Raw genomic sequence first — 144,179 nt, forward strand, 5'->3', positions numbered from 1 at the left:
TGTGTATCAAGACCCTGAGAGGAATATCCCGAATTTTCCCTTAACACTCCAGGATAAACAGGTCACACTCATTTAAATTCATTCTTGACCTAATTCTATTTTCAGCATCTCCTGAATTTTAGCTACCTCCCACTATTTTAAGAATTTGCTTGCCCTGAACAAATTTAAGATTTAAAACGGAACAACAGAAGGTCGAGAACACACCTTAGCATTAACTGTGTTTAACTGGGAGGCAAGATGGGTGGTTTTCCTTTTGCTTAGTTCCCAAAGTCTTGGATAGTGAGCAGATATGATCATCATCATTTGGTATAGCGCCTGGTACAGCAGAAATCTGATAATACCGACTCAGCACTGAACTGGTAAGGACAGGTACTATTAAAGAATCAAGGTGAGGATGGCTCCCAGAACCGTGCCCCAGCCTCCCGCCATAAAGGACAGGGCCCAGTGGCGGTGCTCTGTGGACCAGAGGCTTCGGCGGGAGCTGATGAGCCTCACCCAAGTCCAGCAACAAGGGAATTTCTGCCTTCCCTCCATCAGACCATCTCTGCAAATGGGTGGGGAGCATCCACAGGAACGTCTGGGGAGACCTGAGGTAACAGCTCTCCCTGGGGTTCCCCACTGGCGGCTCTCACCGCGTGCCCATGGGGGAAGCCCCCAAGCCCTGCGACCCCCACCACAGGGGCACCACGGTCACGGAGGCCTGGACATCCTGGAGGACAAGGGGCCTGCCCCGTGTAAGTTAAGGACCATCCAGCTCTCCAAGCAGAGCCTCCAAGCCCACACCGGCAGCCCTTTGTGAACACATGTTGCTAAATTCTGGGAACACCCACAACCCTGAAGTACCTGCAAGAAACGTCCTCAGAACAGGCGTCCCTGCAAGAGCCCTGACCCTGGCTGTCCAGCCTCACTCCCTATGTTGTCTTTTTACTTCTCCCTAGATGGTCTGCATAGGACTCTGTTATTTCAAGCTGTAGGGTAATTTTTCTCTCTTTGGTTTTTTAATAGTCTCCAGTTGGGCCCTTGTAATGAATATATTAAACACATTTTTAAAAACAGAGAATCAAGGCGCCAGGTGTCTAAGTTTTTTTTTTTTTTTAAAGATTTGAGAGAGAGAGGGCACGTGTGTGGGGGAGGGGCAGAGGCAGAGAGAGAGAATTTCAAGCAGGCTCCACGCTCAGTGCAGAGCCGGACACAGGGCTTGATCGCACAACCCTGGGATCATGACCTGAGCCCAAACCAATATGACGCTTAACCAACTGAGCCACTCAGGTGCCCCCACAGTACCTACTAAGTTTCAGAAGTAAGTATCATCACAAGCGATATTATCATCTACAAAGACATTCAATTATAAGGATGAAAAGATTTTTAAAAAATATCATTCCTAGGATCAATTAGTCCTGGCTATCTGTTATGTAAATAAGGGAAACCTGCCATTAACGAAGTTATATTTGGTCTTTCGGAAAAGGAAAAGAGTAAGTTAATGGATAAGGCTCACATAGATCTAAAATAACCAAGGAGACCTCACATTAGAACAGACTGATTACTGGGAAGTTTTGCATATAATTCTTCTGTAACCGACACAATTTTTTTCCATTTAATAATTTTTGGCAATAATGTCAAATACTTTAAACCACCCCACTCACCTGACTCACACGAGTATACGGTGGTTAATAACCACCCCAGATGTCTTAGGGGGACTAGAACTCACCAAGTCCTTCTTCAGTATGAATGTGTCTTAAATGTATCCTTTTGTAAGGTTACATTTTCAATTTTTAAAGGCAGGGCTCTGTATTCACTTTTGAAATCAGACATAAATATTAGATTAGGAAAATAAAACTGCGATAATTCTATTAAGCTGAGCTAATTTTAGGAGAGCAAATCTTACTTAAAAGTACCTTTACAATAAAATGTGAGGTAACACGGCGGCACCCAGGAACCAATGATTTTACAACTCCCACAATCCCCAAATTACTTAAGAAAAGAACGTTCTGGAGGGGATTGTGCTAAGCGAAATAAGTCAGAGGAAGACAAATACCATATGAGGAAGACAAATACCGTATGACTTCACATCTATGTGAAATCTAAACAAAACACAGATTCTAAAATGCAGAGAACATAGTGGTGGTTGCCGGAGTGGGAGAGGGTGGGGACAGGCAAAATAAAGGAGATTAAGAAGAAAGAAAGAAAAAAAGAACATTCTGATAGTACAGAGATGGGAAAAAAGGATGAAAAGTATCTTGAAGAAACAGTATCCTTAGGACATAAGACTTTTTCTTGTTCAAATCCTTAAAAATGTAATTTTCTTATCTTTATACATTTGGAAGATTTCCTCTTAAATACCGGTGGTGGTCAGGGGGACAGCCATAGAACCAAGGGTAAGGAAGACTAAGGCTTAAAAGGGTTCCGTCAGAAAGATGACAAAGTCTGTACTTGTTACTGGTAAAGCAGGTTAATGATTCAAGTACGGAAAGCCTATACAGCTGGAGATTTCAATTTATGGTTAGAGTTTAGAAATGACAGCGGAGCATTTTCCGGACCTATTAAAACTTTTTGTATTAGGAAACTTACATATAAGAAAAAGACAAGGACTACCCAGATTTTATGATTTAAAAGTGGTGGAAATAAATTGATGAAATTTGCCTGCACAGTAATGTATTTATGACATACTTCTGATACCTAAAACCAAACCAGTTAAAATACAAGAGTAAGAATTAAAAGCAGCCCCTCTCCCATGCACTGAACAACAAACAAAAGTCTTTCTGTATCTTAGCTTCTGTGGTCTTCACTGGAAAAGAAATGAGAACAAACTGTACAAAACCATCTTTTTACATAGAAGTATGAACAATGAATGCTATCTCTAACAGTTCTGACCATAAATTACCAAGTAGGTATTTTTTGAAACAAGCACACCATCAAAGCATTAAGACAGCATCAACCAAGTATGAAGAGTTAATACGAGGAGTGCCCAGCTGGCTCAGTCAGTTGAGCATCAGACTCTCGGTTTCGGCTCAGATCATGACCTCAGGGTCGTGGGATCGAGTCCCACGTCTGGCTCCGTGCTCAGCAGGGAATCTCCTTTAGATTCTCTCTCTCTCCCTCTCTGCCCCCAGCCTTCCCTCCCCACTGTACCCCGCTCTCTCTCTCAAATAAATAAAATCTTAAGAGTCAATACAAATGCGCTTGTATTTGGTGCAAATTTAATTTTATTAAACCTTACAATGAATGTTGTGGCGTATCATTTTCCATTATGTGACAATTTATTGGCTGGCATCTGAATACAGTACTTCTGAAAAATACACAATGGGGAGTGACAAAAGGGAGGAACGAGTTGTTTAGTGATATATATGAAGGCGGGGGGGGAAGAAAAGAAAAATGAAAAAAGGATGACGACCAATTAGTCTCTTCAGGATCTAACTCTAAAATGGTTAAATTCCAAGCAATAACGCTGCTGTCGCAGTATGCAAAAATATGGTATTATCATCTCGTCTGGCCCCCACAATTCTGATAATTACAAGGATCATTTTACCTGTAAAAGTGAACCTAAGGTTTCAGCTGGGTAATTTAAAGAGCAACCTTTTCGTATAGAATTTAGAGTCTTCCCAAGTCACAGTAGATGGGGGGGGGGGGGGTTCTAAAATATTATACATTAAGGGAGTCGCTGTACAAGTCAGCAATCACTTAACTTCAAAATCAGAATGGGCACCAAGTTTATTTTTTGCTGATTTGGGTTTTTTACGCCCCTGTCAGGTTTATGGGTAAGAAAAAGGACTCTTTTTTAAAATCTAGAATCCACTTGTCTTTATAAAGGAGACTGGTATCTAAACTGAGTAAAATGACCATTTCTGTTCCAGGAATGATCAATAGAGGAACATCTAAAATTCAGCAGGCCTTACGAGGCATTTTTACAGAAACATAATCAAAATTTATCAACTCCAGCCTACAAGTAGCTCATTAAGTATTAGAGTACTCACTTGTGGTTAAAAAAAAGTAACACATGGACGTATCTTAATTCAGTCAACAATAATTTTGAGAATACTTTCTGACAAAGGCCTTAACAGTGTCTGAGGTCACGTTTATTAACCAACCTCCTCCAAAATAAAATCATGGACAATCTTGAGCTATCAAACAATTTGTCAAGAGCTCCTAACAGCGTTTGGGGAGATGGCAAACAGAGGAGAATTGTATCCTAACTGAAATAAGGCATTTTAGTTCTCGAGACTGAAGAACAGTTTTATGCAATCAATCTTTAGCGGTGGAAGATACGCCATGTGAAGAAATCCTCAGCTGCCCTGGAGTTGTTGGATTTAGGTTCACCCGTCAGGTAGTGTGAGGTGTGCCTTACCAAACTCTTCTCCCCGCCCACGAAAGGAAGGGGTAATATTAAATCACTGAAAAATCCAGTTGCTCTTTTACCCCCAAATTACTGAGATCTACTAGTGTCGATTTACTGCACATACAGTTTCCTTTAAAAAAAAAAAAAAAAAAGCTCATGCATACGTACCACAAGGTTAGAGGCAAATGATTTCAAAATGTTGATGTCTGCTATTTCTAGAATGTGTGTCTAAATCACAAACGGGTTAATCTATGTGGTAGCTCAAACGTTCCACCAAATTTGCCCATGGTAAAGACGGGTTTTAAAGCCTCTTCATCCAAAGGCTGGAGAGTGACCATGACCCGTTATCTCCCATTCACCCTTTTCGACGGTGAAATTCCATTCCCAACCTAGTAAAATAAGTGTATCTTTTAAAAAAGAAATTAAACCTCAATTACTTAACCAGAAAGTAAGTCTAATGCTTTTTATATTTACTACTATTCATCACGAGTTTTTGTTTTGTTTTGTTTACTGAATAAAGATGAAATAAATCTAAGCTGATTCTTTGCAGTGATGACTCTGTAAATACCATGACATCAACCCTCAGGATAAAATGCGAGCAAAAACCCAAGTGGATCCAGCTCATTCAACTCACAGGTACACTTGAATTTTTTTTTTCCTCAAACAAATAAGGAGCTTTTTATTCAGAACAATTTCATTAAGACATTTGCAGGGCAAATGTGCCATCATAAATTTTATTCTGAATAACAATAAAGTGCTGAAGGATAATTACCTGAATCTTTTTTTTTTTTTTAGTACTTTTCACTTGATCTTTTCTTAAAAGAGCCCTTTCTGTGGCATTAGAGAAGCTGTGTGGAAGAAAAAAACCAAACCAAACCAATAACAAAACAAAACAAAAAACCATACAGAAAGAAAAGCAGAGCAAAGCTAACTTCCAGTAAGGGGACAGGAAGCACTGCAACCTTTTGTGTTTATTAACTAGGGTGCCGAATAACTGAGACCAAAGTAATTCATGCAAGTTATCTTGAAAGGAAGGACACTGTTACTGACCTTGGATACTATGGCAGTAAATTGCATACAAAAATACCTTAATTATCCTAGATGCCTAGATCGGGCTCAGCAAGCATCATGCCCCTGACATGCTGTAGCTCTTTTTGTAACTAAAAGTGATCAATCGCTGAATAGTTCAACGGGACTCATTAAAGCTGTGTGATCAACTTTGAGGTTAAATTGAAGCGAATTCTCTAACACCTAATCACATCATCAGCACAAGCAGGACAACGCTATATAGCAGCATGAAAGGTGGGTCACTTTGTAGATTCTTCCTTTTACTGCATGATATATTAAGATGACAGACCTAAATTTCAACTGGGTTAATGAGTTAGAAGAGATCTGTTTCCCAAATTTAGCACACAATAATTTCAGTGGATTGGAGAGAAAAACCTCAGAAGAAGAAGAAAAACCAAACAAACAGAAAAGCCTGAGCTCAGGTAGCTAAGCTGTAGCTCTAAAAAATTGTCATGCTACAAAGAGTACTACTTTCAAAAAAATGAACTTTGTAACAAACGTAACAGTGTTTTGAATTGAAGTTGACCAACTGCTGCATAGAAAAATGTGCTAACATACAACAGTCAAGTTTAAGCCGGTGCATAGAGGAGATAAAGCACTTATGGTAATTGCAAATGGTAACAGGTCCATAAAGGGTGTACAACCTAGCATGGGTCCGTAAGGGGGAAAAAACCGGTAAGTAGAAATAGGAAATAAATCAAGAGGAAAGAGGGAAGAAGCTTAGACAAGAGAAGGAAGAAGCGGCGGGGGGGGGGGGGGGGGGGGAGAAAGAAAGAAAGAAAGACCTTCAATTGTATAAAATTCACAAACCAGTAAAGTATAAAGACACCACTGAGAAACGGTGACCTCTGTCCCAAACACCCAACAGCAAACAGAACTGGAACAGATAAGCCTTTGGCAGACAATTTTAGAAATTCGAATAGGACATTACATTTCTCAATAATTCACAAACAATATATTATATGGTATATTTATATTAAATACTGGGAAACCAATCCTGGAAAGTTGATGCTTCTAATGCTTTAGCCAATGACAGCACGAGGACATCAAGCTAAGTGAATGCTGGTGTTCTCACAACAGTGCTCACGTATGAGGCAACTGTCAGCGATCCGTGCTTTCAAGAGTACGACGCGACAGTCAGATTATCATCTGTGAAGTGAAACAAAGGTCTCTAGCTTTTCTGGGATATGCCCTTTATAATATATTCTATGATTCACAATGACACGAGCAGCAAGACACTGCAGGGTGGTATGATTTATGGGCTGGATCAAATTTTTAGCGATTTCCTTCTCATCCAGCAAGTCACTAGCAGTCTGCTTGTGCAAGTTTGTGGCATCAAAATGTGCACCTGATTTGATAAGGAGATTCATGATGTCGGGATGGTTGTTCAGAGCAGCGACGTGCAGGGGGCTGTTGTCGTCGGAGTCTCTGACGTTCACGTCAGCGCCACACTCGATCAGTATGGCCGTGACTTGCAGGGACGGGAATTTACACACGGGGTACCGCCCTACACAGGTGGTATTCTTGTCCACAGCCAGATGAAGCGGGCTGAAGTTGTTCTTCCCCCTTGGATGCAGCTTAAGAAACCTGTAGATAGTCTGCTTTTTGAAATGGTCCTGTTCTAGAGTACAAGGAACTTTTTCTAACAAGCAAATCAAGTGCAAAATAATGGAAAGAGCTTTATTTAACTGTAACGGGTCAGCCGGACACTGAGTTTGTTTGATAGCTCGCTCTATTTCAAGGACACTTTTGCACAGGATGCCCATAAGATCGTCAAACGTAACGGTGGTGCCCAGCAGGCCTTTAGCCCTATCTTGGAGCATAAACGAGAACAGTTCTGCAAAAGATAACAAGCTGCTGGCAGTCATGGGGCTTAAAGGATCCAAATTGTTCTGCTGCATATCCAAAGCATACTTCCAGAGGTTGATGCATCGTTTGAAATTTCCAGAGTCTGCATAGACAGCGCCTCTGTATCGAATATAATAAGAGGTATCAGGATGAGAAGGACCAAGAATACGTTCTCTAATTAATAGGGCCTGCATTCTCATCTCATCAGGGTCAGCGATAAGGCCTTCTAGTTCTTCTGCACTGTTCACCTCCTTGGCATAATCATAAGCCATTATTAGCGTCTGTGGTACCGGTTTGCTAATTATATTAGTCCTATCACTGTACCTCATGTTCATTGCCTTTTTCCAGTATTTCAAGGCCCCAAGCAGATCTCTCTTTTTGTCTACAAATGTAGCTCCCAGAAGCTCTAGAGCATTGATCCGTTCTGTCTTGCTGGTCTGTGCATGGTGAGTCAGAAAATCCACAATATTTGTGTGACCAGTAACACTCGCTGAGAGAAGGGGAGTCATCCCATAACCATCCTTTTCCATCTTGGCACAATACATAAGAAGCATCTTCATGATGTCCAAACTCCCAGATTCTGCGCAATCATGCAATGCAGTATTACCTTAAGGAGAGGAAAAAAAGAGATAACATATTTTGAGGGACCAGGAGACAATGTAGTACATGTACTAGCCTAGGAACCTCACGAAAAGCTGGCGGCTCCAGGCTGACCTTAATGGGACATACTTTAATTTGAATATAAATGAGAAAAGAAAACAATCCTCGGCACTTAAAACTAGTGTGACCCACTGCAGGGGTTAAATAAATACTTGTTAAGTTTGTTGAATAAATGACCAAATTAGGCATGAAAAGATCATCAAAGTCACTAATGAAATTCAAAATGAATCCACAGCCTCTTGGGTTTTTTCAATAGCATTTGCAAGTGCATATTCTATGACTAAAAAGCGATGAAATGCAATCAACCAGCTAGTCAGCTTTGCAGCCAGTCACTTAAACTTTCTGGGTCAGCTTCCACATTTATAAGCGAGAAATCTAATCTAGAACATCTAAGATTCTCCAGTTTGAGTCTAACAGGAGTCAGAAATTATTTTTTCCATATTTCTGATTGCCAAATAAACTTCAGCTGTCTTAGTCAAAATTCTCGGTGACAAAGTACTTTTCCTCAGAAAGCTCCCAGGAGAAAAACAAGTCCAGTAAAATGTGAAAAAACACGTGGGTGGTTCAACTGGAAATTTAAAAGGAGCCATCTGAAGTGTCCTTTTGTAAGGGATTATTTCCCATTGTAATTTAATTTTTAAATATTCTCTGAAGATGTACTAAATGTTCCAGTGCTGTCTTGTTCTTCCCACACGTGGATTCAAATGGACAACAGACACCGGCACATCTGGAAAAGCCCGTATGCAACATATGAAGACATGACAGCCACACAGGTATTTTAGCGGCCAAAGTTTAATGCCAAACATCTCACTACTTATCATAACAAAAATTATCACACGGACCTTTGATATTTACCTACGGTGTTTACAGAAAACTTCCACAGTGAGTCACTGGAGGCGCGGGTGCAGCGAAGAGTTACCGGAGCTGGTGACACCGGTAGGTATCCTTAGAAAGAGCTGCCTGCCCAGGGCCGGCCCTCGGCTGACATTGGAGAACTTGCCTGTTCAGAAAACTTGCCCTCCACGGTAAGGGGGGCTCACTGTCTGTATGAACAATACAGTTTGTGCTGAATACCTGCTTTCTTTCTGGGAGTCTGGAATTTGGGGTATCTCAGGAAAGGGTGCCTCCGTGAACGGCATCCAATAAAAACCCTGGGCTCCGAGTCTCCTAATGGGTTTCCCTGGGCAGAAACTGCTCTGTGTCCCCTGTTATGAGGAGACGGCATAAAAAAGCCTGCACACAAGATTCCTCTAGGCCCCCACCTGTGCCTTTCCCCTTTAGGATCCAGCCACACGTCCTTATCACACCACTGTAATAAATGTTAGCCATGATTACCATTCTATGCTGACTCACCTCCAGATACGGGGAAGGCCTTGGGGGACTCCTGACACAGCATGGATATTGGAAAGTAGTTTAAACCTGAACCCTTCCCATAACAAATCTGTAACTAAAATTCGAAAGAGCCAGTTATTACACACTTGGACTTGAATCTCTCCACAGGTTCATCCTGTTTAGTCTTCCATGACACCTACAGGAAGTACATGATTACCTGCATACATTTATTCTGACTCAGGATTTCAAAGGTCTATAATGGAATGGTGTCTGATGGAATGTTTTAGCAATGTGTCTGTAACCAAGCACTGAGAGAGCCCGGAACTGCTGCCTACTAATACTAATGTTCATTCGTTCACAGTAATTTCAAGTAAACAGAGCTATTACTAAATGTATTTTTAAGATTAAGAATTTCAGATTAAGAATCTGAATTCTAAAAGAATCTGAAATCTAAAATCTTTCAGATTAAGAATCGCTTTTCCTCTAAGAAAGAGACAATATAAGAGAAATAGGAGGTTTAGATGGCATTCTTCTCCCTTTGGTCACATAAAATCAAGAGTAAGAATGCAAGAGAAGCCAGTTTTTTAATTAACCGAACTGCTGTATCAGAATACACCAAACACGGTGGGGGGGTGGGGTGGGGAATTTTTTGTTTTGTTTTGTTTTTTTAATAAAAAAACCTATAGAATAGTTTCACATCTAGTAATGGCAGAAGTGATATGATCACCCTCCCCGGTAATAACTTAAAAAGCTGAAAAAATTTATTTTTAAAAATCTGTTTGCTAGCATGTAAAGAGCTAAAAAGAGGACAACATCCAGAAGAAGAAAGAAAATCAGAGAGGTCCAGAATTTAGGGAAGCTTCCCCCATGGCCTCTTCTGATTCTGGAAGCAGCAGTGAAAACACTTGAGTGGACCTTCTGACAGCTGAGCAGGGCTGGAAGAAAAAACTAGAGTCCAGAACCCACGAAGAGGGGACCCTGAAACCGCCCACACACTCTTGAGTTAAAGCTCGGAAGGGCTGCACCGCGTACTTAAAGACAAACTACAAACAGACCAGCAATTGGAGGAACCAAAATCCAATTTAAGATCATGTCAACACTGAACTAAGGAAATTCAGGATTGCTAGTGAAAGCAGTCAAAAGCCAAAAGCAAATACAAATACCATTTACAGAAAATATTATCTAGATACTATCTATTTACTAGGGCCCAAATTAGTTTTCATATTCTTTATACCTAATGTTTGGTATCCAATCAAAGGAACCGCAACACAAAACCAAAGGAAATAAGAGCTGATGGAAAAGCCCAACAGAAGATCCTGCTCACACAGTCATCAGACACAGACTTTAAAACAGTAATTATGCTGAGCAAAGTAAGAGAGATTAAAAAACAATTCTGAGAATTAGACAGAAAACTGGAAACTACAAAAAGGAACAAGATGGATGTTCTAGAACTGAAAACTTCAGTGGGTGGCTTTCCAAGCAGATTACGCATAGCTGAACAGAGAAGGAGTGACTGGAAAAATCAGTGAGATGAAAACACAAAGAAAGAAGCATGGGGGTGACAGGCTGGCAAAGTGGAGACACTGAGAGACCGAGGGAACGACATCAGAGGGTTAACACTCTTAAAGCCAGAATTCTAGAGGAAGAAAACGGGCCCAAAGCAACACATAAAAAGATAAAGTCTGAGAATTTTCTGAAGCTGGTAAAGTCTTATAAACGTAGTAAGTCTTAGAAACACCAAGAAATTGAAATACAAAGAAAGTTCCCCAGAGGCACACTCCAGCGAAACTGCTGAGCACTCAGGCAAAGAGAAAAATTTCACAAACAAGGAAAAGGTGGAAATGACCTGCACAAGCGCAAGAGTTCGGCTGACGGCAAAGCTCTCACCAGGAACAGGAAGCCGGAGGACAACAGAATGGTATCTGTATCTTGAAAGCACTCAAGGAAAATAACTGCCAACTGAGAATTTTATACCCAGAGCAAGAATCAGTGTGAATGCAGGACTGTTTGAGGTGAGAACAGAAAGAGAAAACCCATTATTACTGGCAAACCTAGTACTACAGGGTGTTCTCCAGGCAAAATGAGGATAAGCCACATGGAAGCATAGAGATACAGACATAAGCCTCAACAAGAAGGATAAATTTGGGAGAAATACCGACTTCGAAAATAACAAGTGTCTCGCAGGGCTTGAAATACATACAGAAGTCAAATGTGTGATAGCAAGAGCATAAAAGTAATGAGGGCAATTGGAATTAAAGTATTCTAAAGATTTTTGCATTGCTTCGACAGAGGTAAACTCAGAAATTTACGTTATTCCTTTGGTAAGTCGAAGCAGTACAGTAACCACTAAAATAACAGAGGGTATGCATCTTATTACTACATACTCTCTAATACAGAGAGAAAAATGAAGTAAGAAAAAAATAATTCAAATGCAGACAAAAAAAATGAGAGACAAAGAACACAAACCAGGTAGGACAAATAAAAATCGGAAAGTAGGAGAGTAAAACCCAAATATATCAGTAATTACACTAAATGCAAGCAAACTAAACATTCCCATTAAAAGACACAAACTGTCAAACTGAAAATAGAAATATGTAAAACTCAACTACATGCTGCTTACAGGAGACACAACCTTCGGTACAGGGACAGAAAAAGGCTGAAGTGAAAAAAATTATACCCTATGCAAAAAGGAACCCTAAATAAGAAAGCTGTCTGATATTAAGCTATCAGACTAAGGAGACGTTAAGGTAAAAAGCATGGTTAGAGATAAAGGGAAACATTTTACAAGGATATAAAATCCAAAGAACATAAAGATACAGTATTTCCAAATTTGTTTTTACCTAAAAACATAGGTTTGAATTATATAAGCAAAAATCAACAGAACTCCGAGGAAAATCAGACAAACTCACCAGCACCAGACACTTGAGCCGCCTTTCTCAGGAAGAGAAGAACAAAATCAATATGGGGAGAGAAGATTTGAACACAATGAACAAACTTGATTTAACTGAGGAATATAAAGGAACACTGGACTTAACACCTATAGAATACCATTTTCTTTCAAGGATATAGGAAAGAATACACACACTGACCACATTCTGGCCATAAAGTGAAACTCACAGAAACAGCAAGGGACGGATATCACTGATTATCTTCTAAGTCCACAGTGCAAGTTAGAAATCACTCACACACACCCCCACACATACCAACAGCAAGAACAAAACACTAGAAAAACCTCCACAGATTTGAAAATTTAAATACATACTGCTAAATAACCTATGTGTCAAAGAAACCCCAATGGAAAAACAGAAAATATTTGTAACCGGATGAAAATGAAAACCTTAAGTAACAAATCCTGTGGGATGTGGCTGAAACTGTGCTTCTAGGTGCACCCTAGAAAAGAAAGGCTTTAAAAAGATGGCTCAGTTTTCATCTCAAGAAAGTAAAGGAGAAAAACAGTAAATGAGACCCAGAGAAAGTTGAAGCGAATCATAAAAGCAGAGATTAATGGAGAAGAAAAAGGTATCCGGGGCGGGGGCGGGCGCAGAATGGGGAGGAAGGGAGTTAAAATAGCCATTCACTCAATAAATCCAGTTCCGGGGGGGAAAAAAAAGTATCCATATGTTAGCACACCATTTTTCTCTTTTCCTGAATCTGATGTATTAGCGGTTGCCCCCTCGTAATCTTATATTCATAACTAGGCAAAGCAGAGAAAATACTTACTCTACAAACAAAAAGCAGGGAAACTGGTAGTAAAACAAAAACCCATGTCTCCCAATTGCCACTGCAGTGTACTGTACATTCCTGGGGTCATATTTTAGATGCTAGTCATACTAGAATCTGATGAGTAAGTTCTATCTAATACAAGCCAAACCTCATAATGGAACTCCACCGATCACGTTACTTTCCAACTCAAAACCTTTCATGTTTCCACAGTTGAAAACTTTTAAGATGACTTTCAAAATTCCACAACACTGATTCTCAAAGCACTATCTGTGTGAGGCAGGAGGGCAAAGAGGAAAAGAAATCCAGAGTTTCAGAAAACGTTATGTGAAGTAAAGCTTAATCTTGGTTAGTGGGAACACACACAAGGTACACTATGAGAAACGGATCTGAAAAGACTGAGATCTTATATTTGCCTACCCTACTTGTCCAGCCTCATTTTTCATGTCCAACGTGAATGCTGCACTGTGAATCTTGCCAGGAGCTGGCCAACTTTTTCTATAAAGCGCTCGATGGTATTTTTAGGTCGTGCAAGCCGTAATGTCCCCGCTGTAACCACTCAACTCTGCCATGGCCAGAAGTAACCGTTGGCAATGCATTCAATGTATGGAGATGGTCTTGTTCTAACAAAACTTGACTTACGGACACTGAAATAGGGCTTTCAGGGCATCTTCATGTGTCATAAAGTATTATTCTTCATTCAATTTTTTTTCCCAACCATTAAAACATAACATCTTCGCTGTCAGGCAGCACAAAAACAGGAGGTGGACAGGCTTTGACGCCTGGGCCCTAGTTTGCCAACACCTTCTCCGGGACATTGCCAGTACCTGCAGTTCACATGGCGGAGACCCTACTTACACTTCCCGTCACTCCATCCTAAGTGTCCCTCCGGGCACGGGGGACAAGCCTGCTCACTTCAACCTCCACACCTCTGCGCTTCGTTTTTCTGTAATACACTCTTTCTTCTTTACCATTTTAACTTCTTGTCCCTCAAGTTCCAACAGCAACATCAGCCACCTAAAGAGACTTGCTTGTTGATACCACACCAACTTGTCATTTTGAGGCTGCCTGGTGAATAAATGTGTCACTCTTCCTGGTGGGTATTCCTATTACATGAACTAATATGATATTATGTAATACCTTACAATAGGTACAATGTTACTGCCACAAACATCAGTTTTCTTACCTAAACGGTCTATTCCTAAAGGACACAGATTCTATATATTTCCTTTATATCCCAACTAGCAGTTAGCACACTGCTAAGGTTAAGGTAAGAGCCTTAAATTGTTAATACTTGATTATCAGAAAAAGTGATTCAAACTTAGCTTCTGAGGATAAAATAAGTTTAAAAAGTAAAGTCTTAGGAGAGAGATCGTAACTCCTCTAACAAGTATATGACCATCACACTTTCATGCCCTCGAAGCCCTCAAAAAGTGCTTCTGAATTATAGCCTAGATCTTGACTCCACAAAGTTTAGAAAAGAGAAGCTTCAAAAACAAACAAAAAGCTTAATTTTAAAGCAACTATAATTTTTGTCTCAGGTCCAAGTCTCTCTATATAGATTGCTTTGACAAAGTTGTAATCAGTCCATATACAACTGTTACCCGCTTTTCTCACACATCTTGGTCATTTTCTCCTGGTAAGTGACCAGTACGTAGTCTACATGAACTCCACAGATACTACATCATCGTTCTTAATGGCTTTATGGTAGAAGTTCCAGTAAAGAGGCATGTCCACGTTCACATAAACACTTCCCTGGCTGATGGATATCTGCACTGCTTCAGAATTTTCGCTTTTTTAAAATTAATGCCTGGGCGCCTGGGTGGCTCAGTTGGTTAAGCAACTGCCTTCGGCTCAGGTCATGATCCTGGAGTCCTGGGATCGAGTCCCGCATCGGGCTCCCTGCTCAGCGGGGAGTCTGCTTCTCCCTCTGACCCTCTTCCCTCTTGTGTTCTCTATCTCTCATTCTCTCTCTCTCAAATAAATAAAATCTTTAAAATTAATGCCTAAAAACCTATAAGGACAGATAATAGGTGACTGCCAGGGGGTGGATTCTGGGAGAAGAGCTGACTACAAAGGGGCATGAAAAACTTTCTGTTCTATCTTTATTGGACTGCTGGATAAACTACAGAACTTATACAACTATATATTAAAAAGGATGGATTTTATTGTGTGTAAATTATACTTCAATAATTAAAGGACAAAAAAATTAATGCCTAATTTAAAACAGAATCACAAGTATGTGAGAGCTTAAGATACATCTCTAATTCATTCCAAAGGAATTAGACAATCTTTTAAAAGATCCACTTTTATAGTATTCTTTCTGGCACTAGAATTAATTTTGAATTTTAATTTATATTACTTCTGTACCTAGGTATATAGGACATTTTTCCATGTCTATTCACAAACTTTATTTTTACAAGTCTATTCATGTTCCAGTTTCTGGAATTATTAGTCTGACTTTATTCATCTTATAAAATGATCATCAGCTATCTGCTGTATTTGCTCTATTAACAGTTTCATTCAAGAGAGCTATGCTTTCAAGATGAAATGCAAGTTCTTGTGAAAACATAAAACAAGGTGAATTTAAAAATCAAGTTACTATGTTCTTGTGGCCAGTGTGTGCTAAGTTACATGCCAAAGACCAATAAAATCATATATAATTTTTGCTAGGTAACATCAGTGATTTAGACTTTTGGTGCATAACATCATATGCCAAATACTACTGAATATTCAACTCAAGCATTTTCCCTCAGTTATGTGCCTCTGTGTTTCCATAATACAATGGAAGATTTGGAATCTATGTCTTAATTTTGTATCCTCAGAGTGAGAAAGACAATTAAAAATAGAACACAAAGTTCAAAAATACTACCAGGCATCTCAGATGAAATCAAGGCTATTTAGCACTGAAATATAATTCACCTTTAAAGGAAAAAAAAGGAAGAAAATAAACACTGTATTATACAATTCTCAGTGTCTGACTCAGAACATGTTCATTTGGAGAAAAAATAAAATTTCTGACACTGAATTCATTATGGAAAATTCTCATGATTTCTCAAAAGATATGTTTGTTAAATGGACATTTAAAAATCAAGCTAGGGTGCCTGGGTGGCTCAGTTGGTTAAGCGACTGCCTTCAGCTCAGGTCATGATCCTGGAGTCCCAGGATCGAGCCCCGCATCGGGCTCCCTGCTCAGCGGGAAGCCTGCTTCTCCCTCTCCCACTCCCCCTGCTTGTGTTCCTGCTCTCGCTGTGTCTGTCAAATAAATAAATAAAATCTTTAAAAATAAATAAATAAAAATCAAGCTAATGGTCCTTAAAGTGTTAATTTAGTTAAAGTATTTATACAGAAAGTTAAAATAGTATGATCTAAATATATTAATTTTCAACTATGTAACTTAACCTTGAAATAGTGCTAAGAATAAAAAGTAGCCATATTCGTTGAGATGCTTCGGGGATGGATACTAAGGGAAGGAAATGATGCAAGTGTTCAAGCACAAAAACATGGTCACCAGAGGGGAGGTGGGTGGGGGATGGGGGAAGCAGATGGTAGGGATTAAGCAGTGCACCTGTGATGAGCACCAGGTGATGTTTTTAAAGTGTTGAATCACTGTATTGTACGAATACTACATTGTATGTTTATAATGGAATTAAAATAAAAAACTTAGTAAAACAACAAACAAAAAACATGGTAGTATTTCTCAAGAAGACCTATCTAAAAGTACCAATCTTAGTTGCTGTTAATTCTAAAGAGACCTCTAATCTTTTGATAGCAGGCATATAAAAGATAGGGATTCGTGTAAGTGCCTAAAAAAGGGGTAAGATTTTCCTAAAATAAGTAATCCCAAAACATACCAGTATTTTGAGTAATAACTAGTTGGAGCCCTTAGAGTGCCCTCGCTCCAAACCAGATGTTTGGGTTTGACTAAATAATAAGTAAGTGATTGTTTGCATGAGATTGTTACCAATCAACTAACGACTTAAATCATACAAGAACTTCAACACAGAATTTATAAATATCTCAATGTGGGTAAGATTACTTAAGAGTCTCCAGGATTAGAATTAAGTCCGTTTCAAACCACTCCCAATTTCCATTTTTAATGAAACAAAAATGTTCTCACAAGGGCTGTAAAATATTTTACAAATACAAAATGTCTACTATAAAGTGCTTTTTCTAGAAATATCAATTCAACAGATTCTGCTATTTTGTAAAGTCCTCACATGGTTCAAGTTTTGTGTGTGTTTGTTTTAGTCAAATACAGTTGTGCTTCTCAAACTTTAATGTACACAGTCACCAGAGGATCACAGTAAAATGTGGATTCTGATTCAACTGATCTAGGGTGGATCCAAGGGAAGCCTATGCTGCTGGTCTTTGCTACTTTGAGCAGTAAGGAAACAGAGGAAGAATCTTACTTTCTTGTTTGCTATATAGGTATCTGCCATAAAGCTTAATATCTAATAGTTATATCAAGTCATATGAAGATAAGCTGAAAAGAAGGGTTAGGTCACAGCCCTGTTTTACGCCACACAGAAAATGAAACTCCACCATTCCTCTTTACGCTAAATGAAAACATTAGATGTCAGAGCAGGAAAAGGGTGTGCTGCACCACTAGATTACACAGTCTGACCCACAGAAACATTTCTGTCTATGTAGGAAAGGGTATCAGTAAACTCTGCAGTGTTTTCTTAACAATTTTCTTGTTTAAGTCAAATCTAAGTGATCTATAGTTGAATATTTCAAAAATTAGCTTGTAAAATAAAATCCAAGTTGCTGTGACCAATACCATCAAAAGAGTGAAAAAAACAATGTAAACTGGTGCAACCACTGGGGACAAGAGTATGGAGGTTCCTCAGAAAGTTAAAAACAGAAATACCACACAACCCAGTGATTCTGTGTTTACCCAAAGAAAACAAAAACACTAATTCGAAAAGATACATGCAACCCCTATGTTTATGGCAGTATTATGTATAACAGCCAACCTAAGTGTCCACTGACAGATGAACGGATAAAGAAAATGTGGTGTGTGTATATAGACAATGGGTTAATACTCAACTATAAAGAAGAATGAAATCTTGCCATTTGTGACACATGGATGGGCCAAAAGGTATTACGGTAAGTGAAGTAAGTCAGACGAGCAAAAAACAAATATATGGTTTCGCCTATATGTGCAATCTAAAAAACCAAATGACCAACCAAACCAAAACAGAAACTCGTAAACCACCAGAGGACTGGTGGTTTCCAGAGGCAGGGTGTGAGAGAGGATGGGTGAAATAGGTGAGGGAGATTAACAGGTAAAAACTTCCAGTTATAAAATAAGTCATAAGGATGAAGAGTACAGCACAGGGAATACAGCCAATAATACTGTAATAACATGGTATGGTGACAGATGGTGACTGCACTCATTATGGTGAGCACTGCATATGTTTAACTCAAATTACTACATTGTATACCTGAAACTAATACAATATTGTGTGTCAACTAGACTTCAATCAAAAGGAAGGAAGGAAAAGAAATGGGAGAGACATTTTATAATCACCTCAGTTTTTACCAAAAAAAATTAAGTTTGTGACCAGTACTCATTTCACTTGTTCCTCTTCTTTTTACTGGTGTATCTGACTCCCTTTCTGTTACTCTTAACTTCCCTTGTTTCCTTGGAAAAAAAAAACAAAACTAAATTTACTTGAAAAAAGAAAGTGAAAGAACAATCTATAGAATGGAAGAAAATATTTGCAAATCATATATCTGATAAAGGACTTGTATTCAGAATATAAAAATTACTCTTACAACTCAGTAATAAAACAATAACCCAATTTTAAACCGTGCAAACAATATGAAGAGACTTCTCCAAAGAAGATAAACAAATGGCCAATAAGCACATGAAGAGATGCTGAACATCATAGCACTGAAGAAATAAAAACCAAAACCACAATGAGATACCACTTCACACCAAGATGACTATCTCAAAAAAGAAGAGTAATAACAAATGTTTGTGAGGATGTGGAAAAACTGGAACTCTCCTACACTTCTGACAGGATGTAAAATGGTACAGTTGAGCTGTTCCTTAAAAGGTTACACAGAGTTGCCATGTGACCCAGCAATTCCACTCCTCCATCTCTGTCCCAGAGAAATGAAAACTTACACGCACACAAGAACTTGTACATGAATATTCGTAACAGCCTTATTCTAAGAGCCAAAAAGGAGAACCGATCCAAATGCCCACTAACTGATAAATGGATAAATGTGGTCTATCTACACAAGGGATTATACAATAAAGAGACTAAAGCAATAAAAAGAAATAAAAGTACTGACACGTGCTACAAAATGAATGAGCCTGGAAAACATCACCCTAAGGGAAAGAAGCACACCACAAAAGACCACGTGTTATGCTTCCATTTATTACGAAATGTCCAGAACAGGCAAATGCATAGGGACAGAAAGATTAGCCGCTGCCAAAGGTTACTGCCTCCAGGGTGGGAGAGGAGGGGGAATGAGAGTAAGTATTACTGCATATGGGTTTTGCAGGGAGGAGGTTGTGGCAAGAGCCACACAATGCTGTGAACATACACTGATGTGAACACTTAAATGGGTGAATGGTATGTGAACTGTGTCTCAAAGAGGTTTTAAAAATCAAAGTACTTGTGTTTCTGGTAGAAGTGTAAGTTTTGACCTTTAGAAGCAGCAATTAAAGGGTCTCTTACTGTAACAGATTTGCTGGAAATGCACAAAAATAATTCTCACCTCTCCTCTTTAGCCTACTGTGCTTGCCATCCATTCTTCTTCAACTTTGTAGCTGGGACTTGTAAGAGGCCCACGTCCAAAGATGGGGAGGGGCCTGCGATTCAACTGCAGAACAATGCTGATCCCAAGTATTTTATTCCTGGAATAACTAAATGGTATGGATTAAGGGAAGAAGTGAGAAGGGGTAGAGAGAAACACTTCAGGATATCCAAGGAGCACTAGAAGGTTCCTCCACTTAGGATGTTTCCCTTAGCCGTGTATATTCTAACTCTAGAGATACTCAAGGACAGGAGTTCAAAAAAAAGGAATCAGAACAGAATCAAATACAAACTGTGCCAAGGTTACCATGTGCCTTCCTTTCATTAATTGTATAAGGCACTGAGTTCGGAGCATATGGAAATTTAACAACACAGGCCCTTGAAGCTCACAACAAGGTTAAACGCTAAAAACATCTGCATCCAGAGGTTAGATGAATTCTTATGACTCAAAGGGAAATCAGAAAGTGCCTAGGAGATGGGTCCTGACATCTAGCGGAATTTTAAGGCTAAGAGGAACTGAGCTAAGGGATCAGGACCAAAGCAACCAGTATTAGTGTAATTGGGTGAAAATTACACAATGTCAAAACATCAACATTATAATTCAGACTTCATTAAAATTCCCTTTCCGGCCGTTGTTCTTCCCCAAGCGTGGGGGACAAAGGGAAGAAAGATGTTTTTGGCAAATCTGCAACCCCTCCCCCCCATGACTTCTTTACCTGGGCCTTTCCCCACCTATATCTTCCACCACATACATTCCTGATGTCTCAATAGCATACGTCTCCAGAATGCCAAGGGCTTCCGGAATTGTGTTTTAAAGAAACAACTGTGTAATCTAGGAAAATCTGATAAAGATGAACTCAGCGAGGGAACCACTCATACCCAATGGTCAATAAGTAAAACAGCCTCTGTCTTAAGTTCGTGCGGCTGAAAGGGCAGGCGAGTTCAGGATCTACTTATTTTCTCCACTTCAGTTCAATTGTGAGTATTCACGTTCAAAATCCAATCTCCAGGCCTAGAGGAACACGATGAGTACTTCCCCACTGCACTCAATCTACACACTTTCTACCCTGGGGACACGGAGAAGCGTGCCAGGGGACACAGAGGGAAAAGACGAACACGCACAACTTGCAGGAGCAACCTGATGAGGTGGGATTAAAATGTTAATGAATTCAACCAGTAAGTCATTTAAACATTATTACTAAATCAAAACAAACACAGATACACCACAGAAGAGAAGGAAGTTTTAAGTCCCTCCCTCTAAATCTTGGAAAGTAGGTGTGTGGAGGTTGACCAGCAGCTGAGTAGAACACTGGAAAGTCAAGAAAGAATGGACAACTTCTGCTTCCAACACACAGAAAGTCAAGTATAGTAGAAGAGCTTACTGACAGGACAAGGGTCATTTTCTTTGTCCCTGATCTTAACACCAACCGTTCTTAATTTACAGGGGAGATTTTCTTACCTGAGATTCCTTTGCACTTACAGTGCTTAAAAAAAAAAAAAAAAAATGGGATTTCTTTCTTTTTCACATTTTCTTGACTGAAATACATCTATCCCCTAAAATGCCTATACTATGGGAGACAAGTGATATAACATGCCTGGGGTTTGCTTTAAACTACTGCAGAAAACAAAAGGAGAGGAGAGAGAAATATATTTTTTAAAACCTTGGCAAATGTGGATAACTGTTGAAGCAAGGTGATAAGTACACAGTGGTTCGAGTCATATTCTTCTCTCCACTTACACAGAAATTAGAAAATTTCCATAATAAAAAGGCAGATAAATTGCCTGAACTAGCTCTCTCTCCAACCCTTTGAAAGCCAGCTCTACTTATGAGCCTACATGAATTTCTCCCATTTCTGGAGTTCTATCTGTACTGCTCATTTTTCATAATTATGGTCTTCATTTCTTACTTCACGTCTTCATGTATGGATTTATTTCCGTAGTGAAAGAACAACAAAACAGTGCTTGCCATCAGGGAGTTTATAATCCTTTCTCTCTTAAATCCAACCTCTTTGATTCAACAAACTTCATTTACCAAATACCCACTATGAACCAGACACTGTCTAACACCACATGGATACAAACACCAGGCCTCTAGCCTTAAAGAGCTCACAATGTAATAGAATTAGAATGCAGTTAGGTGGGTTCCCCCTGGCAAAAAAATCCCAGTTATTTCTCAGCTGAAAACTTTTCACTAGCTTACCTCTGCATAGAGAATCAAACTCCTTTTCCTAGAAGTCAATGTCCTTTATAATCTAGTCCTGAGTGCCCTTTGGTCCAAATATGCCTACTTTTCCACTTCCTGGATCCTCCAACGTTCTCAATGTGCCTTTCCTTATGCCATTTCCTAAGTAAGCCTTTAAAACTATCAAATGCACTCTACGGATCTGAACCCTGACAATCCTTTCAAGGCCCAGTTCAATGTCTCCATGAAGATCACACTCCTAAAACCCATCAGCAGAGATTCACACTATTCCTTTAGCAGTTAACAAATGCAACGTCCTTATCTTCTCATAAGCCTCCACAATGTCCAACACAATGTCTTGCCTACAGAAAATGCACGGTGATTATCTTATTACCAATTTACCTAATTACCTTTGGGTATTTAAAAAGACTAACCCATGCAGGAGCACAGCCTGCCTCTTAGGGCCAGTCTCCCCAAACCCAACTCAGAGAAGTTCTTCTACTGGTCTGTAGTACTCAAATCACTGCCCAGTGGTATCTGCATGTAAAAGCAGAACTGAAGGGCTAACGTAACTTTACCAGAGATCCTATTCTGAATCCAACAATAACATTTAAAAAAAAAAAAAAAGAGAGAGAGAGGGAAAACAAAGCAAGCCAAAGATGACCGTAACCATGAAGTGCTGAAGTCAATGTGGTGGCTCTATGGGCTTGTCTAATCACTTCTGATTTGGGGTCTACGGTTTTAAATAGCAACCCACTCTCCTGCTGCAAAAATCAACTGCTGTGTTAAACTGGAGAAGTATTCCTAAATATCTCAAAGTTTTTCTCCTCTTTGTGAATGCCATGAGAAAACAAAGAACCCACCGTCCCCGCAGGTAATGAGCTGGTCAGTGATTAAGTATTTCCAAGAATCAAATACAAGAAAGCACTCACTGTTGCTGCACTTAGCCTACTATGGTTTAAGTACCTACATTCGAACCTGTCTCTCCGACCGAACCATGAGCTCAAGAGCAAGGAGTCAAGGACTGGAAAGGCTGTCTTACTCAGCTCTGGATATCCTAAAGTCTAACAGCCTGGTACACTGAGGGACTCAGGAAGTGCTCTCTGAGAGAATTAGAGAATGAATTCCACCGTTGGCTAAAACCTGTTCGAAATGCCAACAGCCTGTTAAAAAGTCATGGGGGGAAAAAAGTTAAAATAGTATATTTAAATGCCAACTGCCTGTTAAAAAGTAATGGAATGTAGAAGTCACGTGCATTTGATGTTTAAGCAGACTGAGCATAATCTACTGGTGGTTTCTTCCTTCACAACAATTTCCAACAGCTGACATATACCATTCCCTAAGAAACTATTCCATTTTATCCCAATCTCATCACTCTTTTCTACTACTTCTTGGATAGAGCGAAAATGTGTGTGTGTAGGGGGGGGATCCTTTCTTGATGCTCTATCAGATAGATCCTTTGCCAGTGTTCCTGCCTCAGTTTCAATTGGTTCTTGCTTTTTTATTATGCACCGACCCATAAAAAAAAAATCTAGAGCCAGTGAGAGAGTGATTATCAAAGAATGGAAGTTTCGGGATCAGAGTGGGGGAGGGTGCATATACACTTTAATCTGCCCCCAATTTAATTAAGAGTCACTGTCAAAATTAAAAGGGACCATAATAGGTAAAAAGCACTGCACACATACACACACACATATTTACATACATAGATATATGATATATATTTGTAGGTATACAAAATTGACACTATCTGAAAACAATTTTTGGTATAAAACTGTTTTCTCATGTTACGTGTAATTTTTTTTGAAAGACACAAGTACTAGATACTGATACAGGGGGTGGGGTGGAAGGACTCTAAAATTAGATCATTTGACCAAAAACAACTCTAGAATTAGATCATCTGACCACATCCTCACATACAAGGCCGTATGATGATGGTGATAAAAGGAACATTCTTCTGAAAAAGCAAAGGTAATTGAGTTAGATACCTTTCAGTTCATCAGGGGAAAATGATCACAGGAATATGAGCTACTTATAGTACAGCTCTCGCACACATTCTATCTCCAGAAGACTACACAAAGCAACTTTGAAAACCGTAAGGGAAACAGTACCACTACTACTCATCTCTCCAGTGACCTAAGAGTTCAAAACAACTTCACTTAAATATGTAAGTTCGACAATCTATATGTTGAATGAATAAAAAGCCCAAAACAAAGAAACAGAAAATCCGACAAGCCTAAACAAACAGCCATCCATACCTTCTACCACTTTCTCTGCTAGTTATGATTTCAAAGCATTCCCGATAATAACATGGTCACATAAACAGTAACTGTTCTCTTAAAACAGCATTCTTTCAAGGAATGAATGTTTAAAACAAACAAAAATGTCACGCTGTCTTCTAAGCCAACAACCCACCTCAAAGAGATAATCAGGAACAAATGAAAAAAATGTCTAAGAAAGAAGGTCTACAGAAACATTTCGTCTCCTACTGAAAAACCAGAAGCAACAGAAAACTCCATTAGGAGAGTAGGCAGCTTGAAATTAAAGGGCTGTAATTAATGCCATTAAAGATATTACTGATTAAGCTAAAAAAAAGGTTAGAAAAGAGCATATAAAATAAAATTACATACATCTATGTATATAATAAATTCAGAAATATCTTTGGGACGATTATCTCTTAAGTGGCATTTTGTGAGATTTTTATATTTTCTCTGAAAAAAAAATTTACAGAAAATCACAATGAGCCTGTATCATTTTATATCAAACCTTTCAAAAAAAAAAAAAAAGACCATACTAATTTCAGTAAAATCTGTCCAATAACTACGTACTGTCCCATAATGGTGTGGTTTAGCCTCCCTGAAAGGCAATCAGACACCATCACAATGATAAATGCACACTTTGATTCAGCAATCCCACTTACAGGTATCTATCCTACAGCTATTCTCACCCAAGTGTGCAAAGACACACTTTTGTTCAAGAATATTTACAGAAGCACTGCTTGCACTGGATGTGACCTAACTGTCCATCAACAGGGCCTAGATAAATTATGTAGATTCATACAATGAAATACTGTGCAGCCGCCACACAGAATGAGGCAGTTCTGTGTGTTGGAGTTGAATGACATCCAAGATAATTTAAGGTTTAAAAAAAAAAACAAAACAAAAAACCAGTATGTATCAACTAACAGAAGGGAAAGGGGAAGGAAGAGACATAGACAAGTGTACCTGTGTTTGCACAGACCATCTCCAGGACACACAAAACCCCGTAAATAGCACTTATAAATAGTAGCTTGCCAGTGGGCTGGAGGTCTAGAAATCAGGGGTGGTAAGATTTTTTCATTGTGAACATGGTCAATCAATTTGCATTGTTTGAATTTTCTTTTTTTACATACAGGTAGGCTACTTTTAACAGTTTTTTTTTTTTTTTAAATGGGGCAGCAAATTACTTGTGCTGTTGTATAAATAAACATGAAGGGGAAAAAAGGGTTTCCAAGTATCAAAATATGTGACCAAAACAGCTGTTTTTAAAAGTCTCAAAAACAAAATTCTCAACTATCATTTTCTGCTTTAGGCTTATTACAATCCCTGAAAATTACACCCAACAGTAAACCTGAGCTCTTCTTTTGGACAAAGGTGTTTACACTGTTGCTAGCCAACAAATCCAAGTCTGTCTAACCTAGTCCTTGTTTTGCTCTCAGGATTGCAGCAGTTTTTAAAATCTCTTTTCTCTCTTGCTATTTTTAATACACGTTCTATGTGAAAGGTTTTTCTATTGGCCACACAATAAACAGAATAAGGGAACAGATTTTCTCCTTTTCAACTGGTATTAATCCTTCCAGGTCAGTGTGGCCTGGCCTTCCCCGACAGAATAACAAACGAAATGCCTAGCTAAGTCACATAAGACAATGACTCACTAAATATAGTAGCTTCTACTCCACCGGTGTTCTTAAAAAAACAAAACAAAACAAAAAAACACCAAAGCTGAGAAAAAAACATTACATTGACGTATATTCTCAAGTGGATTCAATGCAAGCCTAAGGGCTCAGATCAACTGCCACTAACATCCCCTGTAACTCTGGGGAACCCAGGGATTGGAAGGGACTCCAAATCAGAGACAGAAAATGCCCCTTAACATCGTGACTGAGGTCTTTGTATCACACTTGTTCAACATATTCTCAAATACCGGAGACACGACCAACAAGGGTATGCTGGAAGGGACGCCTCATCAAAACAGGTCTGTCAGTGTTGGCTGACTCAGCAGCCACTGGTTAAAGTTAGGTACCAGACTTCCTGAAAATAATGATAAACACTTAGAAAGCAGAAATGAAGAAGGTGAACTCACCTTTAACGCTTTTTCTATTAACATCTGCCCCCTTTTCAAGTAAATACTGAGCAATCTCTTTGTGTCCTTTGTAACACGAAATCATCAAGCAGGTATGCCCATGTCGGTTGGAAACTTCCAAGTCAGCTTTGTGTTCCACAAGGTACTTCACTATTTCCAAATGGCCATCGAAACAGGCAGCTCGAAGAGGAGTGGAATTGGTTAAAGTTGTGTTGTTGACAGACGCTCCATGATTTAACAAAGACTGCACCACCTTCAGATGTCCCGCGGCAGAGGCAGCCCACAGCGGGGGAGCCCCCTCGATGGTTTCGCCGTCAAAATTGACCGAGCCCCCCACTTCTATGGAGGCACTGCACTGCTCTAGGAGGAACTCCACCATGTCAAGGTGCCCATACCTGGCGGCCATCAGGAGTGGCGTGGCTCCATTTGTTTTTTCAGAGATCAAGGAGGAAACCTCCTCTTTGGATTTGCTTGCCAACAACTTGGTGAGAAGCCGGAGTTTGCCATCCCGAGCTGCGTTAAAGACTGCTGTCTTTAGATCCATTTATGTCCAGTTGAGAGGCTGCGCTTTTCTTTACCCTTCAAAGCAAAACTCCCCAGCTTAACTCTATCGACACAGGCAAGAGTTACAGGAACCAAAGTTCAATGTTAATCACTGCACCTCAAACGGATATAAAACCACGGAGAGTCTGTTGTCTTGCTGCCTTCCAACATCTGACAACCGGAGCACCGAACTAGAAAAAGGAAAAGGCAAAGTAGCAGTTTTGAATTTCCCAGAGGTAAAGGCAAAAACACTATCTAGGTTTTCTTAATTTCTACTCCTAGGCGGCGGGGGTTGGCGGGGGGCGGCATACTTCAGGGACTACTCAAGCCACCCAAACACGGTGGGAAAGAATACAAAAAGGTGCACACCGACCCCAAACGTTTTGGTGGCAGGCCGTTTCTTTTCCGTACACGGTAAACTGAAACACTACAGGCAACTGGTTTTCTCGCCTCCCTAACCAGCCTAGCTTTGTTCTAGTTTTTGCTTTGCACACGCCCAGGGAGAGTACAACCGAAAGAGGCAAGAGACGCGCGGGTTCAGAAATGTTTCTCTCTCTCCCATCTGCAGAGAGCGAGCCAAGGGCGCGAAGGCCTCGCGGTGCCCAGAATGGGTTTCGAGAAGGAACAAAAAGGTCGGACACAGCAAACCGCGGCCAGCTAACGCCAAAGCCCTCGCCCTAAAGCTTCTCTTTCCTTTAAAACTACTCGAGGCTCTCAGGAAATCCGGCCGCCTTGTAGCGAACTTCGCCCGCCCCATTTTGACGCCCCCCCCCGCCCCCTCCCCGCCAGGGATCGCAGGTTCCTCCGACCACCGTCGCCCCCTCCATAACCTTCACCGCCACCTTCTCCAGACCCGGGCGGTCCCTCCCCGAGCGACCACGACCCCTGCCCGGGCGGCCGCCGAGCCTGGGGCCTCCAGCCCTGCGGCCGCCTTCCTCTGCCGGGGGCTCCCTCCTTCCCCTTCCCGCCAGGGCCTCCCCGCGGGCGCCTCAGGCCGCAGCCCGGGCTCCGGCGGGCCCCCCGCCGCCGCCACTACCTGCCCGGGGGCTGGTCCTCTCCGCCGCCGCTGGCCGCTCGGGCTCGGGCCGCCCCCCTTAAATGGAAACCGTTGTCCGCGCCGCCGCCCGGGCCGGCCTGCTCCGCCTGCAGCCGCACAGCTCCTCCATGCCCCGCGCCCCACAGGAATGAATCCGGCCGCGCCGTTCGCCCCGCCCCGCCACGCCGAGCCGCCTCCCGCCCTCCCTGTCTGCGCGGGCTACAGCAGCTGCAGCGGATGCCGCGGCGGATGGTGTAATGGGCTGCGGGCCGGGGGCCGGACAAGCCTGAGCGAGGTTTCACATCACTGACGCGGCAGCCGCGCCATTGGGCCGGGGGAGGGCGGCGGTCGCCGCGAGCAACCGCGTAGGGGCGGGGCGGGGCGGGGCGGGGCCGCAGGGGGGCGGGGCCGCGAGCCCGGCGGAGGACGCACCAGCGTGAGGCACGCCGCGGGGCGGGGCGCCACGAGGGGGCGGGGCCACGCCGCAAACGGGGCGACCCGGGTCCGTGGCGGTGGCGGTGCGAGTATCTCGCTGGCTTCTCCGCTCCCGCTTGCCCGCGCCTGTTTCGGGAGGCCGGTTTGCGGGACCTTCGGGTCCCACGGCCAGAACTTCCAGAAGGGTGGTGGCTGTTATTACTCCCTCGCACCCATAAATACTCTCGGACTACCCTCCTCTCTCCTTTTGGTGGAAATACACCGAGCGCTTAGATCTTGGAAAAACAAAACGAGAAAAACACTAGAAACAAATTTGAGAAAAAAGATTCGTTTGGGAGGCTGCCAATCATGACTTGTTCTTTTTTTTAAATAAGGACTCTACAGAGTAAAAATTTACGAAAAGTGGTAATATTTCAGAGCCGCGTAAGTCAACAAGGTCGAGCTCCTGAACTCTTCCAACGTTATAAAACCAGGAAATGAAAGAAAGCTAAAACGTTAATATGAATAAAGAGTATATCATAGAGCAGGAAGGAAACTTACCAAATTTATGACGTTAAGACATGGGATGTATTAAACCAGCTTGAAGAAGAGTGTAAGCACGTTTGGGGAATGACGCCCATAGTGAATCGTGTTGAGAAAATAGTGTTTGAAAAACTAATCATCCATCTCTTGAAAGCTTTATTTTGGGGAACTTAAACTTGCACCCAACTCCTTGGGTACCACTGGGGAAAAAGAGAATATTAGATTAGACAGATTATCTGACCCCAGCCTCACAAAGGTAATCATTATTTTAAAAGACATTTCACACAGATCACAACTTCATTTTTGCTTATTGACTCACAGTGTTGTCGAGAAATTTATGTAGTGTTGTAGTTGATGTAGTTTTGCATAATTGAAGTCCTGATTTTCATACAACTACATATTTTGCTTTTTTCCCTTACCATACTCTATAAAGATTTCTCATGTTTTTACAGTCTTAATCATTTTTTATTTAGGTAGTCAGTATACAGGCTCCACATTGGTACCCCAAAATTGAAGTTCGGGTTACTAGCATTGAGAAGAAAATATAGAACAGAATATAAAAGATCAGGGCAGCCTTCTTTAACAATCTACCAACCCAGAAGACTGGCCGTTTTATCCTTAGTGTGCAGGTCACAGTTCTATACGCCCAAGGTACAAAATTACAAAATCCCAGTTACAAAATCCCAACCAAGACCTAGCCTGAGCTGACCTGTCTCTCTTACCAAATTCAATAAGATGATGTAAGTGGCCTGCAACCTGAGATGTGCACTCCCCCAGGGGATTTTCAAGGGGTAGGTGCACACTTAAGATCATTTTAAGACCACTTGTTTATGAACCTTCAACTTGCGTCTATATTATTTCCAGAAACTGATTTGCTGTTTTAGAGAATGCAGTCAAGGTGTCTCCGTGTTTCCTTTCCCAACTGTATCACCATAGCCTTATATTTTCCAAATTGCAAAAAAAGGGGGGTGGCATAACTCTCATTCACTGAGAACCTTAAAAGGGTGCATTATTCCAGGGTGTAAAAACTTCAGGGAACCTTTGTCAGTTTTTTATCAACTTAAAATACTGGACTGTGTTGAGAAAGTATATACTTCTAATGGCTGTGTAACAAGTTCTTCTGCAAGTCATATGATTTCCAAATAATTGCTTTCAATAAAGGATGACCTTAAGATCACTAAATGAGTGTATAAATTAGAAGGAGTTCAAAGAATTGAAAAGTTCAGAACACCTTACAACCCCACCTACTTAGTAATGGTAAAAACATTCTTAAAATTTACAAAAATGAAAAACAGAAAACATTGATGCTAAACTATATCTTTCTTGTAAGAAGTAGTATTCAACAACAAATACATGAAGTAATTGTAAAAAAAATTACTTATGTCTAATAATTTAAAAACTTTGTAATATATTTTATATTATTTTGAGTACTTGATTATTACTAATAAATATATCTCAATCTAGAAGAAAATGTTTCAGCACTTAGCCACAGGAAAATTAAAAATTGAAATTTAAATGTATATATCTTTTCATTGCAGAGAAGTATAGTAGGGTGATAGCAAAAATACATTCAAACACAGAAATACAGGAAATTAGATATAATCCTGAGGGGTGAGAATATGGAATGGAGTTATAGTGTAAAGAGAAAAATAAACTAGGCAGACTATACTGTAGGTAAAGAAGAGGCTTTTCATATATTTTTAAAATGGTGAATAGTAGGCATAATCGCTCTGGTGTTTACATTTTATTGGATTCATTTAAGAGAGTGACTATGCCATTTTAAAATGTCAATGTTTATAGTATGCAGGAAATTGCCTCCTTTGCAACTACTTAAACTTATGATGAAAAATTTTAAATGTTAACCTAAAAATATGCAAGAGGGTAAACAGTATTTCATGTAGTAAGCAGAAATGTTTGAGGACCACTAATTTTACTCATCAATCCCCTATTGGAGGTTGTCTCCATTTCTAAAGATTTTGGCAATATTTGTTTTTCTAATTTTTTTTTTTTTTTTACTTTTTTTTTACTTTTTACTTTTTTACTTTTCTTAAGGAACCTTAACTAAAATTCCTTTGGTTTTTTTGTTAAATGGCTTTACATTCTTTTTCGAAACACCTGCCTTCTCCCAACCCTCTCTGAATGGGAAGTAAAAGGTTTTTGTTCGGTTGGGTTGGTTGGATAGGGGTTGGTTTGGTTGCTAAGGCTTTGGATTCTGGTTTAATCAGCAATTATTGTCTCCCTCAAAGCCTCAGAATGCTCTGGGGGCTATATACCAAGAAGAACCATGGACTCAAGTTCTAAGGAGCCTCCAGATGGTACAGGTGGGAACTAGCGGACTGGAAAAATGGGGAGGGACCCAGAGGGATGGCACATAAAATGAGGCACCACAGCCAGGAGCCAAGGTGAATCCTTGGTCTGCTCTGAGGGGAGTGGGGTGTCACCTGCATCCACAGCTCTGATTCATCGGGCTTGCGGGAGACCCAACGCTTTACAGGTGTCTGTTGAGGGTACCTCCCTGGGAGGCCCCCAGGACACTGGGAGCCCCGAGGCAACATCATCCCATGCCTGAAAGGGTGATGGAGACCAACTGGACTAGCAGAGAGAGGGCACCCTTATTACCAGAACAACATACATTTTCAAGCATATAAGTTTTCTTCTTTTCATGTATTGCTTTGGGATAAATTTCCAGGAGCTGGATTATGGAACTTCTTTCTGGCTTCTCATACATACTGTCATTCTGCTTTCCCAAAGAGTTAGGCCAATCTGCAATACGAGCAGCAAAGGAGTGTGCTGAATTCACCAAACCGTGCACCCACTGAAGGTTACATTTTAAAAATTCTTCTAGAATGTGTAAAATGATGCATCAAATTTCCCCAAATTTGCCTGGCCACCCTTGTGATTTGGGGGTCCATATAATCTCCTGTAATTAGTAGGGTATTCTTTCTACAGTTTCCCTTCTGGGGATTTTTTTTTTCTTAAGTTTATTTATTTTTTAATAATCTCTACACCCAACGTGGGCCTCGAACTCATGACCCCCAGATCAAGAGTCACACGCTCCACTGACTGAGCCAGGCAGGTGCCCCTCTTCTGGGGATTTTCAAATGTTTACTTCTTGCTGGCCTCTGCTTAAACCAGAAACCTCAGTGAAACAGTCCACTTGCACGGTTTTGGTGATCTTCATTAATTTGGTCTGATTTGGGTGAATGAAAAAATACTTTTTGTTTTCAGTAACTGACTGGACAGCAGTTTAATTCAGAAAAGCATGAAAGGAGCCTGCTTTCATGAATACAAAAGTAACACAAAAATAGCATGTAGCCTCCCCCACGCCATTCAGAAACGCCTTTATCATATGAGAAACCTATTTTATCAACACCGATCGATCATTTATTTAACCAAGGTGCGAAGGATTTTAATTGTTATCAATCCATTCATCGCGTGCATAGCATCACCTGTGCATCGTGAGTCCTATTGTGTACTCTGTTAGATGCTAAGTGAATACATGGATCCTTGCTTTCAAAGAACTCATGGTCTGTGGGAGAAACATAGCTATAAACAGATCAGAGTGAAATATGTATATAAACAACCCCGAGGGCCCAAAGGATGGAGCTGCCAAGGCTCCTTGGGCGACGCTGGGAAGGAGGTGTGGATCCTAAAGAATGAGTGGGAGTAGGCCCAGCCAAAAAGCAGTGGGAGAAGGGAGGGAGCCCAATGGAGAAAGCAGGGAGATGACCGGACACAGGTAAACGGCCCCTCCCTTCTTCCCCACTCACCCCCACCCCCAGACACAGGGTGGTACCCTAGGCAACCTTCTGAATGTGCAAAATCCCAGCTCCCCTCCCTCAAAATGGATCACAACTCAGCATTTCCTAGTTGTACGACTCCACCAGAATTCACATTCTCTAGGCCGGCTGCCCTCTTGGAAGTTTCAGGAGGAGCTCGGCCGGGTGCAAGTAATCTACTTAAAGCAGGAATACATCCAGGGGGTACTCACCTTTTACAAAGGAAACTCGTGAGCCCCGATGAATCTTACCATCATAGAAGTAAGGCAGAGCAGAATTCTTGTAGCCGGGACCTTTCCGGATTCCCCCTGTATATTTTGGCCTAGCCTCTCTTTCCTTCCCTGCACTATGCAAAAGGAGGAGGCAGCAACTCGATCACCAAATTCTGATCCTCTCTTGGCACCGTCTCCCTCACTGGCATGCTGCCATCATCTTACTCATCACATTATCACCAGCTAGAAATCCTGCATCATTGTAAAAATATCTGCTTCTTTCCTCTGTTAGCCCATTTCCTGAAGTTGTCAGGGCCCTGACCCCAGCTCTCTAGGAGCAATAGATGAGAAAGATCCTGAAGATTCTCAAGAACTGGCTTCCACTCCTTGATAGTCTCCCCTGATACATCCCAACCCAGCCCACCCAACAATGTCCAGAAGTTCTGACACAGAAGCCCGAATTTCTCGAAGAGGTGAGGATGTAATTGGTCACTCAGAGCAGGAAATCTGTTCTGAGGATCTTGAAGAGCTAAAAAGAGGCTCCCAGGTGTGGGCAGATGAAAGAGGCCAGACTCACCCCAGATATGAGGCCACTGTCAGAAGCACAGTCCTGTCCTTCAAGGGCAGCTGACAATGATCCATGTGTTCATGACCTTTAGTCTCGGCCCTTCTTCCTTCCCTGACCTCTGTGCCTGCCACTGCCTGGCTGCCCAGGCCTGTGTGAGTGGCCACTAATCAACCAGGAATAGCTGCTGCCTCACCAGTAATTCGTTGGCCTCAAGCCCCAGTCTGGCAGATGCGTCTAGTAATTATCTCCCCCTGAATATTTATCCATCTCACCTTTTTTTCTTTTTCAGATTTCGGCATTTGAATTTCTTTTGAATATCTGAACACGTCCCTTTTTGCAAGCTAGGAAGCAGAATTAAACTGAGGCATTCTAGTCCTCTAGGGATCCAGACCGAGTCTTGGCGATCTTCAGCAAAATGACATCAAGGTGCTAACAACAGGCTTCTAAACTCTAAATAATAACCACCTATCTGCATTTTATTTTTTCCCTTAGGAAGCAGCCAAAAGTCCAGTCCTTAAAGGCAGGATATACAGAACATCTTGATTTACAAAGGACAGAATGACCCAAATGATATGCTGGCTAATTTATGGGTAGACCAGATGCACGCTGACCAAAGACTGGTGAACAGAGAAAGTGTTTACCTTTGGGAAACCTGCTCTGAGGTTGAAAAAAGTCCTGGCTGCTGTGAATAAGAGAGCAGGTAAAAAAAATATTACAGATGCACCCGCACCAACACTTGATTTTGCTGAGGTCTTCCACTAGAACACAGACTTAGTGATGAGTGTAGGGGGGAGATGCTTACATTGTTCTCAAAATAAATGACTAGTAGTAGGAAATTTGACCTCATGGACCCATTCTTCCATTTGCCACCAGAACAAACTGCCCATGAGGAGGATGTAAAAAAAAAAAAGGTGAACTCTGGGGGGCCCAGTTGGTTGAGCCCCCAACTCTTGATTTCGGCTCAGGTCTTTTTTTTTTTTTAAAGATTCCATTTATTTATTTGAGAGAGAGAGAGAATGAGAGATAGAGAGCACGAGAGGGAAGAGGGTCAGAGGGAGAAGCAGACCCCCCGCTGAGCAGGGAGCCCGATGCGGGACTCGATCCCGGGACTCCAGGATCATGACCCGAGCCGAAGGCAGTCGCTTAACCAACTGAGCCACCCTGGCGCCCTCGGCTCAGGTCTTAAGACCACATCTCTCCCAGACTCCAGGCCATCGTGAGTGAGCCAAACAGTGCAGGGTCTTATCCATTCCTCGTAAGATGAAAAAGCCATCTCTTCTTCCTGCAGCAGAAAGGGCCTCGACATTATTGTTTCTGAGGGTATGGTGCACAGATCTTACGAATATGGGCCACCTAGGAAAGTTATTTAAGGGGAAGACTCCTGGAACGCATTCTTGGAAATTCAGATTAACTAGCTTTGATGTGAAACACAAGAGTCTGCGTTTTAACAAATCCAGGAGATGATCCTTCCACCCTCTAAGTTGGAGAACATGGTCTTATGGGTTCTTGGCCAACTTTGGAAAGAGAATGTGACATCACTGGTGGGCATCCCAGCACTGTTTCTCCCGATTACCTTAGTGTCTACTCATTAAGACTCACTGGACAGAAAACCCAAGACAGCCGTTAGCCAAGAGCAAATTCAGCCCAGGCCCAAGGATGTTGGCTATATGACTGACAGATGACCCCACCGATGCTGTAAGAATTGCTTATTGGGCAATTTACCAACCTGGTTTACACCCTGATGAGCCATACCTTAAGTGAGAAATCCTGGTGTTGAATTCTGTCGCTGCCCAGACTGTTGTCACATAGGCTGGGTTCCTGTCAGTTGCAAACATATGAGACTCCACCCAATGTCTTAGGAGCCACGCTTTATTAGAGAGAGAGGAGTCAGACCACTTCTAATCCAGTAGCCCAACTAGGTCCCCTTTTGCCACCCCACCCTGGGTCTAGGGCACTCCTCCCCCTTCTCCCAGCCCTGGGAACAAAGCCACCACGACTGCCCCTAAGCCCCTGAATGGTCATCTGGTGCCTTACTTCGTAAAGAGCCTCAGAAGTGAGTTTGGCTTTCACCACCCTCACCCCTTTGATGTTTTCACCCTTTTGTCTCAGTTCCAGACTCCACTTCAAAGTTGCCTTCTACCACGCCCACTGATGTACCCCGATACAGGAGCTCCCAGGCACCTCCTTAGACACTCAGCTGGAAGGCCTCCTACCCCCCCGTGCATTGGGATGAATTATTAGTGACGATTCTCTCTCTGCCGAGGTGACGACCTAAATTCCGGGGTGGCTGCAACACCTCCCAGGTGCTCACGGCTCTAGAAACCACAGGCCACCATCTGTCCTGCCAGTGGAATCCGCTATTTCCCAGTGTAGAATTGTGTAAGATGGTTCCCCCTGATGATCAGCCCCACCTCATTTCCCATCCCTGTGACTTCCTGAGCATCGAGGGACCCTGTCCTGATTCTGGGTCTGCCACCCCATCTTTAGGTCCTTCCTGCAAGGGCCTGGCATGGTTCACTGCTGACCTCTCTCTAAAGAGGCCAGGGCTACAAGAGTCACTTTCCCTGACCCCTCCCACTTGCTTCTGGCTTCTTTCTCCTGCCGCCTACTGGTAGCTCCAACATAAACTTGTGCTGACCCCAACCCTGAGCTCAACCCTGACGCTGAGGATTCTTGTTCCTTTGACTCTTGCTGAAGCCATCATGAACACACCTTCCAACTCCCCATACTTCTGATTGGAAACACTCTGGCCACTGGCTGCCTGAATCGTCAACCAAAGCTGCTGTGTTTCCTCACAATAGCGGCTCCTGTAGGGCTCTTCTATTGGCATTATTCTCTGCCATGAAGTTGTTAGTTCTTCAAAGCCTGGCCCACGCTGGTAGGTGGGCGCCATGCTAAGTCTCAGCCTCTCTTCCTGTCCCCGGATGGCCAGAGTAGCCTACTGTTCTCACAAGCCAATCTTGGGTCATGGGTCCTGGTCAGAAGGGGAGAAGGCCCTAAGTGTCTGTTTTGTGAGCTCCGTGCTCTTGCGGAGGGCCCTTGAGGAACTGTCTGAAGACTACGTTTGTGGTAGATCTGGGTTGTAGAGGGAAGTCTCCCCCTCGAGAAGTGTAGATTGAATCCTCGGGAGCAGGCTAGCTGATGTGGCCTTGAAGCGGAGCATCCATCCTACTTAGGCTCATGACAATCGGTCAGTTTTCTAGGTTTTATTGTACTTTGGCTAAATCAGTTTGCTATTTATTTTATTTTATTTGACTTTACTTTATTATTTGACCTAAGGGTTCTCCCAGGCCTTTTGGACAGGCTTCAATTCCTTAGTCTACAGCACCCAGTCCAAGAACACCCACAACCCCTCACCTTCTAGGTCCCTCCCCATTGCAAGTAACCCTCTGATTAGTCATTCATGGAGGATAGGTATATTTTGCCCATACATTCATTCACTGCTTCCCTTGGTCCCTTCGTCTCTCAACATGAATTTTGAGCTCATATGCACTATGCCCAGCAAAGAGACCTGGAACGCAGAGCGCATGAGCAAGATCACGTCCTACATGTCCTCCTGGAGCATCGGGAGTATCTCACGTGGGCTGGGGGAGGCTGGGGGTAGAGCTCTCCGGAGGCTGTGACAGTTGGAGTTGTCACAGAGGAAGAGGTGAAGAAAAGTTCCAGGAAGGGTGAAAGTCTCAGAGGCAAGAGAGGACCTGGCTGCTGAGGAACTGACAGAAGTTCCATGTGGCTAGGAAACAACCCAGACAGGGGAGTGGTGAGAAGTGAAGGGAGAGTTTGGAAGGAGTCAGGGCGTGGAGCAGCTTGGGAAACCACGCAAGAAAAGCTGAACTCGATGCTAAGGCCATGCAACTTTCCTGAGCAGGCCAGGCAGTGCCACGTTTAGCCTCTGCTAGCCTAAAGGCTGCCAAGTAACCATCGACTTCTGTTTCTACTGAGAGCAAGCTGGACGTGATGCTAAACACCTGGCTAAGTCACTGGCTCCACAGCCAAGGGGCGGTTCCGAATACCAGTCTTTCACCCAGATCTCAAGTCGGCCTTCCGGATCAGCGCGTCAAAAAGCCTGATTTGTCCATGTTCCACTTTACTCTCAAACGACAAAATGCAGATAAACAAGCCCACACCCAAACTCTAATCCACAACAACACGCAGCTAAAGAAGCCCACACCCAATCTCTAATCCACAACACCCAAACTCTAATCCAGTGCATATATCTATTCAGTAGGTTCTGGGGCTAGAATCCCTTATTATTCCTCCCCAGAAATGTGGTGTGGGTGTTTTTGGACTGGGTGCTGTAGACAATATCCAGGGTGTGGGGTTTTGGGGGGGTAAAACCACCAGACTGGGTCCCCTAGTTAGAATCATGTACCTCACTGCTAAGTCTGAGTCTATTTCTACATCAGGCACCACGCAGAACCAGTGGCAAGAAGACTCAGCCTCTGCCCGAGTTCCCAGACCAAACCAGATGTGGGGCAGGCAGGTCCCAACCCCCGTCACCTACTCATCAGAAGGGAAGCTCCGACCTCCAGGAAGGGATGTGTGAGCTGAGACCTGAAAGGAGGGGTGGAAATTGTAGCCACGCGTAGAGGCGGGAGTAGAGGTTCCAGGAATATGGAACCGGGCGTTCATTCTGCCGCTGACGATAACAGTGAGCATTTATTTCTTGTTTCTCTGTGGAAGGGGCTGTGCAGAAAAGCTTGAGACTGGTTGCTTTATTGATTTTCCTAACGCCAGAAGCACTGGGACACAGATGGGGAAATTGAGGGATGGAGCGGTGGAGTAACTTGGACGAAATCGCACGGGCAGTCGGCCAGTGGCAAGTGGAGTGGGAATCCGGACAGTCTCACCGCAGAACCGAAGCTCTTGACCGTGGACCATGGTGCTCCTGCTCATGCTGACCCTGTCCCGGCCTCCCTGTTCTGTGAACCAGTGCACCCCCTCCTACCACCTCTCCTGTGTTGGGCTTCAGCCCATTGGAGTAGGAGTTCATTTATTTGCTACTGGCAGATTTTTGAACAACAGGAACAAGGAAACAGAACCAATGGCGATACGCACTTAGGAAGGAGAAACACGGGATGTCTGCGAGCGAGCACCTCAGGGGCCTGACGGGTATTCTCAGGGGTCAGGGTGGGCTGCCCTGAGGAAAGGACATTTGACGAGAAAGCTGGAGGAAAAACAGCCAACCGGTGGGAATGAGCAGAGCAGGCACAAAGAGTGGTCCGGGGCAGGGGGGGGAAGCAAACATCATTGATCAAAGGCCTGTTGCAAAGTTAAAAGCAAAAAAGAAAAGATGTGATGAGCACTGGGTTAACTATTGAACACTACATCTGAGGCTAAGTATGGACTGTATGTTGGCTAATTGAATTTAAATTAAAAAAAAGAAAGAAAAGAAAAAGAGCTCAAGGCCCTCGGGAAAGTCAAACGTGAGTGGAATGTAGCGGGGGGAGAGTCAGGGTGGGACGAGCTGCAGGAGTAGGCACAGCAGCCCGCCATCCACCTCCCTCCACCCTCAGGAAAAGTCCAGACAGACTCACGATGGAGGCAAGGTAGGTGTCGCTGGGCCAAGAATTACCCTGGTGATGAATGCGGTCCTGGTGCTCTGCAGTGTGGTCCTATTAATCCTCGCAGATGGAGGCATTCATGCCCTAACTCCCTACAATTGCTCTTGCCTCCTTCAACTCATGTTCCCCTCCCCTGGCCAGAGAGGAATGCACGTAGATCATGCCGCTCCTCTGTGCTCAGGGGCTTCCCGCTGCTCTTAGGGAGGAGGCCACAGACGGTGATGTGGTTTTCAAGGCCCTCCAGGATCTGGTCTCCACCTGCCCCACGTGCTTGGTTCTTACCATTCTCCTCCTCCAAGCCTTCCTTCCCGCCATCTTGGTATTGCGACCCTGCCTCTCTGGCACGCTCTTGCTCAGCACTTGGCTTCAGGCCTCACGCACAGCCCTTTCCGAGTGAATGCCTACTTCACCATGCTGCCTGTAGGCCTCTTAACGGTCCTCTGTACTTTCTCTACCTTGAAAGGCTAATTAGGAGCATGTAGTCCCATACGTGCTCCTCGCTGCAGTCAGGCCTTGGTTACTGTCAGCTCATCTGTGCGCTCCATGGGCCTCTGCCCCATCCCCTTTTGTCACCTGGTGCTGAGCAGCCATGCCGGGAACACAAGACACATGCAACAACTATTTGCCCAATTTCTCTTGTGATGCTGTGTGCTCTGGGAGGTGGAGGGGAGAGAATGGTAGAAGAACAAAGAATGTCTGCAACAGCCTCTCTAACAATAGTGTTGTTCATGGAGACCAGTTTCTCCTCATCATCAAGAATTTGCATGAATGGGGGCACCTGGGTGGCTCAGTCAGTTAAGCGTCTGCCTTCGGCCGCAGGTCATGATCCCAGGGTCCCGGGTTCGAGCCCCACATCAGGCTCCTTGCTCAGCGGGGAGCCTGCTTCTCCCTCTGCCTGCCGCTCCCCGCTGCTTGTGCTCTCTCTCTCTCTCTCTCTCTCTCTCTGACAAGTAAATAAAATCTTTTTAAGAAATAAGTAAGAATTTGCACGAGTGAAGAATTTTGAGAATGACTTCCTCTGAAGAGAACACAGGTCACTTCCAGAAGGTCTTCTAAAACTCTGCACTCTCCTTGCCTCCAGGCCCAAATTGTGTGCCTGCCACATTTTTACAACATTCCTAAGGCTACTAAGTTTGGGGAGTTAGCACACCTGCTGGATGACGAGAACATAGGCTTCACAGGCAGGCAATTCAGTTCAACACCCATGTATGGCCCCTACTAGGTGCAAAATAAGGCAGAGTCCCTCTCCTCGGGACCCGACAGTCTGGTGTGGGTGACAGACACATAAACAGGTAATTTGAATTTAATGGGCAAGCTCTGAGAAAAGTATGCAGAGCACTACGGAGGCAACCACCTCCAACTAATCATGTGTCCAAACAGCAATAGCTCTTGGAGTCTCAGTTTCCCAAACTGTACGACGGGCTGAACGTTCCTACTGCCAAGGGCTTGCTTTGAGAACTGAACGAGCTAACATTTGTAAAACACTCAATATAGTGTTTTGCACCCAGGAAGGACTCAAGAAGGAGTATCCATTAGATTATCTTAATGAGGCCAGCCCCGGAGTTCTCGGCCTGTCTCTGCTGACCAAACACGTGTGCATCTCCAACCACACGCTGAATCTTCGCAGGCCCTTACGCACTGTCATAACTGCAACAATGACCCACTGTCACGCTTGCCAACCAGAAGTGACAGTTATATTAGCACCAGTCCACGACTGCTACTCGAGAAATGCCCCAGAGAACATTCAGTGCTGACAGTGGGTCCAGACCATTGTTTTAATACGTGAAGAATGAAATGTCCACATTATCACTGTCACATCTCCCCACTGTCCTCTGCTCACTCTGTCCGCTAGTCCATTTTCTGCTCTGGTGCTAATGTGATCTCTGGCCTGCTATTCCAACACCATAATCCCCTCTACTCTATCCAGAGATCTCAAAGATTCCCTCTGAATCAGAATCAGATTCGTGATTGGGTTCTAGGTTTCACTTACTAGGTGGTCCCTACCTTGACTCTGTCTGCTGCAGATCATCAGAGATCTCTCTTTTTTGCCTCTATCAGCCTTCTCGTGACTTCGTCCAAGGGTCCCACTCAAGACAGATTTGCATGGATGGGAGTGCTCTCCAGCGATATAGGATTTAAATTAATACCACTGCCGAAATTCCCCCCAAAGAGTCTTCCATGTGCTAGGCGCTGTGCCGAAAGTAGGTGTTGGTGATTTGTTATTTTATATTAAGAAGTTAACTACCCAAATGCAAATGAGATTCAGTTGGCTTTTTCTTACTGATGAGATTTGACTATTCTAGAGAAGCCCTGGCTTAAGGAAATATGAGAGGCCTTTGTTTAAAGTATTGATTGTAAACTTTTTTTTCAGTTCTTTGATTTCCTCATGTTTCCTTCTTGAGATAATCATCTATCAGATGACCATTCCCGGTGGATGCTCCTTACTTCAAGAAGTCATGGTCTTATGAGTATGAGCTCACTGCTGGGGGGAATGACTCATAACCTGACATGTGGTGGTTAACAACCCTGTGCTTAAAAACTGGGGTACCAGGGGCGCCTGGGTGGCTCAGTCGTTGAGTGTCTGCCTTTGGCTCAGGTCATGATCCCCAGGGTCCTGGGATCGAGCCCCGCATCGGGCTCCCTGCTCGGTGGGAGGCCTGCTTCTCCCTCTCCCACTCCCCCTGCTTGTGTTCGCTCTCTCGCTGTGTCTCTGTCAAATAAATAAATAAAATCTTTAAAAAAACAAAACAAAACTGGGGTACCATTTTATTAGCTTTATAAACATTTGGGTTGTAGTATGCTTATCAATATATCATGTGTTCCTATGTATCTGCCATAAATTCCTCAAGATACCTGAAATGTGGGCTACACAAAAAATCCTACCACTGCTATGGGAGGCAGCATTCTAGGAATGACCCCCAATGACCCTCACCCCGAGGGCAGGACCAAGAGTCTTGAGGGAAAAACCAAGAGCCTGGAGAGTGAAACACAGAGTCAGGGAAGATTACTTCCAACCCCTGAAACCCAATGAAGTTGGCCCAGTTGGATGTAAAAACTGCCTTAGGCTGGGGTGCCCGGTTGGCTCAGTCAGTTAAGGGTCTGCCTTCGGCTCAGGTCCTGATCTCAGTCTGCTTCTCCCCCTCCCTCTGCCCCTCCCCCTGCTCATTCTCTTTCTCTCTCTCAAATAAATAAAAAATCTTTTAAAAAAACTGCTTTAGACTGATGGTTCTTATGTGCCTTCATTTACCCCCTTGTTGAACAGAAATGCCCATAACAGTCATTTCCTGCCCGAGCCGCCCCCGGGGCATGTAGGGGTAGATAACTTGTCTCTTTAATTTCACAGATTCACAAATACAAAGGAATTATGCTCAGAACTCATTGTATCCAGGAGGTTGATCAGCATCTGATTCAGATGATGAATATTTTGGACTTCTGAGCTGACCACTTTTGGAGGAGATTTGGGACTCTGAACTGACGCTATAAAGGACTAGAAAACCCCCAGAAACCTTTGGAGGAGGTGTGTGTATTTTGCACGTTGGGACAGACGTGAATGATTGGGGGTCGGAGGGTGGACTGAAGTAGTCAGAATCCTCCCTACCCGCCGGCCAGTGTCCCTCAACCTTGCACAAATCTCACCTTTGTGAGACGTGTTAGTGCGACGAGATGTTGCTCCCATGATTACGGGACATTAAATATCCACTGGGAGATTATGCAGCAAGGCTTCATCTCATTACACGAGCCCTTTCCAAGCAGAGTTTCCTCTGGCTGGTGGAAATCAGAGCAATTTGAAATCAGAGTCAAAGCAAGAGAGCATGTGACTGAAGGGAGAGCCTCCCTGGCCTCGACAGCTTCTGTTGCTTCCGTGTTTCCAGACTGCCTACGAAAGGGAAGGCCAGTGGTCTCTGGGAGTGGATAGTTGCACCCGGCTGCTAGCAAGAAAATGAGGACCTCAGTCCTAGAGTCAAAGGGAACTGACTTCTGCCAACACCCTAAATGAGCTTGGAAGCAGATTCTTCCTCCAGGGGAGGGAGCCTGCACCCAGCTGATACTCTTGAGTTCAGCCCTCTGCAGCTCTGAGCAGGGGACCCTGCTCTCCTCTCTGGATCAGGGACACGCAGAACTGGGAGCTGACAAGTGGGTGTTTCCTTATGACATTCATTGTGGCAATTTATTATGCAGCAAGAGAAAACTAACACAATTCTTTTTTTTTAAGATTTTATTTATTTGAGAGAGAGAGAGAAAAAAAATGAGCAGTGCGGAAGGGGCAGGGGGAGGGGGAGAAGCAGGCTCCCCACTGAGCAGGGAGCCCAACTCAGGGCGCAATCCCAGGACCCTGGGATCATGACCTGAGCCAAAGGCAGACGCTTAACTGACTGAGCCACCCAGGCGCCCCAAAACTAACACAATTCTTAAATATGCCTTGACTCTGCTCAATCTAAGTTTGCCTTTGCAGAACTCAAGTCAGTTATTACTCAAATCATCCATTGCTCATTGTCCTGAAGTTATGATGACTCAACAGCTAATAATCACATATCCCTGCTTCCAAACTCAATCAAATCACACAATTCCATGTAGCTGAAATCCCCCAGGGGTTATCATAATCCCAGCAGTGGAACTGAACAAAGTCAGCATTCGGTAGGTGAGAAGTTTCCTGAAGGACTTGAGTGACTGCAGAATATGGCGGGCCACCAGTGGTTGATGCCAACAAAAGAGAGGGTGGCAGGCACCTCAAGTCATGTGGGTGCGGGAGGCAGGCTGGAGGTAAGGCCAAGAGATGTTTCAAGGATCCAGAGCCCTGGGTAAGATATTAGGGAAACAAAGGCTCAGGGACATGAGCAAAGAGCCTACAAAACCCGTCAGGAAGCAGCCTAGGAAGACTGAAGCTGACCCGGGGGACTAGCCACAGGAGGAGACCTCACACTGAGTCACAGCCTGAAGTGATCTCATCATGGTGAAAGGTTAGACCTGAAAGGAAGAAGATACAGCCCAGAGAGGTGGGGGTTTCAAGAGATAGATATTTACCAAGCGAGTGAAGGTTTTTTTTTTTTAAGATTTTTTTTTTTAATTTATTTTTTAACAGAGAGAGAGACAGCGAGAGAGGGAACACAAGCAGGGAGCGTGGGAGAGGGAGAAGCAGGCTTCCCGCTGAGCGGGGAGCCCGACGTGGGACTCGATCCCAGGACCCTGGGATCATGACCTGAGCCGAAGGCAGACGCTTAACGACTGAGCCACCCAGGCGCCCGCGAGTGAAGGTTTTTAAAGTGTGGTCCCTGGATCAGAAGTCTCAGCACTCCCTGGGAACTTGCTGGAAATGTACATTCTCCAGGGCTACCTGCAACCTAAGGAATCAGAAACTCTCGGGTGTAGGGCTCAGCAACTGGCATTTTAAAGCACCCACTGGGGCATTCTGGTGCGCAATAAAGTTTGAGAACCATACATTGGTGCCTTCACCCTTACTTTCCACTGACAAGCAACTTGAGGTGCGCAGAGCCAAGCCATTACCTCGCTACCTCTGTTTTCTCACTAAAGCCTTTCTGTCGGGACACATGGAAGGGGAAGGCAGCAGTCAAATGCTATTCATTTTGCTTTTCATCTTGAGCATATCCTGAAGCAGACTGTTGTTGAGCTGAATGCATGCATATTAATTGAAGACAGGTTTATAGGGGATTATAAATGATTACTGCAGGAACAAGTCTACACGGAATATGATCCAGAAGAGAAAGGGGGAAAAATGAACAAGTAGCAACTGGCTATGGCCAGGCACAAAACAAAAAAGCAAAGAAATGCGAAAGCTCGAAGGTAATCCTCACCCTTGAGATCTCTCAAGTGAAAAACAAAAAGATATTATGGTACGGCTGTTTAGTTTCTCTGAATGAAGAAAATGGTTTTTGCAATGAAAATGAAATAAGAAATAAAATCCTGCCTTAGTTAAAATCACACATACGAGTAGTGCTGTTATGCATGTGAACGACAGTGTTGTGCCTATTTTGCACACATCTACTCAGCAATCATCTATTCCTTTTATTATCCAAGTACTATCTTAAAAAAATGTTTTTTTCAGAAGTGACATTTACTAAAATGCTTTTATTGAGGGTCTCCTTGAATAGTTCCTACGTGATGTATTTCCCAACTTGCAATCCAGAATCGAATTGCAGCTTTACTTGTAATTATGACTCCTATGTCTTCATGGTTTACTATTCGTTAGCAAGTAGACATGTGGCTCTAAAATATTTCTAGAACTGGGTGCCTGGGTGGCTCAGTCAGTTAAGTGTCTGCCTTCAGCTCAGATCATGATCCCAGGGTCCTGGGATCAAGTCCTGCACTGGGCTCCTTGCTTAGCAGAAACCCCGCTTCTCCCTCTCCCTCTGTTGCTCCCGCTGCTTGGGCTCTCTCACTCTCTCTCTGTCAAATAAAATCTTTTAAAAATAAAATAAAATATTTCTAGAACTGAGAACTGAACTCACACCGACTAAAGCTCATCTGCGACTGACAATACCATTCCCTGTACATTAATTAACAAGTTAGTACCATGGTCTTTTGTCATCTCTTGTTAAATATATATACGAGAATAAACACAAAGAGAAACTAATGACAATCAAAGGATTTTCCAAAAGGTAACACTGGATTTTTTTTTTTTTTTAACCAGGCATGACAAATGAGATTTGACTGCCAAAAACTCAGTGTGGATGAATAGCACACGTAGTAAGAATTCCTTTTTTATCTTTGGTACCAGGATGAAGGATATGGCCAGTCTATACCCTTCTGAGGAAAGATTTTCCTGCTCTTGGTGGGGTATTCCCAACCTAACCTCCTTAAACCAGCTAAAGAGAATTCTAGAATTTCCCCAACATGAACCATTAAGAGAAACCACGGCATTTGGCTCCCTTTATATGAAAGCACCCTCACTTTACTGCTTTTCATTCTGAATTTCAAAACACATCATTACACAGAGAAGGGCATGCGTGTGTCTTCTATTGTTGCACCTGGCACTGAGAAAGAACACAGAAAAGACAGCCCCTGACATCCAGAAGCTTGCCTTACACTCACAGTGAGGCCGGGCTACTCCCCTATGAGACGTCAACCATCTCACCCAACAGCCCTCTCAGCCAATGTCACTCTAAGATCATGATACAGTGGAAACAAAATAAGGCCCCTCCATAATTTTGCCTAAGCAGAGCCAACAATAAAGTCAGTGTGTCACCTAGAAAATACCGAACATCTCACTTGGCTAAGCTGAACTGACTGCTACTTATTAGCCAAGTGCAACTTTATCCTTGTTTTAACCTCCCCTCTCTCTAGATAAGATTTATTGATTCCCAATTACAGAATTGGCCCGCCTTTCTTACAGCATCTGACCTAGAACAAAGCCTCGCCTTTTTTTTAGATTCCCCACCCCCTGCAAATTACCCACCCAAAATCCCAATCCTGTAACAGACTCTTTTCTCTCCTTTTTTTTTTTTTTTTAAGATTTTTATTTATTTATTTGAGAGAGAGAGAGCCAGCGAGAGAGAGCACGAGCAGTGGGCAGGGAGTGGGGATGTGGGGTGGGGAGCCACAGAGGGAGAAGCAGGCTCTATGGAGCAGGGAGCCCAATGCGGGACTCCGTCCCAGGACCCCGGGATCATGACCTGAGCCGAAGGCCGACACTTCACCGACTGGGCCACCCAGATGCCCCTAACAGGTTCTTTCGAATAGGCTTTTACTGAATGAAACACTCCATGATTCCCAAAGAGGTATGTTCTCCATCTCTGCAGCAGGCAATAAATCCAACCTGTCTAACTACAGGCGCATTTGTTTCCCTCATAAACAATGGAAATGTATTCCTTACAGTTCTGGGGGCTAGAAGTCTGAGATGGGGGTGCCAGCAAGATGGAACTCAGGGGAGAGCCCTCTTCTGAGCTGCAGACTGCTGACCTCTCGCTACATCCTAACAGGGCAGAGAGTAGAGCTGCAGGTGCATTCCTGATGGTCAGTCAGGAAGCCCATGATCCTTTAATGCCATTCAAAGAAGGAGTCTGGAAAGCAACTAGTGATTGATGCAGTGACTCATCTGATAGTTTGATACGCTGTGATAATTCACCTAGTTGTTACTCTGCACTGTTTAATCCCTTAAGAAGTCAGATGGCATTGACTATTTGCTTTATATATGACATACATGCTTAGATCTGGTCAATTTAGTTATTAAAAAAGAACAAAGAGGGGCGCCTGGGTGGCTCAGTCGGTTAAGCATCTGCCTTTGGCTCAGGTCATGATCTCAGGGTCCTGGGATCTAGCCCCTCCATCGGGCTCCTTGCTCAGTGGGGAACATGTTTCTCCTTCTGCCGGCTGCTCCCCCTGCTTGTGCTCTCTCTCTCTGTCAAATAAATAAATAAAACCTTAAAAAAAATAAAAATGAAAGAAAACTCCATATTATACTAATGATCAAATGCTACAAAATAGAAATCATGCTAACTTTGACCAAAAAGATTATAATAGCCTCTATTACTGAGCACTTACTACATGCAAATATTATACTAAGTGCTTCATACAATTTAGCTCATCTAAAACTCAATAAATACGCTGTATCTATGAGTAACAGATTGCCCAAGTAAAAGTGGTTTAAAAAATGTAGAAAATGTATTACTCACAGTGCCCAGAGAGCTCCAGGATGTTACTGGCACAAGGATGTCAACAAGGACGGCTTTGCTTTCTGTCTTTTCTGAAGTTTTCCTCAGTGTGTCAGTGGCATCCCTCTTTTTGACCGCAAGCTGGCTAGAGTGTTACTGGGCTGCACACCACATAAAATGAAAGGGGAGGGGCAGGAGGAGAGGGAGAGAGAGAATCCTAAGTCGGCTCCATGCCCAACATGGATCCCACCACCCTGAGATCATGACCGGGGCCAAAATCAAAAGTCAGACGCCTGAACGACTGAGCCACCCAGGGGCCCCCCTAGCTTTAATTTGTATTAGAGAAGAGCTGTTCCTCCCACTGAGTCGCATTGCTCAGGATTGGGTCATGTGTCCAGACCCTAGTCGCAAAGTGGCAACTGAGAACATGAATATCTAGAGTTTTCAGCTTCAGTAATCAGAGGTGGGCTCCATCAGCAAGGGAGGGAGAGGAAGTACCTATCAGGTAGGAAGGGGCAGCATTGTTCACAGGTGTTATAATTATCTCCATTTTACAAAGGCGTTAAGTTCAAGCTAAAAGAGGTGAGGTAATTGACCCACAGTGACCCGGGGAAGAACGTGCATTGCTAGAATTCGAATCTAGCTCTGCAGCATTCCAAAGCCCCAGATGCCATGTCAGACGGACCCAGGTTTGTGGCTCAACTTTGCGTTTTTTTGTTGGTGACTTTGTACTACGATAATTGTCCTAACCCCCTCGTGGGCTCTGGTGAACAGTGAGCCGGTAACGTACAAGTGCTGAGCCCAGTGCCTGGTCCTGTCATCACTGTCTTTGTCATCAGTCAGCAGCATTATTACCGAAGGGTACCAAGGATGCCCCCCACTGGGTGGAATTTCTAGGTGGTTGTTCAAAGTCCAAGAGCTCCTCTTCTGTCTTCCACAGTACCTGGTACGAGGCATTTACTCTGTTGCTGTGGCCATATACTTCTCCTTGGCTTGTGTCTTTCACTCATATGAAAACTCCTTGCGAAGTGTACAAGTGTTCCTCTTGTACAATGTTTGGCATGTTTGGCATGTGGTATGTGCTCAGTAAGAGATTTTGAATGGTGGTGAGGGTAGGAATAGCTCTCTATTACAACACTTGGGAACTAGGAATCCTATTTCTCAACCTTAGAAAAATCTTCACTTCCCAGAAAAATGTGCGATTACAAGTATCTTATACAGGGGGGCACCTGGGTGGTTCAGTCATTAGGCGTCTGCCTTCGGCTCAGGTCATGATCCCAGGGTCCTGGGATCGAGCCCTGCATAGGGTTCCCTGCTCCACGGAAGCCTGCTTCTCCCTCTCCCACGCCCCCTGCTTGTGTTCCCTCTCTCGCTGTGTCTCTCTCGGTCAAATAAACAAAATCTTAAAAAACAAACAAACAAACAAACAAAAACAAGTATCTTATACAGGGATGTCTAAATGACAGGCTCAGCACTGAATGGAACTTCATATGTTCAGAGAAAAATTCTTCTTGAAGATTTTATTATTTGAGAGAGAGAGAGAGAGTGAGAGGGAGCATGGGGGGCGGAGGAGAGGGAGAAGCAGACTCCCTGTGAGCAGGGAGCCCGACGCGGGGCTCGATCCCAGCATCCTGAGATCATGACCTGAGCCGAAGGCAGACGCTTAACCGACTGAGCCACCCAGGTGCCCCTTTTTTGTTCAGAGAAAATTTTTATCCTCCCAAATCCACAAACGCAAAGGCTACTATTATATAAATCTTCTTTCGGGCGCCTGGGTGGCTCAGACGGTTGAGCGTCTGCCTTCAGCTCCGGTCATGATCCCAGAGTCCTGGGATCGGGTCCCACATCGGGCTCCCTGTTCCTTGGGAGCCTGCTTCTCCCTCTGCCTCTCATGAATAAATAAATAAAATCTTAAAAAAAAATGAATCTTCTTCTTTCATTCTAAACCTTGATGTACATTCATTGATTAAAAAGTATAGTGGTGCGTCAACAAAATTTCAGCTCAAAGAAGTCATTCAAGCATCCAAAAAAAACACGTGTATTATAAATTTGAAATTCTTAGAAAAATTAGGAGAAACATCTAAAAACTCAGCAATAAAATACTTTGGAACTAAGAGGAAAATGCATTCTAGAACAATTTCAAATAAAACCAAACTTAAGAGAAATGTTCATTTCTGAAAGTTGCCTTCCAGTTCTCATGTTTCCCTGTATCTGAGGATAGTAAGCATAATTCCTCAGCACAGGATGAGTAGCAGACAGTTTACACACACTCCGAAAGCATGGAGACGCACTAGGGGAAGCAGCTACTGCTCTGCATGTAATAGGTATTTCAGAGGTAGTGAAAGTCAGGCAGCCCTACTGGCATCCTCCCCTGCTTTAAACTCTGACATACACAGGGTACCTACACAAAACCTTGGTTGGCATTTTCGTTAAAAGCTCCCAGGATGGTACAACCATGTTGCTCTTTGGCGTAAGACGTTCTTCAAGGGGAAGACACCCATCTTCAGGATACCAAATCTCCTTAAACTAAGCCATGAATGTAATGTGGTCCTAATAAGAATAACAAAAGGACTTTTGCAGGATTATAAGCATATTTTAACATTAATATATCAAAATTAATGTTTCACACTCCTAGGAAAGAGTAAACACGCAAGCAGAGGAGAAGAAAATTCTGAAAATGAAGAGCAGTGAGGGTGGATTAGCTTTCTCAGATGTTATAGCGTATTATAAAGTGATGATAATGAAAATGGTGTGATGAGTATGCGTGAATAAATTGACAGGTTAACAGCAAACACTATGGAGCCTAAGAATAGGCCCAGAATACATCCATGAACACTTAAGAGGTGAAGTGATGGCATTTAAAACTATTGGAGAGAGTGGGGCGCCTGGCTGGCTCAGTTGGTGGAGCATGCAACTCTTTTTTTTTTTTTTAAAGATTTTATTTATTTATTTGAGAGAGAGAGAATGAGAGATAGAGAGCATGATAGGGAAGAGGGTCAGAGGGAGAAGCAGACTCCCTGCTGAGCAGGGAGCCCGATGTGGGACTCGATCCCGGGACTCCAGGATCATGACCTGAGCCAAAGGCAGTCGCTTAACCAACTGAGCCACCCAGGCGCCTTTGCAACTCTTGACCTCAGGGTTGTAGGTTCAAGCCCCACGTTGGGCGTAGAGATCAGTTAAAAATAAAGTCTTAAAAAAAATAATCCAAATAAATAAAACTATATAGAGTTTTAGGGAGAGACAGATGATCACAAAAGGATGTTAAGCAACTGGAATAAAAGTTATTACACCAACATTGCACACCTTACACCAAAATAAATTCCACAAGGGTCAAAGACTTCAATGTGGATGACAAACCCATTGAGGGACAAGAAGAAACCAGATGATAATGTCATTTTATTTATTTTTTAAAGATTTTATTTTTAAGTCATTTCTACACCCAATGTGGGGCTCGAACTTACAAACCCCGAGTTCAAGAGTCACCTGCTCTTCCGTCTGAGCCAGCCAGGCGCCCAAGGAGGATAATTTTAATAATCTTCACATGGGGAAGTTCTTCCTAAGAATGAAAAACAAAACAAAAAACCCTAGGGAAAGAAAACACACTTAGCTTGACCCATGGACGAACGGCTGGGAGCCTTCCAGGCCTTTAGCAAGTATAAAATCCAGTGAAACAAAGAAAGTATTAGAGTCCCCGGGGGTCAGCGACTACTGATCCTTCTGTCACCTCCTGCTTTAGAGCCTGGCCCCTAAGTTCTCTCCCTTGGCTCTGCTCCAGTGAATGGATGTCGGGACTGCACCAGCCACCAGACACGCGGCATGGATGAGGCCCACAATGAGGGGGGATGAGGCGCACAATGAGGGGGAGCTCATCTTGACATTTTTTTTAAGTTGAAAGCAATAAATCTGTTCTTGTTTAAGTGGCAGATGGATTGTTCCTTGGCTTTTGGCAAACTTTTCAGAGAAAAGTGAACCCATATGGTCTGGAAGGGAAAAAAAAAAATAGGGCAACAACCAAGATCTGGATCTCACTGCTTAGCTAATCACTTAGCAGTCGGCCAGAAGTCATGGGCCGGCTTGGGACGACAGGGACTTCCTGGAAAGCCTCACCCACCCTGTCTTCAGCGCTTTACCTGGGTTGACTCATTTCCTTTTCACAGCAGCTCTAAGACGTGAACTTAGATAACGTGGCCTCACGGGCTGTCCTGTCATCAAAACATACGGCATTCTAGGTCAAAGGAATTTTATCTATAGCATCATCTACTCATGGAAAATAATTTGTGTTACAACTAGCCCCTCTTGAAACTCATAGATCATAAGTGTATGTGAATGTCTGCATTTGTTCCCTTAGTCCGTGTTTTGTGACTCCGCGAAACCACCTTGTCTTCCTAAGGGACATAGCAACAACCCACAGTTACACGTATCCGGGAGCGCTTGCAACACTGATTTTCCTGAAATAAACGCAACGTCCCCTTATCCTGTTCTCATCCTTCTTCCTCCCTCTAAATCAGTGTTTCATTTACCATCGGCAATCTCTAGCCTGTAAGACAAAGCAAAACGAAGCAGGGGTCCTAAGCAAAACTGAGGACAAAATTTCAGCCTGATGAAGACAGAAGACTGAAAACGTTAGGAAAGACAGCTCCGTGGAATCAGGACACATATCTCCTGACTCCCGGTCATGAGTTACTCACAGTAGGCAAAGACTAAAAATAGGGCAACCTCACCACACACAGACACTGGGGTTTAATTTAGAAATTGCGATGTTTTGGGTTTTTTTTTTTTTTTCTCTTTGCACCACGGACCTCTCCTAAGATTCTCCACCGTGAGAAAGCAGGCAGATCCACTGAGAAACAGCATCATGGAGCCTAACAGCCACCACCAGGCTTTGGAGCCAGACTGTGGGACATTCTAACGACTCCATCGTCTTCCAGCCTATGATCCTGGGGTATTAGGACTCGTGTCTCCAGCTTCCGTTTCCTGGGACTCACGTTGCACATGATCAGACTGAACATCTAGAAACTAAGGAATATTGCACATAATCTAAGTTCAGTGCCTGACTCTGTAGGTGATAAAAAATGAAACCTATTATTACCAGCAGATATTTTTCTAAATTATCTGTCGAGTCTTTCTCTTTTTTTTTTCATTCCTCAAATCATTGTGTAAGGAAATTCCTACAGAGTCCTTACGACTCTGCAAGTGTGTGCTAACTGAAAAAAAAAAGATTATTAGCTATTTCGAACATACAGAAAAACATGGAAAATAACATACTGTCACCTATATGTGTATCCATTAAGAAGGAGTGCCATCTGTGTGTTTTAAAACTTTATATAAACGGTTATCAGGTGGTCCAAATTATTTTATAGCTTGCTGCACCCTCCCCAGCACTGTTTTTGGGACTTAACAGGTTGATATTTTTTTAAGCTTTGTTAAGTTATTTTAAATGCTCTAAAGTAGTCAATTGTAGGTACCTACCATAATGGGTTTCCGAATTCTCCCACTGTTGGAGATTTAGATTGCTTCCTGTCTTTCACTAGTACAAAGAATATTGCAACAGACATCCTCCTTATACCTCCTTCTTTCAATACCCGTGGGAGGCTTTCTCTAGGGTACAACTCTACAGCTCCAGGGGAAAAAATCACTAGATTCACAAGACGGCCCCATTTTCAACATCACTCGCTACTGCCAAACTGTGTTCCAAATGGTTATAGCATTTTATTGTTGCGGCTTGCGGGGGGGGGGGGGGGGGGCGGGGGGCAGGGAGGGGCGGGCGGGGGGGGGCGGGGGGCAGGGAGGGGCGGGCGGGGGCGGTGTTGTTTGCTTTTCGTTCTTTATTGAGCTGTACCTTAGACACCATAAAATCTACACATGCAAAGTGTACAGCTCAGCAGACTTGGTATATTTGCACAATTGTGCAACCATCACCACAGTATAATTTCAGATTCATGTTTTTATTTATAAATGGAGTTAAGAAATCTGTAAAGCTCGTTATGCATCCTGGCCAACGTGGCCACAAAAATCCCCTGGGAGGAGCTAGTCTGTCAAGATTTCCTTGCTTTAAACCTGTTCTTTGAGGAGGTAACTGGCAGGGACATTCCTAACTAGATTATGAAGAAGAAGAAGAAAAATAAGTCTTTAAATGCAGGTTCCTGTTATTTGCTAAAAAAAGCATTCCTATTTATTCACCTCGAGTAAAGTGACTCAGAGCTAACTCTATTTGAAGACAAGGAGAGGAGTGTGATTCCAAATGAAGGCGTTATCCACCACCCCCAGCAGCCCCCCAACAATTCTTGCTCATGCCAGAAAGGGAGGGAGGTGTGAACTGAGTATGGATATTGGAGTAAACAGTTGTGAAAGCCAGTGCATTGGCGAAGAAAGCAACTCTCTTACTTCTCTCCACACCTTCACTTGTTGGGCTTTGGATCAAATAATTACCGATGCTCGGAGTTATTCGTTAATGGCACATTCAAGTATTCTTTACTCCAACTTGAACTTCATGTATTAACAACGTGGATTGCCAAGTAGGACTTAGAGGACACATTTCTTTAAGAATATTGTTCCTACGCAGCCACGGAAGGTTCCAAAATCGAAAGCTTCTCTCTACTCGGCGGCATCTTGTGAGAAACCTCAGGTTCAAGGACAACGTCCATTCTCTTCCACTCGTTCATTCCCGTTTGTCCCCGGCTTAGGGAGATCCATTTTCAGATGCTCTGGTTTCACTCTGTCAAGTGCCTGGAAGCTTTCTGTGATTTCCTCCTTGCCCTTCCTACCTTCCCGCAAATACGGAGGGACAGTCACGTTCTGGGGACGGCCCAGCAGCCGGTGGCGGAAGACCGGGCTACGTGCAGGAGGAGAGGCAGGGACACGGGACCGACCGCCCAGGGCAGCTGAGGCCTCAGCCACACCCACCATCAGCAGCTCACACACCCCTGCCATCAGGGGCTCCTCTAGGTTTGGGATGGGATCTGTAAGCTCGGCTCCGCTCGCGGAGACAAGGCCCGCTTTCTCTTTAAAGTCTGCTCCCTACGAGTTGCCAGGGTTCCAAAAGTAGGGTTGGGGGCAATCCTATCTGCCCTCTCCCCTCAGCGTCCCATCTTACTGTAGTAGCCTAAGCGGGAGGTTCTTCTGCACTCCACGTGCATTATTTCACTGAATCCTCAGAATAATCCCACCCGCCAGGTAGTCTGAGCTCTGTTTTTGGATGAGGACCCTGAGATCCAGGAAGTGAAGGGTCTCGCTTAAGATCACAATTGATCGAGGGAAAGGGTGGGGGTCTGACTCCACAGCAGTGGTGCTTCAGGGTATGGGGGATGGGAAGCATGGGAAGGGGTCCCACCGGGTGCTGGTGGAAATTTTTAAAAATAATAAAACCCGGGTCGCCTGGGTAGTTCCGTCGGTGAAGCGTCAGACTCTTGGTTTCAGCTCAGGTCGTGCTCTCAGGGTCGTGGGATCGAGCCCCACACAGGGCTCCACACTGGGCGTGGAGCCTGCTTGGGATTCTCTCTCTCCCTCTGCCTTTGGACGGCAGGACCAAAGGATGAGAAGATCCTGGGTTTTTCTGTTTATTACTGTGGTAAAATATAAATAAAATTTACCATTTTAACCATACACTTCAGTGACAGTAAGTACATTCCCAATGTCGTACAACCATCGCCACCATCCATTTCCAGAACCTTCTCATCACCCCAAACAAAAGCTCTGTACCCATTAGACATGACCCCCTATTCTTCCCTCCCTCCAACCCCCAGTCACCTCTGTTCTTCCTGTTGCTATGAATTTGCCTGTTCTAGGTACCTCAGAGGGTAGAGTCCTATACGTAATATTTGTGTTCAGCTTTTGCGTCTGTTGTTTTGTTTTTTCCACTTCACGTTTTCAAGTTCACCTAATGTTGGAGCACGTATCAGAATTTTTTTGAGGTAGAATAATATGCCATTGTTTATAAGAACTTGAGGGTTTTATTCGTTTGTTTTTAAAGATTTTATTTATTTATCTGACAGAGAGCGAGCAAGCACACGCCGGGGGAACGGCAGACAGAGAAGCAGACTTCCAGGCTGACCAGGGAGCCTGACTCGGGGCTTGATCCCAGGACCCCGGGATCATGACCTGAGCCGAAATCAAGAGTTGGATGCTTAGCCGACTGAGCCACCCAGGTGCCCAAGAACTTGGGTTTTTAAAGGACACCTTGGAGATACCATTTACCTTAGGGGACCTCTTGTTAAGTTAGAGAAGCTTACTTTATGGTGTGGGTCACGTGGCGTTGGGTTTGTTTCCTGCATCTGGAAGAATCCTAACAGACCTGTTAGGCAGAACCCAGGCTGTTCTGTGAAGCTCCAGGGTGGGCAATGAGGCCCAGAGAGTCCTCCACATGGAAGCTCTCCAGAGTTGTGGCACAATGTTACAGAATTTCCCTGTGTGTGTGTGTGTGTGTGTGTGTGTGTGTGTGTGTGTAAATCTGATCTATACAAACGTACACACACACAAACATACAACCAAGGCTGCACCTGGACTTCTTGTCATCCTCGGTTTAGTTATTTGGTAGTTCTTTTTACAGCAGTTAATTGCAACATACACAGTTATTCAGGACTTCACATTTTTCTTCATTACAAAAAATGTATTTCACTCCAGATTGAAGGAGACGCTGTGCCTGGTACTCTATGGAGGAGTACAGATTAATGCCTTTTTTTCAAAATACTTTCCCACAATCTTCCCTGGAGTTGGAAATAATCAAGTGTAGTCAAGGGTAATGAATAAAAACATTTATTTAAAAAACACCATACAGCATCCGTGGCTCCCACTCTGGTAGTAAGCAGGAAGGGTGGGTTAATGTTTTTTTACTATATGAAATTGGAGATAGATGAAGCCGCAGAGGGAGAAAAAAAGAGTATTATTAAAACTGAAAAAGAAAAGTGAGCAGTAAGTTACTATGATAAAAAGGGACTTTAAGCAAATGTCACCGCACAATGAAAACAATCTCTTCTTCAAGGAGTACTATAAAGTAGGAGGTTTGACTTACTTGCAGGATTATGGGAAAAGTTCCTCGCAGAACATTCGGTCATGGCTATGAAGAGGTGGAGAGAGAAAGATGTGAGCAGACCCCAGGACTAGAAGGAGACACAAAGTGAGCAAAAGGAGAGAGAAACATCAGGCAGAACGTCTTCACTCTACGGTCCCTACAAAGAATGTATTTTAAGAGAATCTGAGGAAGCAAGTATTGTAATTCAGTTTTGACTATGAAAGTGTAGCAGATAGCATCGGAAATCAATTACGCTGTCAACACATTAGCATATCCTTTCATTGGGAGGCTATCTCGAGCCTCCTGCAACTTATTACACATCACATTACAAAATGGTGGTTTTTTTCGCTTGTCCACTTTTCTGGTTCCTAGTTGTTCACGTTCTGAGGGAGGACAAAGGCCCTTTAGAGCTCCATCAATTCAAGCCTTTCATGTCACAGATAAAGGAGGAGACGGTCCCATTCAGCCCCAGCGGCAGACTGGACAGGAACCAGGTCTCCTGGTCCCCAGAGGGCGCCGTGCCCGGTACGGCATGACGTGAGTCACGCTCCAGCCCGACCCCCCCTGTACCTGAGCGCTCTCCCTCAGCTGCAGGTGGGGCAGGCGGGCGTGAGCGGAAGGAGCAGGGCCGGGTGGGCCTCTGCAGAAGGCTGTGACGCGGGACACAGAAGAGGCCACAGAACGCGTCTCCTGCTCCCATCCTAAGTCTGCGAACAATCTACGAGGTACAGACACGCGCACACACGGTCAGGCTACTCTGACCACCGCGCTGAGAAATACTTTCTGGGTAGAGCCCTGTGAGTGAGAGGAATTTTTAAAGGCTGCCCTGAGAGAGATGAGGGAGAACACAGAGCCAGGGACACACACACACATTTCAGAAACCGTGCACAGGAAGCCCTGGTTATGGATGACCTAACAAGAGCTTGAGGCTCTAGGGGGCCTCAGGACAGGGTTCCCTGGAGCACCCCCAGCCACAGCGCCACCAAACGGGTGGCGAGTCAGTAGTAGGCACTGTCTCCAAATCCCCCAATTCCAGCAGAAGGAAAAACAACAGTTGATCGGATGCTTGTAAAGCGCCCCACCACTCCTCTTGCATCGGCTTTTAATTTCGTAGGCATCGTTACTCAACATTCTGAACGTTCTCGTCGGGGCCACGAGACCAGCCATGCTCTGCTGGGCGCTTCTGAGAGGGGCCTCCCAAAGAAGGGCGGTCGGACCTCCCGGGACCTTCTGTCCCGCGTGTCGGACCGGCACAACGTCTCTCACCGAAGTCTGTGTTCAAGTCTCACTGACCCAAGGGATGCGAATGAAGGCTGTATCCTTTGTGACACGCACAGACCCAGAAAAGGAAAAGAGGAATGTTCTCGAAGCTCGGACAGTCTCAAGTTTACCCGAAATACGGAAAAGTACCTCCAAAGTCTATGCAGGGTCCCACCGAAACGTATCGTGCTTGAGCACCTGGGTCTGTGTCAGCTTCTGTCAACTTCTTGCCAGAGCTGGGCCTTCTTAAGCGGAGACGAGCGGTGGCCTTTGCCAGACGAGAGCCAGCCAGCCGCGTGCTGGGGGCTCCGTCTCAGGAGAGGGCCTGCTGGCGGCCACTGCTTCGGCTCTCCTTCCACAGAGCCTGCTGGATCTGATACACGGACTCCTGGAAGATTCTTTCAACTTGGGTGGGAAAGCCCCGGCTCTCTTCCTCCAGGGCATTGATGGTCCGCAGAGCGAAGGGAGTCCTGTCGCGGGGCAGGGGGTTGTGCAGGGGCCGCAGGGGGATGACCGAGTTGTACTTGTGCTGCCTGTTCACCGAGTTCATGAGCGACGTGTAGAACTGGAACTTGCACCAGGTGTCTCTCAGGAAGTTCTCGGTCAGTAACAAGATGGTCCACGCAGACCCGTTCACGGCGTCGTCCAAGTTCTGCAGGTGCTGCCGGCCGCAGGGCATCTCGGCAAAGATGATCCCGGGCTTGATGCCGAAGTCGTTCTCCAGCACGTTCTGGACCCTGAGGGCTTCATCTGTGTCGTCCTCCGCATGCAGGATCACGAACTTGAGGAACACCTCGTCCTCCCCCGACGTGTCTCCCCAGTCCTCGGCTCCCTCGTGCTCCCCAGCGGACGCCGGGGCCGTGGGGCCAGGCTCAGCCAGATCACGCAGGGGGGGGGCATCGGGTGTCTTGGAAGCTGACTCCTGGCGTCTCTGACTCATTTCCACCCCGGGGCTTTTACCCCAGGAGAGAGAGAGAGGGCAGGGGTCTATTTTAGATTTCTGGATACCCATCATAAATATCCGAGGCAGAGGATGAGAGCTTTACTTCTTTCTCAACATTTCTTTTCATTCTACAAAGAGAATAACAAAGCGGGCGAATGTTATAAATGTCATCTAAACATTACAAATGGAAAAAAAATGTTTTTTCATTCAACCTGAAAGCCTCAAAGAGATCATAATATAGAGGTCCTGAGGAAGAAATGCCAATCGGATCCTGGGGAAAGGAAAACCCCTTGTCTGCTGTGAGCTTCAGGAGGACTACCTCGGGTGGTCAAGGGGGAGATGAACAGGGAGTCCCTTTAATGGAACAGGAGACCGTTGGAAATCTGACAAGGTATTATAAACCTCCAGAATAAAGTCAACTGCTTTGGTCTTTGAGTGAGACGAGATGGTACCATGCCAGTCTGTCCCTATGGAGTTTAAATACAACTTCTTCTTCTTCTTTTTTTTTTAAGATTTTATTTATTTATTTGACAGGGAGATAGAGCACAAGTAGGCAGAGCAGCGGGCAGAGGGAGAGGGAGAAGCAGGCTCCCCGCAGAGCAGGGAGCCCAACACAGGACTCGATCCCGGGACCCTGAGATCATGACCTGAGCCGAAGGCAGACGATTAACCGACTGAGCCACCCAGGCGCCCCTAAATCCAATTTCTTCATTCTTGAGTTATCATGTAAACTAGAAACAGAAAAGTCGAGAGCGACAGAATACTCAAATACTCAACTTATTTTCGTATCAAACACAAATACAAAACAGAACACAAATACCAAGATGACCAGCTGGCATCTTGACTAACTCAGCACAGAGAGAAGATCTGAAACGTCGAATGAAACAATGTCGGGGTTCACTAGCTCGGAGCTCTTCCGCCTGCCGGGGGTCAGGCACTGGTGTGCGGCTGGCGGGGCGATTATAGTAAGGGTTGAGGAAAGTAAGGAATACCTTTTTCCAGCTAATCCTGGGAATGCTTCAGAAAACTGAGTACTCAGCTTGGGAAAAATTAACTTCTGGGTTTGGGAGTGAAATTTGGAAACAAAGGCTACGGATCTTCTCCAGTGAAATCAACAAAGAATCATTATAGTCTATCCTCATTCTGTTATTTTATTCCATTTATTTATTTACTTATTTTTGACAGAGAGAGAGCGAGTGAGCACGAGCAGGGAAGGGCAGAGGGAGAGAGAGAATCCCAAGCAGGCTCCACACTCAATGGGGCTCGATCTCATGACCCCCAGATTATAACCCGAACTGAAATCAAGAGTCAGATGCTTAACTGACTGAGCCACCCAGGCGCCCCTCGTTGTGTTATTTTATAAAAATTCTGAAGTCAGAGTGGAAGAATTAGATCCGCTGTGAAAGAAAAGTGCTTCACGTGAATCTGGTTTAAACAAATCTTCAGCAGTGTTGTTAACAGAACCCCCAAACAGGCAGGGATTCTTTCATCAAAAGACAGAAAATTTAGAACAGATAAATACACGTTTCATATTTCAAAAAAAAGGGGCAGGGGCTCTATTCCAGAGCTTTTAAATTTATTGTTTATGAACAAAGACCAGAGTTCAAGTCAAGAATTTAATTAGGCTTACGATCATCATGACATAGACGACACAAGCTTACATGTACCAAGATAATTCAAGGTTAGAAGAAACCGCTCAGCAAACATGGTGAAGAACTGCTATGGGAAGAAAAGATAAGGAAAAACACACAGCATTTCTTTCTAATGTACCTGAGGAGTGAAAGGGTTTGCTACTCCCTCTGAACAGTGAGGGGATTGCTGGCTACTCTAGTAAATGTATCATGTCTGTACTTTAAATTCTACTCCACTGGGGGCGCCTGGGTGGCTCAGTCGGTAAGTGTCTGCCTTTGGCTCAGGTCATGATCTCAGGGTCCTGGGATCGAGTCCTGTGTCGCGCTTCCTGCTCAGCGGGAAGCCTGCTTCTCCCTCTCTCACTCCCCCTGCTTGTGTTCTCTCTCTCGCTGTGTCTCTCTCTGTCAAATAAATAAATAAATAAAATCTTTAATAAAATAAAATAAATTCTACTCCACTGTGTATCATGACAGCTACCGAGAAATACTTTAAGGCCTACCTCCCAAACGCGAACACATACATTTCAAATAACAAAACCGCGTGAATTTGGACTCTCTTCATGGGTTAAGATTCACTGCTGACTCAGTTATTGTGTTAGGGAAAAAAGTGTCACTCTGCAAAGCTGCAGAAAAAAACTTCTCCTGCATATTAAGAAAAATAATAATTGCCGGGCGACGTATAGAATTGCTGAATCGCTATGTTGTATGCCTGAAACTAACCCAACACTGTATGTTAACTATATTATGATTTCAAAAAAATTGTTAAAGTGTTCAGAAGACCCTATTTACAGTGTCAATTAAAATGTTAAACCAACTTAAGACCATTACCTTCCTCACTAGCCACTGCAGGTAAGTACGCTTGGAGTAAGACAACAGATACTCATAAAAAGTGTCCCAAACTACAAACTACTAGGGTAAAATGATGTGTCAAACCAGACTCACGGAATCTCTTGACGTGAACAAAAATAAGTAACAGAAGAAGAGAATGCAACTTTAGGTCTCATTTTTCTTAAACACTGGTCAGCAAAAAAAGAGCAAAAGCTTCCAGAAATCTATGATGGTGCTGTTCCAACCCACTCCAGAGCCCTCCTCCCCAGCCCAGAGAGAAGAGGGTGAGCGACAACGTCTGGAAAACTTCACTATAACCTTCTAATGTGGAGGCAGAGAGCAAGGAGCTGGCCACGGGGAAGAGACGTGGACAGCTGTGAGCCGGAGGGCGGCCTCCACCAGCACCACAGTGCTTCCTAGATGGACAAATGGTCTCCATCTGAGACTGTGGTGCTCAAGGCTGGAAGGACTGGAGAGAATATGACTGTGCTCCGGCCGAGCCAGACTCCATCTACCAGAGGGCTTTCCCACAACACAAGGCAGGCATGGAAGGCTGACGGAAGGAGCCCGGAAGATTCCGGAAGGTCCCCTCCCCATCAGCGACGGGCAGATGCAGACTGAAAACATCTCTTCCCCTCAGTGAAATGGAAGGAGCATGAAGGCGGCCACTGGGGAGAGGCACACAGGGTCACTGGTCACAGGAATGAAGACGTCTGTGTATACATTTTTTCATTTACTTTTTAAGAAAAGGTAGTGGCTTAAATACCTAATGACTTTGAAAACGTTGATAGGGAAAATTCTCATTTCTCCATCCTGCCTATTGCTCCCAAGGCCTCCTACCGGTGACCATTTTTATTTGTTTCTTCTATATCCTTCCACTGTTTCTTTACGAATTTATATCTTTTTCTTTCCTTTTCATAAAAAAGTATCATTTACATGTGTAAAAAAACACCCGCACCCACTGCAAAACAGCAGCAGAGACTGCTTTTCCAGTTAATACTCTAAGCTCAGAGCTTTCCACAGTAGCAATAACTTCTTCATTCTTTACAACAAAATCTTCCACCACGTGGTTGTACCATAATTGTTCCCTGTTCTCGGATATGTGAGCTCTTCCCAGTCTGCTACTATTATGAACAATGCTGCAGAGAACAGCTTTGTATAAAAGTCATTCCATAGGTGTGCAAGTTCATCTGCAGAGTAATTTCCCCAAATGGGATTTCTACATCAAAGTACAAATGCATTTGTAATAATGAGAGATTTGGCCAAATTACTCTAAGATTGAAACTTTTGTGTGTGTGTGCTTTTAACTTGAAAGAACGACATCCCTACCTCCACCCCTTGTCCCAGAAAACATCTAAGACCGAAGCTGCTGACAATAGCCCCACCGAGCTAATGACATCCTCTGAGGGCAACAATTCTGTGGAAAAAAACCCATCAGAATGAAGTCCTTGAGCTGAAGTTCTGAAGGGAAGATCAACAGGTCCTAGATAAGATGGAAGGGGAGTCCAGAATGTACCCACCGTGTATCTGGCCAAAGAGTGTCCCAATAGGATCCCCCACATTAAATGGGAGTAAGGTGAAGAGGAGTATGACAAATATACATTCTTGGCTAATAGCCATATAGACTATAGGAAATGAAAAAGAATATTAAGAAGAAGAATAGCATGCAAAAGACAAAAAAATTCCATTTTCATCAAGACTGTGTGCTCTGGGGGCGCCTGAGAGGCTCAGTCAGTTAAGCGTCTGGCTCTTGTTTTCAGCTCAGGTCATGATCTCAGGGTTGTAGATGGAGCCCCGGGGTTGGGCTCTGCGCTCAGCGGGGAGTCTGCTTAAGATTCTCTCTCCCACCCCCCCCATCCTGTTCGTGCACACTCCTGCTCTCTAATAAATAAATAAATCTTAAAAAAAAAAAAAAAGACTATGTGCTCTGGAATCTGACTGCCTGAATGTAAATCCCAACGCCCTGCTATAAAAATACTGTGTGACTCGGTCCAAGTTGCTTGGTATCTTTGTCCTTTAACTTCATCATGTGTATAAAGTGGTGATAATTACAGTACCTACCTTGAGGGGTTTTATGAAAATCAAAATGGCTGAGAACAGTTCTCATACATGTTGGCAGCTGTTACGGTTATTAGATACGTAACAAGGGAGCTAAAGAAAAATTTACACAAGCAGTGCATAGGCTCTAGGACGGGGTTACTCCAAGTGCGGTCCGGGGACAAGCAGCCAGTCTCTGATCGGTCAGAGTAAGGATGCTTTTCAGCTCAGCTGATGTTTTTCTCAGAGCAAGACATTTTCTTCCTTTCTTTTTGGTAAGATTTTATTTTTAGGTAATCTCCACACCCAACATGGGGTTTGAACTCACGACCCCAAGATCAAGAGTTGGCATGCTCTTCCGACCAAGCCAGCCAGGCGCCCCTGCAGGATATTTTCAAAGAAGAAAGTAGCATGGTTTACCTTCGGTGTGCACTTCTTATATTATTGTAGACAATCACTCTGAGGGGCGCTGCCCTACGCCACACTACAGAGAATGGGTAACCAAAGAAACATATCGAAAAAAGTATCAAAGCTGGGAGAACAGAATTACACGGAGAGAGAGACTGCAGATGAATCGAAGGCCAACACCATTAGGAAAAAACAGAGAAGGCAATGAATGGAATAAACATGATCAAAACCAAATCAGATGAACATGGTGGAAAGGCTTGAAAAAAATCAGAGAATGTGCGATGGCAAAAGGCCATGACAGTAAAGCCATCTGAAAAAAAAAATACATAGCTACAGAGATTGGGAAAAAAAATCAGAATAAAAACCAATGCATATGAAATAGAAAATTCAATGAATGTAACACAAAATTCAAAGATAAAACATATTCACTGCCCTCAATCAAATGCTCAGCCTTCCCAATCACAACCAGACCGTATGTGCCTTCTGATGCGATTCGATATGTACCCAGCATAACGCAACATGTAGTCTTGCCAAAAATGTTTAGCCCAACTCCGACCAAGTCTTTAGATACAATTATCAGTTTACAGAAATGAGGAGGACATGAGAAACGTTCACCAAGAGGGGAAGGGAGAATCAAACTGTTTGATGTCCATATCACGGAGGACTGCTCGGCAATAGTAAGGAATGAGCTACTGATAAATGCACTGATGTGGACCGAATCCCAAACTCATTATGTTGTATGAAGGAAGCCAGATCAAAAAAACAAGTACAGAATCTGATTCCATTTATATCCAAATTCAGAAAATGCAAATTGATCTACAGAGACTGAGAGCATTCCTTCAGACTTGTCAGGAGGAAGCCTGATCACCCATCTTCACAGCGTTTCCTCCTTGCCCACATGGCATTCTTGAGAAACATGGTGCCCTTTATTTTTTAAAATATTTTATTTATTTATTTGACAGAGAAAGACACAGCGAGAGAGGGAACACAAGCAGGGGGAGTGGGAGAGGGAGAAGCAGGCTTCCCGCAGAGCAGGGAGCCCGATGCGGGGCCCGATCCCAGGACCCTGGGATCACGACCTGAGCCAAAGGTAGATGCTTAACGACTGAGCCACCCAGGTGTCCCACATTGCCCTTTATTTTTAAAAATCCGTGGTACTTCTAGGGCCATGTTCTAGATGCTTATGAATTCTAAAATTCAGGCTGCTCTCTCACTAGACTCGGGTCCATCTCCTCAGGACTGCGGGGTGAGGATGTGTAATTTGATGACACGCTGAGGCTGAATCTATAAAATACAAACAGGGGTGCCTGGCTGGCTCACTCGGTGGAGCGCGCGACTCCTGATCTCGGGATCGTGAGTTCGAGCTCCACGTGGGGGCATAGAGCTTACTAAAAAGTAAGTAAATAAACTTAAAAAAAAAAAAAACGAATTCCCAAAGAGGAAGCTTGTTTTTCTTAAGAGTGAAAGAAAAGCATCCGGCATGGTAAGCAGTTACTAAAAAGGCACAGTCTGATTTCATTCATTGAACAAATATTGAGTTAACCATCTACAGTGCTCTAAAAGCTGAAATTCAGCAGTGAACAAAGCAGAAAATATCCTTGCTCTCATGAAGCTTAAATTCCAGCAAAGGGAGATAGACAATAAAAAAGGAAATACGTGTAACACATAATAGAGTATAAAATACTATATATGTACACTCATACAGTATGTAAGAAAGTGGTTAAGTGTTAGGGGGGAAAAGGTAAAGGAGAAGGCTAATAAGGACTGTTGGAGGAAGTTTTATTTGTTTTTAAATGCGCGTGTCAGGGAACAAGGGACCCATCTTAATAAGACACGGGTGAGGGAAGGCATCTGTGCAAGCATCTGGAGGAAGAACATCCCGGCCCCGAGACAGGAGAGGGCCTAATGCCTGACGAGGTGGGGGTGCAGTGGGGCTCGTGAGCAGGCATCCAGAGGGAGGAGGTAATGGGGAGGAACCGCCAAGGGAAGGTTTTTGAGCAGAGGGACGACGTGGTAGGACTTCTTTGTCACAGGAGTCCTCTGTCGCACTGAGAACAGAGTGACGAGAAGCAAGAACACGAGTGAGGGAGGAGGCTACTGCAGGAGCCCAGGAGGACCATGGCGGCCGGTGGCTTGGACCCGGGCGCGGTGGACGCGGTGGGAAGTGGGGGTATTTCCAAGGTTGAAGGGACAGGATTCGCTCACGATGCTGAGCAAGCAGAGGCTACAGAGTCAGGAGTGTGGGGCAGCGGGCCAGCCTGGGGGTGTGTATCTGGCTTTTATCACTGCATAGACTGTATTCGAAACCTAAAGACTTAGGAGATCGTTCGTTAAGGGAGTACAGACTGAAAAAGGAAGTGGTCCACGGGCAGAGCCCTAGGGTTCACCAGCAATATCGGGTCAAGAACCGCAAGAACCAGCAAAGACAACAGAGACTGAGTGGTTAGGAAGGTCGGAGGAGCACCAGCGGAGTGTGGTGCTGACCAAGATGCTAAGGGAAGGAGGTGGTTCAAGGGAAAGGGAGCGTGTAATGGTCTTGCAGTGCTTCCAGAGGCAAAATGGGCCAGGCCGCTGAAGGAGCCCTGGATGGGGGGTGTAGGGTGTGCAGCTTCGGCGGACTGGCGCCCCACGAGAGGAGGGGAAACCTCACGGCACGGGCTTCAAGAGAAAAGAAATTCGAGACCGAGTACAGAGAATGACTTGGAAACATTTTGCCATAAAGGGAAAAAAAAAAACAGGGTAAGAGTTTGGGGGAAGTGTGGTGCCCTAAGAGGATCTGCTATAAAGACTGACTGTGGGGCACCTGAGTGGCTCAGTCGGCGAAGCGTCGCCTTCGGCTCAGGTCATGGTCCCAGGGTCCTGGGATCGAGCCCCTCGTCCGACTCTTTGCTCAGTGGGGAGCCTGCTTTTCCCTCTGCCCCTCCCCCTGCACATGCTCTCTCTCCCTCAAATAAATAAATAAAATCTTTTAAAAAAGATGACTGTTAGCTAAGGAGGAAGAGCTAGTGGAGAGTGATGCTGGAGAGAAAGACGAGGGCTGCTGGAGGGATGGCCCATGTGGGCAAGGGGGGGAGCCGGTGTGCCAAGGGTGGGGTCTGCCCTCGCCGGGGAGAGAAGAGACCGTTTTCCCTAGTGAAAATGAAAGAGGGCAGAAGAGACAGGACAGGTATAGGTGGCTGGGTGTGTGTAGCAGGGGACACCCACGAAAGTTCCCTTCTGACCACTTCAACAGTCTCAGTAAAATAGGAAGGCAAACCCCTTCCTAAGGACTGCCCCAAACCTCCAGCTCCCTTTGAAACATCAACAGTACAGGATGGAACCGGTTAGGGGGAAATGGCTGTGTCCCCAGGGCTGTCACTCTTTCTGGGCCCCAGTGCCGGTAAGACCACCAGCAGAGGACGTCCCAGGCAGGAGGAGAGCTCCCCTCCCAGGACAGCCCCTCTTCCTCAGAAACTGCCCAGGGCTTCCTCGGGGTGCTTCCTGCCGTCAGATCTCTTGTCCCCGTCCATGGCTAAATGCAAACACCACTGTGAACTTCTCTTTCACACTCAGTTGACTTTTCTCCCCTAGACCTTTGTGAGGGTTAATTTTCTGCATCTGCCTGGCTGGGCTCTGGGACCCAGGTGTTGCTCAAAAGCCAGACCAGATGTCACTGCTGACGGTATGGGATTACCAGGTAAAGGGGTATCCTGTGAGTCAAGCAGATTACCCCCGCCCCGGAATGTGGGTGGACCTTACCCACGAGGTGAACGCCTTCGGAGCAAGACAGCTGGTCCCCCACGGGCGATGGTTTCACCGACAACGTTTGGAATTCAAGATGGTGTGAAAGTGCTACGCATTCAGTAGAAACCACACCCGGAATTGAGAACCTTCCTTAAGAGTGTGTTGCCCTAGAATGAGGTGTTGATACGTGCATTTTTACCACTTGGGAAGAGAGGCTCCCCAACAGCAGAAAGTGAAATAAGGAACGGAAGGCATTGCAGATGAAGGCATCCAGGGTCTGAATCCTGCAGCCCGGGGGAGCCTTCTTCTTTCCTATTTGAACAGCACCACCTTGTGGCGAATACGGGTAACATCGACGGTTTCTTCAATTAGCACGCCTCGTCGTTAGTAATAAACAAGTGTAGTAAACTTCCTCTGCACCAAGACCTCTGGGTTTTAGGGATGTGAAGCCAGGCTAAGTCGACAGTCACCACGCTGGCGCTCTATCCAGGACAAGGGGCGCTGCCGAAGTGCTCAGGAGGGACCCCTGCAGCCGAGGACACGTGCATGAGTGAGGCCGAGGGAGGTGGACGCTTTCCCGGCAAGAGGAGCATTTGCGAAACCACTGAGGCACCACAGAGCCAAGGACCTTAGGATCGGTTGGCACCAGGTGCTTATACGGCTCAAGTATATGGGGGCGGGAGGGGGGAGGGTACCAGTAAGACATAAGGATGGAGATAAACAGGATTAGCGAGGGAGGGTCCTGACATACTCTGTTGAGGACTTTGTGTTTTTTTAAGATTTTATTTATTTGACAGAGACAGCGAGAGAGGGAACACAAGCAGGGGGAGTGGGAGAGGGAGAAACGGGCTTCCTGCCGAGCAGGGAGCCCAATACGGGGCTCAATCCCAGGACCCTGGGGATCATGACCTGAGCCAAAGGCAGACACTCAACGACTGAGCCACCCAGGTGCCTCAATATTATATTTATTTATTTGAGAGAGAGAGAGCAGGGGGAGTGAGAGAGGGAGAAGCATGCTCCCCGCTGAGCAGGGAGCCCGAAGTGAGGCTTGATCCCAGGACCCTGGGATCATGACCTGAGCTGAAGGCAGATGCTTAACCGACTGAGCCACCCAGGCGCCCAAGGACTTTGAATGTGATCATGCTGGCAGACTGAGAGCCCCTGGCAGGTGTTGAGTAGGAGAGACACGATCTGACTTGTTCAGGATGGCTTCACATTGCTGCAGGGCAGGAGACCAGGCTGGGGTGTGTACGGCTCTAGTCTGGGAGAACCACCCGCTGAGAGGCTGTGGCAGTAACCCAGGTGAGGACGCAGAGCCCTGCACTAAGGAAGGGGCAGGAGGACACGAAGATCTGCAGGGAGTCACGGGGGCTCACGGAGAAAGAAGCCGGTATGCCTCCCAAGCCGGTGCCCTGTGTAACCTGGTGCGTGGTGCTGCCATCTGCTGATGTGAGCGGGGTGGGGGTGGGTGACCTCCTCCTCTAGTCTGGGACACAGGGAGCTTGCCCTGTGACCTAGAAGAGGAGCTGTCCCAGAGGCACTCACACAGGTAGGTCCGGGGCTCCGGAGATGAAATCGTGAGCACCTGGGAACAGGCAGAAGGAGGAGAGCAGAGAGCTGAAGACAGAGTTGATGCCAAAGGGGGCATCTGGATGAGAAGGGGCCAGGCAGGAGGGACAGGGAAATGAGAGCCAGGATGGGACTGGGAGCCGAGGGAGGAGAGGGCTTCAGGCAGGGGTCAGCGCCCACAGCACTTAGCATCTCGAGGCCCCAGGGAGCGATTACAGGGGAACGGCGGAATCACCAAAGGAGCCGGCGGTGTGCTCAAGAGTCACAGGAGGTGGGGGCATGGGGAAGGGCAAAACCTAGCTAAGAAGGAGACAAGAAGCCAGCTTCACAAGGGAAAGTAGGGTCAGGAGGAGATTTCATTAAGAGAAGAGAAACTGGGAATGCTCAGAAATGGAGGGAATTTGCTCGTAGAGAGAGGATGACAAATATGGGTGTTGAGCTTCTTAGAGCTGAGCGGTTAGGCTCCTGGTCCTGGGCAGCTTGGTCTCTCCTACTCTCCCCCTCTCTAGGAGAGGAGAGAGGCCACCTGACTCCTGAGGGTGCTGGGTCCCGGGATAACGCCTGTGATGATGTGGGGACCTACGGGACTTCCGGGGAGAAAGCGAGCGCCCCTCTGTTTCTAGGAGGGGTAGCTGCGTTATACTGGGAGACAGAGTCCTGTTGCTGCTAGCGCTTTCTGGAAGTGTGAGTACGCAAAGACAGGGGAGAGTTTGGAGGTGAAGCCACCAACGGGGTGTTCTGTAGCAGATTCTGCAGCTTGGCTCATCCGAAATCGACTCCCAACTTCCTGTTTGCAGACCTTCCTATACCTCCTGTACCACAAGCGCTAAAAGCTGAATTTCCTAGGCTCCCCCACGAAGGTAAGATCCCAGGTATAACTTCAGTTCTGCCAATCAGAAGTACTCACATGTCTGAGTTAACTGTGGAGAGAGAGGCAGGCTCCAGCAGGGACGGTGTGATTCCAGAGCCGGCAGCTTGCTGGTCTGGCAGGAGCGTCCATGGCAGAAGCTCAGCTCCGCTAGCAGGACCGAGTCTGCTAAGTGGTGCTCTGAGGTGTTCCTGGAAACTCAACCTGGAGTCTTGCTCTTCAGCTTTCCCAACGATACTCTAAGTCCTGTAATAACCTCCAATGCATATCTTTCTGCTTCAACTAGCCAGAGGAGATTCTGTTCTATGCAACTGAATTGTGATGGAGAGAGCATCCAAATTCACGACAAGGCACTATGGCAGAGGTCAGCAGCAAAACATGGCCTGCCACCCATTTTTGTAAATAAAGTTTTATTGGGAGAAAGCCATGCACATTCACTGATGTGTTGTCTATGGCTGTTTTTATAAATAAAGTTTTACTGGGAAAAAGCCGTGCACATTTACTGATGTGTTGTCTATGGCTAATTTCAGGTGAGAGAGGCAGAGTCAAGTAGTTCCAACGGAAACTATATGGCCCATAAGAGCCCATGATACTTACTGTCTGGCTCTTTCCAGAAAGTTTGCTGAATGACAGCAATTCCCTCACCTACATACAGCATGGGAGTGCCAGGCTCCATGAGGCTGCCAGGATGCCAAAGAACAGACCTATGCCAGCCAGACAAGGAACATGTGGACTTTTCCTTGGCTTCTTTACACTGGAAATCTTTTTAAATCCCAGTCGGGTATTCAATAACTTCAGGAATACAATACGAATTTGAAGCCACTCGATCTTATACTGAAATAACATTACTGACAATCGGCTGTCATGTATTTATCTCCTTCTTTTGGGGGTTGCACAGAATCCATAAGGATGGCAAAGGCCGACATAAATGAAAGGATATACTGTCAAATATTCTCCACTGATACTTATTTATGGTCAAAGTGAACCAGTGCCTGCATTTTTTCATTGTAGGTACCAGACCTGTATTAGAAAGGTCAAGGTTATGGGAGCCTAGCACCCTCTACCGTGGTGTCATAGCACTGATCACAACTACAGTTAATGACATGTACGTGTATCTGCTTAGTTTCTCATTTTTCCTACTAGAATGTAAACTCTACCAGGGCAATGACCAAATCTGTCCTGTTCACCGCTGCATCTCCAGGGTCTAGAGCATAATCAGCATTCAAGAACATCTTTTGAATGAATGAGACAATGTTCCAAATATAAGACTAATGCAGCCTTCTAGGCTGAGAGAGACAGCTAAAAAGAGAGCTCTTTACCACCACCATCATCATCATCATCATCATCACTATCACATAAATTACTGAATCAGAAGAGGAACTAGCCAATCCAAACATACCTTGTTAGATTTTTTTAAATGAGCCATTATGTTGCGTTTTTTAAAAAAAATGAGGTGAATATAAATATGGTACATTCAAGACACATCCCAAGCATCATATTTGGCAGAAAGCATCTCCTTTTCTCTCCAGGCTGAGTTAATTACTGCTCCTCTGGATGCCCATAATATCTTGTTCCCATCTCTGATAATATGCACCACCCAGCACTCTGATTTCCTTGCTGGCCTGGGAGGTACCCTCTGCCTCATCTTCCCAGACTTCGTTACAGCCAGCGGCACCATCACTTGCCCAGTGACTACAGCCAGAACCTGGAGGCATCCCTGACACCTTCCCCTTCCTCTCCTATGGAATTTGGATGCTCTCCTATGCTTTCACTTCTAAGTTGTTCCCCAAGTCCTGTCTATTCAACCTCCAAAATACATCTCAAGTCCTCCCATGTTCCCTCTGTACCACACTTGGGCTCTGGATCAATACCCTTCTACTACACTTCTTCCCACTTGGTGTGGTACATGCTCTCCTGGTCAGTCTGCTCCTTTCCCCGCTTGGCAGCTACAGTGATCTTTACAAACACATCCATCTGATCACATTACTCCCATTTACAATTCTGCAAGGGCTTCCTACTGCTCTTAGAATTAAAAAAAAAATCTTTTTTAATTATGTAAGTGTCAGGTGTACAGGATTATAATTCAACATCTATATGCACTACAAAGCGACCACCCCTGAAAGCCTCCCACAGAATTTCTTAATAAGGCAAATGAGATGCTGCATGATCGGGCTCCTTCAGCTCCAGCCTCAGCTCATGTCTCTCTCCCCTTGTTCCTACACAGTCTTTTTTTTTTTTTTTTTTTTTCAGTTCCTCAGGCTAGCTCAGCTTCATCCTGTCACAGCATGTCTGGGAATGTATCACTGCAATTCTGACATCTGAGGTATAGGACCCTACTTTCTTATTATTAGAGAACGTGGACGTAGTCTCACAGGCTAGTCAAAGTTCTACTGGAGGTAAACAATCAAAATGTCCAAACACTGGCGAAGGACAACCATAAACTATGCCATAGTGTTCATGGGACTGAATCCTATTAAATCATAAAAAATGTTAGAAATAACATTTTAAAGACCTGAGAAAATGTTTCCATAAGCGAACAAAAGTAAACTATACAGTCTGATCTTATATACAGTACGATCTCAGCTTTGCAAAACAAGCTGTAGAGAAAATAGACGGTTAAAAATTATACTAAAAAGGTAACACTGGTTATCTGTGGGGCGCCTGGGTGGCTCAGTCGTTAAGCATCTGCCTTCGGCTCAGGTCATGATCCTGGGGTCCTGGGATCGAGCCCCGCATCGGGCTCCCTGTTCGGCGGGAAGGCTGCTTCTCCCTCTCCCACTCCCCCTGCTTGTGTTCCCTCTCTCGCTGTCAAATAAATAAATAAAATCTTTAAAAAACCAAACAAAAAAGCCCACACTGGTTATCTGTGTACCACAGACGTGTGAATATACATATACCTATATGCATCTCTCTATGCAGATATATCTTTTTTTTACAATGATAATAGCAATCTGAAAAAAAAGATTTTTTAGTAAATAAAAAAAATGGTTTTCCAGGTTTTGTATTTTTAAACAGAAGTCATGTTAGCTTGATTTCCAGGCAGTTTTATTGCTTACGTGCCATATCTACACATTCCAGATGTCTTTAGCCCATCTCCATGATTAACTGTTAGCTCTCCTGTTTTTTAATTTATACACAAACTTCCCAAGAGTCCAGGTTTGCTAATTCTAAATCAAAACAGGTTTCCTCTGATTTTCTACTTTATTTTTTTTAACACTTTATTTATTTATTTGAGAGAGTGCACGCAAGAGTAGTGGGGAGAGGCAGAGGGAGAAACAGACTCCCCGCTGATTGGGGAGCCAATGCAGGGCTGATCCCAGGTCTCTGAGATCAGGACCTGAGCCAAAGGCAGACGCTTAACCGAATGAGCCACCCAGGTGCCCCCAATTTTCTATTTTATTGTGAAGCACTAGAAGGCAGAATATGTACCTCCCTCATACCGAAAACAGGTCCTTAGAGCAAGTAAATGTTTCATCACTTGTAAAACAACAGAAACGCAAAAACTTTACTTCTGTGAGGTATAAAAGCAAAAATACACAAATGGATCTTCACGGGCACCTGCTTTTCCAGCTGTGCGGCCTCCTTTCTCCACTGCTGGGAAGCTCCAGGTTAATGAGCGCTCTACACACAGCAGCTTATGAAAGATGTTCTGATTTTAACTTCACTCCTGGCTTCTCCTTAACTGACCTGTTCTTATCTTCAATTTGTTCCGTACTCCAAATGCCCTCATTTTAAATGTTCATTTAATCCTCCATTGTACATATTTATTCAAGTACCTGAAATCCCAATTCTGAAATGAGAGCATAGAAGGGAAGGTAGGTACACATGCTACTGATGTCATCAAAGAACTAGTTCCTTGGGAGAAAAGTGAGAAAGCAGCATGAAAAATTAAATAGGTTAAGTGACTGCCTTCGGCTCAGGTCATGATCCTAGAGTCCTAGGATTGAGTCCTACATCGGGCTCCCTGCCCAGCAGGGAGTCTGCTTCTCTCTCTGACCCTTCCCCCTCTCGTGCGCTCTCTCTCTCTCAAATAATTAAATAAAATTAAAAAAAATTAAAGTCTTTTATCCCCCAGAGCCTTTTGTAAAGATAAAAATATTGTTTTTCACTTCTATCCCTACATATTTTAAAAAGAGACCCGAAATTTGCTACAAAATCTCGATATTCTGACAGTGGCTTAGTCACCACACAACTCAGAAACTTGTATAATATTTCCTGAACAAGCACCTTCATCTTTCTTCTTCCCATTAAAACTACCTATTCCTGGTGCCGTTCGAAAAACCTCCCAACGGGCAACTATCATTTCCTAATGAAACAAAAGAATTGGAAAAAAAAAATTATTGCACATTCTTTTTGGCAAAGTGACCATTTTTCTTTCATTTTCTATATGTAAAGGGAAATCTCCAAATCAGGAAGCACATTTTATAAAAACACTGAATGTAACAACTGTACGTCTTATCAAAATGCCGCTCAAGACAAAGAGAGTTGTGCGTTTTTAATATTAGAGAACCCCAGACGCCCACCATGATTTAAAGGTGCCACAGGATTGGTGGAATACCAGAGAATAATATTCAGTATCTAACAGCAACCCACACCAAAGGTCAGGAGCAAAGGGCTGTTAAAATAGCCAAAAAGGCAGTAACCCCCGAGACAGTATTTCAACAGGGAAGCGAGGGGAGTGAAGGCGAACAGCCTGTGAGGGTCGAGCCCAGGCCCACCGCAGACAAAAAGAAGAGCAGTGAGGTCAGCCTCACCGGCGGAGTAAGCAAGGGCGAAGGGGACAGCGGAGATCAGAGAAGTTTTGGGGGGCTCAATCACACAGGGCTTTGAAGCCTTTGTAAGAGTCCGGTTGTCATGATTTTGATGAGAAGCTACTGGAAAGTTCTGAAGGGAAGTGAAAGTTCTGATTATATTTTTTTAAAAATCACTGCTGTTTGGAGAGAGACCATAGACGAACAAGCCCAGAAGCAGGAGGACCAAATCAGAGACTTACAGTCCTCTAGGTAAGAGGGAACTGTAGTGTTTGTTGGAGAGCGGTTGAGATGTGGTCAGATTTGAGGTATTTTTTCAAGGCAGAGATACCAGAATTTGCTGGATGCTTGGATGTTGGGTCTGAGCTAAAACGACGGCAGGAAGCTCGAGTGTGGTCGGGAAGGTCGATGACAGGAAAGCAGAAAGGGAGGACTGGGTGGTTGTGGTTTCAGTGATGCTGTTTGGACAGCCTAAGTTCAAATGCCCATCAGACTTCTAAGCCGAGCTGCTGAGGAAACAGCTGGAAATATGCATCGGGATCTCAGGACAGAAGTAAAGTGAAACATTTGGAGGTCACCAGCTCAGATGTTATTTACAGCCACGGAATAGGGCTTGGGGTGGAAACCGCGACGGGAGAATGTACATGGCCAGAAACAGAGTATGTCCAAGCCCTGAGCGCTGTGGCTGGCACGCCAACATTCAGTGGCTGGGAAAAGAAACAGAAACCTAGAGACACAGGAGGAGGGGCCGGGGAGAAGGAAGGAGATGCAGGAGAATGCGGTGACCTGGGGCCAACTGAAGAAAAAACAGGGAAGACGAGGGAGCAACCAACCATGTGGCCGTAAGGTGAAAACCAGCACTGGGGCGCCTGGGTGGCTCAGTCGTTAAGCGTCTGCCTTCGGCTCAGGTCATGATCCCAGGGTCCTGGGATCGAGCCCCGCCTCGGGCTCCCTGCTCCGCGGGAAGCCTGCTTCTCCCTCTCCCACTCCCCCTGCTTGTGTTCCCTCTCTCGCTGTCAAATAAATAAATAAATAAAATCTTAAAAAGAAAGAAAGAAAGAAAACCGGCACAGACCCTGGACTTCACAAGTGCCACGGGAGGGGGGGGGGGCGTGATGGAGGCAGCCTGAGAGGAGAGGAGGCAGGAGGAAACAGGAGTGGAACTAGAACCGTGGAAGGGAGCAAGTCTTTCAAAGAGCTGCTTTTTGTTTTGTTCTTAAATAAAGGGGAGCAAAGAAATGGGTGGGACCTAGAAGGGACGTCTGTTCTGGGGGGTGTTAAAGACAAGAGAGTTATTAGCAAGTACTTGTTACATAAATAAAAACACCACGCGGAGCAAATGACAACAGACAAGGTGCCAAAGATTCCACAGCCTAAACGTAATTTACATTTCAAGTTCCGTACAGCGGGACACGTGACATTTCCCGTGCTTCAGAGGGAGGTAAGGCAGTTTTCCTTACTCGCTCATCTACTTTCCGACATAAATGAGGTATAAAATGGAGTTACTGAACTCCATTTATAGTCAACACACTATTTCAAGCGTTAAAATGCATCCTACCTTTGAAGATTTCTTTCTTTTTTTAGTTGATTGCCTGAAAACTAGCTCAAAGCTGCCAGTCCAGAGTGCTTTTATCCAAATTAGCTTTTGGCCAAGACGCCAGCCAAATACAAAAACCAAAACCGAAAGTTTCAGCGTTGGCTCCGTGTGTCCGGCTAAGGATCACGCAGAACCTCTCGGCCACTTGCTTCTGTTCTGAGGTTTTTTCCCAAAAACAGGTTTTCTGGTCAAAGGGAAACTAGAAGCAAAGCAGAAGGCTGCGCCGACTCTCACCGCTGAGGGAGGCAAGCGCCCACTGAAGGGACGCAGGCGCGCCCGCCGGCCCCAAGCCCCGCAGCCCCGCCGCCGCTCCCGCCCCAGCGCCCGCTACTCGCCTGCACAGCGGCCGCCAGCACCCGGCCCCGCGGCTCCCTTGTCTTCCTCTCCCGGGGCCGAACCCGCCAGCGGCTACTTCCCGGGCGCCGCGGGCACTGAGGGTGCCCCGGCCCGGCGCGCAGGTCCCGCCCCCCGCGTGCCCACGCCCACCGCCCCCGCGTGCCGCTGGGACTGAGGGAGCCCCGGCCCGGCGCGCAGGCCCCGCCTCTCGCGTGCCCACGCCCTGCGTCCCCGCGCGCCGCCTGGAGAGCGGTTGCCAGGCCCGGCGAGCAGAGCCCGCCCCCCGCGTGCCCACGCCCACCGTCCCCGCGCGCCGCTGGGACTGAGAGTGCCCCGGCCCGGCGCGCCGGCCCCGCCTCTCGCGTGCCCACGCCCTGCGTCCCCGCGCGCCGCCTGGAGGGAGGGCACGCGGGTTCGGCGCGCCGGGTTCTGTGCGGGCAGGCTCTTGGACGTGAACCCGCAGAGGGTGGCCTCGCGGCAGCGGGTCCCAAGAACCTTCCTGGGTCTCCGCGCAGAAGGACGAGAGGGCCAGAAAGGGCGGAAGAACGGCAGTCGCGCGGGGGGGCGGGGGACTGTCACCCAGGCGAATAGGCACGCTCCTTGCGCAGCTGCTGCTTTTTAACGTCCCCGGACGCCCTGGCTTGGAGACCGTGGGTGCGGTCGACGCCAGTGTGTCCGCTCCGCACAGACCTGGGTGCTGGGATGAGGGCTGCAGCCGCTGCCTTCGCGCATCCCAGACAGGAGCCCCGAAACTCTGAAGGAAAGAAACCCCGGGCTTACCCAAACCCTAGACCCTTCTCGAGGTTCTGCCGCTCCCCCAGTCCTCCAGGCTGCCCCCTGGTTTCTCCTTTCCCTTTGGGGCCCCTTCACTGACTAGTGCTGTCGTCGGCCTCGGGCAGGGATGCGGGGCGCATCAACCCCTGCGAAAAAGCCACCAAGTTTCCTCTCTAGGGTTCCCTCCGCCCAACCGAAACAGACTGGAATTCCGTTGAATATGAAGGGAGAACAAAAAAGCAATCAAGTAAAAGCACAAGAAGCCTTATAAAGCCAAATACCTAATTCTACCCTATCTACCTCAAGCCTCCAATCCTAGTCATACCCTATCAACCCAGTTCACAAATCCTCTCCACCTCCGTATTTTAAAACTCAGGCAATCCCTACTCCCTGCCAAAATTTCCTCTCCCTGTACTTCACCTGACAACCCTTCAAATCAGAGCTTTTCAGTTTCCCCCCTGAAATACCACTAATGACAAATGTGATAAACATTTCCCCATTCACCACCCACGTGGCGTGCATAAATCAACCCCGAGTCATCAGTGTCAAGGGCAAATTTCCTTGAATTGTTCCATTTTATATTTTAAATTGATCCAAATTTGCATTGTTCTTCATCAATATTCACGTGGTGTACTAAGAAAATGTACTATGTATTGGCTATGAGTTTAATTACTTTGATTTTTCTCCCCAAATTATCAAGTATACATTTCAAGAAAATGCACCATTTATGCCACAAATATTTGGTATCATCTATGTACCGGGCAGGAGGAATATAGAGTCAAGAAAACGCACGTGGGGGCAGCTGGGTGGCTCAGTTGGTTAAGCGACTGCCTTCGGCTCAGGTCATGATCCTGGAGTCCCAGGATCGAGTCCCGCATCGGGCTCCCTGCTCAGCAGGGAGTCTGCTTCTCCCTCTGACCCTCTTCCCTCTCGTGCTATCTCTCATTCTCTCTCTTTCAAATAAATAAATAAAAGCTTTAAAAAAAATAAAAAAAAAAAGAAAACGCACGTGGTTCCAGTCCTCATGGAGATTTTGCAGTCTGGTCCCAGAGAAAGACAACAGGAATGAGAACAAGCAAGGCAACTCAAGATCCATTAATTGGTAATGATGAATGAATGAAATAAGCAAAGTGGGGAGGAGTGCTAATTAAATCAGAGAAGAGATGGCTCCTCCCACATGTAAAATGTTTTTCCTGTGGCTTCACACCCCTGAAACGTTTGGCATTAAATGCTGGTGTTTTCAAGGTCTTGAAACTCTGACCTTTAGCTTACTCAACCATTTCCCTGGGTATCCAGCCTATGCCCAGCATACCCACACCTAACTCAGTAAGGTTAGAAATGACTTGCACATGATTAGTGAACTTGACCTGACTGACATACATAGATTATGGCACCCAAAACAATTTCAGGACACATATTTTTCAAGTACACAGGGAACATTAACAAAATCAGACAGTAACAAAATTAGACCGTATTTTTGGCCACAGAGCACATCTCAATTAAAGAAAAATCTAAACAAATCAAAAGATTGAAATACAGGGCAAGTGCTCTGACCACCTAGGTATTAGTGTGAAAAACAAAAAGATAACTAGAAAAACCCCTATGTTTGGAAATTAAATAACACATTTCAAAATAATCCATGGGTCAAAAAAATCACAACAGAAATCATAAAATATTTTGGTCTGGGTGTTACTAAAAATACCATATATCAAACCTGGTGGGACATAACTAAAAATATAACTACAGGGGAATTTCTAGTCTTAAAACTACACATTAGAAAACAAAGCCAGAGAATCAACTTTCTAAACATCCATATCAAGAAATTAGGGTGGGGGAAGGGAACAAGCAATGAAATCCAAATAGAGAAAAAAATGGAAATAATGAAAATAAGATCAGAAATCAAAGAAGTAGAAAAAGTAACTGAGCAGCAAAAGGTGGTTCTTGGAAAAGACTAATAAAATTAATAAGCCACTGGTAAAACTACTCAGGAAAAAAAGGGACAGAAAGACACATATCATTCTACAAGGAAAAAGGAAGCACTGCTACACATCATAAGAAATTTAAAAGATGAAAGATATTATGAACAACTTCATTCCAATAAACTAGGTAAAATGAGCTGGGAGAGACAGTTGTCATGTGTCTCTCGTGTTCCTCCATGTTTTGCTGGGTATATCAAGAATGTAGTCAGGGTCTTCCTGACTATTCCTTATCTGAGCCATTTCCCAGGCTGGTATTTATAGTGAGCAACCTTGAGACATGAGGTGATGTCTCCCTGCAGGACAAAGAACAGGCTTGCTTACTGCTTGCTTTAAAAGTGGGGGGTTCCTCAAGCTCTGCGTTCCTCAGACGTGACACAAATCCACTGCGTGTAGCACTCACCGAAGCCTCTTCGCGTCACCCCCATGGGACTTGTGAGCAAGAAGAACCACTGCAAATATGCTGACAGTAACGCTCATTGCCATGCCATGGGTAACCAAGTCCTTTGTTTCTGTGTCACGAATCTTGTGTTTTCTGTCAGCATGCATCAAACAGTAACAGGCTAATTTATTAGATGGTAAGTGGGCTAAAATAAAATCCCAGACCTGACAAAATGGATAGGAGGGATTCTAATGATGATGGAGTGAAGATGTCAAATCTCACTGCCCCCACAGTCCGTCCTGTCGAAAAAAAAGTAAACTGGAAAAAATCGTCAAAAGAATCACTTCAGGGATGCCTGGCTGGCTCAGTCGTTAAGCGTCTGCCTTCAGCTCAGGTCATGATCCCAGGGTCCTGGGATCAAGCCCCGCTTTGGGTTCTTTGCCTGCTTCTCCCTCTGCCCCCTCCCCCTGCTTGTGTGTGCTCTCTCTGATAAATGAATAAAATCTTAAAAAAAAAAAAGTCATTTGAGGACTGGAAATTGACCAAAGGCAAACTACAAATTGAGAATCATTTATTTTTTTTAAAACCCTATGAATTGTGGGCAGGAGTAGTGGGGACTGTGTGGCATTCTTGCCAGAAGCTGTTCTGATCTCCCAACTCCCCGCTGACTCCCCAACTTGGTTAGTGCCACATTGCTACCAGGCTGAGGCTGAGACTGAAAGCCAGGAGCGCCACTGCTGGAGAGTGCTAACTTAACTTGCAGTGGATGGCAAAAAGTCCATTCCTAATGGTGCTGGCAATAAAAATGGCAAACTTGGGAGGAAATAAATGGGGAGAGCCCATAGCTCCACCAACCTGAAACTGTGGATGCATCTGAGGTGAGTAGTAGACCAGTGGACTAGCCAGAAATTTAACAGAAGACCCTGGAAATGAGAGCCACTGAGGGTCAGGATAAACTCTTCACATATCTCTGCGGAGATAAATGACTGGGAGGCTACATACACATAGGGGAGACACCAGCCTGCCCCTGTAGATGTCTGCGCTTAAACCCTGGTTCTAGTGCTAACCGTGTGACTGTGGACAAGTCAACTCAACTGTTCTCTGCTTTGGTTTCTTAACTGGTACCATGAGGGAAAAAAAGCACTGTTCAGAGGAGAAAATAAATTATATAGCTTAAATGTAGAACAGAGAACAGCAGGTACATAGTATTACAAAAGAGTTTGCCATTCTTCTCAGAATGTGGTATAACACTTCATCAGAATCCTTGGGGGGGATTTCCAAGATTCACTCCAGAATTACTGAATCGAAGTCTCAGGTCAGGGGAAGGAACCTGAGAAAGATCAGTATTTTACAAGTAGACTGGTTGCTTCTTATATCATCAATGTATGAGAACTACTACTTTCAGGTAAGATATTATAATTTTCTGTTTAGGATCTGTGCCCAGATGCCTTGAGGATAGAAACTATAATATTTATGTCAGGACCCCCATTGCCTAGCACACAAGGTCAGCATCTATTGAACAGTAGAAAGTTTTATTTAAAGCTAATCACACCCAACCCTCCAATTCCCCGCAATGCAGAATAAACAACAAATTGGACTTAGAATCTAAACCTTTTCATTAATATGAAAAAGCTAAAATTACTCTAATATCACATAGAGCAGTGATTGTTTAGAACTACTTGAGTCACGGACTCCTTTGAGAATGTGATGAAAACCACAAACTCTCCAGAAGACTGAAGATGTATGTAAAATCTTGTAAATCGTTTTAAGGGGTTTACCCCAGGCTAAAAACCTGTCCTGTGAAAACTGACTTCTCTGTCTCCTAGAACAAAATGGTAAGTTGTTGTTTATCCCTGAATCCTTATTTCTAGGGAAAATAAGCATAGAACATCCTTGGCACTGAAAAAATAGTTGAAAGAATAAAATGAGTCATTTACTGATAAAAGGGTATGTATCATTTGGGGGTCACCTGGAACTCCTTCGTCCAGTCACCCAAGGGGTTGCAAGTCTTATTCACGAGCAGGCGTAACTTTGGATTTCTGGAGGTGGTGATGAGAAAAGAGGTCATTTGGACCAGTGTTCTCACTGAAGATGAAACATGAGGAAACACAGTAAGCATCTGCTTGAAGGCATAAAAGATAGGATTTACCAGGTCAGATTAAGGAAGAGGATTAGAGTTCAGGAAATAGTGCCAGAACTACTTGGCCCTTGTGGTGGATTACCAGTCTAGAGGAATTAGGAGAGAGGCAGAGTTGTAGTTTCACCAACAATTAGAGTTGGAAAGGCAAAGACTGGAGTCCAGGGGCTGTAACCTGGAGTCGGGGTACAGAGTGCAGTGCAGTGGGTCATCTGGAGGGAGACAGAGAATCTAAAGCCTAGGTTCCAGACTCCTAATGACCTCAGGCACTTGGCAGAGAGAAACAAAAACCTCTTAAGGAAGATAAAGTCACCCCAGATCTCAAATTATTTCTGTATTTTTTCCCCAGGGTTTTCAAGCAAACAATTAAAGACAATGCCAAGACAGCACTAACTACCAGCAACATGAACTAGAGATAGCAGAAACAGAACCACAGCAGGCTGTGGATATTGGAATTATCAGACACAAAGGATAATGCATGGAAATAAAATCCTCACTTAAAAATGCAGCAAGGAACTAGAGACCATAAAATGTAACAGGGCAGGTAAGAAAAAGAACCAAAAACAAAACAAAACAAAACCAGAATTAAAAAATATAAAAAATGAAATTATGAACTCAATGAATGAGGCTAATGGCCAATTAGAAATAGGTGAAAAGTGAATTCATGATTTATAGGCTATAGTAGAAGAAACCATCTAGGATGATGCAGAGAAAATAAATGCAGAACATCTAGAAAAATGAAGATACAGGAAATAAACCAAAGAAGGTCTAACATGTGTTTACTTGGAGCCCCAGAAGTCAAGGAGCGAGAATACTGGGCAGAGGCAATATTTAAAGATTATAGCTGAGAATTTCCCAGAATTGATGTAACAATCCACAAACCCAAGATGCCAAACAAAATCCGAGTGGAAATATACAGTGAAATCCTCCCTTAAGACACAGCATAATAAAGCTGCAGAAAAGTAAATACAAAGAAAAAACCTTGAAAGCAGCCAGAGGAAAAAGATTCCATTAGTTTCAATGGAGCAAGAGACTAATAGTTGATTTCTTCATAGCAACGATGCAGAAGCCAGAAGACAGTGGGAAGGTATCTTCAAGATCTTCACCCAAAGAAAATTCCAGGCCCAGAAAAAAATTCCCTTTAAGAATGAAGGGAAAAAGGGCGCCTGGGTGGCTCAGTCAATTCAGCATCTGCCTTTGGCTCAGGTCATGATCCCACAGTCCCGGGATCAAGTCCCACATCGGGCTCCTTGCTCAGTGGGGAGTCTGCTTCTCCCTCTGCCCCTCACCCTGTTCATGCTCTCTCTCTCTCTCACTCTCTTTCTCTCTCAAATAGATAAAATCTTTAAAAAAAAAAAAAGGAAGGAAAAATAAAGACATTTTCAAAAAAAAAATTCAGGTGAATCTGCCACTAGCCAAACTGCACTACATTGTTCCAGATGGAAGCTCAAAGACTCAGCAAAGAACAGAGAGCAAAAAGGGCGGTAAAGATATGGACAAACCTAAAGGAATACTGACTGTACAAAACAACAGTCATGACATATTTAAAGAAATGCAAAGGGTGCCTGGGTGGCTCAGTTGGTTGGGCGACTGCCTTCGGCTCGGGTCATGGTCCTGGAGTTCCGGGATTGAGTCCCGCATTGGGCTCCCTGCTCAGTGGGGAGTCTGCTTCTCCCTCTGACCCTCCCCCCTCTTATGTGCTCTCTCTCTCATTCTCTCTCTCAAATAAGATAAATAAAATCGTTAAAAAAAAAAGAGATACAAAATACATGACAACATATAAATCGAGAGGGAGGTAAATGGAGTCATAAGGCAACCGTCAACAAATGTCAACGAATTTCAATCACGCAGAGAACATATTCTCTAATAACAATGCAATCACTCAGATAGCTATGGCTGAAAATTAAGAACTCTAGTTCCAAATAATATCTGTGGGTCAAATACAAGTAATAATGAAATCAGAAAACTCTGAAGTTAATAAGCAACTAAAACAGATGACCAGACATGCAGAATGGAGTCCGTGATAGGCAGAATTCCAAGAGAGCCTCTGCATTCCCTCCCCATCCCCATATCCATACCCTTGTGAGGGCAGAACCTACGAACTTGCTTACCAACAGATAGGGCAAAGATGAAAAGATTTTGGAGATGCAATCAATGTTCCTATTCCGTTGGCTCTGAGTTAGTCAAAAGGGAGCTTATTCTGGGTGGTTGTGACCTCATCAGGTGAATCCTGGCTGGGCTTTCCTGAAAGGGACTCACAGCAGAGAGTCTCTCCTGCTGGCCAGGAAGCAGCATGCAGTCAAGACGTGATCTGCTTATATGGACAGGCAGCCTCTAGTGACGGAGGGCCGCAAGGAACTGAATTTTGTCAGCAACCTGATGAGTGTGAAAGAAGACCCCATGTTCCAGCTGAGAACACAGTCCAGGTGACTACCTGATGCAGCCCTGTGAACCCCTGAACAGAGAACCCAGCTAAACTGTACGCAGACTATTCACCCAGAGAAACTGGGAGATAAGAGACGTACGCTGTTGTAGACGGGTAAACTTGCGGTCACTTGTCACAGAGCACAGAAAATGAACATGCAGCTAAAGTCGCATTTTGAAAGAATTCTACAGTTTTAAATATATATTAGACTAAGAAGTTGAAGATCCAAGCAAAATATCCATGACAGTAATACAGAAAAGTGACAGATTATTTTGTTTAGTTGAAATTTGGGCTAATTCCAAACTTTGCACAAAAATGCAAAGGATAGATAACAGCCAAAAATCTCGAAGAAAAAGGTATAAAGACCTGTTTTACCAGACATCAAGAATTTTAAAATCTTTAGTAATTAAGGCAATATGTTACTGATATATGGACAGACTGACAAATAGAATAGAATGAAGAGCCCAGAAATAGACTCCGGTAAATATGGGCATTTATCAATGACAGAATTGGTATGGCAAATCAAAACAGAGAAAGATGAGTTTTCAAGGAATTAGGAAAAAAACAAGAACGAGGTTATTTATCTTATCCTATACACAAAACTTGATTCAAGTAGAAGACAAAATTTACATATTTTAGAACATAGCACAAAAGAAGATATTCATGACTCCAGGACAGAGAAATATTTCTTCAACAAGACACAAAACCACCAACAATACAGAACAAAAACTGATACACTGCATTAGCATCAGAAAGATAAAGAGACTGAGAAAATATTTGAAACAGTTATAACCAAAGGATTAGCCTCCGGAATTTATAAGGGGATCCTGTGAACCAAAAAATGTTGGAACAATCCCAATTTTTTTTTTTGAACAATCCCATTTTTAAAAATGGGCAAATGATTTGAACAGGCCCTTTACAAAAGAAGAAATCGAAATGGTAAGCAAACAAATGAACCTCATGGAAATGCAAATTAAACACTAAGTAGAATACCAGTTTCTTTAAGAACATATATATGTAATCTAAAAAGGTAACTGAAATACCTTTTTTTAAAATTATTAACATATAATGTATTATTTGTTTCACGGGTACAGATTAAATGGATTGTGGGAGTATGGGTGGATTGTACTCTTTGCCCTATTATTTCTCAAATTCTTCAATGTTGCCTTTACAATGTCACACACCCAGGAGATTTTTTGAAAGTCTCCAAGTCTGACAATATCAAATGTGGAGCCTTCCCCCTGCTGCTGGTCAAAGCACTGATTGCTATAATTGCTTTCGAAAAGTGAGATATGACCTCGTAGAGATGAAGATACACATACTCCATATGCAAACACTTCTACTCCTGAAGGTATTAGTCTCAAGAGATCCTACACATATGCAATGGGACAGATATGTAAGAATGTTCTTTGTGGCTTTGCAAAAATCCAAGTGCCAGCAACAGCAGAAGAGACACACAACTGCAGTGTACTCATAGGATGGACTGCTACCCAGTAATGGAAACCAACCACAGCCATAGGCATCAACATGGATGACTCAGCAAAACAAAGTCGCAAGAGAATACATGTATTATCCTAATGACTAAATAGGATTTAATACTTTGTTAAACTTTAATAAAGGGCACCCGGGTGGCTTAGTTGGTTAGGCGTCTGCCTTCAGCTCAGGTCATGATCCCAGGGTCCTGGGGTGGAGCCCAATGTCGGGCTCCCTGCTCAGCGGGGAGTCTGCTTCTCCGTCTCCCTCTGCCTCTCCCCCCTGCTCATGCTCTCTCACTCTCAAATAATTAAAATCTTAAAAAAAAACTATCATCAGTGCTATTCAAAGTGTGGTCCACAAGGCCGCACCCAACTGTTACTGGTTGAAGAGATGAGCACAAAAAGAGAACGTAAGCATGCCTAGAAAGTAAGCAGTTACAAAGGCTGATAATTTGATCGTGCCAAAATATTGAAGCACGTGATTTTGTATTTACACAAGTATCAGTTTGTGATGGTTTGGAAATTTTCTTAAAGAGTGGCTTGAGAAGAACTACTACACCTAACTGATGAGAATATAAAGAAAAATAAAATTATTTTCATTACCATCAGAACACTGGTTATGTCTAGTGGGGAAGGTCAAAGACGTGATCAGTTATGGATACACAGAAGCCTACTACAGTGCAGGGAATGCCGCATTTAACCTGAGCATTGGTTATATGAATGTATGCTTTACATTATTTCTCTTTAAGTTATACATATTTAATAACTTCTGTATTATGTCAGAATTCACAATTTTAAGTTGAAAATCTTATTCAGGCAATATAATACCAATTCTTTAAAACATATACATGTATCTATAAAAGTAACCGAAATACATCCAAGTGGATGGTGGGATTGAGTGTATTTTACTCATTGAATCATGCATTCTCAAATTCTTGTGTTGCCTTTTCTTTTTAAAGGAGTAGTAATCACTAGTAGTTACCAGCGCTAGAAGAGATTGTGCCAGACCAGTGTTAACTTCTAGTCTATCTTGATTCCAGCAAGTAATATGATCACTTCTAATATCTTATGGATAAAATGGGGCAATGTGGACTGAAAAACAGTGCCTTTGGTGATAACATCCTTGTATTTCCTCCCAGATCTGGAAACAACCATGACAGAGAATTTAGATCAAACATCACTTTTATTATTAACAAAGTTAAAGAACATGTTTTTCAATACGTAGCAACGGAGACTGGCTAATAGTCCATATCCCTGAATTAGAGATTAATCCACTTAATCACTGGCCTAGTTAGACAACCATGGGCTTCCCCTGTGGGGAGACAGAGTTAAACTCCTTGGGGAGTAAGTCTTTAGATCCTGTAGTCTCTTTACTTCTAGCATCCTAGAATGTCTTTAGACTCTCCAAGTCGATTTTGCTTCACTACTTATGTAACATTAGTGGCTCATAGAGCTATCCTGTCTCCCTCAACTAAGTTAGGTTCCTGGGGGTCAGACTATCTTATTCATTTTTGAAACGTCTAGCAGACTATTAAGTACATGATAGATAAACGCTTTCACTTGTGTTACATATTATTTAAGAGCCATACGAATAGAGGCTACAGTAAGAACTTCAGAAACTAAAGATCAAGAGACTAGAACTGGACCAATGAGAAAAATAGAGCTATTTATGAAGGGCTTATATATGATAGGCACTAGGTGTTTCATAAATACCTCTCATTATAGTAGATATTACCTTAGCAGTAGATGAAGAAACAGAAATACAGAGAATTCATAAAATCCTTTGTGTGAGGTCACACAACCATAATTTGAACTTGGCTGTGACTCCAATGCCAAAAAACCCTGAAGTGCCATTGAGCTGTACCAAAATCAAGATAGCTAAGCCTTCCGAGATCTACCCTTAACCAGTGTGTGTAAGGCGGTGCTGCACAGTGGCTGGAGAGGGCTCTGGAGCTGGACTGCCACGGGTCACACCGCTGCTGCTCACGACTGAGATATAGGAAGGTTCCTTAACCTGTCTATGCCTCCATCTCCTCATCTGTGAAATGGGAAGAATATCCTTAGTTCATGGGATTATCGCAAAGATGAAACGTGTCGACACAAGTAAAATACTTAGCGTAGCACCTGGCACGGGGTAAGCATTCAATAAATATTGATCTATGTTTGCTGTTCCTTCTCTGCTACTTTTGTCGAATTTTGCCCAGGAACCAGGATGTCCCCTATGACTGCATTATGAAGGGAAAGAAAAAAACCCAAGGAAACTTGGTATTGAAAAACCTAAGATTAATTTACTTAAAAAAAAAAAAAAACCCACAAAAACGATGAGCTTTTTAGAGAACTGAGGGTTTAACTCCTTTTCACCTGAACTTTCAGTAAGAAATGCACAAAGTTAAAAAGGAGGTAGTTTAGAGGTGGTCTTCGTCTTCTTTATCTTTCTTGGCCAGCCCCTGAGATGTTTAAATGAAATACCAAATAAAAATCACTCTCTCAGGGGACCTGGGTGGCTCAGTTGGTTGAGCATCTGTCTCTTGATTTCGGCTCAGGTCACGATCTCAGGGTTGTGAGATTGAGCCCTTTGGGCTCCACGCTGGGTGTGGAGCCTACTTAAAAAAAAAAAAAAAAAAAAAAATCACTCTCGCTACAAACTGTACCCCAAGCTGCAAGTTTGTAAGGAGCTTTAAAAAGACAAATCCTGACAGAAACAAATGAAGTCAGTTTGTTGAAAGATTGTTTTTTTATTCTACAAGAATTGATTGGTGCAATCCTGGAGAACCAACATGTGTTCAGAGAAATTTTTCTTTCCAAAAGTAAATGAAACCCCCCTTGGAATTATTTATATATTAACTTGTTTAATTTTTTAAAACAATAGTCATAGGGTCTGCTTTGTCCTATTTAACTATAAATGTTACACATTTACAAACTGAAGCAAAAGTAGATGTACAGAGATTTAAATGAAACCTTTCAAAGAATAAAATTGCTTTTCAGTTCACTCTATTTTCAAAGTTGATTATCACATCAGTCAGGATGAAAGCTGTGAACCACAAACCATTTGTTTTATAGAAAAAAGACTGTTTAGATTATTAGCAAAGTAATATCTTAAAATGGATCTTCACACAGTTGAAATTTTAGTAATAAACTTGTGTATCAAGTCCCTTTCCATTATTTATTTTACTTTAAAAATATATACAGCTAGTGATGTTAAATATATATTCTGAGCCATCTGTCTAAACATAAATATTTGGGAAATTCAAACTGTTCCAACAAGTCATGAAAGGATTAAAGAAAAAAGATGAGCTACAAATTATATAGTAGGAGGAAGAAAGAAAAAAGGCCTTAACATTTAGGTCTGGATAGAGATGTATTTTCTAATTTACATATACATACCCGGTTGAGTATAGACTGCCATCAAACTTGAACCAGTTACATACAGACTAGATTAAGCCTGTACTATTTTCTACAGCGGGTAACAGTGGTGATTTCAGAAATTTTAACCTACCTCAATAGTTTCATCAAAAGTTATTTGTAGTAATAGTCTAGTATCATCAAGTTTTGATAGGCACAGATCAGATGACATTACCTATGCTCACTCCGTGCACTGATGATACCTGACTCTGCCTCATTATGGTGTTAAGTGTCCGAAGTCAACAGAGCAGACAGGTAGCCAGAGAGAAGGACACGGGATGCATGCCCGTGCTTATCAATCACAATAACGCTAGTGCTGAAAATGTGCAAAACTTTATCTAGAGGGACACTTAGAAAGCTGCAGGACAACTCCACTGCAAGAACCCAAATAGGTAAATCTGCAAAATCTGAGAGTTCCAGTTCCTGATACACAGTTTAAGGAGTTGCTATTTGGTCTTGGAAATTTTTAGAATTCAAGGGTTGAAAATGGTTCGTCCCTTGCTACACTGTGGCAACTGAAATTAGCAAGCATGACAACTATGAATTTGTTCTGCTCTTACAGGAAGAAGTGTATATGCTTTTTGAAGACAGTTAAAGACAGCTTAGCATTAAGAGTTAACTTCTAGTCCACAGTGATAAGTGACTTGAACTGCTATTCTATTCTAGCTATGTGCTACTTACCAGAATCTCTACAATAGGGCAGTCTTGCTCAGCACTCATCACTCTTGGGTGGGGGAGGGAGGCAGGGCAAAAAGCAGTTGCAATTTTTTTTTTTTTTTTAACAGCAGAAAAGCTTTAAATACCTATAGAGTTTCTCACTTGTCTTGTATTCTCTTCTGGAATACCTGAACAAATCTGACAAATCGATCAGCTCAGTCTACACAAGTTATAAAATACAAACACAGTCTAAACCCTATAGTGTACAGAATATGCACTGTTTAATAATCATTAAATGCAGTACAATCGATGAAGATCATCAAATAAGAAACACACGGCATTCTAAAGTTTCAAATCATCTTAGGGTGGCTAACCAGAGATTGTACAAATTACATGTACAAGACAAAAACCAAAAACCAAACCAAAACAAAAAAGAAAGAAAGAAAAAAACCAAAGAAACTAACTTCTCAGTGCATCACACCCATCAGGATAAAATATATGGCACTTTTACAATACGAATATTACAACTGTTAATTTAAGCGGGGAATGACTCAGACACTGAAGCCACATTAGGGCACGAACCGGCCAATCAAAATGTTAAAATAAAACAGACCACCTTTTTTCTTTGTAAAAGCACTGAAAATGTAATAATGTGCAGATAACTCGCTGAGACTTTTCTCATTTCATTTGCCTCCCACTATAGAATCTTAAGTTGTTCTGTAATTACTCTACCTGTTTTAACAGTCTGATTTTTAAGGCTTGTATAAACTGTTATGCTATCGAAACATACTATTTTCTCTGTGGTTAAGAATGTCTTCAGGAAAAAAAGAATGTATCTGCTTATAAATCATAGAATAAACACACAAAAAACCAAAAATCTGACATTTTCCAAGCTAGCATGAAATAAAGTTTACCATGATGCATCAATTTAAAATTATATCAGTATTAACTAACGTTTCTTAACTGACGTTTCCACGGTGGCTCCCCCCACCCCCAAATTAAACAGTGCAGAATAGGGCCTGGGCTACAGTTAATCACTTTTGGTTTTCTGAAAAACAAAACTGTACTATAAACAATTAAAAGGCAATTTTCTTCCTCCACAACACACAGATATTAAATTGAAGGTTTTTAAAATATCCACTACCTATAAGAAAAGTACTTTTAAATGGCTAAAAGAAATCAAAATACCAGTTTAGTGTGCAAAGAGTAGATAGAAACAACTGAGATCATTGGTGCTGACTATTGAACATGGGGAGCCCAAAGTAAGTTCCGAAGTTTTTCTACCTTTACAAATAAAAAAAGGTGTCCTTTCCACAGCTTGGGGATATGCACTGTACATCCCCCCCAACAAGTGTATGAGTAAGGTTTAAAAATGTTGCCAATATCAAGTTCTTCGGTACCTAAAATTAATTAGAGGACAGCAATATTATGGTGGCAATGGTGCGTCAATTCTCAAAACGTAGTTAGGATCCAACTCGAGTTGTGGTGGTTCTTTTATCTGAGAAAAAGCTTTTCAGGAGAAATACCTGCCCTATGCTGACCACCAGGAGAATGAGGGCTTCCCCTACGGACCAGTAGGCCACTCTGGTATTTAGGTCTTCCGCTCGGCTTCGGCCTTGAGCTTCTCTCAAACGGAAATGAGTCTGATAGTCGATGACCGACTTTAGAGCTTCATGAATGGAGACACAGGCAGATTCCATCTAAAGAGAAAGATTTCCAGTTAGTATGGGTAATTCATCTTTCCATTTGATCTCCATTCCTCATATGATCAGCCTGCTACTGAAGCGGAACTCGCGTGCTCACGCATGTAGGCCCGCGGTGCTAGCAACGCCGTCCTCGCGGCCATCCCCACTAGGACGACTGGTAAGGCCAGAGACTCGGCGAGGCGGCGGCTTGCCCCACCTTGGAAAGTCACAGCTATGGCACCTGTAAGGTACCAGATGGAACGCCGAGCCAACAGTAGCAGAAACACTTAGCGGTCACAGTTGGCGGTTACAGAATTTCAAGTTCAGATTCTTGCATGAAGAAGAATTAGGAAGACAAGAATGGCAGGCCGGTAAATTTGATGAATAAGAAGAATACAAATCAAAGCCCAGATATATGCAAAAAAACCCAAGTAGGACACAAAAATAGATTTATTCAAAGTTATTAACTATTTTAAAAGCAGAGGAGTCTGAGAGTGATAGGTCAGAGCATCAATGTCTTTGTTTTTTAATTTACCAATTTGCTAAACACGTCTATGTCTCTTCCCTCCAGCCAGTCAACTGAGCCAATACAACTGTTCTCAGGGGGAAGAAGTTTCAGTTTCACGGTGTCATCAGTCTGTGTCTTCATCTGACAGCACCTTACCTTTCTACACATTCATCACATGATCTGCTTTGAGAAGGGTTTTTAATACAGCACAGTGTAGTGGTTTTCTACTGCTGAAAACTTAATCCTAGTGATGAAATACTCTATTATTAAATTATACTTATTCTACATCACAAACCATATATTAAGAATTTTTAAAATGATCTGAGGGTTTTTTTCCCCTCATCACTAAGGAAGGAGCATATACTGTGCACAGCCATACAAAAGAAAAATATTTTTATGACACAGGACAGTGACGAGGACCACTGAGTGTGGGAAGCAGGGGGAGGAAGGTGGTGAACGTTACTGTTTTCCTGTATTCTGGAAAATTCTCCAGTGACGTTTATCTTAGCAACCTTACAACGTTCCTTTCTGCTCCTCTCTCTCCTTTTGGACCCCACCATCGTTAAGCTAAGTCAGTCACTATAATACCTGTATGTCACAAAGTTATTTGGACTCACGTCTCCTCAAGTGTTTATAACTTTTACAGCTTCTTCCCTCCTTTTACTAATAAATCCAAAGAATCTCTCAAAAGATTCTGGGAATATTTTTTTCCTGCCTTAATTTTAGTGAAGGAATATAGACACTAGAAAAGAATTCAAACGTTTAATAAAGTTCTGTCAAAGTATGAAAGAAATCATTTATAAAAAGTCATTAAAACGCTTCTAAAAAGTGCGAGAAATTATGTGGCCCACAAATTCCATGTACCTCTTGGGATACTCGAACGTTTCTGCTGTTCTTGTTTTATTTAGGCCCTTCGGAATCAAATATTAGCAGAGCTGTGCTGAAATGACTGACTTCTAATTTGTGGGAGGGGGCTACAGAGGTGCTTCCAGCCGATCTCTACTTTCCATGCATTCTCAGAGTGGTGAGTGGTACTAACCCTGGAAGTATGCATAAAAGCAAGGATCTGACACAAATTCAGAATGTTTTGGGATTCCCTGAAGCCCAGCCTGGAGTGAGGGTTAAGAAGTGAGTGCTGGATGAAAGAAAATCACAGAAATTAAGGGAATAATTGCATGGATTCATATAATTTTTGAGACAGAAAACATAGGGAAAAAAGGCAAACGCTAAGCGGAACTGTTCGTATTCAAGTTCATATTCCAAAGAGCACAGTACAACAAAGCCTCACGTTAGGAACAAGCACATGGCTAATCTTGTCTCACCAACACATATTCCTCACCTGTTTTCCTCCCCGCTCCAACTAATTGAAGGCAAATCCCTTGTGTGTTACCATCTCAGTGATACTCTTACACTTTACACTCATTTCTGAAAGGCAACGCTGAAAAGTGTAACCCTGGGAGGATTATCACACATCAAAGCATCAAAAATAGTTTTTAAAATTTTTCAATAGAAATTTAACGTTCAAAGTTCCCCAAATATCTTAAAAAAGTTGTTTCCAAATCGGAACCCAAAGAGCTCCGACACAATCATTTGGCTGATGTGTCTTTTAAGTCTTCTTAATCTTTAGGTTCTCTTTCGGCTTCTTTCCCTTCCTGTCTGTTGAAGAAATGGGTCCTCCGTCCCGCAGCATTTCCAACTTCCTGGGTTTTGCTGACCGTATCCCCATGGCCTTCCTCCATCCTGTTTTTCTTATGAACTGGTAGTTGGAGCAAGAGACTTGGAAGGGACTCAGATGCAATGTTCTGGGTGGGAACACCTCCCGGGCAATGTTGTGTACTTCATTAATGCGAAGACACACAGAAGACACACAATGCCTAGTCATCTCTCCATCTGGAAATGGTCATTAGGTTTAGGTGGTATCAGTGTGATCCAGTCACTATAAACCTCCCCTCAGCCTTTCACGGAGTGGTTTTAGCAGTGACCGGTAATCACGGTCTACTCCAGATCTATCGTCTTATTAATAGGTGAAAAATGGTGATTTACAACAACTCTATAATTTTTCTGCATTTACCAGCTGGTAATTTTTTTCTATTTCAAGGTGTGAACAGCTGCTTTTTAAGTATCACTACTGTATGAGGGACTTACTAGCTTTTGAAAGGAGAAAAATAAGACTAAGATTAAAAACTGTGAGATGAATAAAGGAGATTAATGGATACTGCTTTATTACCATGCATTCCTTGTATTTACCTATTAAGGTTTTTAGGGCAAGCTACCTTCTTATTCAAATTAAAATTCATGAAGGTTAAGTCATAAACAAAGGCCCCAAAGAAAAATCTTTTTACAAAGTGAAGTGCCACTCATACAGGACGCCAAAATACGAGGGAACATTTCTAAAAGTATTAGCATGAATACATCCTGTTAATGCTCACAGGAGGTTTAGGAATTAAGGGTCTTATACATTATTCAAAACTGCCTCTATCACCACGTGATTTTGGCCAACAGACTAACTAGAACCTGGGAAGAATGAAATACCAGTTTAAGGTCCGAACAAGTAGGTGGTAAATAATTCCTCTGGATATGTAACTGAGAGTCTTTTAGATAAAATCTAAGCTCCGACTATATTTAAACTGGAAATTAAAGAGCCCTTCTTATCACCTGAGCAGCATCTGTCCATCGACTTTAAATTTCTTTCCTTATCCTTCTCTCTTTAAGGTCTTCTCCAAAATAAAATCCAATCTATCTTTACTTTTCCTCTATTTTTTTTTAAAGATTGATTTATTTATTTTAGAGATGGCAGGGCAGAAGGAGAGATTATTCAAGCAGACTCCCCGCCAAGCACGGAGCCGGGAGCCCAGCTCGGGGCTCAATCCCGGGACCCTGAGATCAGGACCTGAGCCAAAATCAAGAGTCAACTGCTTAACCAACTGAGCCACCCAGGCACCCTTTAACTATTTTTTGTTAGATGACTTACCACTAATCCTTAATATTTTATTTTAAGTTACAGCAAACATTCTAACAGCAGTGTGAATGGACACTAAATCCTGGTCTAACACTACCCTGTGGCATATTTACGTATCAGTTAAGGCACCATTTTGTTTCCAGTTACAGCAACCTGCCAGGTTATGAAGTCGTATCCCTCCATGACTTCAGAATGCGGGAGCATGTCCAGTCTTCCTAAATGTCCTTTCCCATTGAAGCGACCCTCCTATTTCAAGGCTTATTTTCTTTACACTTAAAAGTTCATAAAATCCTTCAACAGTGGTTTTCACCAAAAAAGTCCAAAGTTCTCTGCGAAATGCTTAATCTAAAAGAATTAAGACAGATCTTAAAGACTGGGTAAAAGTCTCAAAATTCTGCATTCGTAGGTTAAGGCATATTAATTTACGCTCCCCCCCTCTTTAAACACACTACTATATTGCTGACATTTTATTTACCTGGGTAAGAGCACTGACTCGGTTCTCACTAGGAAACAAAGGTGGGTCCTCTCCAACTTGAAAATCAAAATAGACGGTTTTGTGTGTGAAAGTAGAAAATTCATTGCTGAAACAAAATTTGTATGTCCCATTTTTGGAGGCTGTGAAGGTAAAGCTATCATACTGTTTCTTCATCTCTTTGTATAACACATTACCATCGGGATCTTCTAACCGACAGTCTACATCATAGTGACCGCCAGTAATCACCTATGGAGAGAGAGAGAGAGGAAAAAGGTAAGACATCACGGCAACTAACAAGTTTGAGAAAGCAATCAGATTTCCTGTTAAAATGACAATAGGCTATCGGCAAAGGACTTTCCCTATCACAGGCAATTTTACACTTTTTCTTTCTAGCAATGGATGGAATTTGGGAGGCAGATGTCAGTTCAAGCTTTAGAGAAACGGAACAAATTTCCTTGTGACAGCTTACATCACTTGATTCTCCCAAGGACCCTACAAGAGAGGGTTTTCACCCTCCCATCTGACAAGCTGAGAAACAGAGTTAAGATAAGCAACCTACCCAAGATAGCTCATCTAGCAAAAGGCGAGGCAGAACCTGAAGTCCAAAGTCAGACTCTTGACCCTTAAGCTCACTGCCATGTGATATTTTCCCTCCCCAAATTTTCTTCCCTGGTTTCCTCTCTGTACCATCCAAGCACACACGGACAGTGCGGTGAAGTAGGAACATAGATTGGTCCTTGGCATGCCACCCAAGCATGTTTCTATTATAGAACTTCAACTCATTTCACTGCCAAATAACAAAAGGTTTGTTTCGTAAGTGCTTCTATAGGTCAGTTATATGGAATTTGATACACATTTTGTTTTGAACTACATTATGAACTGAATAGGCTTGTGGGCTATTCAAAGAGTTTATCATTACTTTATAAACTTGTTCCCCAGGGAAACATTAAGGACTAAACTATATTGTTTGTATACTTGTGATTAAAACAAAAACAAAACAGAACAAAAGCAAACAAATCTTCCACTTATCTGGAAAGCTTGTACTTTAGGGCAAGCACATGTGAAAGGAAAGCCAGGGGTAAAGGAAATGTTCTGAAGAGGATTCTGGAGCTGTTTTGAAGGGCTCATGTTTAATCAGTTACAGTTCATAGGCCACTGGGGTTGCACAGAAGCAGGGGAGGGAGATTTTTCCTGAGGTACAGGACAGGCATAGTCAGAAAAGGACTAGGGAGGAGAAAGGCCTCCTTATGGGAGCAAGAATTAAGCGGGAAGAGAGAGGGAGGAACATAGGAAAGAAGGGGCGCTGGCTGCAAAGTTGGGAATGATGTGAGAGACGTGGGTTTGAGGGCTGAGATGGGGAGAGCGCACAAGCCTGTACTTTCAGGTTTGAACCCTCTTGGTTAGCGTAATACTGACATTCTAGGTCTGTAGGACAGAGATTATATCCCTATGTTAATATTTGCATATTTTTGCAGTTCTCTAAGTCCATAATTATACTTCATTTAATTATCACAGTGTTGTAGTTAGTTCAGTTATCCATCCTGTCTCCTAAGTGACAAGAGGTCACATTAGCAGCCAGTCCTTCTTTGAAGTGCAAAGTTTAATGTTTTGACATAAAAAAGGTCATAACAATTGGGCATTTACCACTTCTCCAAATGTCAACCACCTTTCCTCCAGGTGAAAACCATGACTTCATTTTGTTCACGTGTGGCCGCTGTACTTTGAGTCGTCAAATGTGTACACAAACGGAAGAGGACCAGAATTGATCACCATGCCACTTTTCCTCCATCAAACTTTAAAACAAATAATCTTATTTCAGATAAAAAGTACCCCTTCACAATCTGCCTGGTCACGGAAATTAGAAACTGGGAATCATCCCAAACTAAGTGTCCCTACTTGTCCAGTTCTCACAGAAATCTCCTGACATTACTGCCTCTCTCAAATTCACCCTCTCTCTTCCATTCCTAATCCACAGCCTAGACAGGACTAAAGCCACAACTTCCTAAAAGGTCTTCCCACAACCTGATCTCTCCTCCCTCTAACCCCGGGGTTTGTTCTCCACCTCAGCTCCCTTAGGGCTGGATAATTCTTTGCGGGGGTGGGGCAGCCTCTCTGGTTTCCATCCTCCAGATGCCAGCAACACCCCCCCACATGTCTGGGGGGGCAATCTCCCCACCTCCCCATTTGCTTAAAACCTTTTCTCAATTCCTGTGGCCTCCAGAAAAACCCAAACCTGTTAACAATGCCACACCACTCCTCTGCACCTCCTTCAAGGTAGCCTCGGCACCTCTTCTATACCCTTCCTGACTCTGTGTTCCAAAAATAGCAGAGTGAACAAGTCTTTGTTCTACACCCGCACGAACAGCAGCAGGTTAAACAGGTCCTGTCTGCTAAAGAATCAGGACCCACAATGACAATACTTACCAATTTAGAGCTTATCACAGGAAAAGAATATAAACTACCAGAGTCAAAAGCTGTCTCACAGAAAGAGGTTGGAAGGTTAGGTGTGGTCCTTTGTCCTCCCTCTCTGAGGACTGGAGCCGGACACAGACTCTCGGATTAGGAACCACTCAAGTGTGCAAGGAACACCTTGGAACCAGGGAGCCCAAAATCGAGGACTGGCTGGGTTTTTTTCTATTTTGCTGGTCACATCGACATATTCCTACCATGGAACCAGTCTCAACAGCACGGCCTTTTCGGGGGGCAGTTTCACCAAGACTGTTTCATCATCAATCTATTACCAATAAACAGTTATGACAAAATGGTAGGAACCACCCCTAAAGCCCTTGGACCCACAGTTACAATGCAACACACTGTATTTCAGTGTGGGCTCAAGCTGATTTCCGGAATTGAGTCTCACAAACTACCGGCCTAGGATGTCCTTTCCCCTCTGCCATCTTGTAGAGTAACTCCTGTTTCTCCTAGACACAACTCAAACATCAGCCCCTCTGCCACCTTTCCCTGATGACCCTCCGCCTCTGGCCAGCACTGTACCAAGCGTGCACTTTCACTGTTGCATTTAATACTGTCTGACTGTAATGTGTCCATGGAAGCTCCCGGAGGTCAAGGTCAGTCTTATTGATCTTTGGGAGGTGCTGTATATAATAAAGGAGTTAAGAATTTAACCTGGGACTGCATACTGCTGCATTCTGCTACTGGCTAAGTTTTGTGACCTTGGGTTTACAGCTTTCAAAGCCTCAGCTTCATAAGTAAAAAAGAAATAAGAACTGTATCTATTTCCTATGGAGTTGTCCTGAGAATTAAGTAACATACCTAAAATACTTGGCATACTGTTGCTACATAACAGATGCTAATTTTTTTTAGCCCGGAATAGTAGTGGTAGTATTCTCAGCACCAAGCACAGCGTCTGACGCTGACACCTGAAATACACTCACACTTTTATATTACAATTCCTGCTATCTTGTTTTCTGTCCCCTGGCTCTAATCCATGAAGTTAAACAAAACCGAAGGGTGATCCTTAGCCTCGCTCCCTTCGCTCACAGAAGCCGAACCATCACCAAGTCCTGTTGATTTCACCTACGAACTTCTCTCCAATCCCTTCACTGTTCTCCTTCCCCACAGCTCCCACCCTAGAAGCCTGGATCACTCTAATAGGCTGTCTTCCACAGCCACTCCACTGCACAGCTTACAGCCCTCTGAGGGCTTTCCCATCTCTTAGGAAAAACTAAAATCCTTAACTAGGTCAGCAAGGCACATGGTCTGGCCCTTGACCTCCCTTCCTCCAGCTCCTTATTCCCAACTATCCTGGATCTCTCGATGGTCCTCAAGTACCCAGTCACTCTTGCAAAAGTCACTCTTCCCTCACCCCCCTTACCAAGGTATTTACAACCAATCCTTTAGAGATGAGCTTAAAATCACTTCCTAAAGGAAGCCCTCAACGATCCCAAAGATCAGACCATTTTATCTCCTATTTTCTGCTCTTAAAACACAGTCCTGACGAATGAACAGGTACTGAGACAAGGGAAGGATGAGTAGGGAATCAGGAATGACGGCAGTGACCCAATCTATTTGGACCACTTCTGTAATCACCAGCACCTACCGCTCAACAGCTGCTCACACATGTTAAGTCAGTCTACCAAGAAAAACAGAAATAAAGACTGTTGTAACAAACTTAAGAAACCACATTCTGTGAAATAAAGTTTGTTTTCTATAAAATCCCAAAGACAAAAAGGGGCCTCTCACTGATCACAGCCCTTTGTAGAACGAAGTGTTCTACGCTACACCTTTGGCAGGTGCTCCATCCAATGGAGCTCTGCCCATGACAGGGGACAGAATTCACCAAAAGTCCTAGGAACGTCAATGGAAAAACTGAAAAGCAGTGGAATGAGATATTGGCAGTACTTCGAATCTGATTAAAGTGGAGGTGGGGGTCAGAGAGAGTAGGGGTCCGGACACTGAGCACCACCGCACACGAAGAACTTTTTTTTTTTTTTTTTTAAAGGAGAGTCTTCTAAGGCGGAAAGTTCAATAGGCGTTAAAACGAAAGGCATTAGAGCATGGAAGGAAAAGTCACAGCCACAGGAAGCATTTCTGGGATTCACTCATCTTCCTATCTGGTCTAAAATGGCTCTCGCCCCAGGCTTAGAACAGGAAAGGCAAATGCCCCGCTTCGGCTACCTAGAGGTGATTCCTCAGCCAAAGAATGGGAGGGAGTCCGCAAGCAGGCTGCAGCCCCGGCCCCGGAACCGCAAGCGGGGGCCCCTGGACTTTGAGAGCACCGAATACCTGGAACTCGAGGGTGCACTTGGTGCCCTGCGTGATGTCCTCGTAGAAACACTGCTTGGCATTGTCCGGCAGCTCGAAGGTGATCTCGGAGGCGCCGCCGGGCCCCGGCACCAGCAGCAGCAGCGCGAGCAGCCTGCAGCCCCAACGGCCCGCGGCGGCCGCCCAGCGCTGCGCGGACCCCGGCCCCGGCATCCCGAGGCGACGGCGGCGGCCTCAACGGAGCTGCGGGGAAACGCGGGGTCAGGTCTGCGCGGACTCGCCGCGCGCGGCAGGCCTCAGCCCGGGCGGCCCGCGAAGACGCACGGCAGAGTCGCTCCGAGCCTCGGAGGGACTCGGGAGGAGGGACGAGACGCTTGGTGCCGGCGAGCGGTGCGCAGGGACCGGGTCCAGGCGCCGGGAACGACCTACAGAGCAAAGATAAAGCCGGCAAAGCACGGGCGGAAAGAGGCCTGAGATGGCCGGAAGTGGGGCGAGAGCCTGGTAAAAGGGGGCGGGGCCTGAGGCACCTGCTCCAGCAACCCGGATGTGCTCTCCCCGGCAGAGGCGGAGAGGCGTTGGAGCGTGTACGTGGAAGCTCGCGAGACGTCGGCTTGGTTTCCGTCGGCGCCGGAGGTTAGGGGCGGGGCCATCGTCGTAGTGAACGTGGCGGGGCGGGGCCAGAGAAAAGGGTGGGTCCTGCTGGTGTCTAGGTGGGGCGTGCTGCCTGCAGGTACCACTGCAACCTCCCTGCGTCGGCGTTGGCTTCTGTACAATGAGGATACTACCTAACCCAGAGCATTATTACAAGGCTTCGGTACTTCCAAAAAGTACGGGCGGCCTTACTTTTTCATATTGTAAGCACTAAGTAAGCTTTCATTAAATAAAAGTAAACATCAATTGAGCGCTCCTTATCAGGCACCGTGCTAAGCGTATTACACGTCTTTGGATCCTTCTGAGGATCTGGATTGAGGATCCAGAAAGTTGAGTAACTTGCCTATGATCACACCCTGGTTTATGTTGGAGTGCTTTTAAAAAATAGTACGTAATATTAATAGAAACTAACAGGTGTTGATTTCTTAAATTATACATTTTCTTGTGCATATAAACACAAATTAGGGATCATTCCGTTTTTTAAATAAATGACCATGGTGAGGCTCATGACTTGAAGATGATCAGCAGAGGGTGGTAGAGGGCTTTATGAGAGGTAAATAGAGCGAGGTGGGTAGGCGCCAGGCAGGGAAGTGAGGGAGGTGGGTGCACAGGCAGTGTGGGGGTGAGGGGTGTTGGTAAGGGGGAGATGCAGGACCTCCAGTGTCCTGGGGTGCCCAAAGCCTCCGCAGTGGGGAAGGGAGCCCTGAGGAGATAAGATTTGGAGGAGATTGCACCGTGGTGACAACTGGGCCAGAGACAGAAGCATTATTTGTGTCTATGGGAGGAAGGAAGAATGAATTTCAAAGTAGGAAACATGGGTTCTATTTTCTTTTCTTTTTTTTTTTAAGATTTTATTTATTCATTTGACAGAGAGAGAACAAGCAGGGGGAGCAGCAGAGAGAGAGAGAGAGAGAGAGAGAGAGAGAAGCAGTTTCTCTGCTGAGCAGGGAGCCCGATCTGGGGACTCGATCCCAAGACCCTGGGATCATGACCTGAGCTGAAGGCAGACGCCCAATGGACTAAGCCACCCATGCGCCCTGGGTCCTATTTTCTAACTTGTGACTTTGCGCAAATGCACACCACCTGATAGGCAACATTTTAAAAGTGTAGCAATACCAGATGTTAGCAACATGTGGAGCAACAAGATCCCTCAGGCACCGCTAGTCCATGTGTAATGTGATACAAACCACAAACAGTGTGGCATTATCTAGCAAAGCAGGAGATATATACATATGCCTAGAAATTTCACTTTGCATATATTTTTAAGTGTACACTTTAGAGCAGTGCTTCTCAAAGTGTGCCCCAAAGACTCCTGGGAGCCTCTGAAACCCTCCCAGGGGGGTCTGAGATTATTGGTGTAGAGGCTTTTATCCATCATATATCTCAACTGAAACAACAAATAATGGATTGAAATAAAAAAGCAGGGGCTTCTGGGTGGCTCAGTCTTTGGGTGTCTGCCTTTGGCTCGGGTCCTGATCCCAGGGTCCTGGGCTCCCTGCTCAGTGGGAAGCCTGCTTCTCCCTCTCCCACTCCCCCTGCTTGTGTTCCCTCTCTCGCTGTCTCTCTCTGTCAAATAAATAAAATCTTTAAAAAAAAAAAAGAAAGTAAAAAAGCAGATGAGCACCCAGCTCCTTGTATGAATCAAGATATTAAAGAGATTTACAAAAATATGCAGCAAGATCACTCACCACTAAATTTTTATTTGGAAAATATAGCTATTTTTCATTTAAAAGTGTGTTATTTATATTGACATGTATAGCGGGTTGAATTGTGTCCCTTAAAAACACATGTCTGAGTCCTAACTCCACATCTCAGTGAATGAGACCTTACTTGGAAATAGGGTGGGGTTTTTTTTGTTTTTGTTTTTGTTTTGCAGAAGTAATTAAGGATCTTGAATTGTGATCACCCTGGATCTAGGATGGTCCCTAAATCCGGTAACCTGTGTCGTTATAAAAGAAAGTAGAGGGACATTACAGACACACCAACACAGACACATGGGGAGGATGCCATGTGAAGTCAAAAGCAGAGACTGGAGTGATAGGTCTCAAGCCAAGGGATGCCAAGAATTGCCCACAGCTACCAGCAGCTAGGAGAAAGGCCTGGAACATTCTCACGAAGGAACCAACCCTGGCAACACTTTAATTTCAGACATCTGGTCTCCACGACCCCGAGAGAAGAAATTTCTGTTGTTTTAGTTCACTACATTTGTGGAAATTTGTTATGGCAGTCTCAGGAAACGATTAGAACATGTAATGGGTTTATTATTGTTATTTTAAATGAATTAGATACGAGATGTTTTTAAGCATCTCAGATCTCAATAACTTCAAATTAAAATTTTTTTTAATTAATTTCATGTACTTTAATTTTTAAATTGTTAGATTCTGGGATCAAAATTTGCTTTAGGGAAATGCTCGCACAAGTATACTGGGATACATATATAAGAATATTTAAAGCCAAAGCCTAGTCATAGTCCTAAACTGGAAATACCCCAAATATCCTTAAATTGGGGTACATTCATAAAATGGGACATGACATAACAATAAGAGTGCACAGAGTACAGTTACCTAGGACGGTTTGGGGGAATCTTATAAACATAATGCAAAATAAGCTAGGCAAAAAGGAGATCGTACATACAGGCTGACATAACATAACATAACAGAACCGAACATAAAGGCTGACAGTAGGCATAACTAAAGGATGCTGTTTTCCCTAATATATGGTGAAATTATCCAAAGAAGTAAGGGGATGATTATCTCAAAAGTCAAGATAGTGGGGAAAGATGGGGTAATAAGGAAGAAGGAACACAAGATGGGGAAGCAGGGTCTCTCCTTGCTGGTGATAGACTCTTTTTCTTGAACTCGGGGGCCGTTATATGTATTTTCACTTTATAATTACTCATTAAACTTATATATGTTTGATATACTTTTCTGTATGTGGGTTCGACTTCACAATCAAAGGAGAAAAAATTAATATGCAAAAGTAGGAAGTGGGTGTGAGAGAAGAATTGTGTTTATTTTTGCAAGTCAACCTACCCAACTGGATAAGGGCAGAGAAGAAATGAAACTAGATCCTTGTCCTTGGAGTGTTCATAATCTAGAAAATATACATTTGATTTTGTTCCAGATTTTGAGTTTTTTTCCCTCATTTCTAAGAATTATTATAAGAACCAGTGAAGGTATATGTGAAAAAGCTTTATAAAATACACAAATTGGTATAGTCTTTATGTCAGGTACACACATTTCCTAGAAACTTCAAAATATTACAAGGAAAAAATAAACTATGATTTGTTCAGTTTACAGTGAACACCGCAATGGAAATTTTGACCCAAACTGTCTTTGAGCCTACGTGGTCTTAAATCCCTTCCTAATAGGAAATGTGGTGTCATGCAGGGTTGGGCAAGTTACCTAACCCTTCTGATGCTGTTTCTTCATTCATCAAGTGGAAGTAATAATACCTATTTTGTAGGTGGCTGAAAGGACTGAATGAAATAATATCCAGATAGCACACCTGAAACTGCTTGGAACGCAGTAGAAACTCTGTATAATCTCCCTTCAAAAGACTATTTTTTTAAGTTACCTTTTTTTTTTAAAAAGATTTTATTTACTTATTTGACAGAGAGAGACAGCGAGAGAGGGAACACAAGCAGGGGGAGTGGGAGAGGGAGAAGCAGGCTTCCCGCTGAGCAGGGAGCCTGATGCTGGGCTCTACCCCAGGATGCTGGGATCATGACCTGAGCCGAAGACAGTTGCTTCACGGACTGAGCCACCCAGGCGCCCCCCCACCCCCAAAATTATCTTTCTTATGAGTCCTTATTGATTTGGGGTCTCCTCTTTCTCCTGTATGTTACAGTATGAGATCAGATGAAGTAATCAGATTAAAACTAACGTAAATATAAAATCAAAGCCATTTCACATTATGGGGCTTAGGAGTGGGGGAGGGACACTGCTGTGACCTCTTTGGTGTCAGCATCAGATACAGATCAGGGAAGCTCTAGGCGGAAGCATTTGCCCATGCAGAGCTAAAGATGATGGTTTGGACAGCACTTCACACAAGCTAGTGGGGGCCAGGAATGTCAACATCTTTGCCATTTTAACTACAGCCTGCATTCCTCGTTATTGGAATCTGAGATATTCCTGGAAACATGTTTGGTAACAAATCAGGTGCTAGAGTTAGACTCTGTTCTAGTATTTTTAGAGGTAGTCTATGTGCTGGTATTTTAAATGGGAAAAATAATCATGCACTCCATGTCTGTACAAAAAATCCAGCCAATTTTCCTAAATATCAGTAACATCACTCTTCAATTCCTGTAACAATTTATCAAGTGCGTGATTTAAGCGTTTAAAATACTTACCATTCAGCTATCTGATGCTTACTGAGCTCATCAACAATATGTTTGTATGCAGCGCTCAAGGAGACTATACAGTATCAGATACTAATTATGTTTTCCTTTTACACAAAGAACGGTGCACTGCAATGTCAATAAAGAACGTACTCTGTTGAAGATAGATAATAACACTTAGGAAACTAAAATTTGATAAAGCGAGGCAATTAAAAAAATAGCTGCTTTCTAACTGCCCCAGGCAGGTTTGGGGGTTGGGGGGAAGAAGGACTGTGGTTTTGGTAGAGGTTTGGCAACTGGTGAGGTTTGAGAGAGAATGAGCTAGTGAACAGTGAAGTGAGGCAGTATGTGCATGCTGGAGGTTTATCCAGGTCTAAACTCAAGGAACAGATAGTCTTCTCAACTTGGCAATTAAGGCTCAGTCAATGACTGAGAAGCGTCGCCTGAAACACTAGGATAAAACCCCAGCCAATAAAACATCTCCTCAAAATGGAAAGCGTTCCCTTGTCTTGCTGCTATACAGCTCCCAGCAGTAAAATCATGCATGGAAATGCAGTTTTGAATGTGATACTTCTGCTCATTTCCTTATCACTGTCACTGACACCAATGATCATTTCCCGTGCATGACGTAAAGTATCTTTTAAACATTTGGCATTGCATATTTGGAGTTACTCTTCTTCCTCTTCCTCTTTTTTCTTACCAACAGTGAGCATTAAGGTGAACCAGATTCTCTTTACGTTCTTCAACATTTTCCCTATATAATCATAGCACATATATATTTATGTTTACCTGTGTATTTATAGGACTATCACCTTAGCAATACCTGTGACTTTTGACTTTGAGATGATCTCTTCCCCAAAATGTTGGTAGCCAGCAACTAATTAGCAGGATCAATTTCCCAGAAGACATTTTATTTAATGTCTTAGTCTTTTGGGTTGCTATAATAAAATACAACAAACTGGGTAGCTTATAAACAACAGAAATTTATTTCTCACAGTTCTGGAGGGTGGGAAGTTCAAAATCAAGGGGACAGCCTGTTGCCTTCTGGTGAAGGCCCTTTTCCTGTTTATAGCCCATGCTTTCTCACTGTGTCCTCAACAAGGTGGGTGAGGGAGCTCTGTGAGGTCTGTTTTATAGGAGCACTAATCTTATTTATGTGGACTGTACCCTCATGACCTGATCACTTCCCAAAGGCTCGACTTCCTAATACCATCACTTTTGGAGGTTAGGATTTCAACATAAGAATTTTTTTTTGAGGGGGGAGGACAGAAACATTCAGATCATAGCACTTAATAATGTGAAGATGATACCCATAATGGACAAACCACATAAACAAGGAGAGCAAAGAACTCATTCTATCTGGAAAATAAAAGGTCTGAGCTGGGTTTGCAGTGCCCTGTGCATCCTCTCCTCTAGATGTGTAAATTAAAATACATATTTTTAAAAAAGATTTTATTTATTTGACAGCGAGAGAGACAGCGAGAGAGGGAACACAAGCAGGGGGAGTGGGAGAGGAGAAGCAGGCTCCCCGCTGAGCAATGAGCCCGACGCGGGACTCCATCCCAGGACCCCGGGATCATGACCTGAGCCGCAGGCAGACGCTTAACCAACTGAGCCACTCAGGTTCCCCTAAAATACATGTTTTGGCTGGCAGATGACTGCAGATTCATTAGAGTGGGCTTTGATTTAGTGTGAATTTGGAGTAAAATTGTCTGCAGTCTTCAGATGGTGACAATTCAGAAAGTGAGGGATCCCTGCATTTTTGCCCAGCCCCCCACGGATGGCTCCCTCATAAAGATGTGTCTGATATCTCTGCTGTTTAAGAAAAAGACCAGTGGGCACATTAATTTGTTACTCTTCACTATTCCTTAATCTATCTGAAGAGATAGCCACAGATATGCCCAAAGGACTCATATCCAGACTCTTGTGAGTACCCAAATCTGCCAGGACCCACACGGCGTATAATTTTTCCAAGGTGGCACTCAATTTGAAGTTTAAAAATTGGTGTGACCTTTCCAGAATGTTGCTGGGAGTTACTGCCTACTTGATAGTAAAGAACAAACCAGCCAGGAAACCCTGATGTTGGCCAACCAAGCAAGTCGCATGTATGTCTCAAGAAAAGACCAGACACTGAGCCACTAGTCTTCAGAAGTCTCTCCCCAATGGAAATGGAAGGATGGAAGCCAGAAATCCACTTCACCGTACTGTAAGCGTTCAGAAAGCAAGTCAGGCCAAGATTTTCCCCTCTTCAAAGACAGTTCTCCACATTGCAGAGTTAAGATTTTGGGTCTTGAGCCTACTCTTAGGGCGCGATATTTTAAATACACAGGAAAAATGTTTCTGTGTTTTGAAAAACTGAAGCTGAAGACAGTCACCAACACTGAGAACATCAATTTTGTCTTCTTCCCCAAAATGCAGGAAGCAACGGAGGAAGAAGCCCTACCTGGAAGCGCGCAGGTGGCGCTGTGCACACGCTAGGCTCTTAGATTCTATTCTTCCCTTCATCTTTCACTCCTCAGTCGCACCAACACGATACCGGCCACTAGGAGGTGCTGCTGTCTTTCTAATATTTCTGCCCAGGCATAAGCCCCACCTGTTCCCTTTTTCCTGGGGGATTTGCAGTAGGAGTTGCACAGCTGAAATATTTAAACTACATTTTGCTAAAGGTCCCAGGAAAACAGAGTGGAGATTAGGATAAAAGTGGCTAGTGTGAATGGATCACAAAGCTTCTGGAAAGCCGGGTGAATAGATTTGGATGTTTTCCCAGCACAGAACCACTGAAAAGTTTGAAGCATGAGAGAACGTAATTAGGATTAGGGTTGCGTTGTAAAAGGAACATCTATCTGACTGCCGTATGAAGACTGGGTGAGAGAGGTAAAGTATGACCAGCTGAAAGGCCTTTACAGTATCCCCGAGAAAAGATGGTGGGGACCAGACGTCAAAGAATGTCGGCTGATGGCGGAGGGGCACCTGTGGGGGAGGGGTGTAGGATGGAAGAAGATATGAGTCACTACAGGAGGAGGTGAAAAGATACTGGCCAGGGTGACCGAGCAGAATATAGAAGATGCTGGGGAACAAAAATGGAGGGGGGCTCGGGGAAGAGAGAGAGATTTGATTCATTGACTTTTCCTGACGTTGAGGAAATCTATCCCTAAATGAAGCCAAGTTGCTCAGGTATTCAGAGTAATACTCAGGTATTCAGAGACATCTTGATGATGCTCAAGCAGCTGGGACCGCCTGGCAGTAGGAGCAGAGAGCACTTATCACCGAGAAAACTGTAAGGTGGCATTCTGTGAATGAGAACCTCTGCTTTCTAGGTGCAGCACTAGGTGCCTGGTTATAAGGTTGGTAAAGCAACAACAATTGATAACATTTCCAGGTCAGCTTCTGACCCCTGGAGTAAGGAAATACTGGTTTGAAATACCAAAAAGTCAAGCACCCTTATTTTTATTATGATTTTATCCTCTAAAAAAAATGCACATTGCAAGACAGAAAACTCTTTCCTTTGCCGCATTATTTGGCATGTGATAGGTGTTAAATAAATCTTAGTTAAAGGGATGGGTGGATGGATGGAGAATAAGAATGATAAGTGTTTGGATGTAGAGCACCCACCGTTCAGGACCCAGGTCTTCCCTCTTATATTGTGACATATGGCAATCTTATTTTTTTAAATTTATTTTTAAAGATTTTATTTATTTATTTGACAGAGAGAGCGAGAGAGCACAAGCAGGGGGAGCAGCAGAGGAAGAGGGAGAAGCAGACTCCCCACTGAGCAGGGAGCCCGATGTGGGACTCCATCCCAGACCCTGGGATCATGATCTGAGCCAAAGGCAGATGCTTAATCGACTGAGCTACCCAGGCGCCCCTGGCGATCTTATTTTAACTATGGGAAGATACTAGGATTATAGAGCATGACATTTTCAAACAACTGTATTTACTGGCTTACCCTTAATTGGATATGAGCATCTTTTTCATTTGTAGGAATATCGTGGTTGGAAACAAAATTACATTGACAAATGCAATCCTAGTTCATTTGCATTGTGCTTAACTGGCGAGGCCTACAACACTCAACGTCCTTTATATCACTTTATATAATTGGGTAGCAAGAACTAATAATAAAACAATGTCTTTTAGCTTAACATTGGCACTTGGAAAATAACATTGGCCGTAGTCTTGCTGAACGAGGCAGACAATGCATTATTAACTGAGAAGAGCCTAGTTAGAATATCCTTCAATAAGGTCATCCTCTATGAGCCTCTTAAACTACAAATTAATCTGGATTATACTGCCATATAAAATACATTAAACAGAAAAAAGAAGGCTAGCCTGTCTCTGAGCAATAGTCTCATTCTATTGTTATCAGATTTGTTTATTTAGAAATCTAGGAATTGGGGTGGAGCAAGATGGCGGAGGAGTAGGAGACCTGGATTTCCTCTGGTCTCAGGAATTCAGCTGAATAGGGATCAAACCATTCTGAACACCTACGAACTCAACAGAAGATCGAAGAGGAGAGTAGCAACAACCCTCTGAACAGAGAAGCGATCACTTACTGGAAGGTAGGACGTGCGGAGAAGTGAATCCGAGGCGATATTCGGGAGGATAGACGGCGGGGGAGGGGGCCTCCGTCGGCCACTTCTGGCAAATGCTAGAGCCGCGGAGCACAAAATCGGAACATTTAGAAGTCGGCTCCGCTGAGGGACGTCGCTCCAATGGCTAAGCGGGAGGTGGAACCCTCACGGGACAGTGTGGTCCCAGGACCCTCGGGGTCACAGAAAGACCGGGGGAGCCTGAGTACGGCAGAACTCCCAGGGATGGGAGCGGGGAAGCCGGCTGCAGAGACGGAGCCGAGGCGCGGGCTCTCAGCTCGGGGTGGCCATAGACTGTGATCCGCGGTCCAGTCGGGCCACTGCTCCTCCAGCAGGGACCCAACAAGCGGCAGATCCGGGGAGACTCCCCTTCCTCCCCCAGGAGGAGCGGCGCGGGAGCGCACCGCAGGGATCTGCTGGGTTTGGAGACTCCACACGGGGTCGGGTGCCAGAGATACAAACGCTCGGTCACAGGCCTGGTGAGCACCGAGTGCGGCCGGAGACCGGGGAGACGGGAGTGACTGCTTTTCTCTGGGGGCGCACTGAGGAGCGGGGCCTTGAGTTCTCAGCTCCTCCAGGTGGAGATTGGGAGGCCACCATTTTCACTCTCGTCCTCCAAAGATGTACCGAAACCTTGCAGGGAACAAAAGCTCCCGAGAGCAAACCCGAGCAGATTGCTTAGCCTTGACCGACAAGGGCGGGGCAATTCCGCCTCCGGCAAAGACATTTGGGAACCACAGCAACGGCCCCTCCCCCAGAAGATCAGCACGAACAGCCAGCAAGTCAAGACCAAGTTTACCGATCAAAGAGAATGGGAGAACTCCAGTGCTAGGGGAATACTGCACATAGAATTCATGGCTTTTTTACCATGATTCATTAGTTTTTCAAAGTTAATTTTTTTAACTTTTTTTAAATTTTTCTTTTTCCCTTTTTCAACCAACATCTTATCACTCCCTTTTTGAAAAAAAATTTTTATTTTTCATTTTTGGAGTCATATTCTATCCCTTCATAGTAGATACCCTTATTTTTGGCATATATATATAAGTTGTTCTCTCTTTAAAATTTTGAGATACAGTTTCTTCTAACAGATCAAAATATACCCTAAATCACTAGTGTATGGCTTTGTTCTAGTCTCCTGCCTGATCACATTCTCTCCTTTTTTTTTTTTTAAATCTTTTTTTCAAACAACTTCTTATCTTATCAATTCCTTTTATAAAATCTTTTATAATTTTCATCTTTACAGTCATCTTCCATCCCTTCATCGTATCAACCCTTATTTTGTACATACATAAGTCCTTCTTTCTTTAAAATTTTAGGAGGCACTTTCTTCTAACAGACCAAAATACACCCAAAATCTAGTGTGTGGCACTGATCTATGCACTAGCCTGATCATATTTGATCATATTGTTTTTTTTTGTTTTGTTCTGTTTTTGTTTGTTTTTATCTTTTTCTTTTTTTTCTCTTTCTTTTTTCTTTCTTTCCCTTTCTTTTCCCCTGGTTTCAGGTCTTTTCTGATTTGTTTAGCGTATATTTCCTGGGGACGTTGTTAACCTGTTAGCATTTTGTTCTCTCATTCATCTATTCTCCTCTGGACAAAATGACAAGACGAAAAAAATCACCTCAGCAAAAAGAACAAGAGGTAGTACCGTCTGCCAGGGACCTACTCAATACGGACATTAGTATGATGTCGGACCTAGAGTTCAGAATCATGATCTTAAAGATACTAGCTGGGCTTGAAAAAAATCATGGAAGTTATTAGAGAAACCCTTCCTAGAGAAATAAAAGAACTAAAATCTAACCAAATCGAAATAAAAAAGGCTATTAATGAGGTGCAATCAAAAATGGGGGCACTAACTGCTAGGATAAATGAGGCAGAAGAGAGAATCAGCGATATAGAAGACCAAATGATGGAAAATAAAGAGGCTGAGAAAAAGATAAACAACTACAGGATCACGAGGGCAGAATTCGAGAGATAAGCGATATGATAAGACGAAACAACATTAGAATAATTGGGATCCCAGAAGAAGAAGAAAGAGAGGGGCAGAAGGTATATTGGAGCAAATTATAGCAGAGAACTTCCCTAATGTGGGGAAGGAAACAGGCATCAAAATCCAGGAGGCACAGAGAACGCCTCTCAAAATCAATAAAAATAGGTCAACACCCCGACATCTAATAGTAAAACTTATGAGTCTCAGAGACAAAGAGAAAATCCTGAAAGCAGCTCGGGAGAAGAGATATGTAACCTACAATGGTAGAAACATTAGATTGGCAAGAGACCTATCCACAGAGACCTGGCAGGCCAGAAGGGACTGGCATGATATCTTCAGAGCACTAAACGAGGAAAATATGCAGCCAAGAATACTATATTCAGCTAGGCTGTCATTGAAAATAGAAGGAGACAGAAAAAGCTTCCAGGACAAACAAAAACTAAAGGAATTTGCAAACACGAAACCAGCCCTCCAAGAAATATTGAAAGGGGTCCTCTAAGCAAAGAGAGAGCCTAAAAGCAGCATAGACCAGAAAGGAATACAGACAATATACAGTAACAGTCACCTTACAGGCAATACAATGGCACTAAATTCATCTTTCAATAGTTACCCTGAACGTAAATGGGCTAAATGCCCCAATCAAAAGACACAGGCTATCAGACTGGATTAAAAAACAAGACCCATCAATATGCTGTCTGCAAGAGACTCATTTTAGACCCAAAGACACCCCCAGATTGAAAGTGAGGGGGTGGAAAACCATTTACCATGCTAATGGACACCAAAAGAAAGCTGGGGTGGCAATCCTTCTATCAGACAAATTAGATTTTAAAACAAAGACTGTAATAAGAGATGAGGAAGGACACTATATCCTACTTAAAGGGTCTATCCAACAAGAAGATCTAACAATTGTAAATATCTATGCCCCTAACATGGGAGAAGCCAATTATACAAGGCAATTAATAACAAAAGCAAAGAAACACATTGACAACAATACAATAATAGTGGGGGACTTTAACACCCCCCTCACTGAAATGGACAGATCATCTAAGCAAAAGATCAACAAGGAAATAAAGACTTTAAACGACACACTGGACCAAATGGACTTCACAGACATATTCAGAACATTCCATCCCAAAGCAACAGAATACACATTCTTCTCTAGTGTCCATGGAACATTCTCCAGAATAGATCACATCCTAGGTCACAAATCAGGTCTCAACTGGTACCAAAAGATTGGGATTATTCCCTGCATATTTTCAGACCACAATGCTTTGAAACTAGAACTCAATCACAAGAGGAAAGTCAGAAAGAACTCAAATACATGGAGGCTAAAGAGCATCCTACTAAAGAATGAATGGGTCAACCAGGAAATTAAAGAAGAATTAAAAAAATTCATGGAAACCAATGAAAATGAAAACACAACTGTTCAAAATCTTTGGGATACGCAAAGGCAGTCCTGAGAGGAAAGTATATAGCAATACAAGCCTTTCTCAAGAAACAAGAGAGGTCTCAAATACACAACCTAACCCTACACCTAAAAGAGCTAGAGATAAAACAGCAAATAAAGCCTAAACCCAGCAGGAGAAGAGAAATAATAAAGATCAGAGCAAAAATCAATGAAATAGAAACCAAAAGAACAGTAGAACAGATCAACGAAACTAGGAGCTGGTTCTTTGAAAGAATTAACAAGATTGATAAACCCCTGGCCAGACTTATCAAAAAGAAAAGAGAAAGGACCCAAATCAACAAAATCATGAATGAAAGAGGAGAGATCACAACCAACACCAAAGACATACAAACAATTATAAGAACATATTCTGAGCAACTCTATGCCAGCAAATTAGATAACCTGGAAGAAATGGATGCATTCCTAGAGATATATCAACTACCAAAATTGAACCAGGAAGAAATAGAAAACCTAAACAGACCTATAACCACTAAGGAAATTGAAGCAGCCATCAAAAATCTCCCAACAAACAAAAGCCCAGGGCCAGATGGCTTCCCAGGGGAATTCTACCAAACATTTAAAGAAGAATTAATACCTATTCTCCTGAAACTGTTCCAAAAAATAGAAATGGAAGGAAAACTTCCAAACTCATTTTATGAGGCCACCATTACCTTGATCCCAAAACCAAAGACCCCATCAAAAAGGAGAATTACAGACCAATAAGCTTGATGAACATGGATGCAAAAATTCTCACCAAAATACTAGCCAATAGGATCCAACAGTACATTAAGAGGATTATTCACCATGACCAAGAGGGATTTATCCCTGGGCTGCAAGGTTGGTTCAACATCCACAAATCAATCAACGTTATACAATATATTAACAAAAGAAAGAACAAGAATCATATGATCCTCTCAATAGATGCAAAAAAAGCATTTGACAAAGTCCACAGCATCGTTTCTTGATCAAAACTCTTCAGAGTATAGGGATAGAGAGTACATACCTCAATATCATAAAAGCCATCTATGAAAAACCTACAGTGAATATCATTCTCAATGGGGAAAAGCTGAGAGCTTTCCCCCTAAGGTCAGGAATGTGGCAGGGATGTCCACTCTCACCACTGCTATTCAACATAGTATTAGAAGTCCTAGCCACAGCAATCAGACGACAAAAAGAAATCAAAGGCATCCAAATCGGCAAAGAGGAAGTCAAACTCTCACTCTTTGCAGATGATATGATACTGTATGTGGAAAACCCAAAAGACTCCACCCCAAAACTGCTAGAACTCATACTGGAATTCAGTAAAGTGGCAGGCTATAAAATCAATGCACAGAAATCAGTGGCATTCCTATACACCAACAACAAGACAGAAGAGAGACAAATCAAGGAGTCGATCCCATTTACAATTGCACCCAAAACCATAAGATACCTAGGAATAAATTTAACCAAAGAGGCAAAGGATCGGTACTCAGAAAATTATAAAATACTCATGAAAGAAATTGAGGAAGACACAAAGAAATGGAAAAACGTTCCATGGTCATGGATTGGAAGAACAAACATTGTGAAGATGTCAATGTTACCTAGAGCAATCTACACATTCAATGCAATCCCCATCAAAATACCATCCCTTTTTTCAAAGAAATGGAACAAATAATCCTAAAATTTGTATGGAACCAGAAGTGACCCCGAATAGCCAGAGGAATGTTGAAAAAGAAAAGCAAAGCTGGCGGCATCACAATTCCAGACTTCCAGCTCTATTACAAAGCTGTCATCATCAAGACAGTAATGGTACTGGCACAAAACAGACACATAGATCAATGGAACAGAATAGAGAGCCCAGAAATGGTCCCTCAACTCTATGGTCAACTCATCTTTGAAAAGCAGGAAAGAATGTCCAATGGAAAAAAGACAGTCTCTTCAACAAATGGTGTTGGGAAAATTGGACAGCCACATGCAGAAGAATGAAACTGGACCATTTCCTTACACCACACACAAAAATAGACTCCAAATGGTTGAAAGACCTAAACGTGAGACAGGAGTCCATCAACATCCTAAGGGAGAACACAGGCAGCAACCTCTTCGACCTCGGCTGCAGCAACTTCTTCCTGGACACATCGCCAAAGGCAAGGGAAGCAAGGGCAAAAATGAACTATTGGGATTTCATCGAGATAAAAAGCTTTTGCACAGCAAAAGAAACAGTCCACAAAACCAAAAGACAACCAACAGAATGGGAGAAAATATTTGCAAATGACATATCAGATAAAGGGCTAGTATCCAAAATCTATAAAGAACTTATCAAACTCAACATCCAAAGAACAAATAATCCAATCAAGAAATGGGCAGAAGACATGAACAGATATTTTTCCAAAGAAGACATCCAAATGGTCAACAGACACATGAAAAAGTGCTCAACACAGCTGGGCATCAGGGAAATCCAAATCAAAACCTCAATGAGATACCATCTCACACCCATCAGAATGGCTAAAATTAACAAGTCAGGAAATGACAGATGTTGGCCAGGATGCGGAGAAAGGGGAACCCTCCTACACTGTTGGTGGGAATGCAAGTTGGTGCAACCACTCTGGAAAACAGTATGGAGGTTCCTCAAACAGTTGAAAATAGAGCTACCATACGATCCAGCAACTGCACTATTGGGTATTTACCCCAAAGATACAAATGTAGGGATCCGAAGGGGTACATGCACCCCAGTGTTTATAGCAGCAATGTCCACAATAGCCAAACTGTGGAAAGAGCCAAGATGTCCATCAACAGATGAATGGATAAAGAAGAGGTGGTATATATACACAATGGAATATTATGCAGCCATCAAAAGGAATGAGATGTTGCCATTTGCAACGACGTGGATAGAACTGGAGGGTGTTATGCTGAGTGAAGTAAGTCAATCAGAGAAAGATATGTATCATATGACCTCACTGATATGAGGAATTCTTAATCTCAGGAAACAAACTGAGGGTTGCTGGAGTGGTGGGGGGGTGGTGGGAGGGATGGGGTGGCTGGGTGATAGACATTGGGGAGGGTATGTGCTATGGCGAGTGCTGTGAATTGTGCAAGACTGTTCAATCACAGATCTGTACTTCTGAAACAAATAATGCAACATATGTTAAGAAAAAAAAGAAGAAGAAGATAGCAGGAGGGGAAGAATGAAGGGGGGGACATCGGAGGGGGAGACCAACCATGAGAGACGATGGACTCTGAAAAACAAACTGAGGGTTCTAGAGGGGAGGGGGGTGGGGGGATGGGTTAGCCTGGTGATGCGCATTAAAGAAGGCACGTTCTGCGTGGAGCACTGGGTGTCATGCACAAACAATCATGGAACACTACATCCAAAACTAATGATGTAATGTGTGGTGATTAACATAACAATAAAAAATAAAAAAAAGAAATCTAGGAATTATCCTTGATTTCCCTATTTTCCTCAGTATTGTTTTGATTTAGTATTTTGATATTGAGAAGGAGCTCTGATAACTTTGATCTGATGCTTCTTGCCATATTGCCAATATTCCTTATTCCGTGGGTCAGGAACCAACCTGGAAATGCTATCAATTGTTGTTGCTACACCAACCCTATAATCAGGAGCTGAGGAAATGACTACAGAATGTATCTTGGGGGGCAGCTCGGTGGCTCAGTCGGTTGAGCATCCGACTCTTGATTTCAGCTCAGGTCATGGCCTCAGGGTCGTGAGATCAAGCACCCCACCCCTCCTCACTCTGCAGGGAGTCTGTATGAGATTCTCTCCCACTCCTTCTTCCCCTCTCCCCACTCATACTTCCTCCCTCTCTAAAAATAAATGAATAAATCTTAAAAAATATATATCTATATATATATCTTGGGCCCAATTGGGCTTAGGGTGAGGCAGACTTGAATCAAAATCCTGTGTTGCTTGACCCCATACAACCCTGCTCGGACTGATGAATCACAGTGATGTTTGGAGTCCCCGGAATTAGTGTTAGCTAGCTAGCATTTAATAATCCTCAAAATTAAAATTATTTCTCCAAGTCTATGTTTCCAAGGTAAATGGCCAAGGTCCCAGGAGATGGGCTAGCAGTATGATCATGGAAACTTTCTTAGGGATATCCAACAACTTACTCAAAGCATTCTGGTGTTGGGAACTGACTCAGGTCTGGAAGTGGATGAAGGACCCTCTTAACTTTCACAGTTAAGCCGCCTACTTGGCGGCTGTGACTATATAAATCAAGTAGAACCTCACACATTGCTTATCGGTTTTATTCCTGTGGACCCCGTGAATTAACCACAACCAGAAATCTCTGCATATGACACCTGACTCTAGGTAATAAACCTGCTCTTGCCTGTTATAATGAGAACCATATTCTGTAGGGCACTGTCTTTAGGGACCCTCCTGACCCCAACTGAGCTTAGGGAGCCCATTTTCATTCAGCTTTTCCTACCAGCCTTCCCAGCTGATTAGGACAGCCAATAAAGCATCCTTTAATGGTGTGGATGCTCTTCCCACCAATCTATCCATACGGCAGGGGTGAAAGTGTTCAAGGCTGCTGTGGGGAGAGAGGAGTTTGGAAGGATGCTTTCACATCGAATCTGACATGGATGTCTTCTGAAATCTTTGAATTCATTCCACAGCCTCATGCAAAGGAACTTGTTGCCTTTTGATCTTGTGTAACACATTCGTTCATGGCAGGCTTGTATTTGCCTGTCCAGCCATCAGACTTTTAGAATCAGAGCACCTATATTGAAATATAAACTATGGGGCGCCTGGGTGGCTCAGTTGGTTGAGTGACTGCCTTCGGCTCAGGTCATGATCCTGGAGTCCCGGGATCGAGTCCCGCAGCGGGCTCCCTGGCTCAGCAGGGAGTCTGCTTCTCCCTCTGACCCTCCCCCCTCTCATGCTCTCTCTCTACCATTCTCTCTCTCTCTCTCAATAAATAAATAAAAAAAAAATCTTAAAAAAAAAGAAATATAAACTATGGCAAAACTGAGCTCCTTCCAAAGCCATTTCCATGAATATTTTCCAAAAGTTTTTAAGATGTGAGTTAGTGAATTCTCGCAATTCTTTGTAACATAACTCTCATTTTCCCTACTCTGGTTCTATACTTCACTCTGAGTTTGAATTCTGGTCACCAGCCAAGCCACAGTGGGACTTTGGGCATGACTGCTTTCTTCTGCAAGGGAGGTGAACTTCTCCATCAAAGGCAATCAGGGGCGAGTATTTCAGATTTTGGGGGTTCTGGATTCTCCAAGTCCTAAATGCATCCTGATAATTGCTTTTCTAGTCGTCAGGGTCTTAGTTTTTCCCACACCACCGTCCTGATTTCCTTAAAAAGACATAGTGAGATGGTGAATTCAACTATTATAATAAGGCCGCCCAAGAATTAATCTCTGGATTTGGTTTTCAGGGATTCCCAAATCCCAATTCCCAGTGCTCCATCAAGCACTGGAAGGGTTTAGAGTTTCATGCTGTGCTTTGAGGAAAATATTTTAAGATCTGAATGTGACTCTCTTTCACTTTATTATCTGGTGCCTTCAAGAGCAATTCTCCCACGTACTACCCCAGAGATTTGTCCCAGACATTAGCTGTCTCACTACTGCATTCCATGGGTGGCCTCCCAGCCCTGAATCTGAATTTTTATCACTTCATCCGTTTGACTTTTTAGGAAATATACTTTAGTAATCATTTGAATCGGCTGGGGCTTGTGATTAAAAACAGATGAATAAAATGCTAAGTTACTGGGCATTTTGATGTTTATGCTGATTATATATGAGCTCTTGGACTTGTCTCCAAAGGTCCTGACAAAATGATGACAGGCCACCCCTCTGGGACTATGGCTTATCAGGCGATTTGATAACATGTGCTCAGAAAGTTCATCTCATAATTGCCCTTATTCATTTCACTTTAGAATATGATACCTATAAGTTAAGAAGAACTCTGATAATTAATGACTCATGTTTCTGTTTCTTTTAGCTTTATGCTGATGATAGCTTATTAAATTTCTTTGACTTGTGTGACTTAGAATCTGATCCCCATCAAGAAAAAGCACAGAAGGATTATGTAATGTAGGTCAGATAATCACCTTCAGAAAATAAATATCATTAGACTAGTCGCACACAGATCTTTCTGCAGAAATTTAAAAAAACCCCAAATCTGCTTTTTGGCCATGCCCAGACGGCAATCAGTGGCTATCTGTCCAATATATAGATTTCTCAGCTGACAGGTGACTAAGCAAGAAGAAGAAAAATATTCACCAGGAATTTTACCAATGTTGTATGTAATATTGAGTTCATGTTTCATATTTTATACATTTACTCAATTCAGATGGAGAATAGGGTGAGCTTTTATTTTGAAGTTATGTTATTTGTGATGAAAATTAACTCTGTCCTCATTCTTCACTCACTGGTTATAGGAGATGATATTAATCTTGAGAGTAGGTCAATTTGCTGAGCTCTCCTAATGCTTAAACCGTAATAAGTTTTTAAGTGGCTTTTATTTTTATTTTTTTAAAAGATTTTATTTTTTAAGTAACCTCTGTACCCAGCGTGGGGCTCGAACTCATGAGCTTGAAGTCAAGAGTTACTCGCTCCACCGACTGAGCCAGCCAGATGCCCCTTAAATGGGTTTTAAAATAGAGTAAGATGCAGTTTCTGAATTAGGCTCTACCATGCATATGTATATATTCGGTTTGAAAAATTCACTTTGAAAGTAGGACAAGGGAGAATAAAACAACAGCAGCAAGATAGTGTGTCAAAGGTGGAGATGATAGACAAAAGGCTAGGGTCCGGAGAATAATCACACATGAGCTTTCTTACTGCGTAGGAGTATAAGATAATATGTTATTTTTATACAGCGCCAGTCTAGATAATGTACTGTTGTCCTGTCTATGCTACTATATAATCCTGTGTTTTCTGCACCCACCCATAATGATACTTTATACTTATTTATAAAAAGAAACCATGTTTCCAAGGACGGAATGTAAAAATAAATACTACCGTAGGTAGACTAGGCCCTGGGGACAGGAACCAAACAAGGCAACGCCTTCTGAGGAATTTCGGTCACTGTGTGAGGTCCTGCCACAAAATGACATGGAACTCAGTCCCGGGATCGAGTCCCGCATCGGGCTCCCTGCTCGGTGGGGAGTCTGCTTCTCCCTCTGACCCTCTTCCCTCTTGTGCTCTCTATTTCTCATTCTCTGTCTCTCAAATAAATAAATAAAATCTTTAAAAAAAACACAAAATGACATGGCACTGCAAGGAGCATAGAGAATTGTAAAACATTGGGGAAGGTAGAATGGACAATTAAATTTGGGTACGGAAGGCAAACCATGGAACATGTATGAGGAGCAGCCCTGGAGTGACATGCCAGATTTAACTCATGTGCCAAGTATCAGTGTGGTTCCCCCCCACCCCACCCCATCCTCAAAGTTATAGCCTTAAGGCCCCAGTGCTCCAGGGTGCAAAAGATTCTCTTGGGCTCCCCCTTTGTTATTGCCCATAGCAGATTCTTTTGACTATACTGGCATGGGAAAGTTTTAGATTTAAGGAAGGAGATGATTTATTTTTTTAGTTTTTATTTTTGGGGGGGCGAGAAAGCATACGTGTATGTGGGGAGGGGCAGAGGGAGTGGGAGAGAGAGAATCCTAAGCAGGTTCCACACCCAGTGCAGAGCCCCACTGGGGCCGATCTTACCACCCTGAGATCATGACCTGAGCTGAAATCAAGAGGCAGAAGCTTAATGGACTGGGTCACCCAGGTGCCCCATGGAGGGAGATGATTTTAAGAAATAACCAAATATCTTTGGAATGTGAATAGTTTAGTTAGGTATTGCCTTTTTTTTTTTTTTTGAGAAAGAAGGGGAAAGAGAAAGGAGATTATAAAATCATGAAACTTACTTTCTTGCACACGTTGGCAAATTTATTTTAAAATAATTACATTATAAAGCATAGGGAATACAGTCAATGGTATTGTGATAGTGTTGCATGCTGACGGGTGGTAGCCACCCTTGTGGTGAGCATAAAAAATCATTACAGGGGCGCCTGGGTGACTCAGTCCTTAAGCATCTGCCTTCAGCTCAGGTCATGATCCCAGGGTCCTGGGATCGAGCCCCGCATCGGGCTCCCTGCTCAGCAGGAAGTCTGCTTCTCCCTCTCCCACTCCCCCTGCTTGTGTTCCCTCTCTTGCCGTGTATCTCTTTGTGAGATAAATAAATAAAATCTTTATTAAAAACATCATTACATTATACAACTCATATATGTATGTTCCTTTGTGTAATGCACATTGACTCAAACATTTACACATATATTTTTAAGATTTTATTTATTTATTTGAGAGAAAGAGAGAGAGAGCACAAGCAGAGGGAACAGGGAGCCTGATGCAGGGCTTGATCCCAGGACCCGGGAATCATGACCTGAGCCGAAGGCAGATGCTTCACGGACTGAGCCACCCAGGCGCCTCTCACACATTTATATTTATATAGCAAAACCAAGTTGTTCTTAAAATAGGAAATGTAACTAATTTCAATTTGGACTACAGGTTTTATATGCTTGATTCATACAGAACACATTCATAGTGTTCGTGTCTACTCTGGAAATGGAGAAAAATCACAAGGAAACAGAAAACAGGGATGAAATATAAATCTTGGTGTAAACACCGTCATTAACGGGAACTCTAATTGCATGAGGTATTAAAGGTATAAAACAGGAACTGGCACAAACAGGTCTCAATACACAATTCGTGAACCAATCAGTGGGTGGAGCCCATTTATAGCACTTCCTGTGCACAAGACACAATTGCTTTACCTACATTATCTTGTTTCTTTCTTAGGACAGTCCTAGTATCTGGGAATGACTATGACTTACTCTGAAGAAAGGGAGGTTTAGAGAGGTTAACTAAACCAACTAAGTTTACTGAGGTCACACGGTTAATTAGTAGCAAAGCCCATTTTTTGAGACCATGTCTGTCTAACATCAGATTTTACACTCCTCGTCCTTTAAAGCTTTTTAAAATGTTTGCTTAAAAAGCAAACAAAATACCCAACTTTTACATCAGCACGGATGGGACTGGAGGGGATTATGCTAAGTGAAATAAGTCAAGCAGAGAAAGTCAATTATCCTATGGTTTCACTTATTTGTGGAACATAAAGAATCGCATGGAGGACATTAGGAGAAAGAAGGGAAAAATGGGGGGGGGCGGAATTGGAGGGAGAGGTGAACCATGAGAGACTATGGACTCTGAGAAACAAACAGGGTTCTAGAGGGGAGGGGGGTGTTGGTTAGCCCGGTGATGTGTATTAAGGGGGGCACGTACTGCATGGAGCACTGGGTGTTATACGAAAACAATGGATCGTGGATCACTACATCAAAAACTAATGATGTATTGTATGGTGACTAACATAACATAATAAAATTAAAAAAAAAAAGCAAACAAGAAGGTGAAACGAATGTGCTCTGCTTCCATTGAAACCATTACCCTAGAGGTCTGTTCCTTGGTGCAAGCACGCACATGCATGCACACACACACGTACGGACACCCCACACAGACAAACACCTGGCTCTTACTGACTTCTGCACTCGCCCAACCACTTCCAGCCCTTTTGTGCTTTGTCTTCCTTTATTTCCCTTTCCTTAAGATTCTGCCCCAGCCCAGCTCTTCCCAACCCTTTCTCTTGAATCCCACTCTTACTTCTCAAAGCCCCTGCTCGTGGTGGGGGGTGGGGGTAAGAGAAGAGAACCTCCCAGCCAGGCCAAGCCTCCATGTATCTGTAGCTGAGGATCCTTGCTTGCTTCCCCGGCAGGCTTCTTGCCTCCTTCCCCAAACCCCTCTCCAGCCCCTGAGCAGAGATGCCCGGAGTCATGTCAGTGTTGTTTTCTTCTGAATTGTAGCTCACCCTCTTCCTTCAGGTCCTTCCAGGCATACCTTCACCATCTGTTTTCTTTTCTTAATGAGGTTAGGAGGCAACAAAAGGAAGAGGGTGCAGGAGGAGACCTTTGCCACATTTTGGTGGTTTCTAGAGCATGTCACACTCCCAGATAGAAATAAGTCTTGTGAAAAGAGTATTCAGCAAGTGGGGCTCTTCACTGGATATCGCCCAATCTGGGCACCTGAGCTTTGACCGTATTAGGCAGGTAAGGCCCATGACCATGTCCTTACTCTATAGTGCTCTGGGGTGAGGGGGTGAGAGAGGCAGGAAGATTCTTTAACACCAGCTTTCATTAAAATACCAACAGGATGGGGTGGCTGGGTGGCTCAATTGTTAAGCATCTGCTCAGGTCATGATCTCAGGGTTGTGGGATCAGGACCCATGTTGGGCTCCACGGTCAGCATGGAATCTGCTTAAGATTCTCTCTCTCCCTTCGGGCGCCTGGGTGACTCAGTCGTTGGGTGTCTGTCTTTGGCTCAGGTCATGATCTCAGGGTCCTGGGATCGAGGCCCACATCGGGCTCCCTGCTTGGCAGGAAACCTGCTTCTCCCTCTCCCGCTCCCCCTGCTTGTGTTCCCTCTCTCGCTGTGTCTCTCTCTGTCAAATAAATAAATAAAATCTTAAAAAAAAATACCAACAGGGTTTCTGAGAAACTACTCAATCCACACTGCAGAATAAGAACTAATTTAACCATAATCATGTACAACAAACGAATGCTATACAATGTTCCTGATATTAATTTCCAATTCCTTTATCCATCAAGAATTGCTTTAACATTGCCTTTGGCTAGGAATGACTAAGAGAATAGCCTCTGTTTTGCTCTAGTCTAAACGTCTCTTCTGTAATATGTTGTCCAAAGTCTGCTTATCTTTTTTTTTATGATACTCGGGCTGATCTCATTTCTTACTGGAAACTCATGTTTCTCTGTGTCAGGCTCTTGTTCCTAATCAGTAAACTCCCTCTATCTGCAGTTGTTTAACGTTCAGATTTTAAACAACAGAGTCATTACCATAGGACTGCCAATGTTCACTTTTAATAGGCTCCTGAAGATGCCTGGGCTGAGTACTTTCTGCTCCAGCAAGAGGGCCAGGCAATTCACAGCAGCCCCTGAAATGACCCCAGGGGAAGAAAAAGAGGCCATTTCTTAGAAAGAAGCAGGGGTGGTTTATGATCCCGAAGTGCAGGAAATACAATGAGGGCTCTTCGGTAGGCACTGGAAGCGGGAAACGGAACATTACCAACTGAGGTTGTCCTGTCCACATTTACAGGATCACTCGTTTCCGCTTCTCTCTAGGCACATCCTTCCTTCTCTCTCTTCCAGGATGTCTTTTTCTGCTTCTTCCAGCACCTGGGAGAATATTGCCACCCCACCAGCCCCGGTTGTTCATCCCTTCCAACTCATTCATTCAGCAAAGAGATAAAGTCTCTATATGCCAAATCCCTACGTTCAGGAAAGTGAAGAGACTGGTCAGTGGAAATCAGGTTTCCACACAGAGTTTAAGGAAGGTAAGGAGTGGGCCAACATGGTGGGATTTCTGAGAACAAGGTGAGGGAAGTTTCTTTGAGGAGGAGCCTTGGGATGAGGAGAACAATGGCTTCTCTCTCTGGGACAAATGACTTCTCTCTGATGGTATGGGGGTGAAGGGATTCCTGACACCTCTTCCTTCTGCCTGCTCTGTCCTTTGAGCTTCCATACCTTTTGGCAGGACAAAGAATTTTCTGACTGAAGTCCAAGCTACCAATCGATCAGCCATTGGGCTTAATGATTGACTCCAGGACATGTCCTGGATATACCACAAAACATGCCCCTAGCAAGCTGCTCAAGGGCATAGATATTTAGCCATGGCATCCTCTTGCTTCAGAGACAGAAGAATAGAACCAAAGAGGGGACACTCAAGCCTCTTTCTTAGCGAGTCAACAATGAAAGAAACAGCAATTAGGAGCTATTGTGGGTCTCATCCCTCACTCTAGCTAGTAATTTTCTATCAGGGTTTAAAGTGTATCCAAGGGGAGCTCTCTCCCTCACAGAGTGCAGGCCAGAAATTGGTCAATTAATAGAGGAAAAAACATTAGTTATAAGGGAAATTATGAAAAACACATATACCATTCACATTTTAACTTAAATCCTAGCACCACATCTTTATAAATCTTTTGATGTAGGTCTAAGCCCTTTAAAAAATATTATATATATATAGTGGGTTAGACGTCTGCCTTCGGCTCAGGTCATGATCCTGGGGTCTGGGATTGAGTCCCGCATCAGGCTCCTTGCTCAGCTAGGAGTCTGCTTCTCCCTCTCCCTCTGCCTGCCGCTCCTCCTGCTTGGTGCGTGCTAATCTCTCTCTCTCTCTCTCTCTCTCTTCCTCTTGATCTGACAAATAAATAAAATCTTTAAAATAAATAAAAATAAAAAAATATAAAATCATTGTTTGGTGTTCTGCTTCATATTTCTTACCTAAACCACCTCCATTTTTTATGATCTCCAGATTTGAAGTGGAATTTAAAGACTTGGATGACACAGACTGAGTGCAAATCAGTGGATGTTTACTACTTTTCTCCCTCTTTCAAAAATAATTCTTTAGTGACTGGTCTTCATTGAATCTTTCTCAAAGATTCAGTTTGGCTTTCATAGAAATAACAATTCTCTTTTTGCCCTCCTATTTCATTGATAAATATAACAGTTAATTTTTTTTAGAGATTTGATTTATTTATTTCAGAGAGAGCATGAGAGAGAGCACAAGCAGGGGTGGGGGCAGAGGAGAAGCAGGCTCCCTGCTCAGCAGGGAGCCCGACGCACGCAGGACTCTATCCCAGGACCCCACGATCATGATCTCAGCTGAAGGTAAAGGCTTAACCGACTGAGCCACCCAGCTGTCCCAATAGTTAAGTAAAATATGTAAATAAAGTGACAAGTACAGCAGTACAAACAGGTGTGGGAACCAACCCAGGAGTCCCTTAGTGATGCTAAAACCCAACTGGAGAGGCTGAAGTTGCACTGTGCACAGAGCAGTGTGTTGCAAACTTTTGGGTGCCTCAGAATCACCTGCAGGGCTCATTAAAACACAGATTGCAAAGGTTCAGCTGGTCTGGGTTAAGGTCTGAGAACTTGAATTTCTAACAAGTTATCAGAGAATGCTGATGCTTCTGGTCCGGGAGACCATACTTTGAGAACTGCTGTCCTGGAGAGTGGTTTGGCCGCTGGGACAGGCAACAGTGTGGATATTTTCAGAGCAATCAGCGAGTGCCAGATAATCCAGTAAACTGATTAAATGAAGTTTGACGATGAGAGCTCTTCCTGTCCTTCTCACTCAAAATGCTTATCCAGGTGTTCTGTGTTTTGTGATAAAGGCTCAGTCACCCTGTGTCCTGGTCCTGTCTCTGCAAGTAAATGACCATGTCATCTGGGATGGTCACTTCGCTTTTTACTTATCTGTAGAAAATGGGTCTGATAATTTTTCCCCTGAGATAAAGGGCTTATTACTCACTGCACAACTAGCAGCACGAGCATCAACATGTTTGTGTCATTCTCCTATGCCTCTGAGTCCCATAGATGTGATGCTATGCACAGAGTGGGTTTGAGTTGCTGTGGAGGAGTGCTGAGCTTGGAGCCTCCACTGCTTTTATAGCAGGCACTAAACAAGTCGGCTCTTGATTGGAAGGAAGAAGTTAATTTATCTCTCGAGTTTACCAGCTGTGTAAGATAATCCTGAGAAATGGCCCCAGTGAAAGAACAGTCGGGGTCTTGCAGGCTTGGCATCCCCCACCCCTCACCCCCAGCAAGAGAAGTACCAGGGGCCCAAGAAGAACTGTCTCTCAACACTGTACACTTGTAAAAAAAAGTGTGGAATTGCGACATCCAAGCATATTTATACTTTAAAACTTGATACTCATTGCCAAAATGCTCCTCAGAAAACTTGTACCAAGTTACATTCCCACCAAGACTGCATGAGAGGGCCCATTTCTCTATGTCCTTACAAACACTGGGTCTTACCAACTTTTCAATCTTCCCTAGTTTCAGAGGCATAAGGCAAATTCTTGTTTCTTTTGCATCTCTTTGATTGACAGTGAGGTTGAATGTCTTTTCGTACTTACTGGCTGGCTACTTCTCTCTTCTCTGTGAACTACATATACTTGCTTTCTCAAGATATGTTGGTTCTTCTTCTTGGACCCAGGAAGAAGGCCTCCAGGACCATAAGTTTTAAGCTTTGAGCACCTACCATGAGCAAAACTCTGGCTCTGCCTTTGAGCCTCCCCAGAATAGTTGGGGGGATATGAACCATACTCCAGAAAAAAGGGCTTTACGACACCAGCCTCTGAATGCTAAGGGTCAAAGGGGTAACGATCATTTATTCGTTCAGCCTTCACCAAACCAGGCATTTTCCCAGGTCCTGGAGATATAAGAAGAGCCAGACACAGCCACTATTCTGAAGGCACTCAGTGTAGTGGAGAACAGGCAAATAGTGTGAGAAGAATTATGATGATAAAGATAGACACAGGGTACTGTGACAGCAAATTAGGAAATGATAATTTTATTCTTTTTCACTTATGTGGTTTTTGTACATAATGACCATACATAAGAAAATATAAGAATATATAATTCTAAAAATATAAGCTATTATTAGAGATAGCATAATACCATGAGAAAGTTATAGTTTTGGGGAATCAAACCTATAAGGGCTGTTATTCCATTTCAGCCACTTACTAGCTGTGTGATCTTGAGAAAGTTCCTTAATAATATTTTCCCCATAGGGTCAGTGTGAGTTATGAAAATAATATAAATAAAGTCATGTTCAACTTTATATTCGTGGGGGCTGAAGTCCTACATATCGTATGTATAAATGTTGAAAAGTTTAATTAAAATTAGCTACTGATGAAATGCAAAACCTATCAAAATCCTAGTTGCTTTCTTTGCGGAAATCGACAAGTTTGTTTTGTTTTGTTTGTTTTTGTTTTTTGTTTTTTTTAAAGATTTTATTTATTTGATAGAGAGAGACACAGTGAGAGAGGGAACATAAGCAGGGGGAGTGGGAGAGGGAGAAACAGGCTTCCCGCGGAGCAGGGAGCCTGATGCGGGGCTCGATCCCAGGACCCTGGGATCATGACCTGAGCCGAAGGCAGACGCTTAACGACGGAGCCACCCAGGCGCCCCTGTTTTTGTTTCCTGAGATCAAGACCTGAGCTGAGATCAAGAGCTGGACACTTAACTGACTGAGCCACCCAGGCACCCCAGAAATGGACAAACTGACCCTGAAATTCATGTGGAAATGCAGAGGACCTCCAATAGCCAAAACAATCTTGGAAAAAAAAAAAAAACAAAGCTGGGGGATGACACTCCTCAATTTCAAAATTTACTACAGAACTACAGTAATTAAGACAGCATGTAATACTGGTGTAAGGATTGACATATAAGTCAATAAATAGAATTGAGAAATAAAGCCTCACATTTACGGCCAATTGATTTTTGACAGGAGCGCCAAGACAATTCAATGGGGAAGAACCTATGCTCAACAAATGGGGGAGGGACAAGTGGACATCCCCATACAAACAACGGGGTTGGACCCTTTGCTCACACGTAAAAATAAATCAACTCAAAATTGATCAAAGTCCTAAATGTAAGAGCTGAAAGTATAAACCTCTCATGAGAAAACACAGGCATAATCTTTATAATTTTGATTAGATGATGGTTTTTTATATATGACACCAAAAGCACAAACAACCAAAGAACACATAAATAAATTGGACTTCAAAATGAGAAACTTTTGTCCTTCATTTTTTTTTAAAGATTTTACTTATTTACTTGTCAGAGAGAGAGAGCACAAGCAGGGAGAGTGGCAGGCAGAGGGAGAAGCAGGTTCCCCGCTGAGCAGGGAGCCCGAAATGGGACTCAATCCCAGGACCCCGGAATCACGACCTGGGCCGAAGGCAGACGCTTTACCAACTGAGCCACCCAGGCGCCCCGAAACTTGTCCTTCAAAGGACACTATCGAGAAAGTGAAAAAGCAACCCACTGAATGTGAGAAAACATTTGCAAACCATACATGTTGTGTCTAGAACATACAAAGAATGGTTAGAAATCAATAAGTCACACTAGAAACTGTAAAGTAAGATATGTTCCATTTTCTTACTTTCAGACATAACTTCAGAAAGACAAAACAGAAAAATTTGCATGAAGTGTGATCTTATGCAATTGCAAGTTGGTAAAACACTAAAGACAAGTTTTAAAACTACTCATTGACGTATGACATAAGTAATTTAGAAAACCTATTTATTTCATAAATTGTATTTTTTCTGTCATTTCAGCAAAATATTTAATTCTACTGTTAAATTAATATATTTATATAATTTATGTTTTATTGAAGGCAATGGTTCTGAAGTTAAATGTGAAAATGTATTTGAAGTGTACAAAATTTGAAAATATTTTAATAAAAAAGTGAATTAAAATAAATGTAAAAATCAATTTAAATTTTAAATCATTTTTGTTTTAAAAGTTACTTTTCTCCTAAAATATTCAAAATGATCTATTAAAATATGAAGGAGAATAGAATGTATGGTTAATATGAAAAATTTAAACAAAAATCATTTAATAGAACCAAGTTTTTCATTTAATATTTTGAAAGCTTAATTAAATTTTATCAAATATTGTTATAAAAATAGGACAACTTGGAGTTTTAATACCCAATACCCATTAAGTTGTCAATGTACATCATTCATCAAAGATGTTACAGATCAAACCTAAAAATATACAATGTAAGAGCATATCAATTGTTTAATATGGTAAAGCAATCTCAGTTGCTCTATGCAACGGTTGTGAATGTTCTGATTCATGGTATTTCTGACATCAGGCACTGAAAGATAATAAGGAGGAAGACATTACTGGGGATGGATACTTCTTTCTGAAAGAATCTACTGTATTTATGTTACCAAGAGGAAAGTGTGAACAGTTAATTTGTTTTCTGTTTGGAACTTAGGTGTTACAAAAAGGCTACTGTTGAAGGACTTCATCCTAAAGCAGTGCATTTCTTTGGTGTCAACCACAGTACAACCCACACACCTTCAAGGGCCTGGCATGGTCACTTTTTGTTTCAAAGACAATGGGTAGGAGAAGAGGAGAAGAATTTCCCTAGCAATGGAATCATCCCAAGTAAGGATTGATAAATGTAGTGTCTCTGTGTGTGTGTGTGTGTGTGTGTGTGTGTGTGTGTGTGTATGTGTATGATTTGTGGACCCCTCCAATGCAGGGAGCCAGGACACGAGCCCCTTTTGTCCAGGTCTAAGAGTGGTCCTATAAAGCACATCATGCGGTAGGGCAGAAGTAATGAACATTCTCACTCTTTATGAACTACGGGATTACCAGGAGTGTGAGCAGTATGGAATTCCATCTTCTAGAAACACGTTCTTCTTGTCTTGTTATGGCACTCTTTTGATTTTTTCCTCAGCAGAGGGTAGTAAAATTAGAACCTAACAACAAAAAAGAGAGCAGAAACCCTCACAGGCTCTGGATCTCTTAAAAGCATGCTAGAAAAAATTCACGGGTGCTATAAGGCAAGAAGAAGAAATAAAAGGCATGGACTTTGGAAGGGAAGTAATAAAATTGCATTCTGTGCACATAACATAAAAGCATACATAGGAAATCCAAACTATCACCATCCCACAAAAAACAAAACAAAACCCCACACCTATTTACATTCATAGATGAAATTAGGTCACTGGATGCAAGGTCAACATGCAAGAGTCAATTGTATTTCTACATACTAGCAATAAATATCAGAACACAATAATTTTTTAAATAGCATTTTTGATAGCTAAACAATCAAATATCCAGAAATAAACTGGAGGGAAAAAATCAATGAGAAAATTAAAGCAGACCTGAATAAGTGGAGAGATATGCCACTTTCCTGGATTGAAAGACTCACTGTTGATTAAATGTCAATTCTCTCCATATTTATCGATAGATTTCATATAATCCCAATCAAAATCCCAGCAGATTTTTTGTTTGTGGGAACTGATAAGCTGATTTAAACATTCATATGGTAATGCAAAGAATCGAGAATGACCAAATCAATTTTGCAGAAGAAAAATGAGGATTTAGACTACCAGATTTTAAGGTTTATCATAAAGCTATATTAAATAAGACAATGTGATATAGACACAAGGTTAGCCAGTGGAACAAAACAGAGTCCAGAACAGACTCCCAGAAAAAAATCACTGCAATTCACTAAGGAGAAAGGATTATCTTATTCTTTCTTCTTATTCTTTTCAATAAATGGTGTTGGATATCCACGTGGAAAAGAAAATGAGCTTTGATTCCTGTATAATACCATATACAAATATTAATATGAAATGGGTCATAAACTTCAGTGTAAATGGCAAAACAATGAAGCTTTTAAGAGAAAATATAAGAATATCTTCATGACCTTGGGGTGGGCAAGGATTTCTTAAACAGGGTACAGTAAACACAACCACTGAAAAGCAAAACATTAGATTTCATTGAGTTACTCACTTTCATTCATCAAGAGATCATTTGGAGAGTGAAAAGGCAAGCCTCAGATTAGGAAAAGAAATTCACAATTCACATATCTGTAAAGGACTCATCCTGAGTATGTAAAAAACTCTTACAACTCGATCATAAGAAGACAACCCAGTTTAGAAAGAGGCAAAGGGTTTGAATGAAGAGTCATAAAAGAAGATAAGCAAGTAGCCAGCAAACATATGATACACATATTCAACATTATAATGAGTAGGGAAATGCAGACTAAAAGGACTTTGAGATATTATGCACACAGCCAGAATAGCTAAAATTAAAAAAAAAGAGAGAGAGAGAAAGAAAAGAAAAGAGGGACACCTGGGTGGCTTAGTTGGTTAAGCGGCCAACTCCTGATTTCAGCTCAGGTCATGATCTCAGGGTTGTGAGATGGAGCCCCCGCATCAGGCTCCATGTTGAGCGTGGAGCCTGCTTAAGATTCTTTCTTTTCCTCCTCTGCCCCTCCCCCACCTCTCTCTTTCTCTCCCTCAAAAAGAAAGGAAGGAAGGAAGAAAAGAAAGAAAAGAAAAATTATCAATACCAAATACTGATGGGATGTCAAGCGATGAGAACTCACACATTACTAGTGAGAGTGTAAATTGGTAAAAACCACAATGCAAAAATGTTTGGAAGTATCTAATAAGGTTGAATATATGCCTACCTGAAAACCCAGCCATTCTGCTAGTAGTATGTACATGAGAAATGAGGACGTATGTCCAGCAAAAGACATTTTTAAGAACATCTATAGTAGTTTTTTTAAAGATTTTATTTATTTATTTGAGAAAGAATTAGCGAGAGAGAGAGAGAGAGAGAGAGCAAGCATGAGCAGGGAGAGGGGCAGGAGAGGGAGAGGGAGAAGCAGGCTCCCCACTGAGCAGGGAGCCCAATATGGGGCTCAATCCCAAGACCTTGGGGTCATGACCTGAGCTGAAGGCAGACGCTTAACCGACTGATCTACCCAGGCCCCCAAGAACATCCATAGTACCCCAAACTAGAAACAAACCAAATATGCATCAAGAGTAGAATGAATGAATATATATGAATGAATATAATGAGTGAATATATGCACTGCCAGTAATGAAGAGAGAGAGAGAAAGAGAGATGCTACGACATGGATAAATCTCACAGTAACAAAATGGGATGTATGATTCCAATTGAGATGATGTTCAAAGAGAGGTAAAATTAATCCATTATATTTAAAAGTTAATAGTGCTTCTAGCCATTTCCATTTGCCTGAAGAGAAGGTTGTTTCAGATTGCCTCAAGTGTGTGCCTCAGAAACACGTGGTGACCAGTCACATAGGTGGACCATCAACACAAAATCAGTCAGATTTGTTAAGTAAGAAAATAACGTGCAAGCAAGGTTTGGAGTGTGCAGCATTACAGAACAAGCTTTTAGAAACTAGCCAAACAGAGACAGTCTCCCCTGCTGTAGGTACTAGGAGAGTTGTAATGGGTAGCAGTGAAGAGTCTTCTCCTGACCACTTGCAAGCTTCTTACAAGGAGCCTTTCATGCATAAAAGTATGTTATGGGACTCTTTTCAAGTATCAAGTGGAACTAGTTCCAGGAGTTTAAAGGATATTGATTTTGGCATATTACATGAAACTCTTCCAGAAGAAGTTGGTAACTTAAGTCTTAATAGCTCCAGTAGTACAGAAGCCAATTTTAAACTGGAGCCAAATAGTCCTATGCACAGTGGCATCTTTCCAGAAGATGTTGTGGGAGAAAGATGAACTACTCCAGAATCGGACTGTAATTTAAAGGCTATTTGTTGTAGATACGAGGCTCTGAAAAAAATCTCTATCCAAGAAAAGAAAAGAATGTGACCTTTCTAATCCTGAAACACTTGAAGGACACAAACCAGAATTGAGCCCTATTCCCACAAACATGCAAACAGATGATATGCTTGACTTTTTGGGTACTCATGATTTGCAGGTTGACTATACAAAACCATCTTTACGCATGTGTCTTGGTGAAAGGAAATGGTCACTTTCACCACTAATTAAGTTTTTTCCAGTGGTACAAAGATTGAAAACCGCAATACCAGGTAGTCTTGGAGAACTTCTACCTAATTTAAAAGAAGAAGAAATCTTGAATAAGAGCCTTGATGCAAACGAATTTCCATCAGACTCGAAGAGATGAAGCAGAAGCCCAGTTAATTTAACTATGATGTACTTAAATTTCAAGCAGTGTCACAGGATAAAAATGGATTTATAATTTAAATACATGTTGGAAGTATAACTCTTTTTCTAGGTCTAAAAAATCCTAAATAATGCCTTTTAGCAAACTTTAGTTTTTAGGTAAAGAGAGTATGTTTGGATTTTTCTCCTTGTATGGATCTGGGGTAAAAAATGTGAAGTGTTTGGGAAGCAGACATCAAGTTTTGTGAAGCCATTTTGATTCCTTGAATAATTTGTAAGCAATAAGTAAATAGCAAAGTATTAGTTTAATTTATTATGTTATAATTTCAGTTGATTAACAAACATGAGTGGTTTTTGATATACTTTTATTAACTGGTTAACATAATAACCATTGAATACTGATCTTTCATTTTGGGGAAATACATAACTTTTATTGTTTCTTTATGGAACATTATAGTACTAACCAAAAAAGGTGAGAAAAGTAGTACCTTGGGATGTGTAGTCAGGCGAGAAAAGTTCAAGTTTGGGAAAGCTCTAAACAGGCTTAATGATTAATTAAGTAGTATGTTGGTCCTGGAAAATGTCTGATGGAATAAAGTGTATGTGATGATAAGTGAAAACTGGGGCAGAATGAATTTAGAAAAAAGGAAAAAGATGGAAGATGACTAGATACTTTTAAGGAACACTGTCAAACTATAAATCCATTTAATGGGTTGTACAGCAGATTTATATTTAGTCTAATTTAGACTTTGAGAACTTAATTTAACCCTAGTTTTATATTTTAACAGAAAAAATGTAAATTTAACATTTATTAGTTTCTGTTTAAAAAAAAGTTAATAGTGCTGACTTCTAGGGGCAGTATTCATCAGGAAGGGGCATAAAGGAGCTCTGTGGGATGCTGGAGGAAATGTTCTATATCTTGATCTAGGCAGTGGCTCTACAGGTGTATACATATGTAAAATTCATTGGCCTGATCACTTCAAGAGTTGTGCACTTTATGTATAGTATTACTTCCACAGCAATTTTTTTTTAAATCATGGACTAAAGAAGAAATTAAAATGAGAATTATAAAACACTGGGAGCTGAAGGACACAGAAAGCACTGCATATCAAAATTTGTGGGATATGCTAATGCAGAGTTTAGAGGGCCATTTATAGCCTTGATTGTACATATTAGAAAACAAGAAAGATGAGAAATTAATGAGCTATCCAATTGAAAAAGTGCTAGGAAAAGAACCACAGAAAAATGCTCAAGAAAATTGGCAGAAATATGTTAAAAGCAGAAATTAATATAATGGGGAAAATAGTAGCTCAGAAGAGAAATGCATGTAAAGAAAACAATAAACAGAAGCCACGAGGCATTAGAAGCCATTAGAGAGAAGAAAATGAACGGCAGTAATGAATTAGTAGTTATGGAGACAGAAGAAACAGAAGCATGGAAATGGACCAGCCCTACGAGAGGGAGCATAGTATCCTCTGCTCTATGACTTTGTTAAATGGCAATTTCTAGGGTGGCTCTTTTGTTTCAGAGCTTTAGTCAGATTGAATCCTGGACCTACAGTGGCATCGGGAACTGTGCTTCGCTTCTCCATGAAGACTCTAGAAACTTGTTTCCTGATCTCCCTTATTTCCACAGGAATTCTTGAAATACAGTCTTATAATGAGAGGTAACTTGACCTTATCTCTTATTTCTGGCAACTTGTTGTGTTTAACCTGACCAACATTCTTCCTCTCTTGTTTTGCTAACAGCCTATCATGTAGCCTTCTGGGAACCACTCCTCACGTGTCCTGATTACCAATGGTTTTGTCCCCTGAAATGCTGACCCCATATCCTAGTTCTACATTGGGCCCATGATCCAGGCATGGCTAAGTAGAGCACAGCCTTCCAGGTGGTTGGAACAGCGACAGGCACCTGCCCTGCCGGGCCAATCAGGGTCACTCTCATGATGTGACGGGGGAATCTCTTTCCTTGAGGTTATTAGCCTGGTTGAATTAAGCCTGTAGTTACTGATGACCATCTTTCCAACACAGTGGAAGAATGTGTTGCCTGAGATTGAAGCCAACAGAGAGGAAAGCAGAGCAGAGATGGGGAATGAGAGAAGGTTTAAGAAAGATAGTAGCAATACCATCAGAGGTCCTGGATCCAGCAGTGGCTAGACCCAAAAGTAATTGCTTTTTTGCTCAAACTCCTTTGTTTTAGATTTCTGCATTTGCAATCCGATGTCCTACTGGAAAGAGCTGACTGATACAAAAAATCTCTCTCAAGTACTTTAACAAAAATCTATCATTGCTCCTTCAGCAACCCCCAGGATCACTAGATAAGTTTTCCCTTCATGTTACACTAAGTTTTTTCCTTTCAAATGAGTGCCTGTAAGATGGTTTATATATAATATGTAATGTGTAAAATGTTTGCTGATTCTCTAAGTTTTCATTGGAACGTTTAGAAGATTCAGCCAGTGGTTTAAATTTAAATTTGGGAGATGAATCAAGTCATTTGGCAGAGTTCATGTACATTCAGCAGTTGTAACACAAATATGCCTTCCCTGAAGGATGTCCTCCTCTTTTCTGTGGAGCCCCCTGGACATAGGCTACAAAAAATGAGATTTAAAATTGGTGGCACGATCGAAATACTCACAAAGATCAGGATTCTTAGAAACTGTGTGGAACATAAGTTTTCAAATCATTGGAATTCAACCCTTCTGAGAATTATCCTCCATTTCCCCACAGAGTCCATGGAAATAAGATCTCAGCAGTATCAACAGAGCCAGCAAAATGAATGCTGAGCTAATCTCCATTCTACCCTGGGATCTGCTCTGAGCCTGAGCCCTTGGCTAATACTCTGCGTGTGCTCTCTTTCCAGAATGTGCTCTCCTCCAGAGAAAAGCCCACATTCCTGAGCCATACATGCTGAAAAGATTCTCTGGTGCTTTTAAAGGGCAAGGCATGGCGCTCAGAAAGCTTGCAGTTTTCATTGCGAAGGTTTTCAATGCCAGCTTTAATGGAGTGAATTTTGACAGGAGATCTTTCTTCTGAGTTCATGCTAATCGGTGGTTAATCGGACAGAGCTGTAGAGACTACAGAGGACGGGATTATTCTTGCCTCTAAATTGGAATCTTAACTGATGAAATGTACAGCTTCCCAAATGAGGCTATTCAAACAACAGCCCTGCCGTCCTCAAGCAAACAAGTTGTCTCACAATGGCTTTGACGGTTTTTGTGTGTGGATTTCCCCCTTCCGACGGAATTAAGCGAGATGCATTCCCATTTCTTTTGGCTTGCTGCCTTGCTCGTTTTGTTTCTAAACATTAATAGTGTTACATCCATGTAAGGCGATACACCAAATCTGATTTACAAATATTTAATGACTGCAGTATACAAGATAAAACTGCATCTAACGTTCTCCAAAGAACTGAAAAACAAGAAACATGTCTGCCTCCTACCAGGGGTATCAAGAACTTAATACTTGCAAGTAACTTCTGCTAAAAATACTTTTTTTTTCTTTTTACTAGGCTCACCATTGCGTCTCTGGTGTCTAGCTTAAATACATCTTGAATAAGTGAATAAATGAACAGATAAATTCTAGTTCATCATGGAAAGCTTCTTCTTCTTCTTCTTCTTCTTTTTTTTAAAGATTTTATTTATTTATTTGAGAGAGAGAGAGAGAGAATGAGAGAGAAAGCACATGAGATGGGGGGAGGGTCAGAGGGAGAAGCAGACTCCCTGCCGAGCAGGGAGCCCGATGCGGGACTCGATCCAGGGACTCCAGGATCATGACCTGAGCTGAAGGCAGTCACTTAGCCAACTGAGCCACCCAGGTGCCCTTCTTCTTCTTCTTCTTTTAAAGATCTTATATTTGAGTAATCTCTACACCCAACGTGGGGCTCGAACTCACAATTCTGAGACCAAGAGTCACACGCTCCACCCATTGAGCCAACCAGGCACCCCTCCTTCTTTCCTTTTCAACCAAACTCTAGCATTGAAAACAAGTTTTTCATTATTTGATCATTTTTAACAACTTTGGTGGCAAATAGTTCGCAATTAAACCTTTGCTGTTGGAGGTCCTGAGTAGAAGTTTTGGGTTTATCCCATGTCTGGATGTCTTTCTTTTAAGGAATTGTTCCTTCCTTAGATTTTGTCCCAGAAACCCCGAGTAATGACTGAGAAGGAAAATACACTATTCATCTTCTTTCTTAGGATTGGCACAGTCGTGACCGATTTTCCCTGTTCATTGGTTGGTGGAACTCTTTTTTTTTTTTTAAGATTTTATTTATTTATTTGAGAGAGAGAGCATGAGAGGGGGAGGGTCAGAGGGAGAAGCAGACTCCCTGCTGAGCAGGGAGCCCGATATGGGCCTCGATCCTGGGACTCCGGGATCATGACCTGAGCTGAAGGCAGTCGCTTAACCAACTGAGCCACCCAGGCGCCCTGGTTGGTGGAACTCTTAAGGATGGGTAATAAATCTTTCTTCGAAAGACGCTGATCTGCCAAATCAAGTCAGACACAGAGTCACATCAGAAGTGACATTCCATTTCCCCAGAGGGACAATGTTTCTGAAGAAACAGAGTAAAAAATCTCCAGAGCTTTTCTATTGCTCTACATATCGTGGCCAAGGGACTCAACCCACTGTCTTTTTAACTTATACTAAAAAAAAAAATAATCCCAAATCTGGACACACCAACCTCTTGGGCTTTGGATTATGTCTTGACCTTCTGAAGTACGACCTTTTGAGAAGTTGTGGCCAACTTTTCTCCCTACTGCTGTGTCACTCGTTCTATTTTTTCTCTCACCTGTCCTCACTTGAGGATCGACCCTGATGCCTACACAAAATGAGTGATTTTTGGTATTTATTCCGTGGATATTATGACTTCACTTCAAGAGTTAAAATTTAGTCTTTTGCAAACTACTGAAGTGTTTTTCTTCACCGCCACTTTGTTACTGCCAGATTCTGGCCTCCTGGCCAAGGGGTCTGGGCATTTGGCACAGTCTTCCTCTTTATCCCCAGCTAGCCAGGTCCTGAAACATCTAACTATGCATTGCCAATCAAACATCCTAGCTTCTGAGCCCCTTGACCTTCTCAATGCCACGGATTTTCATCTATGGTCCACAAAATCTATTCCCATGGGCCACACTCTGGGCTACATCGTAAGTTAAAGCTGATCTTCAACTGATATCCTAAACATTAAAAGTGGAGCTTTGTCAGCACTCTCTTACTCTTCCAGCTCCCTTTTTTGCTCTCAATATGTTTAATCTTATCCATATCCAGTCCTTTGAGCCACTTAATTTTCTTCCAATTTACCACATGTTGTTAGATGACATTTTTGGTCTATCACTGTATTTGCTGACTTGTATTCACATCCTTCTGTCTTACTGGATTCACAAAACCACAGCCCACGAGCCATGCCATGTTTCTCGTCAGCTCCTACCCATTGGTGGGTGCATAAGGTGGACAAGATTGTACAACAGTATAACCTGGAAACAGTGATAACTAATGATCTCCAATCACAATGCTGAGCTATCCCTTGTGACGGTCAGCAAATGACTTTGTTCCTGACTTCACTGAGAAAATGCAAATCATTTGAACAATCGTACCCTCAACTGACCACCCTTGCCACCTACAAACTTATAAATGCTCCATAACTGCACCGCCTCATCTCTTTTCATGCTATCTCAGTAAAAGACGGTTAGCTCTCCACTTTAGTTTTTATCCTATCTCATTACTCTCTCCTTCTCTTAACTCGCCTGCTCCTTGCTCATTCTTCCTCAGCAAATATTTGCTACACACTTAGCTCTTGCTTTGCGTACGTTCCCAGCACCCTCTCCTGGGAAAAATCACTGCTGTCCTTGAGAAATGCTTCTAGCCCCATACAGAACCAGGTAGCTCGGCAACACCATCCCATGTTCTCACACAATCCTCCATGCCAGTTACAGCTGATTCTCAAGGAAAAGTTCCTAGCTTAGCACTGGGAATAAGTTGAAGGTGAGATCCCAAAGACATGGGTGTGCACTCACAGGTGTCATGTCTTTAGAGAAGTAGTAACACTCCTCTCTCTGAGAGCACAGGGTGAATTGGTTTGTTGTTCTAAACAGGGAAGAGAAGAAAACCAAAAGCAGAGAGCATAGGAGAATCAGGATGAGCAAACAAGGTGGAGACCTGCTTGGAACTAGGTGAGGGAGAGTTGGTGAAGCTCTAAAGTTGGAGGGAGAGGGCAGGCAGAGCGGAGAAACAGGAATGGAGGCTGAGGGAGGTGAAGGCCATTTTAAGCATGGGAAACCCATTCCTTTATCTGAAGGTGTTTGTGTTGCTGTCCTTTTGATACCACCTGTACCATCTTCCCGCATACCTTCCCAAAACATCTTTCAAGGGGATTTTGTTGTTGATGTTGGGATGTAAAGAGGGGCCTGACTCTCATAGAGACCTCTCACATGGAAGAGAGGATCCAAAGAAAGAGATCTTGAAATTGTGAAATGTGCTCACCTGTATCCCATCCCTGAAACTGACAGAAATTATGGAAGAGCTTTGGACTTCCATGTGACTGGGATCCAAGTCAACTTTACCATTTGTTTTTTCTAGAAGACGGGAGGAAGGTCCTGCTGACACTGGGTTATATGTTATATGCCCGGGCCCATAAATGGCAATCAACATGCAGTTACAAAGCAACAGATTCCAAAAATAAGATTTGCCAAACACTACTGGGATTTGGGACTCCTCTTTGTGCAAGCTCTTTTAAAAATTATTATGAGTGACTCATGCAGAATTATATAGACTTACTCTACTTTAAGTGAAGACTAAAATTAGCCAGTTAGCAGAGTTTACTGAAGACTAATATAAGACATCTAGCTGCCACCGAGTGACATAAGATTCCCATTGCCCTTGACGCACAGAAAGAGCAGAATTTCCATAATTCTCAGACTGCACTGTATTATCTGCACCATCAGTGCTGACATGAGTGGGTCATGGTTTCAATTGCTTCTGTTCCTGAAATAATTAATATAAATTAATGGTGTTTTATGTTTGTGGATCATTTTGTTTTTATGTAATTGTTATTTTTCATGTAATTGCTGAAATGTTACCATTTTTATTTTAATTTGGTCCGTCTCTAAGCCTTGGTTATCACCGAGTTCTTTTTTCCAGTGGGAGATGGGAACAGCTTGGGTAGGCGGGCTGCAGGGCCTTTTGTCCTGACTATGTTGGCAAAAGTCCAAGAAATTGTAAAACTCCTGAGTTTAGGGGCTTTCATTAATGCCTTTGCAAGAAGTTTTTCATTCTATGTTTTAAAGAGACAGATGCTAACATATAGGAAAGCTGTGTTCACTTTCAGTTTGGAAAGATGGGTTCTGATTCATCCTTTTATTTGAGTTTCTCTAGGGTCAGTAATGATGTCTCCCCTTTTATTCCTAATTTTAGTGATTTGAGTCTTCTCTATCTTTTCTTGATCAGTCTAGCTAAAAATTTACCACTCTTTTTAACTTTTCAAAGAACCAACTTTTGGTCTCATTGACTTCGTTTTTTTAATTCTCTTTTTCATTAATTTCTACTCTAATCTTTATTATTTCCTTCCCTCTGCTTGCTTTAGGTTTAGTTTGCTCTTAAGTGTCTTGAAGTGGAAGGTTAGGCTATTGATGTGAGATCTTATTTTTTAATGTAGGCATGTTCTATATGGATTGATGTTTCTGTGATTTGTCCTGCATAACTGACCACTTGGACTTGCACATACGCAAACAGGCTAAGAATTGTTGTTTGTGAGACTCATGCTACGTGAATAACCTTGGGAGCCTGGTTGTTTAAAATATATTATCTGCCCTCCAGGTCAGAACTGGCCCTTCTGTTCTGGATGCCAAAAGCTACAAATCTTGTCTCACAACCCCTCCTGCGCTAGGCTGGGCTGGCTCCCCGGAATAGAATCTGGGAGGGGAGACAGACACACATAGCCCAGGCTCCTTGAAAATACGAAAACATGATAACATAGAAATGCAGCTTGCTCCAAACTGCACATACCTGAACAGATGTTTAACTTCCCATCATTTGCCCTGCAAATGTGGTCCTTATGGGGATGGTCAGTTGGAAGTCTCACCTGAGGGGAGGACGCTCCTTCCAGGCCTCTCAATTGGGACTCCAGCATGGCTATTTCCACGGGGCTTCCCTAGCTAACAAGGTTGGATGTTGTAAGTACCCTTGATGTAACTTTGCCTTATTCTCATTTATTGCCTACTATGACCTTCATCTATGTGTAGATTCCTTTTCTCTTCTGTTTCTATTAGGTTTCTATAATAATAATAATAATAATAATAATAATAATAATAATAATAAAGGTTTCTTTCCTTTTGGAAACCAAAACATGGCTGTTGTGAATCTTTTGCTCAGAGATCTTTTTTTTTTAACAGGCATTTACACCTGTAAATATCTAAGTACTATGTTAGTGGTGTCTCATAAGTTTTAGGGTGTCACGTCTTCATCTTCATTCATCTCAAATTATTTTAACTTTCCCTTGTGAATTTTTGACCTATTGCCTATTGATGGCTATGTTCTTTTTTTTTTTTTTAAGATTTTATTTATTTATTTGACAGAGAGAGATAGCAAGAACAGGAACACAAGCAGCAAGCAGCAGGAGTGGGAGAGGGAGAAGCAGGCTTCCCGCCGAGCAGGGAGCTCGATATGGGGCTCGATTCCAGGACCCTGGGATCATGACCTGAGCAGAAGGCAGAAGCTTAACGACTGAGCCACCCAGGCGCCTGATGGCTATGTTCTTAAATGTTCATATATTTGTGAATTTGCCCTATTTTTCTGTTATTTACTTCTAATTTAATTCCACCATGATTAAAGAACATACTTTGTATGATTTCAATCCTTTTAAATGTATTGAAGGTTGTTTTATAGCCTAGCACATGATGTAGACTAAAGAATATTCCATGGACACTTGAGAAAAATATATATCCTGTAGCTGTTGGGTGGAGCATTCCATAGATATCTAGTAGGTGTAGTGGTTTTTAGTGTCATTCAAGTCTTTTATTTTTTGTTGATCTTCTGCTGAGTTGTTTGTCTTTTTTTTTTTTCAGAGACAAATGACTTTATTATTCACAATACAACAAGCAGCATAGGCATCAGGGAACTGGAGTTCCCTGAGCCCCACTTCCCAAAGGACAATGTGAGGAGTGTCAGGTGATACCCACAGAGGTAATAAAATGCATCACAGGGAGAGGGGCCCCAAACCTAGGGAACCTGCATCTTTTATAATGGGCAGTATGTCTGTCTGAATTTTGCCCCAAAGGGAGACATTATCTTGTTTTCTGGAGAGTAAATAAATCTTTTTTTTTTTTTTTTTTTCTCCAAGGAGAACATTATCTCTATCTTCCAAGACTTTTCACTTATAAACATTCTCAAGAGAGAGTTCTGCAGAAAAGCAATTGGTACTTAGGCAAGGTATGTAAAAATGCAAGAGACCCATGAAGAATTGTTTCTCAACACTAACCCAGATCTTTTTCAACGCTAAAAAAAGAACACACTCTCTGTGTTCTTCTCCCCTCTAGTTACGACACTGTCACTACCCTTTCTTCCACAACCAAATATCTCAAAGAATTTCCATCTTGCCATCACCCAGTCACTTCTCAAGCCATTGTATTTTGAATTTCACTGCCACTCCTGAATACAAGAGACCCTTTGCCATTTTCATCTAACTTGTCTAACTTATGACAGCTCCCTCCTTCTTGAGACTTTTTCTTCGCCTTGCTTTCCTAGAGTGAACTGCCTGCACCCTTCCTCTCTTCCCCCTCCTTCTCTTTGTTCTCTTCCTCTCTTTCTACTGAGATACAAGCCACATATCAAAAATTTACCTTTTGTAAATGTACAACTTGTTGGTTTTGGGTATATTCACCATATCGTACAATTATCACCACTAATTCCAGAACATTTCCTTCATCCCAAAAAGAAATCCCCTGACTTAGGAGCAGTCAGTCTTGATTCTCTCCTGCCCTTAGCCCCAGGCATTACTTATCTGCTTCCTGTCTCTATGGATTTGCCTTTTCTGGACAATTAATATAAGTGGAATCATGCAATATATAGATATGGTCTTCTGTGACTGGCTTCTTTCACTTTGCAAGATGCTTTCAAAATTGATTGATATAGCATGCATTGATATTCATTCCTTTTTACAGCTGAATAACATTGCATTGTATGGATACACAACATTTTGTTTATCCACCCATAAGTTGATGGATACTTGGGTTGTTTCTACTTTTTTGGCTGTTTTGAATAATCCTGCTATGAACATTTGTGTACAGATTTTTATGGGAACATAAATTTCAGTTCTGTTGGTTTGTACCCATTGTTGAAAATAAAATATTGAAGTCTCTATCTATTATTATTGAATTGTCTATTTCTCCCTTCAGTCCTGTCAGTGTTCACTCCAGGTATTTTGTTGTTTGAGATATATATATATATATATATATTCATAATTTTTATATCATCCTGATGGATGGACCTATTTATCATTATAGAATGCCCATCTTTATCTCAGTAACATTTTTAATTGTCTAATTTGTCTGATATT

General features: G+C 43.0%; 3 protein-coding genes across 3 annotated transcripts; all 3 read right to left on the reverse strand.

Moving 5' to 3' along the window:
- Nucleotides 1–3,184: 3,184 nt before the first annotated feature.
- Nucleotides 3,185–28,182, reverse strand: FEM1C (fem-1 homolog C). Its single transcript, XM_027605717.2, has 3 exons — nucleotides 27,840–28,182; nucleotides 26,261–26,994; nucleotides 3,185–7,856 (listed from the first exon to the last, which is right to left on the reverse strand). Exons 2-3 carry the CDS (start codon nucleotides 26,802–26,804, stop codon nucleotides 6,547–6,549), a joined length of 1,854 nt encoding a protein of 617 aa, XP_027461518.1. The 5' UTR covers nucleotides 26,805–26,994; nucleotides 27,840–28,182; the 3' UTR covers nucleotides 3,185–6,546.
- Nucleotides 28,183–56,260: 28,078 nt separating this feature from the next.
- On the reverse strand, nucleotides 56,261–76,633 carry TICAM2 (toll like receptor adaptor molecule 2). Its single transcript, XM_027604943.1, has 2 exons — nucleotides 76,483–76,633; nucleotides 56,261–58,863 (listed from the first exon to the last, which is right to left on the reverse strand). Exon 2 carries the CDS (start codon nucleotides 58,805–58,807, stop codon nucleotides 58,106–58,108), a length of 702 nt encoding a protein of 233 aa, XP_027460744.1. The 5' UTR covers nucleotides 58,808–58,863; nucleotides 76,483–76,633; the 3' UTR covers nucleotides 56,261–58,105.
- An 11,734-nt stretch (nucleotides 76,634–88,367) lies between these two features.
- On the reverse strand, nucleotides 88,368–100,571 carry TMED7 (transmembrane p24 trafficking protein 7). The gene is made up of 3 exons (XM_027604944.2): nucleotides 100,085–100,571; nucleotides 95,339–95,584; nucleotides 88,368–91,411 (listed from the first exon to the last, which is right to left on the reverse strand). Exons 1-3 carry the CDS (start codon nucleotides 100,274–100,276, stop codon nucleotides 91,175–91,177), a joined length of 675 nt encoding a protein of 224 aa, XP_027460745.1. The 5' UTR covers nucleotides 100,277–100,571; the 3' UTR covers nucleotides 88,368–91,174.
- Between the last annotated feature and the right edge of the window lie 43,608 nt (nucleotides 100,572–144,179).

This window comes from Zalophus californianus, chromosome 5 (genome assembly GCF_009762305.2).
Source record: "Zalophus californianus isolate mZalCal1 chromosome 5, mZalCal1.pri.v2, whole genome shotgun sequence".
Classification (NCBI taxonomy): Eukaryota; Metazoa; Chordata; class Mammalia; order Carnivora; family Otariidae; genus Zalophus; species Zalophus californianus.

Bases quoted from the DNA above. Each gene is read 5' to 3' on its own strand.
- TMED7 (XM_027604944.2), bottom strand. From the start codon at position 100,276: ATGCCGGGGCCGGGGTCCGCGCAGCGCTGGGCGGCCGCCGCGGGCCGT. The intron at 95,585-100,084 runs GTATTCGGTGCT...CTCTCTCCATAG, and splicing joins AGTGCACCCTCGAGTTCCAG to GTGATTACTGGCGGTCACTA. The intron at 91,412-95,338 runs GTAAATAAAATG...CTTTCTCTTTAG, and splicing joins GAGTCAGTGCTCTTACCCAG to ATGGAATCTGCCTGTGTCTC.
- TICAM2 (XM_027604943.1), bottom strand. From the start codon at position 58,807: ATGATGGGTATCCAGAAATCTAAAATAGACCCCTGCCCTCTCTCTCTC.
- FEM1C (XM_027605717.2), bottom strand. From the start codon at position 26,804: ATGGATCTAAAGACAGCAGTCTTTAACGCAGCTCGGGATGGCAAACTC. The intron at 7,857-26,260 runs GTGAGTTCACCT...CCTCTCCTTAAG, and splicing joins TAATAGAAAAAGCGTTAAAG to GTAATACTGCATTGCATGAT.